The sequence below is a fragment of the Buteo buteo genome, chromosome 20 (genome assembly GCF_964188355.1).
Source record: "Buteo buteo chromosome 20, bButBut1.hap1.1, whole genome shotgun sequence".
Taxonomy (NCBI): domain Eukaryota; kingdom Metazoa; phylum Chordata; class Aves; order Accipitriformes; family Accipitridae; genus Buteo; species Buteo buteo.
Window position 1 is genome coordinate 16816143 of NC_134190.1, and position 144179 is coordinate 16960321.

The 144179-nt window shown below is 42.4% G+C and overlaps 1 protein-coding gene across 1 annotated transcript; it reads right to left on the reverse strand.

Moving 5' to 3' along the window:
* Positions 1 to 2121: 2121 nt before the first annotated feature.
* Positions 2122 to 120166, reverse strand: CDH20 (cadherin 20). Its single transcript, XM_075052241.1, has 12 exons — positions 119942 to 120166; positions 39563 to 39930; positions 32652 to 32946; positions 30846 to 30965; positions 27217 to 27384; positions 25161 to 25348; positions 20235 to 20488; positions 16576 to 16712; positions 13919 to 14040; positions 11908 to 12025; positions 5198 to 5449; positions 2122 to 3726 (listed from the first exon to the last, which is right to left on the reverse strand). The coding sequence occupies exons 2-12, from the start codon at positions 39803 to 39805 to the stop codon at positions 3227 to 3229; spliced, it is 2397 nt and encodes a 798-aa protein (XP_074908342.1). The 5' UTR covers positions 39806 to 39930; positions 119942 to 120166; the 3' UTR covers positions 2122 to 3226.
* Positions 120167 to 144179: the final 24013 nt, after the last annotated feature.

Consider the following 144179-nt stretch of genomic DNA (forward strand, 5'->3'; position numbering starts at 1 on the left):
TCTTCTCCCCTCTTCTACTTTGGGCCAGGCCTGCTGAGCCCTGATGTGTCCATAAATGGATCCTTTTTTATACCTCATCAGTAAAACCAGAGCATTCTTCAGTTTTGTTTGTGGGAGGGTGATAGATGCAAGTGTTGGTTGTTTGCTTAGAGATTTCACAGACTGCAAAAACACTGTCACCTCTTCCATAAAATGGAAAAAAAAAAGCTGGGCTGCCAAGTGCTTACTAAACACCAGCTGCTAAGCGTCACAGCGTCAAGCTGTCCAGCTATTGACTGTGCTCACAAGCCGAGGCAAACCTGAGGATAATCAAATAGCCTAATGGTGACACGCAGCTTGGGAAGGTGGGTTCGGAGCCTGCTCTCCCTGCAGGCTCCCCTGCGGTGGAAGTCCAAGCACCGAGCGAGAGTGCTGTTGGTCCTTCCCTACCCGGTGATACTCAACCCGGGGAGATGGTCTCAGCTGCTGCATAGCCCCTCTTGCAGAGGCCACTGCTGGGGGCTTCTGTAGAGGGAAACTGGACCTTGGAGCAGCAGAAAACCCTCCTTAAATGCAGTAGGTATCTTCAAGTTGAAGGCAATATGATGCTGGACTGCATTTCTGCTCCCCTTCCTCCCACTCTGCCTACAATGGGAGAAGTAAACCATTGCGGTATCAGGATGTGAAGAACTATCCAGAGGCTTTTTGTTACTGTAGGCTGTGACTAAAAGGAGAGACAGTAATGGTCTGAAAATATCAAACAGTAGCTCTGCAGAGGGACAAAGTAATCTATGGGCATTGCAGGCTTGTATGGCAGCAAGGGATACTTGCCTTATACTTGCCAGGGAAGGCTTTCAGCGCTGAATATATTGATGCAGTGGAAGTTTGCCTAGAAAGGTTACAGAGCCTTAACAGTCAAGGGTTTTAAGAGTAAACAGGCATCTGCTTAAAATATATAAAACTGAGGATTAAACCAGACAGGGAAGTAGTGGAATAGATGTCCTCTCTATCTTCTTTCCTGCCCTATGCTCCGTGATTCCTGTTGCGTCAGGAGATGAGGAAGCTCGCAGAAGTCTCTCAACAGCAGTTTTGCTTCCTGTACACCACTCCCTTATCATGGTGGTTGCAGTTCTTTTTCTAGTGTTATAAAATCAATATGATATGTGGCGGTAAGTGCTACAGGATGAGTAAAAGAATCATTATTACATAATTTTCAGTGCTCTGTCTGCAATGGTGTAAGGCAGGTTCAGGTAATAAGCAGAACCCATGGCATATTATGTTTGTGAAGGCACAGATTTTCATCACATCAGATGAACAAATGTTTGAGAAGTCACTAAAACTTTTTTTTCTTTGCTGGCTGCCTGGCTCTCCAGGGGTGCATGACTTTGTACGAGTCTGTGGAAGCAATGCTCCTGTCTTAAATTGGTACAGCCTAAGATTAGGCAAAGTAGGGACAGCAGTGTTTTGTGCAGACCTGCAAGAGAAACTGAGCACAGTGTGCACATGGTAAAAGTGTGGTAACTGGGTGGTTGTGTCTGCACATCTATTTTCTGGGCAATTTGAGATAGGGAGAGTCCGTAGCTAGAAAGAAACCTGCAAATGCCATTACAGACTGTTCTGCTTTCAGAAGCCTTTTGCCACCTTCCATGAAACTTGTGTTAGTGTAATTTCCCTGGCCCTTCCCATTTACACATGCAAACAAGATAAGATCCAGGCTCAAAACTTTGATTGCAGAGTAAGAATGACCATAAATGGATATTGCATGTTACAGTCTGTCACGTCTCTGAAGGCATGAGATTCTGTCAGGGCTGTGTAACTGGTTTCCAAGCTTCTCAATGCCCCAGCCATAATGTTTCAAAAAAATCAGCCAAGACTTTCTTGTGACTTCAGCATGGATGGAATAGAAAAGTAACTAGTCTGGTGGGCTGCACCTGGGCTGATTCATTGCTAAGGAAAATGTCCAAGTGAACAACGATAAAAGAAGCAGACAATCTGTTTGAACCTGCAAAGTGAAGGCTTGTCTCCCTGACACGATGCTCATGAACTGTTTTTTCTTGATGCTTAAGGCATGTAAAGCCACAGATAAGCACTAACTGCTGTGTGCAAAGCAGTCAATAAATTGCCATCAGACTTTCCCTTCTGTTTAACTTTTATTAAAAGAGGTGCTAAGGTACTGTACTGTATGCAGTACATCATATTTATTACCAAAATTAACAAATATACAAAACTTATACATGTAATTTTCTTACATCCATTTATTGGTCTATAATACTGCATTTGTTCAAGTAGGTTATCTACAGTATGTAAACATCCCTTGGATTGACCTCACACAGATTAGGAAAGCCCATCTAACCCATGTAGTTACCAAATATAGCTTTTTCTTTTTTTAAAATTTATTTGGCTTTCATTGGTAGAATCTAATCTTCACATTTGGCACATGGAAGAGACATCTACAGTGCAAAAGAGGCAGATTTTCTGGTTTTGTTCTGAGCAGTTTAGTGGAGTCATGGTTTTAAAGAGCCGAGAATAAATTTACACAAACTTGATAGGAGACAGATTAGTGTTAACGCCAATGACTCATAGATCAGCCATTAAACTAGAGCAGAAATTCAAAGCCTCTTCCCCAGCCCTCTCAGCCAGGTGGAAAAAAACCCCTCAACCTTGTTTCTAAAGGATTAAAAAAGGACTCTGTTAGCAACAGAGAGAGGAGGTTTAGTTTACAAAGAGCTCTCTGAGTTTCCAGTTTCAATTTTCTGCTTTGTGGGATTTTTTTTTCCTCTTGTTAGCAAGCAATTGGTTTTCCTTTTTAATGGGGAGAAAATAATCAGCAGGGGACAACTTTTCTGTGCTGACCATTTTTCAGTGAGTCAGAGATTACAGTTGGAGTTTACAGATCTTTGAACCCAGACGTATAGAGCTCAGTAAGCTGCCGTGTACAAGGGAGCGAGAAAGGGGGAGAGAGAAAGAGAGTAATGTCATTATATTCCAGGCGTGGAGCTTTCCAATTTTGCTGTAAAAACCAGGAAAAAACTTCCTTCTGCTTCTCACTGTTTCAAAAACGTGACTTAATGTAACTGAGTAAAGCTGATCCAGAGAGACCTTCATTCGCACCCTTCTTCCCATTCTCATCCAAGCACCGTATTGCTATTTTTTAGGAGGCCTCACCCATGTCCATGGAAGCATCTGATGAGAATGGACCTAACCGGACACTGTTTCACATGGAAAACCCTATGCCATTCCTTGTCCATTACCACAGAGCCCCGCTGCTGTCCGTGGCACCGTACATCTCGGCCAGCTTTTTGAAGCGCGGCCCCCAGTCCGTCAGGTAGTCGTAGCTCTGGTCTGAGTCTGTCGTCACCGACTGTAGGGAGCTGAGCGACTCCGCCACCGAGCCGTTCCCTTCAAACATGTACGTCTGGAGGGAGTCGAAGGGAGGTGCCCACAGGTCCATGTCAGCTTCATACAGCTTGGCGAGCACGTAGTTGTGGACGTTGTTGTCCATGACGCACGCCTGAGGCACGTATCGGGAGAGGCTCTCTATTTCAGGGAGCATGTCCTGCCGGTTTTTCACCACCAGCTGGGCCTCCCGTGGGTTCCACATGGCGGCGATATCGAAGGCCTCCGTGTCCTGCTCCCCGCCGCCCTCGTCGTCGTACCTGACGATGTTCTCGTGGATGTTCTCCTCCTCGTCGATGATGTAGGGCTGCTTCCGCTGGCGCCGCATGGAGAGGATGAGGAGGACCAGCACTGCAGGAGGCAACCGAGACACGAGGCCGTCAGCAAGGGGGCAGTTCTTGCAAGGGCTTCAGATTCTCTGCTGCCCTATTTTCTCCTTGGTGAGCCCAGCCAGCCCCTTGGATTTAAAGAGCTGTGGTGTTTGCAGGTAGAGGTGTGTAGAAATCCCCCACCCTCCAGTCAAAATTAGTAGCTTGAGGTCCTGCTAATCTGTCCCTTTTCTCACCTTAATTCTTAACTCTTGGTGACACTTAGGACATGTATATCCAACGGTGCTTGCAATGCACTATAGCGATACTTGAGCTACTTCTAGGCTAGCCAGATCAGTTATCAGTAACAGTTTATCTGCAGCGGCACCCAGCTCCATAGAGATATTTTTTTTCCTGCTGTGTAACTGGGTTTTGCAGCCTGCTTTGGGGATGCCTCTTGGGCTGGGTGCTGCATATGACATAGATGGATGGTGCCGAGACACCATGATGATATGTCTGCCTACACAGCAAAACGCAGAGCTAGCCCCTTAGTCTGCTCCAAACCATTTTTTTGTTTATCTGCAAGCCTCCTGCAGTGCTGCAGTGCTGGCGCTCCTCATCCTCTCCATGCTGCTTAGCATGGGGAGAAGTTGTCATACAGGCACCAGAGCCCTTTACTATTGGAAATGTGCCATCAGCTGGTGACTATATTTCCAGGGCTAGAACTCAGCATAGGTTTTGAATGCTGAAATTTTGAACTGAGGTGTCTAGGCTCCTTTGAAGAGCCAGAACTGAGGCACTTTTAAAGAATTTTTCCTGTATCTTACTCCACTGCTCCTCAAACTGGGTCCCCTGAAATTTCAGGGAATGTGTGTTTTGAACTAGTATCTCATGACTTGAGAGAGTAAATGAGGGAACTGAAGTTCTTTTGATACCAATAGCTAACAGGGGACATAGAAGGTCTGGGCAAGTAAAGGATGAAATTTATTTGTGGAGACAGAACACGTGCAAGATGCTCAGCTCCTTTACAGCAGCACAGGCACCATTTAAATGTAGTGTCTCAAGGACAAAGGAGGGAGGTGGGGATATCTCCTGCCAAAAAGACAAGAGGTGGAACTGGGCTTACCACTCCTGTTTCCTGTGGGAGCATAGGGTCAGAAACTGCTGAAGATGAGAAAGTAACCTCTCCCCAGCTGCAGCTCTCAGTACTTCCTCCTCGCATACCCCTTCCAGGAAAACAGGGCCATACCAGACACCCTGGCACTTTAGGCATCTGGAAGAAATATTTGCAGGCCATAGTTTTCCCTCATTCCTACACCGTGGAGTCTGAAGCCATATGCAGCTGACTACACCACCTAGTCTTTGATTTGGCCCCTTGAGTATGTGTGTGTCTACATATAATATATACATATACATAGATATGTGTGTGTGTGTCCTTCACCTTTCGTGGAGCAGCAGCCCCCTGGCCAGAACTGAAGAGTTTGTCCCCTCTCAAGAAGAAGCCAAGGGTTTACCTAGCAGGACAAAGATGCAGGCGAGGATCGCAATGAGTGCTCCTCTGCTCAGGCTGACAGGGAGGACGTAGGTCTCCGCGTTGCAGGACATCACCATGCCGTCATCATCGCAGCTGCACACGTGCACGGTCAGCGTGCCCGTGCTGCTCAGCACGGGGCGGCCATTGTCGCTGATCAGGATGGGGAGGTAAAAGGTGTTCTGCTCATGTTGTCTGAAGCCAGAGCGCCTTGTCAAAATCCATGCCGTATTGTCTAAGAGTAGAAAATAAATGGAGGGAAGAGCTTATATGCAGAGCAAATACATTCAGCAGAGAAGGAAGGTTAAAAGAATCAGCCCTACACCCACATCCATTTGTCATCTCTCTTTTTTTCTTTCGTTTTTATCAGTTTGTCACTAATCAGCATTTTGCCACTGCCTCCCCTATTCCAGTAGCTTCTCAGGCCATAGCTCCAAAGCTGCAAGGCATACACACCTTAGGAGCTGCCTTTACCCCTTCTGACATAAAGTGCCCAGAGCAAACTCACAGCCTTCAGATTTAGCTAAAAGAGCTTTCAGAAGGCAAGACAGAAATAAACAGTTGAAGGCAACTTATTGTCCCTGTTTGTTCATGCTCAGCAGCTTTTCTAGACCTCACTCTCAAGCACTGCCACCATTTTGAAGAAGCTGGTGAATAACCCCTGTGGACATGTTAAGGTATTCTTTATGTTTTTTGATACATGGCATGGTCATCTGCTTGAGGCAATGAGAAGACAAAGGAAAAAAACAGCTTGCTATCCTAAACCAGCAGCAAGTTGAAAATTTGCAACTAAACATTTCTCAGTGAAATACATGCAATTTCATTGGCACTTTTGCCATTGAAAAAAGTCAGAATGCTTCATGTCTTCATTGTCAGAATTATTCTGCTTTGATTTGGCCATTCTGCTTCATTTATTGTGACTGCCTGTTTTTTATAAGAATTTAAATTAAAAGGAATCAAAATGATGCTGCTGAAACCAAATAGTGAGTGACCTAACAGACAGTTGCTGTTGGTCATTTCAAGGGAAATTCCTACCTTTGGGGTCTTTTCCTTCCATATTCAACATGTTTTTTTAAAATGACAGAATTTACCAGTGGCATTTGAATTCCTGTCTACCCCCTCCCTCAAATTCCTCTGACTGTGCACCAAGTTTCCTAATCAGAAAGAAATTTGATTCAGGAATTTGTTCTTCTCTGTTCTCATCTCAGGAATGCCAAGGCAAAATCTTTGGACACCAGTGATGATTTTGTCAGTGCTGACTTCCAAGCTTTTTGGCCTCAGAAACTTCTGGAAAGAGCAAGACTGAGTATCTCCAATGTGTTCGCGGCCTCCAGGGAGTCTAAAGGAACCTGCAGTAAAATTGGCCCTTCTTACAAACATGTCTGCAAATCTTGGGCCGGCAAAGATAAATGGGGAACACAGGTACTTTTTCTCTTTGGCAGACCTACAAGCCCTGACCCGCTGCAGTGATGCTGTGTGATTCTTGGGAGCTGAGCTTCATGCAGTTTCTTTTATTACTTGGTTTTGTTTCCAGTTCCCTTGGTTCAAAGGAGGTCACAGTCTGGCCATCTGCATCTCCAGGTTGTTACTGGTGTGCATTTGCTATGCCTGGAAATATAGGATGCCAATCAGCTACTCCCAGGTGGATTGGCACAATGGGACTGCTACCTGGAAATGGCAAGAAACCTGCTGATCGTAAGTAGACTGTGAAAACCACAAAATATCAACAAGGGATTGTTCCATTTCATTATTATTTTCCTGTCAATTCACTGCTAAAATTTAAATCTTGGGTGATTTTCTTTAGTGCAGAGACTCAGGTTGCATGCAGATAAATCAGCTGTATCATCTGTTGTAGTCTGAACATCGGAAATGATTTGATGGCTTTTAGGAGTGAAATCAGAGTGTTATATACAGCCAGCTATGGAATATATGCAAACTCAAACTAGACTTGCTAGACTTGCATGCTAGACTAAAATTGTGCTCCAAGTTCCATGCTTTGTGCTGCAAATCTTATGGCATCAGACAGTACTGGCACACATAAGTATTGAGATGTTGGGCTCCACAGTTCATGACATTAGTTTGAATTTGTGACATGTTTTTAAAAGGAATCTCAGGGTCTTTTATTTCTTGCACGTCAATGACATTTCAAGCTTTTACTCTGAAAGTGTAAAATTCTGAAGTGTGCGTGCATGTCTGTATGTGAATATATAGTGAAATTGTAGTGTCTTGTTAAATGACATGATCCTAAGAGCTGGAGCTTTGAGGAAAAAACCACCAGGTGCAAGATGAAATCCCCAAAGTTGCTTAAAACTGATTATGTGTCAGTGTTAACTGATTTCACCAGCCTTTGGTATGCCCCGCAGCTCTGAGTATGTGCAGTGGGTCTGGACAGACATAGATAATTTTCAGGAACGTGTCCCAAAACCCAGCAGAGAGCAGCACCCTGCAGATCCCATGGCTCCTGGGCAAGGGGTGTGCTGCTGACAGGAGCCCTCGCCTCCTGCAAACCTCCCCCTCCTCTCTCCTGGGGCACACACAAGAGCTTTCTCTCCCTCGGACTGTTTATGTGCCCTCTGGTATGTGGTCCCCAGCTATTAATACCACATCTTTTCATCACTGGGCCTGGTTTAGCATGAGAAAAAGCAGCCCAAAGGGCAGAACATGGCAAAGTGCCTGCATTTATGCTGTGTCAATGGAAATGTCTGAGTCATCTTAACAGTGTAGTAATTTGGTTGCATTTCTCTTTCTTGGGTGAAAGACTCACTCTCTTGAAACTGACTTACAATAGAAGTCACAAATTCTATTCGGGTGATAACAAACCTTCATTTTATGTAAAATTGCTCTTTGTGAGGGAAAAAGACTTCATTATTCTGAGCTGGTCATACTTTGCTTGTAAAAGAAGTCACAAGCAGTGTACCTGACTGAAGCTGTGCAAAATCAGCTAGTGAGAGATCTCAAGTGTTTTTTTACCATAATTCTTTTTTTTCAGGCCAAACCCTCATTTCTATAATCAAGTATTGAAAGATATATATGTGTATATATATTTTTTTGCTGTGATGTGCTGACCATATCACCCAGGTCTTAAATGTTCTTGGTGATAAAATTCTCCTGGTGACTCTTGGCATTACATTTTGGCCCTTTTGTTTTGTTTTGCTTTGTACTAGGCAGGCATCCAAATCATCCCTAAAGAATCGCTCTACCTGTTAACTCTGCAACTGCAATACATTGGTGCCAAAGCTTGTGGTGTGACTCATCAAAAGCCAATGTGATTTGACGTGCTACTGCAGTGCGAAGGACATGCTGGAATGTGATGCAGCATGGCAGAAACCGGAATACACAACTTTCTTCCAAATTTGGTATCTGCTAAGCCCCAGCCATCAAGAGAAGAGGGCTTGTGAGGACATGAAAACCCCATTATATTAAAAAAAAAAAGCAAGCATGATAAATGCACAATATTTTTGCATCACAGCTTCCAACACAGTGTCTTTGGCTCACAGAGGGCTGGATGGTAGCACTTAGGTACAACGCTGGGCAGAGATACTGAAGAATGCAGGATGGTGGGTCCCACACCTGTGTGATCAGCAGGAGGTGAAAACTGTACTTCCCGCAGGCATGCAGGCTGGTGTCTTCATGTGGTTGTGAGAACAAGCCATGGAGCATCTCCTTCCTGCAGTTTTCTGCCCCACTGGAAGTGATGTACCTCCGTGGAGAGGTCAGGGGAATCAACCACTGTGTAGGTCCAAACCCTGAGATGAGAGCTATCCACGCTCTTCTCACAAGAAGGGCTTGGTGTCTTTCTGTATGCATCTGTACAAGAACTGGGGATGATTAGCCCAGAAATTCTTTTAGTTGTTAAAAACTAATTGTAATAATTATGAATAGTTAGGAATAATATAGAGAAATATTTCACCAGGCGTGGGAGAAAGAGCACAAGGAAGCAGGCATTACAGACACCACCAGCTTGAGGAAGGGGTCACATTTGTTCTTGGGGATTTTCAGCACACTGTTTTTGCATTCTGCCAAAGTGTGAGGTAGACCACAGTTTTAGGGAAGGAAGAAATAGCTAAAAATTTTCCTAGGACAAATTCAAATGCAATGGGGAGGACTGCCAGAAGTTTCCAATGATGGCCCTGGCAGTGGTATGACACTGATGCCTGCACCCATTAAAATGGCTGCTCTCTTCATCAGGTCCTGGTACCCAAAGACAGAGGGCAGCAGTTAAAGGTCAACAGAAGATCAGCTCAGAGTTTAATCTGGAAATGCATTAAACTTATTTCATTGTTCATCCCCTTCTTACAGCAAGCCTCTTCTGCCAACTTTTTCTCAGCATAATCTGACCTGGATTTAGAAGCTGGGGAAGATGGCTTGCCAATGCCCTACTTCAGTAACAGAAGAGATGGGAGAGCCCAGCTCAGTTCCCTGCTTTATCACATATATCCTCTACGGCCTTCGGAAGACATTTAGGACCAGATCTTTGCAGATACTTACATGTCTACCTGCCACTGATTTTCCTGAACTCAAAGGGAGCCAGGCGTGTAAGTAGCTTAATTTCTCCTTGTCCCGGATTCCCGTCTATAAAGTGGAGAACAATAGGATTTCTCTGTCTGCCAGAGATATGTGGAGAATGAATAGACTGAAGAAGTTCTCAGACACTAAAATGACAAGGGCCAAAGAAGTATGTAAAACAGCTCATCAGAATGCAAACTGTGATCTATCTGTTGCTCGGTTTAAATCAAGGTTTTAATTGTTGCCAGGAAGGCTGCACGTCTTGCACTTTCTCTTACTGCTATATTGGACAACCAAGTAATCAGCACAATTGCTAATCTTAATAGCACCTTCCCACAGCCTGGGAAGTGTTGCTGTCTCGTGTTTACGTGCACAGGCTGTCACTAGCAAAGTGGGTTCTATTTCTTGTCTTGCCACCCTGTGACACAGAGTATAGCTACCCCCTCTGTGACTAAGTCATATAATTTATATAGTCCTTAGTGGTCCCTAGATGAAAATATAAATTATTTTTAGTGAAATGATTACTACACTCTAAATTGCTGAGGCAGTAAATTAATCCTTAATGTGTATATTTCAAGTAGTCAGTGGTTTGATACTTAACATTTTTATTTCAAATTTGTAACCAATGCTACCCTAAGCTTCTTGTGATATATATCTCTGGAAAACTGGTATTTTACAGAGAGCGGGAGGCACAGCCATTCAGTCACTGCTGTCACTATAAATTTTCGCAAGTATGGCCTTAGACAGAAAAAGTGCATCTGATGCTGGAATTTTGTGAGTTTCTTTTTTTAGAACAATGCCTTGAGGATGAAATGAGCCTAGTTTGCCAAATGTTTTAGCAATAGTTGTGTTTTATTTGTTCACTTATTTTGGCAATATATATTCAAAAATAAAAAAGAGGGAGACAATGGGAGAGAGAAGGGGATAACAATGTAAGAAATTGTGTGGGGAGGCTTCAGGGACACTGAAGAGAAAAAACAATAGACACAATAGAAAAAAATTGCTTTCGGAATGAAAAAGCATTAGCATGCTGTGGAGGAGGGCTCCAGACTCTGCAAGTAGCATGTTTTAAGACATGTTTGGTTAGTGAAGGCAGGGTCTTCTTTATTAGCCTCTGTGTTGCTCTTTCATATGCCTCCAGAGGCACAGACAGGGGCTTATGGAAGTAAATGTGACAAGGAGGCGTGTATGGGAGCAGGGACAGGCACTCTGCTTGGGGACTGGCCACGGATGCTGCAGGTGGCCAGTCTTTCTCCCCATTTATTCTGGAATCGCATGCTGATTTGTGGTACTTTACAGACTAAACTCCTACTGAAATCCAGCCCCTTCATACTGACTTTCAAAGCTCTGCACTAGGTCGCTCAAGGTTGTCCCTCTTTCCTGATGAAGGCTGGTGTGGACCTGACCTCAGCACTGCTGTCTGCCTGTGGAGATCCTCTATCAGCAGCAGTCATGCAAAGGCCTGCCACAGCGGGGCTTTTCTGCAGGCTCCAGAAACACCAAAGCTTCTCCAAAAGAAGAAAATTCCACTGGTTAGGATACTCAAATGCCGGTGCTTTGCCATGAGTCTTCCCACTGGTGTTTCAGTTTCTACTTAGCGCATCTTACGCAGACTTTTAGCTGTACACCAAGTTACCCCCCTAAGGCTCTGCATCTCCTCCCTACCTCCCTCTCTTTCCTAGGGAAACAAGGATATACAAAGAGGAAGAAGAAAAGTGCTTGGGGGAAAAGACTGGAACAGTACAAGAACCTTCCCTTTCTGTGCCTGGGAGAAAACATGAAGAGTACAAAAAAAAGAGCAATGTAATTCCCTTCAGATTTGTCTCCTAGTTCCAGTTGCTATCCTACCTTTAAGCATCTCCTTTTGAACGAATGCAATTTCCACTCCGGTAATCCGAGATGCCTGCAGCCTGACCACAAGACCTGAATTTGCACAAAACACTGGCACATTTCCTCGAAGAAGAAAAAAGGGGCCTATTGCTAGAGAATATTTATAGAGAGGAAAATATCATATAACCTTCAAGTGTATTAAGTAATATGTCATTTTATCACTGCCTTTAAGGAGCAGGTGTCACTTGGTATTATTTGAAATGGCAGTCTTATCACACACTGTAAGACACAGCCTCTCAAGTCCAACTCAGGCATTGGAAATTAGAGTAGCTAACTGTCTGTGTCCACTCTGATTACCTTGATTGTCCCTTAGAGTAAAGTTGGGGTTGTTGGCTGCCTCCGGAGCCAAGCTGTAGTAGAAGTGCTGACCCTCCTGTGGGTCATCCTTGTCAATGGCGCTCACTGTCTGGATCAGCTACAGAATATGAGAACAAAGCAGAAACAGGTAAGAAGCAAAATATATATATAATGTAAATAAACAAACAGGTAACGTATTTATATATATATCCATATAAGCAACTGCAGCATTTGAATAAAACTGTCTTGCAGAGGTACAAGAGATAAATCACGAAGAGACTCAAGACCTTGCAGGCTTCATTTATTTTGCTATGATCATGCAAATCACTTTTATACAAAGGAGGACGTACTCATTTTGCTTCAAATAACAGACACTTTTCTCTCATACATCCCTATCTTCTGTTGCACGTTTCTTTTTTCTTCTGAGGGCCCAGGGTGTTCAGAAGATTCATTGTGCGTTAGAGAGCTTGTAAGAAAGCCCATACTTATTTTCAGCTTAATTTTTCAGGTGAAAAAGGACTTCAGGTGATTATTTTATCACTCTCTTAATTCTAAATCAATTAAATTCTTCCCAAGTTGTCAGCAGAAAAGAAAGAGAGAAAAGGCAACCATGCAGACACTCCGCATATGCAATAAATGACACCATGGAAAGAAACTAAGACAATGCTAAATCCAGAAAGAGATTTGTCACCTCACCTATAGAGGCTTAGTAAAGTAGGTCTATCAGCTTGAAGCACAGTGAGCTATAGCTCTGACTGAATAAATATTCTGACATCTTTTTTAGACGAGGAATAAATCTTCATCTGGATTTTTGCATTCAAAAGTTATTTTTGGATTCAAAGGGAAATGACAGACCCATAAAGTCTTATTCACCACCTTAAAACTGATTTCAGAACTTTTCAAATGTGGTAACAGAATTTGGCTTTCTCCATGGAAGGAAGTAGTCCAAATTAGCGTGCATTTCTCAGAAAGCTTATTATTTAGGACACTCACCCTTCAAAACCAGGAACAAGGCTAGGCAGTGATTTCTATTCCCTATATTATTAAGGACCTCTGTAAACTAGTGAGATGAAATTATCCTGTATATGACAGTTGTGAGGACAGTTGTCCCAGTGGTGAGTAGCTATTTCATTCTGCTTCACAGCAAGCTGGGAGAAGCTTCAGCGAACACCCAGTGATAGTACTAGCATAATTTTTCCTTCGCAAATCATGAGTGGTGCATCTATGTTTAAACTGTGCTAGTCAGCTTTTCATTAGGAGACACATGTCCCCACCGTGGACCATAGGTGGTGAAGCACCAGGTCGCCTCCCCATCAGCGATCAGCAGTAGGGCTTGCGCTACCTCCAGCGAGGGAGAACTCATGTCCATCTGTGACACAGGCAGACCTTGTTCAAGGGCTTTGATGGGGTTTGGAAGGGAGAGGAGCAAAGAGGCTTCACCACTTGCTTGGAGGTGCTGGTTTACAGTTTGCAGAGCGGTAAGCTCTGTGTTGTCTATGACTCTTTGTCATCTCCAGTTCATGGCAGAAGAGGTTCAGTTTGGCACCCCTTTGAAGCTGATGTAGTATGTTATGTCCAGCTCCCATAAGTCCGGAGGTGCTTAAGGCTCTTATAAATAGGGTCTTTTAACAGTAAGCCTTGTCTGTCGCATGTGGGCTGGGCTGACTCCGTGGCACTTCTCATAACACTTCTCCTCTCTGTTGCTGCTACAGGACACACTTGGTGTTTGCCTGCTGGCACCTGCCCAAAGGAAGGCTTTATTTCAGCCATGAAGTGTATTGCACAGTGAGCCTGGAAACTACTGCGGGAGAAAAAAGAGGTGCTTTATACGATGCTAATCCTGGTGAGATGTGCTTGCCTTTGGAAAGAAGCACAAGCAGCTGCTGACGAGAGTTCACATGAAACGTGTGGTTAGCTGAGCCCTTTTTCCAACGCTCACCCTTTCTGGCACGCTGTCTCTGTGTAGGACAGCATCCCCTCCCCAACACCTGGTGTTACTAACGTTTCTCACCTGCCCCGCTTTGGCGTTTTCACAAACAAAAGCTTCATAAAACCGTGCAAACTCTGGCGCGTTGTCGTTCACGTCCAGGACTTTCACCGTCACAGAGACGCTGCCCACCTGCGAGGGGTTGTCTGGAAGGAGGAGGCACAACATAAGGAAAGGCAATATACAGGAAGGGGAAAGGGCTGCTCCTCGCTCTGCTCAAGAGGTAAAGCAGCTTTTTTTGCTACTGACTCACATTACATGACATTTTCCCATCGGGAACTGCAGTCACTTGTGGGTTGTGTGACTCAGAATGAAGTTACAAATGCTGCTTTCTATCTATCCTGGCTTCCCATCTAATCACATCTTTTTCAAACAAATTCCGTTTAAGGCTTCAACCTGGTTCAGTCCAATGGGACTATTTCTATAACAAAAGTTTTAGACGATGCCCCATATTTTTTTTTATTGCCCTTTGACTGGGCAATACTGTTTGTTGAGCCTTGGTACTGGTGGCACAAATTAGGAAGGGAGTCTTTTAAGGATAGGCTTGTTGTTTAGAGCTTGTTGAAAGTGGTAATTCTGCAGGTCAGATACAGCTTTGTTCAGAATTTATGTTCCTTGAACTCAAAAATAGTGTCTTTGTATGGGGGGTGTGTGTGTGTTAAAATGTAATAACACATGAAATTGTACAGAAAAGCTTTCACTGAAGCTTAAAATTGCAATGAAAATTTTACATTCTGCATGACATCATTTGTGATATTTCTGTCCCACTGGTTCATTAGCTTTCTTTGCCAGTAAATCCATACATCATTTCACATATCTTCACAATTCCCAAACTAAGTGGCGACAGAATCTTTTTTTTTTTTTACTGTATTTTTTGGCCCCCAAACATCTTTTTTCCCCTTATTTAATGATAAACTCTAAGAAGAAAGAAAAAAAAAAAAGAAATAATTATTAAAAGGTCAGAAAAAGTGCAAAAATCCAGAAAATTCTTAAAAATTAGTGTTCTCATCTTCTTTTTAGCCATACCACTTTGTGGATTCATCTCCAAAAAGAGCTCTCTCTATAGTAAGAAATGATACATTCATATAAACAATAGAGCATTCCTTACACTCTGGAATTTTCTTAAATGTTCAAGGTACTGTATCCATAACGTGTCACATTATATCACTGAGATAATACTCTTAAACTGTATTGTTTCTCCCTGATTTATAATTTAATCCTTCAGCTTCCTACTTATCCATACATACCTTGCTAATGCACCTGTCATTATGGCAGATGAATGTCTGCATTTACACTCTTAGTAATATTGATCTAACTTTTAAAACTAGGAGCTTTATTCAGGAGTGCACAACTATGACATTTTTGAAACTATTCACTGAATTAAAATATTGTGCTGCACATGTTCAGAGCAAAACTGACAGAGGATTGACAAAGGTTGAGTCAAAGGAAGACATGCCTTCATATTGCTCTCACCCTCGAGTGCTGCTACAGGGGCAGCTTTTAAAGACTCATGTGTGTATGTGGATTTACATGGAGTTGCAATGGCCATTGGTGGCTGAAAATAAAACTACCTTCAAAAGAGATGGGCGTGAGTTCCTATTGTGTCACCAACACAGTCTCAGTACTAAAAAGGGGACAGAAAGGCATCGTGTGCTGGAACAGCCTGCAAATATGTGGCAGAGTCACCCTGGCTCTTGTGAAATATTCCCTCTACTAACTTCAAGTTGGCTGATTGCATTTTGGGCAAGCTTCTTGAAACTTTTTTCTCTCAAACTGCCCTGTATCTCTGGTACAGCCTGGATGTGCAGGGAGCTCTCTCAGACATGAGGAATGACTCAGCTATTGGCAGCAAGCTTCTGAAAAGCTGCTGCCCCTCAGCAGATGAACAGATCCTGAGCAAAAGCTATGTGGACCAAAGAGATTTCAGGTGAAGACTGGGTGACCCTTTTATTTTATTTGCTTATATATCCCAAGCTCCTTTATGAAGCTCACATCAAGTTAATATTTCAAACTTAGCTAAATTTTTCATGCTGACACTATGAAATGATCAGCATCTCCTTGTTCTCATAGTCTTCATAAATACCTGGCATGGATGAATCCTGAGATGTGTTTTAGCTCATTGTAAAACTCCAAAGCATAACAAGTTTAGCATACTAGAATATTCCAAAGCACTATGGCCCAAATTATTTATGCAGCAAGCAGATGGTGATGACATTTACTTGCTGCTGAACCAGAGCAGACTTCAACTAGTGACCTAGCAGTGTAGGATCATTGCTGCCTACCAGTCCCTGCACCACTCAATCCTCCCAGGTAGGACTGGCAGCTCTGGCAGCTGTACAGCCTTTACAACATCTGCTTTAGCTGCCTAGCCCTTCTGAAGAGATAGAGTTCTTGCAGAAACCCATCAGGAAGAGTTTTAAATAAATCCCTGGAATACTAACAAATTGAAAAAGCAGCACTCTGCATTTAATTGCCAGCCTCTACTCCTCCCACCACCCTGTGAAAAGGAGCATAAAAAGTAAATAAAATGCAGCATTTGCTTGTTGATATCAGAAGCATAATTCAGTTAATACGGCTTCCCACACAGTGCATAAGTACATGTGAATTGCTGAATTCAGATCTCTCAGCCTGCTTTGTCTATTCTATCTCTTTAATCTATGTACAGTCTGCATTCTCCTTACTCAGCTCCATGGCCAGCACAGTGATGTTGTGCCAAGAAATGTCCTCCCGGTCAAGAGGTCTTGCAGTCATCAGTGCTCCTGATGTAATGTCGACATAAAAGAACCGTCCCGGATCACTGCTCCTGTCAATTGAGTATCTGCAAGAGTACATATTAAAAATATTATGCAACCTTTGTCAAAACCGTGTGTCATAGCCAACGTAGTACCCCAGCAATGAGAATACTGTCATACACAGCAGATCCACATTCTTCCACAGCCTAGTTATGTACTCCATTGACTTGTATAGGTACAGAGTGAGATGCTCAAAAAACTAGGAGTTCATGGTGCTAACGGCTTTTAACGGTGAGTACTATTTGGATGGAGCTGGAAGACAGGAAGATTTAGAGGAAGAAGCCTCAAAACAAGGCACAGCTCAGCACAGGAACCTCTGCTTTACAGAGAAAATCTGTCAGTGAGGAGTGTGATTTCTTTTACTAAGCAAAATAATTACGCCCCTTCATTAGGAACAATTCAGACAGGATGAAAATGACTGTACATCAGCTCATTCTCTGGGCACCTAGGCTGATGAGGAGGAACTGTTCCCTTCCTCATGCTTTTGTATTCTGTCCTTCTTCAGGGGAATAAACTCCACCTGCACCCTGGGCCATCCTACTGATTGAGCCATGTCAGCGCAAGGGGGATGATGAGTGGCTTTCTCATATCATCCAGGCAGAAAAACAGCTCCCTCGGTGAGGTTGATTCATCATAATTACTGAACCTGCCTGGCCAATATCATGTCAGTTTAATGCTGGGAACAAGCTTCTTGCAACCGTGAGCAGGGGAGTGTGGTGGTACCTGCAGACCAGAAAACTCAGACAGGGAGGCAGCTGACTGACAGGTCTCACTGCTGTACTTGGGCAGAGGGACCGTTTCGCAGGGTGTGTAAAATACTCAATACCCTTCACATGCATCACCTTGCTCTTAACAGTAGATGTATGAGTTGCCTTCCTAGCTAACTATGTTAGCATGGTAAGAGATCCTTTGGCAAAAGCCGCACATGCGCCTATGTAAATGCCACAGCCCAGAACAGAGCCCAGGCATATTCTCATTTTTGTTGGTTCTTTCTTCAAAGTTGATGGGAATTGCAAGTATTAGTCATAATGAATGCTGAACAGGGCTCTTTCTTCTGAATTTTCTCCTTTCAGCACAAATGCATTCACCGGAACAAGCATGCCAGCCTGATCTTTATATAGGGACTTATTAAACTGGGATATAAATTACTATTGAGCTGTGTTGTTGGGAAATTCTTTTACACTTCTTTTCAGAAAAATCAAAGAGGGTAAGATGGCAGGTTTGCTTCCCTTTCCTTCCCAGTACTTCCCATCTCTTCTTAAATAAAGAGATTTCTGAGGTATTTGATTTATTTAGGAAATAAGTATGAGTGTTGCTATATTTTGCTATAATAATTATTCTTGTATGAGGGCTATAAAAAGAATTTCTCACTGACAGTTTAAGGCCAATGAGTATCTGAAATTGAATATGACCTTGTGATTAGTGGTGTGGTATTAATCACTAGTGTCAAGAGGCACAGGTGGAGTTTTGTCTGGATTCTCCATGTAAATTCTGTTAATAATACCTGCTCTTTCACACTCATTTCCACTGTACTCTTTAGGCAATCTTCCTGAATCACTTAACAACAATCATGGCATATTTCCAGTCATCAGAATTTCACAGTGTGGGAGTCCAGATACTGGATGCTGGGAAAATGAGGATTTGAGAGTTCCCCTGTGTTTAGTGAGCCCTTCCGAAATGTGTTCTGGCTTTTCCATACATGAAAAAATGGCAACAGAAGGGGTCAGGTTACAGTTTTAATTTCAGATGGTTTTCAGCTTGTATAACAAAATACGTGTCTGGGATTTTGTTTTTTTATCTTGCTTGCTCTGTGCAAAGTGAATGCAGAGCAAGCCTAAAACATTGCCAGACTGATACTGCATAGATTTGGCATGGATGGAGGAGACCACACGAGAGGCAAGGAGCACTAATTCTTAACATCTGCATTTTAGATAGCATTACAAATGGTATTTATTCTTTTTTTTCCCTGTTTTCTCTACCCCAATCATTTACATTTGTACATAATAGGTGTGGGGGAGGAAGGAGGGAAGGAGGGAGGAAAGAAAGGAAAGTGGGACGGGAGAAAGATGGGAAGAAAAAGAGGAAGAAATTTGGGAAGGAACGGAGTTACAAAGGAGTCTGCATATTTGCAACTTTTTTTTTTTTTTAAAAATATATTTGGTGATGCATTCTGTGCTTTACAGAGTGCTGTTTCATCAAGGGTAGTGACTGGAAAGCTCTGAAGAAAACTAAGAAAAACCTCATTAAAAATAACAATGAACACTTCTACCCTCTGATAGTCCGCAGAATTATTCTTACACTACTTTAAGCAGATTAGCACAAAGCTGTTTGCACTGCACTGTTTGGATAATGCTAGACAGTAATCAGCAAAATAGGATGCAAGTGGAAAAAGTTCAGGCTAATGAAATTGTGTTGCAGACAGTATAATACTTAGTTTTATTGAAGAATTTGAGACAGTGTCATGAGACGTATGATAACCTTATAATGTAGGTAGAAAAGATAGGTATATTAAGGTAGCAGAGATGAAAAAAATAATTAGAGCAGCAACACAGAAAGCAATATCATTAAGAAGAACAGGCTTTGTGTCTGCTCAGATCTCCTAACTGAAGCCCACAGAGTGGCTCATATAGATTTAACTTCCTTCAAAAACTCCAAATATTTGATGTTTTGACTCCCTCCTGTATTTCCCAGGACTGTTCCCGAACGTAGACAATTCAGAAGCTGGACTGACGCAAGGTTAGGCAAAGAGCGGCTCAACACCCAAAGTGTTTCTTGGATGACAGAAGCAGCCGACCTGCTGGGATTATTAACTTGCAGTCACTCCGACTTTCTGCAGATTGTGAAAATTAGTATGTGGGCTGGCCTTGGAGAAAAACAGTCTTCTCTGATAAACTGCGCTTGGCAGCCACTATGGAAAAGAGTGCTGTGATCACACAGATCTGCTCCTTCGGCTCCTTGCTGAGTTGCAGCTACAAAGATCCCATGGCTGTAAATACACCTTTACCTTTATTAACTCCTCATGGGAATATCTAGCTCTGCAGGTTTGACCAGACACTGTATAATTTAGTGGTTCATTAATACTTATTAGTATGCATTCATTCTACTCCAAAAGTAGCTGTGTATTTGCGCTGTTGACAAAGGCAGGCTTTGAAACAGAAGGGGAGAAAGGAGAAGTGAGTTGATTACTTTCCTCTTGGTATGGCAGCAGATTCTCAGTGATGCTGTCAGGTTTTATGCCAGTAAAGGCATGAGAGTCTGGGGTTTGTTTTTGATGCACGCTATCAGGACATGCCTGACCAGTTCATTGCAATGCTAGATGCAGATGTTCTCCATACCACAGAAAAGGCAAGGGTGAGCTCCTGCATTGCTTTGACAGTTGTAGGAGAGCCCCTCAGTGTGTGAGATCTAGTTTGACTAAACCCACTGATGACTACTACTGACTAAAAAGAGAGAGTCCCTCCCACCAGTGCTGTTTCAGTCCCATCACCGCCCCACCAACCGGACGTACCAGGAGCACTTCTGGGGGAACACACAAAGATGGGACAGACCTGATGGAGTTGTTGGTCACGTCGGGGTCCTTGGCAGAAATGATCTGTATGGTGGTTCCAATCTCCACGTCCTCGGGCACTTCCACAAAGTAGAAGCTGGGCTCGAATACAGGAGGTTCATCTACATCCTCCACACTGATGTGGACTGTGGTGGTGTCACGGAAGGGACCCAGGTTCAGGAACCGCATTTCCAGGTGGGGGTTGGCACCCTCTACTTTCAAGGTGTAGCTTTTCTTGCTCTCAAAACTTAAAGGCTGAAGAGAAAAAAAAAAAATCTGGCATTAGGCACACTGAGCCATATGATTTAGGCCATATAATTTTAATTTTCAGAAGTAAAGGATGCCCTCTAATATAAACTGATGCTTCTTTTTTAAAATAAATCTTTACTATGATTTTTAATCATAAGGGTAACAAAGGTAAATATTTGCAGATGGAGACAAAGCATTGAGTGACAGTAGTATTAGAAATGGCACTGTCTACACCTTTTTTTTTTTTTAATTTAACAGTTGAACTGAAAAAGCCAGGAAAAATATTTGCAGATCATTGCAGAATACATATTCTTTCATTCTTCTTGCTGAAATGAAAATTAAAGCAGCCACACCACCACTGCATTGTGATTCACCCAGTGTGTTTCATGCCACTCTGAGGAAAATACAGGCAGAAACAGACAGTATGGGAGCACCTGAAAATAAGGTAAAGATGCAAAGAGTGGGTTCCTCAAAATGGGTCCTGGTGGCAGGGACAAGGATGCTCACACATGAGGTGGAGGTCCTAGTTAGCATCCTCTTTTCTCCCTGAGCAGATCAGAGTCTTGTCTCCAGAGAGCCCTGTCTGCCAAGCTGCTAAAGGGCTCCGGTGGGAGCAGAGGACAGGGTCGGCCTCTCTTGCAGGACCTGTACCAGTTTTTATCAGTAATCCATCCTTCTAGAAGTGGGGTTTTTCTCCTCTCAGTAAGTGTCTTAAACACATGTTCACAATCCAGGTGTGCTGAGTGCTAGGATTTGAATCTCCTCCCTGCCTAGAGAATAGTTTAATTTCAAAGCATTATGAGGTAGTCTGACCTCTTCCTGTGGGAGCTCTTCCACTTTGTATGAAATACTCAAGTATTATTTGAAACAAGGAGTGGGAATGGCTTTTATTCTTTTCTTTCCTGAGATAATGGATAAAGAGGGGGTAGCTTCCTCTGTTAGTAGTTTCATGAATTTTATTTCCTATCTAGATAAAACTACTTACATGGTGAACATGGATATAGAAATAATTAATGCTGACACTGAACTTTTCAATAAATAAATTTTTCATTTCCCTTCCCTCTTCTTTTCACAGATCCCTGAAGAGAATAGGGCCTCTCCAAAACCCAATTAGAACTAAATGGAGAATTCCATATTTAATGTGCAATTTACCAGTCTCAATAAGAGATGACTAAAAGCATTTCACAAACCAGAATGACAGTATGGAAGGGCCAGTCCAACATATACAAAAAAATTTCACCAGATGACGTACACCTTACAGAGGACACAGTCATACTTCTCAAGCTGCAGTTAGAAGCTACAAGCAATCTCGCTATGGTTAAATGGTCACAACTCTTTACTTGTATAATCTGAGGAGTTTTAATGCTGAAAACCAACACAACTGGATCCCCTTAGCTGGCACAGATCCTGAGCAAGACAAACTTTGTACCAGAAAAGAAATGGCCCAATTCTTAGGGTCGGCCAGTGGGACATACTCCTTTTTGTTACATGAATGGCTTTCAAAACATGGCTTTATTCATACATAGGGATTTGAGCGTCACGTGTGGAACTACCATGCACAGCCTTGGTTCATTTAGACTACAATAAGATGACTGCTGTTCCCATCCAACAACTTCGCTTTTCCTATTCAGCTCTTTCTTTTTGAAGACCTACCACCAGACTGGGGCAAGGAGATGGGCAGGAAAATAGAGAAGAAGGAGGATGCCAAAGCAACTGGAAGCCAAAGGTGCGAAGATCATTACTGTAGCAGTGAAGTCCTCCTTGGCCAGTCATAACCCATCTCTTTTCCGCCCTGCATGATAGTGCAGCTGGCCAATTCTGCATCCATGAGATGTGTATTAGTTTAAGCAACATCAGCAGAAGTTTCACATGCTCAGGCATGGCAGGAGTATGTACTATGGGCCTCAAAACACCCCCTGAATTCGGTGGAGGCTTCAGTACTTGTCTACTGCCACAACAGCTTCTTTCTTCAGAAGCGGAAACATTGCAGTGACATAAAAAAGCTCACGCTTTCACAGTAAAATTACCAGTACTGATGTCCTGCATAGGAACGCCTGATGAAAGACCGGAGTTCTTGAAATTATAAAACTAAAACTCACTCAACATTTAGTACATGAGGGTGAGGAATGAAGACTGGAATGGGAACTGTTTTTCTTGTGTTGGGGAGATGATGCTCCAGTGTTACTGGAGATGCTCTGCAGTAATACAGTATGAACTGTGCAACCTGTGGCAGCAGGTACGAACAGATGATCTGAAACTTGCTTCTGCTGCCCTTAGTTCCACTTGGTAAATCAGTGACTACTGCAGGCATAGCACTTGTCAGCAAGGATTTAGCTAGATCTACAAACATATTACCCATTACTGCAGAGTCATTATGGTCTACCAGTTGCATAGTTATGCATTGTAAAAAATAGCAATAAAATATATTTACATGACTAAGTAACACTTATTGTCCATCTGGCAAGGAATGTGCAATGCAAAGCTGCCTAAACATATACTAAGAAAGAGGCCATTATATCTCATGGTTTCTCATGTGAAAAAAACTATGTGAGAAACATTGCACATACACTAAAAAGCTAAGTTATAAAAAGAGCAGTTAAATCACAGAAACACTTAATAACTATAAACCCCAACTGCATTAGGAAAAGACAATCACCTAGTTAGAAAAAGTGAGAAAATCAAACAAGCGTGCAAGGTCATCACATTTTTGATGCTCTTGAGTTCAGACACCCGCAGCTTGCTTTGGACTCCTTCATCAGCAACCATGGCTTTCCCTCCTGATCCTCTCATGTGCCAGTGCCTCAGCACCGCTGCCCCACCTCATCAGATTTGTCTTCCATGGGTGCGTTCAAACCTCTTTCCAACACCGGTCTCATGGGGAGGGCAAGCAGGTTGCCTTCTCCTACGAACTGAGCATGCTGCAGAACACAGCCGAGAGGAAAGGCAACCCGTGGAATCCTCTCCTCATCTTCGTCCGCCTTCCCCCAGTGCTGAGACAGGCACCAGGAGGTGTGCCATGCAGGTGGGATTTAGCAAGAGCTGCTGTGAGAAAGTGATTGAGGGGCCAGTGGCCGGGGAGGAGGGCAGCACGGGGCTCTCCTGGGTGCTGGGCTCCGTGCTGGCTACGTAATCCACCACTGTCTCACCCGGGCTGTCCTCCTCTGGGGTGAGTATCAGCCTCCCAGGCAGGGAGCTTTGAAGGAGCTGTAGCTCTTCAGGAGGTGCTCAACTTTTTGTGGGGTTAGTGGGCTGAGACAACCGGCCACAACACCACGAGCAGTGGTCTTATCTGTAACTGTAAATTCTGACTTTTTGATGTCCGTGATAGAAGTGTTAGTTATTTTGTTTGGGAAATCTGTCTAGAAAATGAAAGAGAAAGTTTTGCTTTCTTTCAAAGAAGATTTCATTCTGGGTTTAGAAATTCTCTCCCCCCCATTTTGATATCCTTTTACATCAACACCAGTTGAATCTTTTTTTCTTTTTTTGCTTAAGTGGATCCAAAGGACAACTTTCCCAATATTTGGCTACTGATAATCGTAACATTACTAAAAGCTACAGTCATATATAGAATTTTATAAACATTTATGTACAGCAGGTGGTTTGAGCAGTATGTACCTGATGCCAGTACATATCTGGTATGATTGATGCCATAAATTTTTCTAACTTCTCCTGACATACATGAACAACTAGTAAAATTGCATTCATAATAACAAAAGTCAAGCTTATTGACACATTTACTCCAAAGAAACTATTTTCTTTCATCAATAAAGAAGTGAAAAATTACGTTAGAGTTTGCATTCAACATCTATTTCATTCCAGCAAACATGCTTAACTTTAGGGACTAGTGTGCATAAACAAGAGTTGGAGAAAGGTGACCATAAATACATGCTTAAATGCTTTGCTGTAGGGCATAGAGGCTTGCAGGGTCAAATCTCTCCCATGTGTTGTTCCATTTTAGTGCACAATTTAGTCCCAGGCTATTTAAATGGAGACCATACTTCCTTATTAGTACACTAGATATGCTTAGGCAGAAATATGGTTACAATTTCATAACCTAGAAACAGAGTTGAACTTGTAGCATTTATGTAAGATTGTAGAATAAATATCCTATAGCAGGGAGTCTAAGCAAAATACTCGATGCCTTTCTGCATAGCCTGGGGTACAGAGTACAAGCAGTTTCACAGCTGCCATTTTAGAGACAGCTTCTTCTAGCCTAATTAGCATTTATGGATCTTCAAGCAGCAATTAAAAAAAAAACTGCCTAGGTTTTATTGGTTTATAAATAATTCTAAGGCATGCTTTATTATTGTTTGTGGGACACCGGAGTGAAAAATGTGTACAGTTCAAATGCAAATATTGATCTAATTTCTTGCATTGTAGGATAATTAAGCTACAGAGAATATTTAAATAGATAAATAGTGAATCAGAACATTCCTTCGGTGGGAAAAGACATGTTTATGCTAATGCTGTCCCCACTTTTTAAAGGTTGCTCCTAGGAACACAGTCTGCTTTCATATTTTAGCAATGAATGTTAAAGAAATTGTGTTTTATAGCAGGAAAGGGGCTACTGTCATGTAATGGGAACCAAGTTACTACAGGCATAAGGGAATATTGCACACATAAAATGTAACCAGGACTGTTAGCCATATAAATTACTATAAAAAGGAAACTTTACTACCTTTCTTACAGTTATGATGCCAACTTGGTAATTAGGATCAGTGTTAATATCAAAGACATCCAGTCCATCTCCATCCACAAGGCTGTATTTCATCTCCGCATTAATGCCTTCATCCAGGTCTTTAGCAACCACGCGGCCCACAGTGGAGCTGACGGGAGCGGACTCCAGCACACTCATCTGATAATGCTCTGGCACAAGCAGCAGAGAGGGAGAGGGGAGCAAAAAACAGGCTGTGAAAAGGAACTGAAAACTGCACAACAATGCAAAGAGTGGATCAGGGCACACCACAATACTGCACAGCCTGCAGGGAGTCTCTAGTGCCTTTCCCAAAGCTGCAACACCAGTGTGATTTCCCTTAAAAAGCCACAGCCCAACTGAATTGCCTGGGAAATTTTTATTTAGGTGTTTGTAGTATCAACAGGTTTGTTCAACAAGTTCTTTTGAAAACAGCAATATACCTGAAAACGGGAACTTCAACTAGAAAAATAGGGCAATTAACACCAGTGCTGTTGCAGCCATGATATAAAGCAAGATATGAAACAGATTTAATAGGACAAGGACCTTTTACTAGATTGGCTTGTACAGAGGGAATAAATACACAAGTTTTGAGGACCACAAATCTTTTCTCAAATCCGTTACAAACTTCTTTTCAGCCCTGAACAAGGGATTGAGAGCTCAGAAGCTTGCCAGTTTCTTCCAAATTTACCAGTTACTCTATTAAAATATACTACCTCTCCCTACAAACCCTGTCTTGAGCACATTTGGTGCATCACTAATTTGCTTAGCAGCAAGCCTGGGGAAAGAGAGCGCTGCTATTTTAAAAGTGTGTTTTAAAAATATAAATGTTGTATCTAAAATACTTCTCTGACATCATACTTTATGTTCAACCCTTCCTTGCTCCACTCTCACTGTTGACTACACCAATTATTGAGCTTTGTAAGGCAGAATAACACCAAGGATGGGGTTTGATCTATTGTCATATTTCTTAATCAAGGGTTTGATATCAAACAGATACAATTCATGCCACTTTCAAAACAGGATTGGTAATGGTATGTTCAACAAGTTGCTCTGACAGAAGAAGAAAAGTGGAAGTTGAGGCTTCTTGCTGATCTTAGTGGAGTGCTTTGATTTAGCAGTGCAACATGCAGAAACAGATGGAGAAGAAGAATAGGAACAAAAAGAACTGCAGGAGTTTTCATTTCTCAGCTAGATGAGAAAAATGGCAAAACCAAACTGGCTTGAGACTGATCTACACCACCAGAAGAATCAGCTTTCTTTTTTTTAAAAAAAGTATAACCTTTGAAAGATTTAGTTCAATCAAACCTGAAAAGTTTCTTTTGAATTTTTAACAGTAATATAGAATTATGTAGACAAATTTGATCTAAAAAATTTTAAAAAGAAAGAGCAAAATATTGCAAACCTTGCTTTGAGACTCACTTTTGTAAATACAAAGTAACTTTTCTGATAACAATGGAGTTGCCTATTTTTGCATTCCATTAACCGTGGCTGTCACATAGCTTAGGGTTTAACTATATATTGCCAAGGTTTAGGTGAACCTTTCCTGGAGAGCAGTCTGTATGACAACGCACTCCATACTGGCAGCACAGCTACCAGATGCTCCCCTGCAGTGGCCTGGCTGGAGTTCTGAATGAATTATCTTTCAACTTCCACCACCGCCACATGTGCCTGATTTGACAGACATCCGTTTGGAGATAGGATGAAAAGAGGATCAGGGCAGCAATTAACAGCCAAAGGCAATGGCCATGAGCAGTCTAGGAACACAAAAGATCTCCTCCTTTCCTTTTTCCGTAAATTTTCCACCTTTTAAAAAGTGTTGTTTTTGATGATTTTGGAGGTCAGACATCTTTTCTGAAAGACAAGGTGGTAAATGCTCCATTTGGACATTCTTCTGAAGGAAAGTTCCTTCATCAATCTGAAATTCTGCCCACCTCTAATTGTCACTATCCTGAGTTTGAAAACGGCTGTAATGAGAGCAAAGAGCAGCTGTACAACTCAGCCAACTCTTTCTGCCTGTCCTGGCGCAGCGGGTACTCACTCTGTGGAAATCTGGGTGGATTGTCATTGACATCAGAGAGGGTGATGTTGACTGTGGTTGTTCCAGCTAATCCTCCCAGCTGTCCACCCATATCCTTGGCCTGGATAATCACTTCGTAATATTCTTTTGCTTCTCGGTCCATGTTCATTAGAGCTGTTCTAATCAAGCCTAAAATTGAAGGGGAAAAAAGGGTTTGGGAACAAAAGAAATGACAGTTAAGGAGTACACAAAAAAGGTGGAGTGCTCTTGCTCCTGCATCGTATTCCCCATGTCAGGAATGAGACCAGACTCCACATTCAGTCTCACCTTTCCTGGCAGAGTAAAACTCACCCAAATTAAATGCAGCTTAACAGAAGGCGTGAATTTTAAAGCAGCCCAGTTAAAATGCATCAGCTCTGGGGCAGGCCGTCTGTTCAAAATTAAAATGTTGCCTTCCAACGGAGCTGGAGAGGCGTTTGGGGAACAGAGTGCTGCGTCCGCACGAAAGGTGGGAGTGATGCGATTAGCTAAAAAGAGGGAGCAAGACGAGTTTTCCAGAGCATCCCTACCCACGCGGCAACCCGGCATAAGCGCCCGGGCTTCGCTCGGGTCTTTCGGGACCCACGCCGGGGGCTACGAGAGCAGATTTTGGGGAGATAGAGATGGCTCGGGCAGGTTGCTCCCGCCCCGGGGGTGTCGGCGGGAGGTGGCCCCGCTCCCCCCGTCCCTTTCGTGGGGGTAACACTACTGCGAGAGGACGTGAGGTGGCAGCAACACTTCTCGTATGGAGCCTGCCAGGCGCCGGGCCGGGCAGCGCTGCCGGCGCCGCCGGGGAAGCGGGTCCCGCCGCTGTCCGCAGCCGCAGGCACCGGCCTCGCCTCGCCCGAGCTCCCCGGGTGTCTGCCCCGGGGTTGGGACCCTCCTCTCGCTTTTTCCTCGGCCGTCGGGGCCGGTAGCGAACGCCCTCCTTCCCTTTCCCCGCGTTGAATGCTGCCCTCCCCTGCGTCCGTCTGCCGGGACTGCGGAGCGTGGGTGTGGGTCTCAGAGCTGTCACCCCCCAGTACTCCCAGTACGAGCCGTTCCTCACGCCTCCAGCACCGCTTTGCCCGCAGCTTGCCCCTCTGCGGCAGGGCACGGCCGGTCAGCAGGCTGCTCCACAGCCCCAGGGTCCCCGAGCGGGAGAGCCGCAGTGCCTGGGGACGCAGCCCAGGGCATGTGCTGCCGGGGACAATTTTTAGACAATTTTTAGGGCGCTAAGGGCCCCGTGATGCGCTCGGGGCTGCCCTCCCGTGTGGGGGCAAATAAGTGTCAGCCCCGGGCACCGTGCCGGTCACACGGCTCAACGTGCAGTACTTGCACATCAGGACACTATTGAGTGATCTGCGTTTAGTCTTTATTTTTAGCAGAAAAACAATGTATGGGTTTAATAAAAAAGCAGTAAAAAGATATTGCGGTGGCAATTATCGCTGTATGTAGAAGGGAAGAAATAGTGACCAGTACCGAACAATTCGCAGTGCATTATTTTAATCTTGTTATGTGGAGTCCTTAAGAATCTCATCCTGCAAAGTTGAGTGACTCCCATGAAGTGCTGTAGCTCCTCAACTCCCATGGATATAAATAAGATATGAAAACGCTTAGCATTTTGGGAACTATTTTCTCCATATACAAATACTTTGTAAGGAATTGCCACTCTTGGCTTGGCCTTAATACAGAACAGTCTAGAGCTAAAAAAAGACATCAGTGCCTAAAAGCCAGGCTCTGCCATGCCTATGTTTGGGGCCTCTGGTCCCTAGAGGAGGTCCAGTCCAGGGCACCAGGACTCAGAGCCAGAGCAGGATTCATGCTGCTCCAAAAGGGACCCAGAGGAGCAGCCATGCTGAGCAGGGAGCCTCCGATGCTGCTGCACACAACTGGTCAGCAAAGAAATGCTGAGGATGGTGATGAACCTTAAAACCTTATGGGAAAGGCTCAGATCCCCAAATAAAGGTGCTGATACCATTTCTTTCACCAAACTGCATGAGGTTTGCTCTCTTAAAAAAAAGTATTAAAGAGCAGAGGTGATGTCCTTTCTTTTCTATAACAGCCAGATGGTTTCTTGGGAAGTGGGAGACTCAGGGGCCTTTGCCTACTCCACCTGAGGGGATTTAAATCCATGTTTTTTTACCTTCTAGGGTAATATGATCGTGGACAGGCTGTAAAAGTATTCTGAATAAAAGGAAAAGGAGGCTTCCAGCTTTCCTTTGAAGTTGTGCATTCACATATACATTCATTCAGCATCTGTGAGGCCAGGGACAGAACAGGAACAGGAGCACACTTCTGGAACCAAGAGCTTGTGTCGGTAGGTGAAGGATAAGAACCCCAAATGCTTCTAGCAGTGGAGTGTGTTGAAATGGGTTGCCCGCTATTGGTGCTTTAATCACTACCCATCAATATAAAGGAGCTGGTGATTGTTTATGCTCTAGCTCTGTTTTAGAAGAACGTGAGAGCTGCAGTTGCATTTTGTGGGTTACCAAATCCTGCAGGTGGATTTGCACTGGGGAAGCTGGTTAGAGTTCTGTGCCTGTGATGGGGAAACAGTTTCTGGCTCATAACTGCGCTTAGCCTAAACAGGTGCCCTGTTGCCCATTTGTAAAGGCTGAGGCAGCTCTGGACATGTCCAGAGATGCATGTCTAAGTTACTGGGAAATTAATAAATGGAGAGAAAGACCTTTTCTGGGTTAAATACCAATCAAGTACATGATTTTGGACTTAAGGTCCTATCTTCTGTCTAAGTTGTACTCTAGCAGTTAATCTGTGCTGGATCTGACACTGAATATTGCTGCTTTGCTTTCTTAGAAATCATTCAGTACTTAGCCAATCTGTGATTATGCCCTCATTTGTCTGTGGTTGATAAACTCATTACAAAATGAACATTACTGTTTTATTTATATTGTAAAGAACTGAGGAAATAACATGCCACGTACAAGTTTGTCTTTGGCTAGACCACCTACTCCATAAACTGCTAACTTTCAGAAGTATATTATGCAGTGTTTTTTCTATTTTGTCCCCCAGGGCTCAGCAGTGACTATCATCTCATGAGTTTCTGACCTTAGCACTGCAGATGCCCTTTAGAAACTGTCAAAACCTGTCAGATTCCTCTTTTGGATATAAACCTTGGATATACACAGAAAAAGAGAGAGAGAAAGCAAGCAAAACAGAGAGGATGTCCTATAGATAAGTTTAAGGTTATTAACAAGAACACCCTTAGGTAAAACTACTCCAGATAACTGTATCCTTTAGCTTGCACATTGCAGTCCTGGTTGGTTCATAGCTTGCTTTTTTCCACTAAGCCTTGTTACCAACTAGATGTGCTGAAGACATTGTTGCAATGATAAAAGCCAACAAGAGTATTTACAGCACCAAACCCACCCAGCTCCTGAGCTGCAGAATATGGTCATTCAGATGAATATATGACTGCAGAAAGCACGTGCTTCTTCTGGAGCTCATTACCACAGCCTTGCTTTAACCCTCTCACAGTGCTGCTCTATCTTGGCTCCAAGCCATAGAAATATGTTTCTCTTACCACAGAGAAACTGCTTGCCTTTTCTGTCTGCTTGAAACTTTTTTCTTTTGGTTTTAACACTGCCTCATTCCGTGACGAAATAACATACCTGTCCGAGAGTCCACAGAAAAATATGGTTGTCCTTGGAGAATACTGTACACTACTCTTGCGCTGTTCCCGTAGGTTGGGTCATCAGCATCTGTTGCTGTCACCTGGATAACAGAGGTGCCTGACAAAAAAACCCATCAGGTAAGACCTTGTGGGAAAAAATACTGGCCTGAAAAGTACACAGTTCAAAAATAAATTGAAATGCCCAACAGGAGCTTTCCCACACTGAACTTCTTCATTTGATGCTCATAGAGCTTGTACTTATTGCTCATACTCATATCTCATTAGCAGTAAAGGAATTAATAGGCAATTCATCAGGCATCTGTAAGAAGGGTATAAAAGAGCAAGTACACTATGGACCACAGTTACAGAGTTGCTGATCTAACAGTACTTCGTTCCAGTTTGCAGAGAGCTGGTAGTTATATACTGCTTGCTTCTCCTCCCCTTTTCTTGATTTTAAGTATTATTTAAAGGCAGCTCAAATAAGATCTAAAGCTATGCTGACATAAATCATGAACTGCTATAGCGGGCATATGGATGCTGTATGTTGACTAAGGGATGGAAATTGTACACAAATAGTGAGCGTGAAGGGATGTACCTCTGAAATAATCTCCCTGTGGGATTGCAGTTTACATTGAATGGCCTAGAGATTATACCCTGCTGGAGTGCCTTTTGGAACCTGCACAGATGCATATATATTTCTTTTCTTCAATTGGTTTTCAAGGTCTGCTTCCTCTGAAGCTAACAATGGCTTGCAGGTGATGTAATTTATCAAGAACAAGGAGAAGGTAAGGCATAACTGTTTGAAATATATGTGAGTTTTGACTCCTTAAAATGTCAGACAATGCCTTTATGAATGTATCTAGCCTTTTGTGTTAGAAACAAATCCAGTGTTATTAGATATGCACTGGAAAATAAAGCTGATTCAAGCTAGCCATTACCATTAAGAAACATTATTTCTGAATGGAACTTTTGTATTTGATGCCTGTCTCTAGCTTTATGTCAACATAATATCGAAGAATGAGAAGTTGAAGCATATCTGTAACTTCAGGACATGAGATTTATATGGTATTATTATCTCTCTAATGATGTCATAGAGCCAAAAAGCAATAAGCAACTCCAAAAGAAAGAAAAAAGTCCAGAAAAACAGTATTTTATGTGACTATTGGATTTGTTATATGGGAGTGGTTTCTCCTGACTAGTGTAGGTAGGAAGGCTGCTGTTTGTCTTCTGCACTGCAATAACAGGACTGTCTTTGACATGATCCCATTCTCTGAAAGTGGACAGCAAACAGTACCAGAATATTGGGATCCACTGAACTGTGTTTAGTGCAGGCTTACACAGATTAGAAGGAGCAAAGGTGCTAGTAATTGTTGTAATGTCTCCATGATTTCAAGGGCTCCTGGACATTACTTCAGCTCTCAGTATGAACTAGAATAGGTTCCTAAAATTATTTTCTGGATGGCAATGGTTGTCTAACGATCATTACTATGGCTACCATCTGATGGCAGGGGAGAAGGGGCACTACGTTACTGCAAGTTGTCTGAGGTTGGCATGTTCGAATGACATCTTTTTTCAGCTCTCCCACTTCCCTTGGCATGTTTTCTTTCAGAGGGGCCCAGCTGACAGTGATGTAAAGCCCGCTACCCCTCTTCTGTGGCAGTCAGGCACCCCGGGGGAAGCTCTCCTGTCCTGCAGCTCTTGCGCGAGGGGCAAAAGCTAGAGTCCAAGGAGTCAGGGAATTTGTTTTTGGTGACCATCTCCAATTTGCGTATAGGGGGAAGAGACTCCACAAAATCTGCCTTACCCACAGGTGACATTTCTGGAACAGAGGCTACATAAGGTCCATCCAGGAACTTGGGTTCATTGTCATTGATGTCTTGGATTTTGATGATGAACTCCGACTCTGGTTCCATCGGCCGGCCTGTTCGCCTGTCCAGAGCCTGCGCTCTGAGGGTGTACTGTGACCTTTCTTCCCGGTCCAGTCGCTGAATGGCATGAATGTCCCCTGTCGTATCATCAATTGTAAACACAATGCCAGCTCCCTCTCCTGAGAGGATGTATTTGATCGAACCGTCTCCCCTGTCCATGTCAGAGTGGAGCTGTGGAAAGGAACGGGATTCAATTAAACCATGAGCTGGACAAGCAGCTGCTGAGAAACTTGAAGCATGTGAGCATCCTGAGGATTTTGGTCTCACTGTTGGGACTCACAAGCTGGTTTTAATGAACTTGTTTTGCTGAAAGAGGCAAATACTCACTAAAGTCTGTATCACAGAGTTGCAATTAGAAACCTTCTCCTGTCTTCCCATTTCTGCACCCACAGCTGTGCCAGAAGAAAAGGCAGAGACTCCTGAACAGGAACAGGCTCTGTGCCTTTTTGAAATCTTACTCCACACAATAATTATCTCTTGCCTGCTTGCAATGGCCATTGAGAAGGACTCCCTGCTAGGCTTGGGATAAGATGAGGTCAGCAAAGCTGCAGGCTGTGCTTGCTCACATGGCTTAAGAGGAGTCAGATATTCCAGGGGTAGCATAATGTTGGGGCAGATAAAGCAAATCTGTTTGGGGTCAAGGGGAAAGCAGGATGGGAGAGCTACTGAGTATTGGTCATGATTCAGAAATATTTTAATTTTTTTTTTTTTCATGAAAGTTTTAACAATAAAAAGTAGGCTGGTTCCTTACATCTTCAGGAAAGAATTATAGTCGAAAAGTACGTAAGGTAAGCAGCAAGGAACATTTGATCATGTCCATGGCAGACTATAGAGATGAGAGGCATCCCAGATTTTCTAGGGAATTAGCAAATGGATTTATTGCATGACTGCTAATTAGTTCCGAGCCGCCACAGATAGCTGTGAATGCAACAGAACAGAAGAAAAGTAAATGCAGTGCTAATTATCATCTAAAACAGAGAAACAAATCATCCTGGGGACTACCATTCTGTTAAACACCTGGTTCCCATGAAATACTGGAATGACTATCAAAAGGCAAACAAATCACTTAATTTCACTCACACTATGAAGATGCTTAACAGTATGCTCAAACTTCCATGCTTTTGAGGAATAGAGCATAAAGACCAATGCCCAGAGATGGTATTGGTTCAGTCCCAAAAGACAGGAAGGCAATAGACTTAAGGTGCAATAATCAAAATGAGATTTTCAAGAATTGTTCAGATGTGAATACTGTTTTCCAGTGTGATTATAATTTTGAGAGACGAATGAAGAATAGATAAATAATTTAAAAAAAAAAAGTGGTCAAAGTGGGTTGGATTCAGTTAAGCACATCTTAAAATGCATATATGAGCTAATTATCTCAAGAAATATGGTCAGAATTAAGTGTGTGTTTAATGCTTTGGTGAGCTCAAAGGGCATATGGGAATAATTGTGGAAGATGGGGCCAAACAGAGGTAAATATTTGTACTGGAGAGAAAAATCTTGGAATAATAAACCAAATATATGAACACAGGATTGGTAGGATTTGAAGAAAGAATGCAAATAGAAATGGATAATCTGTGTGAAAAAGCAGAAGTCAAACCTGATGCATTTGATTACAGGCTATTGTCTCAAGAAAGAAAGAAGAAATCTCATCTCTGAGCTATTTAAAAACACACTGAAAACTATACAATAACTTATCACATTGGAAAAAGTTTTATAGGGATGTGGACAAATTGGCTTATCTGACCTAAGCATTTCTAATGCCAGTTGACCAGCTCTTCAGCTGTTTTAGGGCACATGTTCCCATTGACTTGGGAGCTGAAAGACCATTTCCCCAGTGAAGGGTCTGGTTGGAAGATGCTCATTCTCTGGAGCTTGTTTTCCTTACCAGCTTTTCAGCGTGCAGCACATGACCTATAGAAAACTTGGGCCTACTCCTGATTTTAGGGTAAGACTGATTTCAGCTGAGGTGGGATCTATATGTTTTTCTATGGCATGTCCCACCCTGCAGACAGGTCTGTATGTAGGTTGCTCATCGACTCTTGATGTCTGCTGGGACACCGAGTGTTAAGGGCAGCAGCACTGCAAAGTGGCTGCAAGAGCTGGAGGTGCAGATTTTGACAACTGCCTTGTCAGGTCACTGATATTTCCTTTCATCACTTTGCCACTGGTCTCTGCAGTGGCTACTGCATCTGAGAGACATCGGTCCTTTGGAGGAATGCTGGCAGCTCTCAGGTGATGTATCAGCTAAATGGAGGAAGAACAAGCCCAGAAATATTTGGCAGTGGCAAACAGTTAAATTTAGATGACTGCCATGTGTATTAATTCACATGCAGGCGCCAGGACTGCAAACTGGCATATCTTCAGGAAACACCATCTTGTGATTAATTTAAAAAAAGACAGTGGTTGTCGTTATTTACCCTAAACACCCATAACTCAGAGATTATCACTGTAGGAGCTAGTAAACAGGATGCTTCCAGAAGGAGGACACTATTATAGCTTTTCTAATTGATTCAGAACCACTAAGCTACATCTTGGGCATTTGTTTTAGTGCATCAGAGCGTCAGTGAGAGAATGCAGCTGCTGAGACAGATACAGATGTTAGACCTGATTGGGGAATTAGAGCTGGACTTGATGGAAGAAAATGTGTTTTGGAACATCAACAAGTCCTCGTTAAATAAGAAAAAGGAAAGAAAAAGAAAGAAGTCAAAGTCAAATTCAAGGTCAAAGCAAAGGCAAAGGCATAGAAAATGAAAAAGAAATAGAAACAGGAAAAGAAATAGAAAAAAGGAAAAAAGAAAAAGGGAAAGAAAAAGAAAAAGGAAAAAGAAAAAGAAAAAAGAAAAAGAGAAAGAAAGAAGAAAGCATCTTTTAAAATAGCAGAAGGTGTTCAGGAAATTCAAAAGACTTGGAAGAAGATACTGAATCCAAATCATGGGTTAAATTACACCTTCTGTCCCAAGCCCTATTTGGAAGGAATTGCAGTTGTGTAGGGAGCAAACAAGGCATGAACATGGCACGCTAATAAGAATTTGGGAGTACAAGAGGATCTCTGTCTAACTGTGATTTGTTAAAAACATTGGGTTTTTACCAAGGCTAGGCAGTAAGAAATGTTAGCAGCACTTTTGCAGCTTCTCGTATAACCTGCTTTTTCTAGACAAAGCAAAGAAGAGCATAAAAGACATAATACTACCAGACTGCAATAAATCTGAAAGACTTTGGTGTCTGAAGGGACTGAAGCCCACACCATTGTTCACACCAAACCCAATATGAGGATGCTGCAGTTTGGGGTGTATGTAGAAGTCACTGTATTGGAAAGGTGATCCAGTTTTAAATTGGCTCTGTTTTATGAGTGGTGCAATAAATTGTGCTGCCATGTGGCTGACACAGAAGTAGGAGGAATTAATTTGTACTTTCTCCTCCATATTAAGGAATGGACTACAGGAGGAACAAAGCCGGTAACTCCTGAGAAATTGTTAACAGTGTCAACCTGGGTTGCTTTTTCTGATGAGGAGAGTATAAAAGATTAAGGAGGCTACATCTGCATCTGAACGACACGTTTCCCGGCAAAGGGCACGTGGAAGAGAGCGGTGCTGCCAAGGGCAGCTCAGGGGAGGACTCATGCAGCTCCACTGACTGGGCTGTGAATCCATCCTTGACGTGCTCTCCCTTTACCTCCAGGGAGGTAGCACCTGCAGGGGATTTTTGTGAGGATGCATGAGTGAGTTTGGTTGATCTGCAGTGATAGTCTGTAGAAAGAATGCATTTTATTCACTCATTCAGCTGCTGTGGTTCAAATGCCTGTTTCCTTTGAAACAGGGTTAGGGAGTCTCCGGCACAGCAAAGTGGTGAAGTCTGTCCCCAGTTCAATTACTGATGCAGTTTAGGCTGCTGGATGAATGTGGAAAATACCTGCTGTAGCAAATGTGGGGTCTTTGGTTTCCTATTAGCCAATAATGGCTACCTCTAGGAAAGTTGAAGCCTCGTACTTATCTGTGACAGGACCAGGAACCCTCTGAAGCTAAAATACTTTAAATTAGGATCCTGAACACTGGAGAAAAGCAAAAATTGTACTGACTTCACCTCAGGAAGTTTCTTTTCATTTCCCTGTCCAGAAGATATTTTGCACCTTGCCTTACAGCTGCATAGGAAAGCACATTTTTCAAAGCAGCCTTGAAAAATCCTATTAGGCAAGCCTGGACCTATGGTTCAAGTCAAGGTGCTTTTGGGGTTGCTCCAGTCATACATAGCTAACCAGAAACCGCCGTACAAGAGCACCAGAAGAACCCCTCTCTTATGGGAAGCCTTTAGAGTACAAAGTAAATACAGCTGGACCTACGCTGTGCACTCTTTCTCCTGACACGGCCTTGGAGAGGGCAGAAGGACAAAAGCGAGGCCTGGCGAGCGGGCTGTTTCAGGGTGTTGAGGGTGGTATCGGTCAGAAGAGGCTCTGCCCGGCCAGGCTGGGACCCAGGGCTGCATGGAGGGCTGGCGCCAGCAGCCAGCCGTAGGCCGGGAGTCCTGCACCTCCACCCCGCTCCGCTGAAGCCCTGCCAGAGCTATTTCTGAGTCGGCCTGGGGTGACTCGGGCTGAAAAATTGCTGGCCTGCCAGCACAATTAATTCAGCCCCCAGCCTGTTCCCTGCTGACCCCCTGTACTAAGCATCCCTAAGACACAGGCAGCGTGTACGCAGGCGGGGCGGTGAATGGCGGTGGGCTGCGGCTTCTCCTGAGAGCCTGTGCCGTCGGCTGTAGGAGACAGGGGAAGCCTTTCCCCCCCCCCGGCAGCCCCCGCCGCGTTCATCCCACTGCACCCAGCTCAGGGACGGGAGAGGACGAAACGTTTGACCCCCGGGGGCCCATTTTGGCAGCCGCGTTCCCTGGTGTCGGGCCTACGCGCGGCGGTGCGGCGTGGAGAGGCCTTCAGAGAGATCCAGCCACGTCAGCTCAGCAGCGCGTAGGGCTAATTGGCCCTGTTAACCGTGGGAGCTAATTAGCCCTCGCGCACCCCTGTGCTAACAGAGCCGCAGCGTAGGCGGCCCTGGAGAGAGCTCACTTTCTGCAGCCTGGGCCTTTGTGTGGTGGACACAGACCATGAAGGGTCGCCTCTTCGTCCCCCCGTTCAGCAGAGCTGAGCGGCAGTGAGCTCGAGAGCAGCGCCAAGTTTTTGTGCTCCTAGTGACACTGTCAAGTCTGAAACAAAGAGGAGTCGGTTTCTTCCAGGACTTGTTTTAGCTAAAATTCAGCTCACAGTGCAAGTCCGGAGTCGTTTCAGATGAAACTGAGTATGTGAAATAATATGTCTGGCCCTTGTTCCAAAGCTGGGAATTGCATGAAAACAAATATTAATTTCTTTAATCAATAGAGATATCAAGAGCTGAAAAGCTAGGTGCAGAGATGAATGAAGACTAATGAGGTCTCATTTGGCAGCAATCACTAGTAATGCCATTGCTGTGGGAGGAAGGAGAGCACATCTTGCTGTCAGTCACACAGGGATAAATCAGGAGGAGGTCTTTTGAAGCCCATGGATTCATTTTCATTTATACTGGTGTGACTGAGGGCACAGTTTAGCTCTGTGGGGTTATAGAATGATAAATACAAGTCCAAAATGGGCCTCTGGATATATGATTCTTTTTCTTTTTTTTTTTTTTTTTTTCCCCTGCAGATGCATAGCTTGGAAGGAAAGAAGGAGCCTTGATCATATAAAAATAAGCAATGAAATCTGAAGGCATTGTTTACTGACATCCTTTCTTAGTTCTTAATTTTTCATATCTACCTATATCTACTCTGTACTCATCATAGTGGTATCTGATATTCTAGGCATGTAAAATCTTAACTGTATTTTTCAAACACTTAAGCACACTAACTCTCCCCCTCCCCACTTTTTCCAGATTTATCACCTTGGTGTAGAATAGAAGAAAACTTGGTGCTGACTATAATCCTTGGAACAACGGGATCAATACTTTAAATAATTCAGAGTCTTTAAAAACAGTCAGAAAACAAAAAAAGAAGGGTGCCTATAGTGAGGCAGATTGTGATGGCAGACATCACTGGTCTGATTTCCATTAGCTTGTTCCTAAAGGAGCTACAGAAAAGTGAATGCAAAATACTACCAAGTAGATGGAGTGAGCTTAGGGATATCTGTACTGATGTGAGGGTTCTTGGGGCATAAGGGATCAAAAAATAGGACCTTTCATGGTTGGATTTAATGAGCTGTCCCTCTACCCTTTTAGATCTGGAGCAACTTCTCTGTATTCCACCCAATTAATCTGAGGTCAGGCTGTGGTAAGCAAGAAGATACTCTGACCCTAGACATTTGCAGAAAACAAAAATTGAAATGTCAGTTTTCAAGAGAAACTGGCTATTTAATTTGATTGTGAATTTCAGCTTCCAGCTGACTTGATCACAGACAGAAACACGATCACAAACTCTTCCTTTCTTTCCTAATCCTCATATGTCAATATAACCTTACTTTGCCTTGACATTGTAGGAGTCCCTGGAAAGATCACTGCAGATTTTCTAACACTAACTCAATTACAGATGACGATTGAAGCAGCAGATCTCTTTGAAATAGGCAAATATATTGACAGCCCCTTGAAACAGAAATTCTTCCCAAATGAAGGTGACACTGGTCAAAACCATTGGGAGCAGAAGTGAAATTAGTGTGGATAAATTCACTGCCAGAAAGAAGGTGAAGGCACTTAGAGAAACTTCCCATGTTTCACCATGGTCTGCAGATACACAGATGTATATACCCTGCCAGATATCCTTCTGGTGGAAGTCTTACCTTCCCAACGTAGAGAGGGTCAGTTCCTGTGTACTCCTCCAGAACGAAGAACTGGTTCCACACCCAGCTCCGCTTCATACGCTGATGCAGCTTGTCTGACAGGTTGTCTTCTTGCCCTTCAGTGAGGGGCCTGGCACTTCCTGACAGCACAGTTGTGGTAAGGTCCATCAGTCCCCAAAAATACAAGGAGACACCAAGTCCAAGCAAGTTCTTTGCATTGCTCATTCTACCTGAAGTCCACATCCGTTTACTAGGGCTGACTTAAAAGTCAAAACACAGTATCTTAGGTCCTTTGAGAAGAAAGTAGGTCCCGTGTGTAGTCCTTTGAAATGTCCAAGAGAGATCCTGCTTCTGAGAATAGCAGTCTCCTGTAAAGTTAAATGAAATTCATAAGAGGATGGGTTTTTCCCCAAGGTGAAAGAGTTTCCTCAATAGGCAAATATGTTATAAAATATTTAATCTTTTATATAAAAATATAATATCAGGAGGCACACCTTCTGAAACTAGGAATACTATTACCATATAAGCTGCAGAACTGGAGCCTTAGATACAAGAATTATCAGGGGTTAGTCGATAAGTAACAGTCCTCTACTTTGCTAACTTAGCTGTGGTGTTGCTTTATGGTATTGACTGGCATGAGTTAAGTGCATACTCTTTAGAAATATTTATGACCAGAAGTCCTTAGAGAATATATAAAAACAGTTCACTCTGCAAAATTATAATAGCTGGTGAACACTTTGGCAACCATCCTTCTCTTTCTGTTTGGAAATTATGTCATTGTCGTTACGCACACGTGCACTCACACATCTACATAAATATAGATATTACTGCTATATTGCAAACCTTGAATATAACTTCTAGCAGCTCCAAGTTATTTCTAATTTTAATTACTCTTTAAACCTGCCTGTTCCTTGAATTCAGGTTTCACACCCTGCTGCCTCCTCTCTGAGGAGCTGATTGCTGCTAAAAATGCAACATTTCTAGAATTTGAATGGTCAGTTAATCATTTTATGACCCACAAAAGCTTTCACAGTGCTGATGGTCACATGCTATTGTGTGATATGTCCAAGCAAGTCAAGCTAACACATTTTTTCCTCCACCAGCCTCAAAGACCTGTTTAGGCAGAGGAATGCTGACCTCTATCAGAGGACACTTTCTCATCAGTCTGGGATCTTTTGTTATCATGAAGTCAGTTTAGTTGGTGACCTCACTCCAGGCTGTGGATTGTAGCAAACATTTCCTTCACCATTTTGCTGAGTTTAATGATGCAGTCCTGCACTCAGGTTACTCTGTCAAAACACTCCATACATCCTCTGTGGGCCTAGTATTTTTGCTGTCCTTTTTAAGAACTCTTCTTTCTTTTTTTTCAGGAGAAAACCAGACTCGTTAGGAAAGGGGTATGGGGCTCTGAGGCTTAAGCAAGTAGTTCACACTTCATTTTACTGCTGTTTTATACTTAAGTCTTTAGGCTTAATTAATTGTTTTATCCTGTGGAAATAAAATGTAGCAGGAGATATCTGTCAAATATTTCTAACTTCCTTGAAATCCTTGAAAGGTTTCAAAATCATAAAAAATATTTTAAAGTGTTGCATGATAATATTTTGAAGTGAAGACTGAGACAACGCAATGTTTTCAGCAGAGAAGAAGAGGGTGTTTGAAAATTCCCCAGCATCCAAGCTGGTAGAACTGGAGGACTGAGTACACTTAGAAATCTACTGAAACAGAAATTCAGAATTTAATCCAAAAGTTGGCGGAAATCTGAAAAAGGCAGCTTAAGCCTGGAACAGATGTCCACAGGGGAAGTAAAGACAAAATAACTATCTATCTTAGACTAATTACTACACAAAATAATGTTTCCAAGTATAAAGCCCAGAAGGAATATGACTACACAGTACTGCTAGTTCATACAGTTGTGAAGTGCAGCAGACAACTAACAGGTCCTTTACCTTGAAAAGTTTACAACCTAAGGCTCAACAGATACAACAAAGAAAGGACAAACTGTAAGCACAGAACACGGTAAATCTCTTCTAAGCAGAGCAATGTACAGAACTGCTGGTTGTTTAGACATTGGCTATGTAATGTGCTAGGGCTTATTGTCTGCAAAGCCAAAGAATGGGGATTTATCTAAGCAGTACAAGCCCAGAAGGACCACAGTAATCTCTGTGTGTCTGTCACTTCATGAAGAAGCTGGCAGCTGTTTGTGAGAGGCAGGGACAAGGCTCAGCTTGCTGGATACCCACAGTCAAAGGAGTCCAGGAGCTGTGTGTGCAGTGCTTGCCTCTCTCTGTCCTGTGAGTCCGTAGCTCCCAATAGCCAATATACGTTTAGACTGGCGAAAGGAGGCTGAAGTCCTCTTCACGTAATAGGTACATCCACCTTGCTCTTGGCATGTTGTCAACAGCAAGTTTTTCTTGGCAAAGTCACGGGGACATCACTGACAACCCATGTTTTGCTGGCAAGTAAATGTGGGGAAGGGCCTCCCACCATCCCCTCAACATGATTTGAGGGAACTCAGCACTGCCTCTGCTGTGCAACAGGAAGGGAAAGTGGAAGCAGTCTATGATCCAGTGGCTAAGGTCCTGCCTGGAGTTTTTACTTTAAGAAATTCCATCTACTGTACAAGTCATTTACATTTTTTGTTCATGTGGCAAAAGAGGTGATACAACATGATGGACCAATTCCTGTGGCAACAAGAATTGTGTTTGTAGGTGAACTCCCAAACCACAAATTCAAAACTAATGGTGCCAGATGTCTCCTGCAATTAAGTTCAGCCAACAGTGCTCAGGCAAGGTAGTATCAAGACATGGTTAAATAAACTTGCAGAGTTACCAGTATGCCTGTAATGAGGCAATAGCAAAAGAAATCTGATCATCAGGATGCTTTTTCTGCACATGTGCATTATATCATCAGAAAGCAAAGTAAGTAGAAGCAGTGAAATAAAGTTCAAGATCAGGGACATAAATGCTTCAGGCTCTCTGTGATAACAGCTTTTGTCATTTGAATGTCACTCGGCATCGCAGCGCAGTTCCATGAGGAACCTTTCTTGAAAAGAGTGTGCAACTCAGTGGCCCCCAGGAGCAACATCCCTAAGAGCATTTCCTATTCCCAATGCAATCTTATTCTGGGGTATGGAAACTATCAGGAAACTTGTCATTAAGTAATATAAAGTCTTGTAAAAGGGTGTCCCTTCCCTGAGTACTAGTAATTTCTCCATTTAATGCCAGCCCACAGTGACGTATTCATATATTTTTGTAGGAACAGAAGAAAGCGCTAGTGTTAGGGTGACACAGAATTTTTTTTTGTTAATACCAGAGTTTCTGGTATCTCATGCGTTTCCAAAACTGTGAGCAAGCAGGCTCAAACTCGTCACATTTTGCTTCTGGCCTAAAGGCAAATTAATACTATTAATAGCAGTATTTAATCAAGAATGGTTTCTCTATCTCTGAGGCTGAAGGAGAATGAGATTTTTTTTTTTTTCTGTCTCAGATCCTGAGCTGGTATTAAAAAAATGAAAAAGACCTTTGTTAACTTCTGGCTTGAGGTGCTGCTGATCTCTCTGGGGCTCCTTACCCACAGCTTCACCAGCCCCAGGCATGTACTATTGGCCTCTGGATCTGCAAGGCCTACTGGTCAAGCAAAGTATTTCCCAGCAGTGCAAAAGGCACTCACACACATTTAGGGTTTGAATTGTGTGGTAGCACAAGTGGCGGCTGAGCTACAGTTAAGGTCATGGATGACTGAGTCTTTCAGAGGACTCATGCAGATGGCTTCTTCACCAGCTGAGTGTGATGGATAAGTATGGGGTCACACAGACTGTAGACACGACAGTTGGTTAGGATGATAGCCATATGCTTTGAGTGTGCTAGCTTGGTGGGATCTCTAGCCTTAAATGGACCTTAGCGGTTTTTGATGCAGATGGATGACGCAGGCTTTGAGGCAGAGTCTGTTCTTCTGCCTCAGGCTGGGTAGTTCCTTGCAGGGAGATCAGGGGGACCAGTCATACAGGAAAGCACTTGTTGGCATGACTGAGTGAGGCAGAACTGAACCTTTAATATTCTCTAATGCAAGTTGTTTCTTGGAACCTCTCAAAACGGGTTCTTAAGGACATCTGCAAAGATGGAATTGATGAGCTTCTGCTTGTCATATGAAATACATTATAGAAACACATTTCATGGCTCAGCATGGGGATGTGCAAAGGATTTGAAGTCAGTAAAGGGAGGGAAATCTCGTTTTCCTTGCTCACACAAAAAAATTATCAAACCCAGGAAGACTGCATGACCAAAACCTGTGGGATTTTTGCAGAGGGTATTTTATATTTCAAGAAAAATTTAAATGTTTCAGAACCCCGTTCGTTACCCACATTGAGTACTCCATTGTAATAGGCTTAGCTGCATCTGTGCAGTTTAGATTCCTGACCCAAAGTGAATGCCTTTCTTGTCCCTGCTTTTGTGATGAATATTTGACTATCAGTTCAGTTGTTTAGGTTACTTTCTCTGTTCTTGCCTTGCAAACATTGCTGAAAATCCTTTTTACTGTCACTCAACAGTTACAAATATGGCTTTTGGCTTCATAAAGACCCGTGAAGATCTGATTGAACCCTGTGCAACTGGTGGTCTGTACACGGTACAAAGGAACTAACTAATTGTTCTAGACAAAAGAGTCACAATAATGCACTTTTCACCAATGCAAATACAATTTCTCTTTTAGCCCATATTATGAATTAAAGTAGGCATATTCCAAGTGTGATCTACTTTTCATGCTCCAATTTTAAAGACACCCCCCCCAACACATATTTGTACATTAAACTATTCTTAATTGAATATCTAATTCTGGGCAAAGATGAAAAGGAAAAAGAAAAATCTGCCAGCACCAACCTCTAGCTTTTCTTGCAAGTGACCCATTTATCTTCTAATTCTGACAAAAACAGCACTTCCAAAGAAAGGATAAAAATATTAATAGTTTGGATGACCATATGGGCATCCAGAGAGTTCCACTGGGATTGAAATATATTGTGCTCAATACATATTTGCATGAACGCCAAGGATTTTATAGTCCAAAAGCTCAGACTTGAAAATGTTTATACACATGCTTAGTGTATTCATCACACTGAGCAAGCTGTCTCCCAGAAAGTCAGTGGACTATCTGCATTCATAAAATTAATTACATGCTTATATCTTTTATGCCTGGTCCTTCCAATGGATTTTGCCATGTAGACCCAGCATTCATGTAGAATGCTACAGACCTTAGTGAATCCCATGCAGGCACATTGCCTGAGCAGGGACAATTCACTTGCAGGAGACATATTACACTGAGAAAGTGGGGAAGAAAGAGGCAATCACTTTTAAACTCCCTCCTCCAATTTCTTTGTACATAAATACACAAATATATGTGATATTTCTAGTATAGATATGTGAATGTTTCTTAGCAGCACGTACACTGCACTAGGAATATGTTAATGGAAAATTATTTCTGTGTTTAACGACACATTTAAAGAGTTTTCCCACATTATTTTGCCAAAAGAAACCAAACAATTCAGTAATGACCACAGTAGGAAGAAATTAAATTTGAGTGAAAAGAATTCTCCAAGTGAGCTATTTACTTTGTTCCTTGAATTTCTTGTGATATTTTAAATCCAAGGTAGGGGTGTAAGTATTGCGCAGTTTTTGACTTCCCATTAAATGGATTATTTTTTTATGTTTTCACAGATTACTTAGGTTTTCTGTACCCTCAGTTGCTCACGGCTTTGTCATAAAATGCCCTTGCAAGAACCCTGCAGGAGCGCCAGTCAGTGAGAAAGTGTAGGCTGTATTCCACACGAGGCAGACCACCCGCAACAGGTGCCTGACACCAGCCTCCAGGGATGGAGGCTCCACTGAGACAGGATCTAAAATCTCCTAAGCAATTTATGCAATACTTGTCTCATTTTAGAAATCCTAATGCTTGCAGTACCTAAGTTAGGTACCTCTAAACAGACTGTCTGATTATAGTCCTAAATGTTTTTGTACGGCTTCCAGAGCTTCACATGTTTTATCTCTGGCCCAGGCCAGTCCTACTGTCATTATTACCTACTGCTATACTTACTGGGCAAGTTTAAATTAAAAGGAAAAATCTAGAGGCATTTGTTACTTTTCTTGAAAATAGACTAGGCCTGAACATGTGTTTTTATTTTTACTTCATTTTATTGAAATCTTCATAAATACAATGAAACTTGACAACATACCATATGGCGCATAAACATTAACTCAGAATACAATCCATTGTCATAAAATTACATCTACAGACCACTCAACAATCTCTCCTGGGACACATCAGTGAACTCATTTTGCTCAAGATCTGAAGTCCTTCAAAGCTACAGAGTGCCTGCAGAGTGAAAAATCCCACAGAACAACAGAGGGAGTCCCATCATATAAATCCCAGCCTGTGGCTATAGACGCATAAAAAGATCAAAAAGAATGAAACGCAGACACACAATCACAAAGTAAACATTTCCAAATAAAATGATGCTGATAACTTGCATCAGGGGAGGATCTGATCCCCAGCTTTTACTCAGTGTGAGGTACTGTAAATAATACTGCAAAAGAGCAGGACAGAAGTACAAGAGGGTTTCAAAAGCTCCATGCTGGTCTAACTAACTCTGCTGAAGTCAGCCTCAATAGGAACTAAGTAAGGCATTGCAAATACATTGGAAAATCCAAATAAATGCCAGATAAAACAACCCCCCTTCAATCAAGGATGTGCAAAAATATATAATACATGAAAACAATCCCTCTTCAATCAAGGATGTGCAAAAATATAGAATACAAGTGAAAATCATACTAATTAAGCTTTCACTATTAAGGAAAAACTCCTTTTAGTTCTCACAGTCTTCTGACTACTTTTGCTATGCTGTCAAAAACCCTGTACAACTGACTCTAAATTGTGACTTGATGTTCGTGTAAATATGATGTTCATGTGATAACCCTCTCAAGCACATATCTTTTTTTTAAAAACATAAATTTCATCCTGTCCCCCAAAGTGTGACCTTTCTTGCTGGCTTTGCAGCTGTGCCAGGAGCCTTTGCTCAGACCTGTCTCAAGGCTCCTAAGTAGTATAGGCAAAATCTGCATTTTCCTGCCAAGAAAGAGAGGGCTGGGTGGGAAGTGTGGAATTTCCTGTGCTATAAAAAAGGAGGAAGGAGAAAGATGGGTCAGGTGTGGGGTGAAGATCTGGTGCGTGTCGGAAAGCCAGGGTTTCTGCAAAGGCAGTAAGAAGATAAGACCGTGAGTACTGCTGTGACAACTGAAGCTCTGCAGGCTGAGAGGCCAGCAGGAATAAAGCTCAGGAATGCAGCCTGCTGCCCTAGGCACTGGAGTACTTATGCCCTGAACAAGACCTACTCACAAATGTTACCATCCTCTTTGAGAAAAATGTACTTAGGCCTTCCCTCTATTTTTCATTTGTTTCCTTCTGCCCATGTCCCTCCCCTCTTCCAGATCCTGAGCAGGTGCCTTGCCTGATCTGCCATTCCTCTGCAATGGGATAACACCCATTCCTGTTGTACGCTGGGAATGCATTTTAAATCTGAGGTGTCCCTGTCTGTGCTGCGTAGTGGCTATGGTAGCAGATTATGTTCTCTAGCTACAAAACATTGCATTTTGGGTATGCTAGTCCCCAGAATATGACATATTTCCACATACCAGTGAAAACTGGACTCTTTCTTATCCCATAGCTGCTGGATAGACGATAGGGCTCTCTAAACCCCTTAAATGCCAGAGATGGAAAAAGTGTTATCTCCTATCTGGAGACAGATATGAGAAGCAGCTGTTTGCCTGGAGCAGATAGAGGTAATATTTCTTCCCATGCATGAAGATCAAAAATAATGATAGGTAAGGGCCTATGTCCTGTCACTGGGGAAGACAACCTCCTACTTTCATTATGATTATGTTCCTGGTTAACTTGGCATTTCATACAGCCATACATTTTGACATATTAGAAATGGACCCAAACCAACCCACTTCCAAAAGCAGCTGTTGAAGACAAAGGAGTGAATGGGTAATTTCTTTTTCCTACCAGAAAACAGTATTTGGCCATCTTTCATAATAATTGTATGCACCCACTGGCACATAGTGGTTTTTTTTTTTTTTTTTTTTTTTTTAAATTGTGGCTGTATTCATAGAGAAAAGATCATCTTTAACCTACAAAACAGCTGTAGGTGCTCTAAGAGGTGAAAAATCTTTCCTCTAATTCATATTTCTTGACTCTGACATTGCTTCAGCTGTACAACACTGGCATCTGTACCTTGTCTTGACCTCTCTGATTGTCTTGTCTGAGCCTGAAGACATACAGCTAACCAACAGAATGAACATTTTTAAGCCAACCTCAAGCTGCTGTCTATGTAAACAAACCAGCAAAAGAAACAGAAGTCTTACAGCCTCTTTCTCTATCTGAACTGTTAAGAGTCTACCTTGTTCTTACCACCCAGCTTCAGAGTGGTTCTAGAAATACAGAATATGAGTGCCTAGCCTTCACAGGACACTTTCAAGCTGAAAGAATAAAGTAAGAAGGAATAGAGATGTGCTGATCTCATTTGTCCCAGAACTGTTCTAATACAGCAAGAATAAGGTTCGTAAAGCCTGAAAAACAACCTCGGATGTTTGCATGCCAGCCTCCAGATTTTGGTCTTCAGACTCCATTGTTGCATTCTCCACAGGGAGTGTATGTATGTGAGGTATTATCTAATGGTCCTCTGTAAATGTGACATGCACTAACCACACCCCTCACGAAGAGGACTCTCATCTATTTTCCATCTTCTTCATAATCCACTGCTGGGACATGTTCCCAGCTTTGTCAGTCTCTCCCATTTCAGAAAGTGAGTAACCTAGATGAAGCGGTTCCTCTGACTGGATTTCTTAATGGCTAAGAAGAACTAGCATTTACTAGAATATAAAAGATTTCTTAGGCTTCGTCTTGCTGGCAAATTCTTGGCTTGGCAGTTTGTTACAGGTGAATCTTTCAGAGGAGACTCCAAAACCCTGCACTCCATCTGTCTTAGTATTCAATTTGTAATGTTCATGTAATAACAACTTTTGTAAGAGCTGAGGTATTCTTGGCCAAAATTCCCACCCTTCCATTATCTGCTGTGAGCCATCTGGTTGCTGTCCTTCTTCACAGGGAAGGATCTTCTGCAGCTGTTTTGAATCTGACTTCCCAAGGAAATGAGTTTATGCAGTGATATAATTGCATTGATATTCCACTAATATTGTGAAAGACAGGTAGAGATCCCAAGGATTACTGTATTTCTATCTGCTCCCTGGGAATTAGCAGGTACAGTAGGGAATGGATACCCAGATTAATGCTCCCAGTGAGGAAAGGATAGGCAGTTATACAATCTCTTTGACCAAGTGATCATCTTGCATGCAGTTCCAGAGTAGTAACTGAGGTGTTTTAGCTGGTATGGCAAGGGAGCTGGAAGGAGCTGGAATTATTGTGTGCATGAAGGAAGAGTTATGGGGAAAAGACATAACTATAACAAACCAGGCTTTGTAGTTCTGCTCCTCTTCGCTTGTTTGTTAATAGCCTTATAGGAAAATTTTATCCATATATAAATTCTAGGGACCAGCCCACTGCTGAAAGCCTTCTTTAGTGATCCAGTGGTGCACACCAGTGCAAATTCTGAGTATGGACCTGAGAGCAAGGTATGGCTTCCATTCACTGTTCTTCACTGGTAGTCACCAGCAGGTCATTTGGGGCTTCTTTAATATCTAAGCGTACCTTTTTTTTAGGTAGGGAGACATCAGCCAGTGTATGAAGAATTAATGACCCTGACCACAGCACATAAACACAGGAAGACCCTACAGACAGCATGGGACATCAAGGCCCATTTCTCCCACTGTCGGTAGTCACTTCATGTAATCCCTCAAATAGATTGAAGATCCTTTCTAAATTCTCAAGAATTCAGAAACAGATTGACAAATATGCAATCAAAAGAGAGCAAGGAAATGCAGAAAATGCAGGAGGGCTTGCTTAAAGGAAAGCAAATTAAAATACATTGTGGAAGACCTTCTCAAACAAGATTGCAGCTTTGCTGTTAGGTCACCTGGGTGTGCATTGCAGCAAAAAGATTTTCCTTATGTACCTGCTAAATCTATTCTTTCTTACTTGTGGATCTGCATTTTTATTAGCAAGTTCTGCACTGTACATGTTCAAGATATCAGGATTGCCCTGCCAAACCAGATCTCTACTCTAATGTTGAGATTTTTGCCTTTGGATATTGCCTATAACTGGTACTTCCAAATAGTTAAACTCCCTCTCATTATGCTTTGGAGGTGATAGTTCAGAAATGAAGGAAATTCTGACAAAAGAAACTTGACATCAGAATAGCTGTGATTAATAGCAAAGAGGATTATACCAAGAAGCTGGAAAGATAGTACTTCCCAAGTAGAAATGGAGTAGGCTTCCAGTCTGAGACAAGTGAAATCCTAACCAGAGAATGTGTAAGAAAAGGAGAAAAAGTGGTATTTTTCTGAGATGTTGAGCTATGGGTTGCCGGGAAAATGTATGAGACTTGAAAGACTTGTGCATGCAAACTTAAATAACTTGCCTGAAAGACGGTTTCTCAAGGAAACTTTGCTTCCAGGTTAAGCTGAAAAATCCAGCCTTGATGTAATTTTGTTTCTTTCTCTTTGTGGGAGAAATCTGAACAATTAAATATTTTTTTATTTGAAGTTTCAGAGAGGGGAAGGAGAAGTGGAAAATAAAGAACAATGGGAGTATGCACCAGTGCTCAGTGTTGAGGTCATTAATGTGATATTGCTTGATACATAATCTTTAGTTAATCATAAAAAATTAAGACTGTACTCTTGTGAGATGCCGAAAATGGTGAGAAGAATTCCTAGCTGACCCTTGTGATCAGTTTATGCACTGAAGCATGAGTTTTGATTTCTTCCTTTTGACTGAAGAATCATTTTGTCTCTTTAAAAAATGTGGCAGTATAAATATCACTTTCAATTTCTCCCAGATTTTCAGCCTTTTACTACATCTTCTCTTTTTAAATTTGGGGGAAGCATAAAGAAATCAGATGGATCCATTTTTACTTTACCAACTTAGCTTGATCTCAGCCAAAAGCCTGATCTAGTGTCCACTGAAAATTGATGGGATATTTAGATATTATGTTCTGTCTTCTCTCAAGCCATATAACCTACTTTTTTGAAATCTCTTGTTGAATTAATCAGTCCACACAGAATTTACCTTCAGGTACTTAGGAACCCAGCTAAAGCAATAGCCAAAACATTAGTGATTCTCTTCATGCAATTATAGAAGATGAATGAGTTCCTAGAGGACTGGGAGAGGAAACCCATGATACCTATATTTAAAGGGGGAGGGAGGAGCAGGGAAGAAGAACCAGTAAATTACAGAGCCTTCATTCCAACTTCAATATGTCAAAAGTTACTGGAACGAACAACCAATTCTTCAGCATCTAGGGGATAATGAGGTGCTAAGGAATAGCCAACATGGATTTGTGAAGAACAAGTTGACAACAAAACAGCCTAATTTTCCTTTCTTTGGTAAGATAACTGGCCTAGCAGGTGCGAGATGAGAAAAATGCAATACATCTTGACCTTCGTAAAATGTTTCACACAACTCCACAACTCATTGCCGAAGGCAACATAGGGCAATATGGCCCAGGTGAAATGAGACTAAGACAGACTGGAAAACAATTCAAAGAACCACTGTCAGTAGCTCAGTGTCAAACTGGGAGGCAACAGCAAGTGGTCCTGCAGGATTTTGCTTCATGACCAGTACTATTCAATGTTTATGCTAACAGTTTGGATGATGCAGTACGGTTACAAAATGTGAGGATGACATCAGGCTGGGAGATGCGGTAAACACTTGGGAAGATGGGGTTAGAATTCAAAATGATCTTGATAAATTGGAGAAATGGTAGGAAATCAATACCCGAAAATTCAGTAAGGACAAGTGGGAAGCACAAGCTTTGGAACGGCAAAATCAAATGCCTAGGCAGAGGGGGGTGAATAACGGCCTAGGAGTCAGCATTGTAGGAAAGGAGCTGACAACAAACTGAATAGGAGCCAACACTTTGAGGCATGGGTTGTTGCAAAGGAGGAAAATGCCACTCTGTGCTGTGTCAACAGGATGTTGGGCAAGTTGCTCAGGTCGCATATGTGAAGCACTTTTACTGGCACCTTCAGCACAGAAAGGCAGCACATCACAGCTTGAAGGAGATATGGACAGACTCCCACACTGCTGCCAGGAAGAGACCAAGAAATTTGAGCAGAGGTCTGGAAAAACAGGACTTGTGAAAAAGTTATAAAAATTCTATTTGCTGAGTCTGGAAAAAAGAAATTTGTGGGAGGGCATAAAAGCAGACTTTAGAAAAGTGTAAGACATACTAACAGGTATAACAGGAAGAGGCGTGATCTACATTTCTTCTTAGTTTCTAGGGACAGGAGAAGGTGCAATAAACCTAATTTGAAGCAAGATGAATTTAGGTTACAAGCAAATCAAACCTCTAAGTATAAGGTGGGTGAAATATTGAAACAGATGACTGATAGAAACTGTGAAATCTGAATTTTTTTTAGCTTTTAAGAAAAGGCTAGACAGTAGTCTATCGGAAGTTGTTTAGGTGACCTCTGATCTTATATCAGAAGCAAAAGACAGAATTTAGAAAAGTCCTACATTTCTATAACCCTGAAATGCATATAAAATCACGCCTTACAATGTAAAACAAAATGTATGAGTGCTCATTACGTCTAGTCTTCTATCATTTCTTTGGGTCTTTGCATCTCTTCCCCTCCTCCTCTGTTAGGCTGAATCCACACATGCTGTGAATTGCCTCTACTGTGTAAATACTCAAATCAACCAGTCAGTTTTACTAAGTGGTAGAGAGAAACCTTATCAGGCATGGATAATATTTTTAAGCTTATGTGAACATACCAAATGAACCCGAGAATGATCAGTGCTTCTCATGATAATTAGGAAAAAATGTGAAGAAAATACTTCGTGCTTTTCTTGATCATCATAAGAAATTGGTCTTTCCCAGAAAGAGATGATCAGAAGGTGCTTGACTGTGATTGCCATAGTGTGGGAATAAAGCATTCACTCCAGCTGCATTTTGATTGCCCTCGTGGGTCCCCACTTCTATAACAGCAATAATCTCACGACAGGTAAATCAGATCCAGAGCCTTGTATGCTTAAATGGCATTCTTTTAGACTACCCCTTCAAGCAGGGGGTTGTACCCTTGATCCCAGCATAAAAACTTTTGTGGTGCAAACTACTCTGAAATCTCCCTAGCCACATTGAACTGTCGCCTCACTTCATAAAATGACCATCAAACAATGTTCTAGTGATTTAGAAGGGGTTTCTGTTTCTGCATGTGCTAATTGATACTTTATTAAAGTCTAAGTTAGCATACAAAAGTGATAACTAGGCCAAACTCCCTGCAGCTTTGTAAAAGACCATTATTCCCCATTACCTTTCAAATCCCTATATGAGAAGGTAAGGACTGCCTACCCACTTTTCTCATTGATTCCTGCCTCAGAGTATAGGTTCACAGTCTATGTATCCAAGCAAAAATAATTAACTGACCCTTCCTATTAAGTAGAACATGTTTTCAATAAAACAAAGTTTGAACCCCAGTGACTCCATCATAGTGTGCTGTACAACATCATGGGGCACAGTAAGACACTCCTCTTTGCATTAGTCAGTTGAGATGATATAAAAGAGACCTTAGCTATTTCTGTCTTTTAAAAATTGATCGACACTTACTGTAAGAGTACAAGAGTTCTTTTTCATGTCCTACAAAGTCATTTTTCTGTTTATCTAAATCCACTTAAAGCTGGCATTGACTCTCACTTTTGGCCTATGCAGTCTCATGGCAATGCTCCACATTATTGCATTTGATCTTGGATTTGCCGTGTTTCAATGTGCATAAGACCAAATTTTCCCCAAAAAAGCTCCTGGCCAACTCTCTAGATTTATACAGATTTTGCACAGGTGCGCTGGTTCTGGCTGGGATATAGTTAATTTTCTTCGTAGTATGGGGCTATCTTTTGGATTTGTGCTGGAAACAGTGTTGATAACACAGGGAAGTTTTCCTTACTGCTGAGCAGTGCTTGCACGAAGTCAGTGCCTTTTCTGCTTCTCACCCACCCCACCAGCGAGGAGGCTGGGGGGCACAAGGAGTTGGGAGGGGACACAGCCGGGACAGCTGACCCCGACTGGCCAAAGGGGTATTCCAGACATATGATGTCACGCTCAGCATATAAAGCTGGGGGAAGAAGAAGGAAGAGGGGGGGACATTCGGAGTTACAGTGTTTTATCTTCCCAAGTACTTGTTATGCCTGATGGAGCCCTGCTTTCCTGGAGATGGCTGAACACCTGCCTGCCCATGGCAAGTGCTGAATGAATTCCCTGTTTTGCTTTGCTTGCGTGCACATCTTTTGCTTTACCTATTAAACTGTCTTTATCTCAACCCATGAGTTTTCTCACTTTTACCCTTCCTATTCTCTCCCTCATCCCACCAGTGGAGGAGTGAGCGAGCGGCTGTGTGGGGCTTAGCTGCTGGCTGGGATTAAACCATGACAACAGGGCAAATATTACTTGCTTTGCTCATTCACACCTTCCAGTTGATTTCAGTAGGAATATTCAGGTGAACAGAGCCATGAAGATATGACCTGCAGTTCTGCAGAGGTACGTAAAAGACATATAAAAGAATTACAACACCTAACTATATACTTTGTAGGTACAAATGTAGCTTTGGCATTCAGAAGGCAGAGTTAAATGCCTGTATTATATCATTTGTGCCCATTAGCCTATTAATTGTCTCATTAGCAACAATGAATAACTGCAGGCACAAAATATGTCTGAAGAAACTAAAATTTTATTCAGATACTATTTATATTACTGTGACATTCCTTGGGATGGAAGTGCAATATAAATTCATAGTATTGCCTGTCAAATATCTATCACCTCTTCTCCAGCCACTAGAATATCTTTCCTTCAAGAAATATTTTTCCTGCCAATCACATGATAATAAGCAAAATACAGCTTAAATGAAATTTTCTACTTTTTAATGTCAGAATGATCTCCACTTGCATAATATAAAGGGACTGGATTTCTTAATATTTCACTCATGTAAAATGAAATAGTATAATATAATGTAATATAATATACTATAAAGTGATATGATATAATGTAATGCGATATAATATGACACATATGGAAAGCACAGTGTCCATTTTCCCTAGAAGATATGACGTGCTCATGAATATGCATCATTTGATAATACCAGGAAGGGCAAACCCAACACGCGTGCAGCTCACATCGTTAAGTACATGGACAGCTCTAAGGCGGGGGGTATGAGCCACCTTTAAGTCCACAGTTTGAGTTGCACTGAAGAGATGATCAGATCTGATTAAAGTCGGTTGCTGCTAATTTCTAGTTAAATATCGAAGGCAGAGTAACAAGCCAGTGAATGGGACCGACTCAGGAAGCCCCAGAACACAATTGCATTTTCAGGAGGATTTAAATAGGGAAGTGGCATCTTGCAAAACCCATAAAGGGAGAGCATTGCAGGCTGCTGGAGGGACACGGAGATGCGGAGGGCTGGGCTGTCCCGGTTCCGCACAGAGGCAGCCTCAAGCACCGCCGGCCCAGGCTGGAACAAGGTCTCCCTCTCCTCCTGCGGTTTGGCCGCTCCACCCGCTCTGCCCGCCTGCATCTCCCACCTGCCCCGCCGGCAGAGACGGTACCTGGGATCCCGGCTTTGAGAAGCGCCTACAAATGGCCGTGGGCGATCACTGGGTGCCTGGGTGACACCCTTCTCCGGTCATTTTGAAATGGAGATGAAAGACCCTCTTGTGGCTGCCCTGGGCAGAAGCTGAGCACCCTGAGGAGTCTGCACACTTAAAATTTGGGCAGAGGAAAGCCTTCCTCTCCAGGAGCTGCCCCAAGGGCTGCGGGTCCCTACCTGCTCTGGCCCGTGGAGATCTCACAGACCCCCTCCGACAGTGGCACCTCACTACGTGGGGAACGTATCTGGCTGGGAAGCTGGAGGGATGGACCTGATGGAGCAGCAAAATAATCAGTGCTCCTCATGCTGTGTCAGAGGCAGGAGGAGGAAAGCAAGAATTTCCTCACACACAAGAGCCAGAGTGCTTTGCTTGCAGAGGGTTTTAACTGGCATTCACCTGTCTTTGCAGCTTTCATTAAAAAAATGCAGGAGTTTTTTCTTTAATGATAATCCTCCCCCCACCCCCATTAATTTCAGAGGGTGGACTTTGTAGCAGTATTCATTTTGCTATGAAGAAAAACTGAATAAACTAGAAAAATGTGAACAGTGAATTGGAAAAAAATATGTCAAGGACAATGAAACTTTTGATATCTGGTTTAACATTCATTCAGTATTTCAAGAAAAGCTATAGTGTCTGTCCAACGTTATTAATTAGCATGAGCTTCATTCACTGTAACTCTTCTTTCTCTTCAAAGAAACACATATATTGTTATATATCCCCCATTTTGTTTTCCCACAAGGCACATTTCAAAACATGTGCTGTTTCTGATGCAATACCATATCAATCTGATTATGTTGTACATAATAAGATATGCCCTAAGATAGAGCACTGCACAAATATTTATTTAGAAGGACACCTTTGATGTTGTGTGAACTAAAGAAATTTTTAAATTCTACTGAAATAAAAGTGAAATTCTGTGTCACTGTAATCAGTCTTGATTCATTGTAGAAGTCTGGGCTCTGCACAAGTGCCATTCTAATCTACTTCCAAATATAAGCTTCCAACTAGACAGTCAAGACACGCAGATTAGCTCTTTGAACAGGAATTTTCTGAAAGCACAAATAAAAATGTATGTGCCTAATGCCTGTTTTACAAATCAACTTTTCAATTAGAAGAGTTTTACAACTTGTTTAAGAATAACAAGTCCATGTCACTGTCACTCAAGTAATGCATGGGTTTAAACTTACAGCCTCCTTGAACAGATGTTGAGGAACAAATAATAGAATTATTCCTAAGCCTTTTATAGGATACAAATGACTGCAACAGACAGCTACCTAATATTTCTGAAGCACTGTTTCAGACAGCTTGTCCACATCTTAGAGAACACAGGGTGTTCATTTGCTCCTTATCAACACAAAAATACAACGCTTTCTAAATCTTCCCTGTTTTTGAGCAATCCACTGCATTCAGCAAGAAGTATTAGAGAAAATATACTTTATGCCACCGAGAGAAATAAATAGTAGTATTACAACATACCTTTCACTATGTTTGCACTTCTCTGTTCTCCTGTCCTTTGCTACAGCAGCTCAGTTTATATACTGCCTTTCTCTTGTGTGCTTATGGGCAGTATGTGCAACAGGCGCCTCAGCAGCTCTGTCCTCTTTTTAACACAACCCGCTCCTAAAGAACAAGTTGCGCTTGTATTATAGTACGCGGCAACTTCCAGGAAAAAGAAAAGACATCATCCCAAACCAATCAGAACACTCTTTCTCTGACAATCTAGCCTCTTTCTCAACTGATGCACCAGTATGTGAATGGGACCAGAAATCCGTGAGGTGAGGTATACAGACGCCATTCACTAGAAAGGATGCCAGGACAACATAAGCTACATGGGTGGACGGTGGGAACAATAGCAAACATTTCATGTTGAGGTGGCTGGGAATGAATAATGTATGTGTTGGGGAAGCGGTTGCCCCATTCTGGTGTGGAGGGGGTGGAAAGAGTGGGCGTGGGAGGTACTTTCCTGCTAAAGTTAGCATTTCTAATTAAAATCATCGTCTGCATAGATCTGGAAGACACCGTATGACGAGAAAACAATGTGCAAATATCCAAGGGGGAACAAGTTACCGTTATATGGACCCACAAAAAAAGCAGCTCAGATGCAAAACCAATATTTTATGCAGACAAGCAGGCAGGCAGACATTCACAAATGAAACCAAAGGACCAAGAGAAATTTTAGCAGGCTACGTGTTCTTTTGATATGGTATTGTTTAGATATGCCATATAAATGAATGCTTCATCTCAGCTCAACCACCCTTTCAAATTATTGTTAATTAAGTAATAATCCCTGAGAAATCTGTCATTACCAACAGTTAGGAACTGGTTTATTATGTTTGCTCCAGGCTATTAATGCTCAAACACAATGGCCACTAATTGCAATAAGAACTAATTTCCCTGGAATTACACACTCATTTTGTAACTATCTGGCTGCATAGTTTTTGTTTTTAAACTTCGTTTTTTAACTTATCTAACTAGAGCATTGGTCAGTCAAAAAAATATTCTCTAATCACCATTAACAAAAAGAAAGCTGATTTTTGTTAGCTTTGTACATTTTAAAATTTTTGTTGCAGACAACAGCAGCAGAGATTATAATCCCTATAAACAATGCATCAACTCCAAATTCAGCAAAGCTAGCAAAAGCATTTTCAGGCAATGCAGTGAGCTTTGGATCAGTCCTGACAGTTTCTTTAAAAACAAGGCAGAAGGGTATGTTGTTTTCTAAGTTACATTACAGCTCTTCTTCTGTAACATATTATTAACGTAATGAGAAATCATTTCTGGGATGTCAGTGACCAAACTTTCACATTTATTCCTGTCAGCTGTTTTCAGTGTAGACAAGTTAGGTGGCCATAAGAATTATTATTAAGTATTGTTAAAGGGATAAATTGAGAAAATTAATCCAGAGGCAGGGAAAAAAATCTACCTGGAATTTAAAGTGATTTGCTCCACAAACACTTTTTCCCTGAGCTCAGGAGCAGAGTATAAGGAAAAAGCCATAAAGAATAGCTGCCATTGTCATTGCATTTTAAAAGCATCCACATGACAATTTAAAAAGAACTGCCATTTCAGCTATTTCTTAAATAACCTCTTTCTTCCTCCATAATCATGTAATATATTTCTTTCACCTTTTGACTAACACTTTGGTTTTTTTAATAAACTTACACACTCATTTTGCAGGAAATTATATTTTAAAATGCTTCTCAGAGGTGTTTCATCCTAACAGTTTCATTTGGGTTGAATTAATGTTGAATCCTGATTCGCAGAAATAGAAGGAGAGGAAAAGAGGGAGAGAAAGAGGAAAAAAAAAAAGAAGCTTAGCTTGTACTCCAGGTCCAAACCACACTTATCTTCAATTCACATTTTCCAAATCTATCTTACAGTAACCTTTATCTGTAATAACAAAATTATTCTGATACTTCTAAAACACATACAGCAGCAGTGTCGTTATCTGCTGGACTAGATAGTCAAAAGAGTTTCCTCCCCTCTCTTCACCAGTGCACAGTTTGTTTTCAACCCTTCAATGCCAGTTCTCACTTGATAGTATTTATTCTTTTTTTTTTTTTTTTCCTAGGTCCTCGTCTCTCTTTTTTCCCCATTAAGATGCGAATGGGCTGCTACCTCAGCCAATATGTCTATACATGCCTGAATAGACTTGCAGAAAAGCGGGGTCTCCTTTTGTCTGGGCCCGTATGGCTGTATGTCATTCCGCACCGATAGGCAAGGGCTCCTCTCTCCGTGGGAGATTTCCAATAATTGCCAGAACAAATTAAACTGGGGCTTATCTGTTCCTCTCTCTTTTCAGCTTGAAAATGGAAGAACAAGACCAATTTTAACTGGTGACAATGCAGCGTAGAAATAGATTGGATACAGCTTGTGTGAAGTCATGTTGTAGACAGCAGCGGCAGGACACTGCTTTGAGGAGCGAGGTGATGTTGTGCTACATGGATTCGGTCAATCCTTCTGATCGGACAAAGAATAAGAAATGAGTTGGGAGGTTAAGAGCAGTCCATCTAGTCACCATTGTCACAGGCAGAGATGAACAAAGGAGTATTTCTGATCATACTGGAGTGGACTGGCCAGCGCATGGAAGTGGAGTGGGCTGCAGTGTGTAAAAACAACAGGCACAGCATATTTTGAAAAAGAGAAATGAAGCGTACAATGAATTTTGGATATTCCCCCCCCCCCCCAGCTCCTTCCCACTTCTCATTCCCCACCATGTACACCTTGTTCCTTAGTCTACGGGCAAGCATCACAAAGTACAGTCTTAATCCTTGACAGAGCAATGGGGAGAGTTCTGCCCTGTCTCTGCAGTGAGTATTTGGCAGTCTGGGGCTGAAAAGAGTGTATTAAGAGATAATATAGTTATCAGACACATATTTTCTATAGCAAAGAGCTGTAATCTTCCTTTGCAGATGAGATAAAGTGAGTTCAAAGTGCTTTCTCCAGGCAAAGACAGACTCGAAACCACGCAAAGGAAATGAATTCTTTGGCAGTGTCTGACAGACAGAAATGTGAACCATCAGATTTGAAAGGGACCCTTAATTCTTGGGGCTGCTGAATGCCAATGAGAAATGTTAGGATCTTCTCTTGGCCAACATGATTACTGCTATCAAATGAGAATATGACAAGCAACTTTCAACATCCTGTTGTCAGTCAAGTTCTAAAAAGCCATGATTCACTGTAAACTATCTTCTCAACAGCCACTCTGCCTCAGTCAGGCTCTTCCAGCCCCACAGTCAGTGAGAAACTAATAGTGAAAAAAAAAGTCCAGCAGTACTTAATGTTGTCAGCTTTCCTTCTCTTTTTCTGTCAAGCTCTCATGTTCCTGCTCCATGTCAGAAAACAAAGAAGGAAGTTGTGATACAGTCATTAATGAAGACCAGAGGATGTAACCTCAGGTTACTGGAACTGGATGCAACATCTATCAGTAAAGTCGCCCTTGTGTCCTATCATGGGACACCAGAGAGAAGACATCATCACCTCCCCCTCCGCTCCCCCTCATGAGGAAGTTGTAGACAGCAATGAGGTCACCCCCCGGTCTCCTCTAAGCTCAACAAACCTGGTATCCTCAGTCACTCCTCCTAAGTCATGCCCTCTAGACCTTTCACCATTTTTATTGCCCTCCTTTGGACACATTCTAATATTTTTATATCCTTATATTGTGGAGCCCAAACCTGCACACTGCACTGGAGGTGAGGCCATGTCAATGTTGAGGTGTAGAATATTTGGGACAGAACTTGGGACAAATGTTCGCCTGCCACAATAAAGTACTAGGATCTTGCTTTTGTCTTTTATGCAGGTGGGGTTCATTTTAACATTGCATACAAAAAGCAAGAACATAGTAAAAGAGGTGAAAACATCGGGGAAAAACAGATGGATTGAAAAAAACTAAAATGCAAAGTTACATTTTCAATTTGTAATGTCAATCCTGAGCGCAACCCTTTGACCTTAATAACTTCTGTAACTTGTGAATCTTAAATAAGCAATTGTGTTTCTTAAACAGCCTGTAACTAAACTAATTACCTAAAGAGATGGTATAATTTTAGATCATTTTTAAATGTCTCTGGAGGAAGCTATGCAAAATTCATAATACGTTCATTTTCCATTAGGTACTCAGGAAAAAAATTAGCAAAGTGCAAGTTTTACAGTGTGATCTTCAGTTCTAAAAATTGTGAACAGTCAGCAAAACTGGAATGGCAAATCCATTCTGAATTGACTTTTTTATAGTCATAAGCCTGTGAATTCAACTTTTTCAGAAGCATGCACTTCAGAGACTCTGCAGTATTTTAGTCCCATACATTCTTATTACTAGCTCTTCTTTTTGATGGGGGCAGATATGGGCTAGTCACCATCCAATGGACAAACGCTCACATTTGAAAGGGGTATTTTTAGAGCCCAGACAGAACTCAGCTTCTCTGTTTCTGACTTGAAAACACAGCAAAGTCAATAAAACCTACATTCCTGCAAAGAAAATACAATCAATTTTAGTCATTATTTATAGTCTAGAAACCTTTCTTATTTAGGAGGAGTCAGTGAAGGGGATTCCATGTCTATAAAATGGGCTAGATTGTCATTGGTCTTAATTAATGCCATGCTGGAGAAATCAGAATATGGAATAAAATTTGTCCTTTCTTTTTATAAATAGACTAATGCAAAACCAGAAAATAAACTTTTGCAGAAAGATAAAGAGTAATTGCACATCAGGATGGAGTGACGGGTGACCTCCGAAGTGATTGCCAACACAAAGGGAAGAAGAGGCGGCGCTCACAGGAGGAATTAGCACCCCTCTGCCTGCCCACTGGTGACCTCTCTTCAGAGCGTCGGGAAGACAGGACTGACTTGGCTGACTTGTGGCGCTGAATCTGCCTGGCCTGCTCCTTTAAACAGGAACAAAACCAACCGCTTCAAAAGGCACGGGGTGCCTTGCCAACCGTCCCCGTGGCCGGGCAGAGAAAGAAACTTTCCCAAACTAGTCACGGCAGAATTGACATCTGTTAGTCCTGTATTGTCTCGCTGTGGCTGTCGTTAAAGGCTCAGGAAGCCTCGCTGCATTCGTAGCGAGTGCAGCGGTAGCCAAACGCAGGTTTGTGCCGGTGGGGCTGTGGCTGCCCTGCTGCTCCCCATCCTTGGAGGAGGACGGTCCTAGCGAAGGGCTCCCTGGCCAGGGGCTTTCCTCCATCCTGGCCGCCCTGGGAGGAGGTGCTGGGTACCCCTGCAACGAGGCAGCTTTGCCAGCCGTGCCAGAGGAGACGAGGGGGAGAGGAGCTGGTGCCTGGCTCACCCCTTTCCCCCTTCCCCTCGGTACTGATGGCCCAGATCATTTCTTGCACAGTCTCTCCCTTCTAAAACTGGAGGCAACAGTGAATGTACAGGTAAAGGGGCCCCCGCTTGGACTGGAGCAGGGGGTCTTGACTGGATGGAGAGCCCTAAATTTCAGCCCAAGAGCAGGTGGTGCCTAAGGGTGGGAGCTCTCCTGCCCCTGTGACTGTGCCGCTTGTCTCAGCCAGCTGCTCCGTGCAACCACTTAATTTATCAGCACTTTGGGCTGGCCTCGGTTGCAAACAGATCCAAAATCTCCTTCCCCTCTGCAGCTCTAAATTAATTATTTTTGAACATCAGGCCAAAGAGGCTTGGCTTTCCCTTGATAGGAGAACCTAATCCCCTCTCCCGTCTGTTGAGGACCACCTGTTTTGCTGTTTGATGTACTGAGGCAGAAATGACACCCGGCTGATCTCGACAGCCTTTGTGGCTGCTAACCTTGTGCTCAAAGCACTGATCTCTCGGAAGGCCACTGCGGCTGCTCAGGTTTTCTCTTCATACGCTCTTAACAATTCTTTTCCTGATTCAGCAAACCTACAGTGCCCAAATAGAAATAGCCCCCTTCCTAGATGCATCCTGCAGTAGCTTTTAGGCATTCATGTCACTCTGCATTATGATTTCTGGGGCTTTTAAAAGCTAGGGAAGGGCTGGAAAATGTCGTGAGTGGGAAATCCCCAAGGAACGCCCACTTGCCACCGATACTTCTTGCTAATTCTGCAGATGGCATGTTCTTTCTTCTGAACAGGACATTAAAATAAGCACTTGCTTACGTGAGGCTATTAAAAGATGCAGCAGTCCTTTGAACAAGGGCTGTGGTGAAGTCTTCTGTGTCCTTTCCAAATTCCAATTCAGTTAATTACACGTGTAAGGCACTGTACAAAGTGCCACCACTAGATGCTTGATTCCTGCTAATACTTTCTGGCTAACTAAATCCCCTCTGTTGTTCATCTGTGTGTAGCAGTCATCTTCAGTTCCTACCATGGACTATTTGAGAGTGTACATCCTCCTTCACTGCTGCTCTGTTTTATTCCAGATGTGATCTGGGGAAAACTGAAATGATTCTTGCACATATAAAATCCATAAAGATGAAAGGTGTTATAACTGTATGTTAATTATTCATCACTAGTATTATTACACATACTAATGTTTTCCTCAAATTACAGTGTACCCCACTGAGCCATAAACATGTTAAAGAGCTGTAGTTTTTCACATAAATTTGGCACAAAACTCCGATGAATTTCACCAAAGAGGTAGGATCAAGATCAGATTTTGTGAATATAAAATCCCTTCCTCACCTAGGAATGAGTCCGGAGAAGGAAACAACAAAGAGTTCAGAAATATACATTGTTAATAGCTCATAGTGCGCCATGAAGTCTTTGCATCAGATAGAGCACAATTCAAAGCCAGCCACTAAAGCACATCACCATATACACAGCAAGGATACTGAGATCTCTACTGAGCACAAAACTGCTTAACACCGGCTTCACAATTACCCTGTAGGCTGTCCAGCCTGATTAACTACTGACGTCAACAAAAATAGTGACTGGAAATTCCTGCAGCTAAATATGTTTTTGCCCTATAAAGCTGTTCTGGGTCTAAATACAAAGATCTCTGCACAACTGTGTGAAACAATCAACTACCAGCAGTAACGCTTAATGGCTCTGTTCAATGTAAACTGTGCACTTAGGAGTGATCATGGTATAATTATAGAAAAATGCATTAACAAATAAAGCTCTGAAGAAAAAAACTACTCAAAATCAGATAGTAAGTTAGAAATGATGTTGTGAATCTCAGGTAAATTCAATACAAACTGCAGGCATTTAAAATAGGGATAGCAATAAAAAAGCACTGGTATTAGGTTGTTATGAATGTGTCGGTGAGTGTTCTGGTGTTGTGTTGCTTTTTCTAAATTCTACCAACAGATGCTATTAAAAGGAAATAAGATTAAGTTGTAAAAAGGAATCTTCTGCAGTGGTAATCACAACAGACTAAACAACTGCTTGTTCCCAGTTTCAAACAGGAGGCAGCTGGGAGCCTTCCACTCAGTACAGGGGTATTAATGCTGGAATTTTCTTCCCTTGCAAGCCTGAGCAACCCCAAGGCTGAAGTGAAACGATGGACTACAGGCTGTAAGCAGTGAGGTGGGAAAGGGTGTTGGATGCGGTCCTGTTGCTGGATGGAAATGTGTGTGTGTATATGCATGTGTATGCTTGTGTACCTACGTGTACATGGGTATATATTTTTAGCTACCCTAACATCTTTGGATCAAAGAGGAAATGGCAGTTTCCCAAACACGTGTGGCAGAATAGGCAGAGCAGGACGCTGCTGCTGGCCAGCGAGGAAGCCTTACCTATAGTACCCTGTGTAAATCCAACATTTACCTTGCTGGCCTTTTCATTAACGGTGACTGGAAAACACAATGATCACTGCAAGCAGGAGAGGAGTGTAGTAAGTTCAAAACCATTTTATGTTTTGGATGTGGCACTGCATTAACATGAAGAAAATCAGAGGAGTTCATGCTCAATTATTTAGATTTGTCTCATCTGTCCAGACTGAAGAACTATGCAGGGTCGCCGAGCTGTTATCTCATGTCTTTTATGTCAACAGATGACAGGATTTTTGTTACACAGGAAAATTGTAGATATGTACATCTTCTGGGGTTTGATGACTACACAGCCTGCCTGCATTCTCCAGTAGTTCATGAAATATGCAGCCCATGTCAGCTTTTCAAAAAGGCATGTCCCTGGCACTCCTTGTAAGCTCCAGTCTCATCAGGAGATAAGATGCTATACATCATAAAATCAGCACCAATCAGCCCCCTATTACTGGTGCAGGAGAAAGGCCCATTCAACAAGTGTTCCCAGTAAGAACTAATCACTAATAATGAACACTGGACTAATTTCTACATTATCTATTAAAACATAGGCTACCGTACCAAAAAAACCATCTCTAATGCTGCTGAAACTTGAGCACAAGCGCTAGAATGACACACCAAAAGCTGTTTGTAATTAGATATTTGGATTAACAATTGTGCACTTATTTAAGGGCCCTCAGCACTAGCAGCTCCCAAATGAAGCATCCAGAGACACATTCACTGACCATGTTTCAGGCTGTGACATGCTTAGGATGGTACACAAGCAGACAACTTTGTTGTGAAAAAGTTAGCATGCATCTTAGGGCATTGTAATCTCCAGCTAATGTGATTGGAAAACAGAATTTTCCCATAGTATAGCATGAATTTGAGGGAGTAATTTTCAGTTGAAACAAACACTTTCCTCCAGGCTTCCCATTATAAATTAAATTGTCACGCATTTTTCTTTTTTTTTTTTTGGTTTTTTTTTTTTCCCTTTACTTTTGGCTATTGGGGAGCTGGGCAGGATAAACAGAGGGCAAGACTAAGGAAAGGTTAAAGAATATCAGGTTTCTCGAGCTGTCTTGCAAACACTAGACACAGCCTACTCTTGACTGCGTAAGCACAAAATTGCTGTTCTGAAGAGCTAGCTATATGGAAAATTTCTCTCTTTCACCAAGGAAAGAAGGAAGCTCTGTGCTAATCTTCCACCCTCTGGGGCCACTTCTGCCCTGCCTACCATCTCACTAAGGTGGGCTCTTGCATCTCCCTGGAATTTTTCACTCCAGGCAAGACAAGGTTTTTTGCAGCTTTTTTTGCTCTGGACTCCCAAACCTTCAGCACCACTTCAGTGCAGACATAAACGTTCATTTCTTTTGCCTTTTGTGAATCTCAGGGTTCACTTGACTTACAGTGCAAGGGGAACACTGATGTCTGACTATAAGGATGGCATGCGATGTTTGCTGGCACCCATTGTGCCCAGCAGAACCTCCCTAGGATCTGCAGATGTTCAAAGGGCTCAGGGGTGCCCAGGACTTACCCAGGCAGCAGCAGAGCAGCCTCTGACAGACAGCGTCTGTGTAGCCTGCCATTTTTTGCAGCCCCAAAATACAGCTGCATATCACATTGCTGGGAGTAATACCACTTGTATTGTCAAGCTTGAGAATAAAGGATTTTTAGCTGGATTTCCCAAAGAAATGGGTGTACAGTAGTTTCTTTCTGCCTGTCAGTTCTCATCTAATAAAATTGGAATCCATTTAGCCAATTTCAACCCTATTTGACAGAGAAGATGTTATAGTGTATAAGGAAGAGGATTATGTGTGATATACCCAAAGGACTTATTTTTCACAGAAACTTTGTATATGCATGCATTTGGGTCGGGAGCAAGCTCTTCAAAAATATCTGCTTCTTTAATGTGCCACGTATATGCTGCTTGCATGGTTGTGTAATGGATGTCATCTTTTTAATGTGTATTTACAGACAGTTTAAAATATGCACTGGGATCTTAATTTGGAATGAGAATGATAGTATGCAATTAAAATCTGAAATGAAATATAGCAAGAACATTGTAGGTTGTAATTGCAATTATTACCAGTAAAAAGATGACGTGCCTGAGATATGGTCTGTCTATCATTCTGTGAGTGAAAGTTCTTCAGGGAAAGAACTGCTATTTGTTATGAGCTTGTACACTGCCAGTTGCAGCGGTCACCTTGATCCTCTCTACTAGCATAATAAAGATGAGTTGACTTGAGTTGGGTTGAGTTCAGTTGAGTTAAGTTAAGATAAAACCAGGCAGTATCACAGATGACAATGAGTGACATTAGAGTACTTCCCCTAGTTTTAGAAGATGGCATCAACACTGCATCTTCAGCAATCCCTGTGTGGTAAAAGTTAGTGACCTTTTAATGGTGACAGTTATATGAAGTGGTTTGAATAATTACCCATGAAAAGATCCTTTTATATATCTTTACAGACATCCTGCAATGAGATGCTCTTTTGTGGCATTTTCATTTCCATTCTAAACCATATTAATGATTCACTGAGTTGGAGAATCAGATGGGGGGAAAAAAACCCCAACGCAATTTGCTGCTTCCAGTGCTATTGCCTGGAGGCTCTGCCTCAGAAGCAGCCAAGCACCTTCTGCAGCCATGCTGGGTGAGGGCTTCTCCGATGGAGCAGGGAATTTGGGGTGCTCCACCTCTCACAGGACTGTCTCACTCCACTGCAGCCATTTCCAGGCAGATGATGGGAAAACAGCATCCGAAACAGCTGCAAACAGCAGTAAACAAGCTGCAAACAAACCTACTTAGGGAAATTCTCATATGATGTTGCTGGCTTTATCACTTGCATCTATAAGTTTGCAAATAATTGCTTTCATTTAATTCAGCCTATAGCATACTGCAGCAGAAAAAAAAAATGGGGGAGGAGCTGAAAATTGGAGAAAAGGAGACTGTGTAACAAGCAAAAGGAGAGACCTTAAAGCTATAAAGCAGTTTGGAGCATCGGGGGTTTTTTGTTGTTACAGCTGTTTTCTTTTTTTCTCACAGATGTTCAAGGAAATATCTATAGAGTAAGAAATATCCTGCCCATATAGGAGAGGAATATGAGCTTAATTATATCTGTGTGCTTTTGCAGGTAACCACCGGGGTGATGGAACCACTTGTATTAATTTCATCAAACTCTTCTGCATTATTATCATCCTGCAGTAAAGTCAAGCCTACATAGATCTAAATCTCCTTCATTCAAAAGACGGATCCCAAATCAGTATTTCTTTTCAGTTTTGCATTTTCAGCATGATAGACAGAATAAAAAATATGTTTAGAGAATGGAAGCAGGCTCCACAATGCCCACACAGACCTGTACAGGATATGAAATGGAATTTAGAAGCATTTTATGCCACATTCTTTTAGACTGTTGGTGAAGCTTAAAACAGCGGTGATGACAACTGATAAAAAATATCAGTATTCATCTTTTCAGGGAAAAGTAACCTCAGATCATTATGAACCTGAGGCTGAAACTTAGTTTTGTGAGATTCAGAGGTGGTGTCCTCAAAAGCCTGAAGGAGTCTCAACCAACCTTAATTTTTCTCTGCAGTTTGTTCATGGCTACATATCACCAGACAAGTCTCTGAGCTCTGTTGCAGGTGGAGACAGTTCCACTGCTCTGAGGATCCTTACATAAAGTGGTGTAGGGCACCAAAAAAAAAAACTTAAGTAGCAATCAGATGATCATAGCTTTCCTGAGAGTTGCAATACTCTGTTAAAAAACAACTGTACTTCAGCATCAACTTTCCTAATATTTCAATTGGCTCTTTCTTATGAGAAACAAAGTGGGGTAGAAGGAGAGAAGGCAGATTTTTTCCAAGGTCTAAGCAGCTGTTGCAGAGAACATGAGAAGCACATTGCCTAGGACCTCGCAAGGAAACTAACACTACAAGGTTCTTGCCTCATATTTTTTGCCCACAGTCAATATTTTCACAAATTCACTTGATCTGATACCTTCTGTCTTTAATCAAGATGTTGGTGGGTACGGTTTGCTTGAATTTATGCCAGAAGATTTATTCTAATCTCCTTCTTCTATGATATGCTCATCTGGAGAAGCAGAAAAAATGGTTCACCAGTTCTTATAAAGGGGATTCACACACTCCCATAACTGTGTTGGAAATCCCTGTGAATCTGGGCAGAAGAGAAACATCACTCAGTCATGTCACTATTTTAGACTAGTGTTCGCTGTCTGCTGCACGCTCTGACTCCTTGGCTTGCAATGAGTGGGACTGAAGTCAATGAGTGCTCCCTCCCTTGGAAGTCTCTGTTGCGATAGCTGGAGCTGAGGGACATCACTTTGGAAGGTCTGAGGCAAGAGAACAGTACCGGTCTAAAAGTCATGGGCCATATTCATCAGAAAGTCAGAAGTGGAAAAAAAGGCATCAGTCTAGACAGTTCCTAACACAGCTACTCAACCAGGACAAAATTTGCCATTGATGTATATTAAGAAAGTACTTATGAATAGCTCACAGAATAAGGTAGCCCTCAGCATGAATACATGTATTGCAAAACGGCCACAAGCAGGGAAAAGTGCTGCTTGAACAATATCCAGTGAATACGCTATTCAGCTGATCTGTATGGTCGTTGTTTAAAAAACATCAACAAAACCTCCCCCTCTCCTCTCAATATTCAGATTGCTCTGTTCACCAGAAATGGTACAACATGTCCCTGCCATTGTAAGCAACCTGCAGTCCAACCCACACCAACAGCACATCTAAGGCACAGCATGTTTTATAATGAAGGGCTCCCAGCATCCGTGTACTCCTTCCCAATGCTCTCTGTACCTGCAGTTGATACAAAGGACTCAGAGGAGATGCCCCTCTCCCTCACCCACCTCTCCATCCTTCATCCTTTGCTCCCCACTGCCCCTTTGACCAGATCACAAAGTCGTTCAGGACGTCTCTTTCCCATTTTGACTGCTGCAGCGTTTTTTCTGCCCTCCTCTCCTTTGCTCCAGCATTACAGGCCGTGTGTTAGCAGCCTGGTTTCTCTTTGCAAGCTAAACGGAAGGTGCTGTTAGTGCACTCAGCTGGGGATGGGCAGAAAGGGCCAGCCACAGCCTCACAGCACCCACATCGTGCACGAAGCCAGTCCATGGTCTCGCCACCCCCAAACAGTCTCAGGACTGAAATACCTGCCTTTATCAGAAGCTGTGAACGTTTGGCTTTAATGAAGTCCAACAAAGATACATTGGGGCTCAGCAGGCTCATGTTTTAGATACTAGGGTAAGAAGGTAAGGCATCGCTCCATTCTCTGCATTAAAATGAGGATTCAGCATGAACTGCATAATTAAGGACTGGAAGGAGAAAAAAATGCAATTGAACTAAACCTGACAGCATAATGCAAAGAATCAATAGCTTTATTTGCTGTTTAATGATGATGATACTGTTTTCATTTCATTATATGAGTCACAACCAGCTTTACGTTGGCTTAATTGTATTCCTTAGCAAGTAAACTGAGGCATGCAATTTACGACAGCAACACCTGTTAAAGAAAGCTTATTTAAGGCTATCATAAATTGGTCCTGCGCAATGAAATGAATTTGCTTCCAATCCAGCACACTAGATTATTAAGACATGACATCCTGTTGGTGGTTTTTGGTTTTTTTTTTTTAATTAACAATAACATAATAAAGATTTCTTTTGACTGACAGGACAGAAAACCCAAACAGCCTGTAGCAATGCATCTTGTGATCTGAGCTCCACAATGACCTGTTTCAGTTTTCACATGTTTGGGATTACACAGTAAACCCTACATCCCTCTGTCTCTGTGAAGTGTCTCCAGCTTTTGGCAATGGTTGAACACACTGTATTTATTGCCTTTCCTTTTCATGGCCTCTCTACCAAAAATATCACATAAAAGAAGCAGAAAGGGGAACAGAAGTGGGCGAGAAAAGAACTCAAAGGAGCCAGCTGAGGAAGGAATGACTGTCACAAGACTGAAGTCATTGTAGGTGTTTTTTTTTAAGCAAAGTAGCAATGGGGAACACTCTACTCATTCATTTTTTTCTGAAGCCTTACAGAGTGGTTCAACCTTAAAGAGGTTTAGCTGTGGTGTATCTGGGAAGGGACGGAGCCGCAAATGAGTTTCAGTAGACTGCGATGCAAGGAGGCACTGGTAAAATGAGAAACAGGTCTGGGGTAGCCAGTGACCAGTTCCTTTGCCTTCAGTTCCCCTCTCCTCCTGGTCTGTTTTGTCCACAATTCCTCTTTCTCCTCACTGTCTGCCTCCCTGTTGGTCTGGGTCTTTTTAGCAGCCTCCCTTTCCCCCCGCATCCTGGTGAGGTCCCGGGTGGCTGTGTTTGTCATGGCCCGGGTGTGCAAGTTCAGAGGTGCAGAACCCTCCAGGACCCAGCTGAACGCCCAGAGCGGGGTGAAGGTGAAGGTGCAGGCACAGCTACATCCATCCCAGGCTGAGCTGAGCCCTGAAGTGCAGGTACAACAAGCAGGTGCCAGGGACCATTCTGGCACGCATCCTGCCTCGAGGACAAGGGATGCCAAGTGCTATTTCTACTCCTCAGCTTTGCTTTTGCCCAAATGGTCTCTTTTCCCTCCCTCTTCTGCATCCGGCAGTGCCTGTGCCACCGCTAGATATTCCGTAGTTCATGTTTTGGGGGGACTCATAATTATTATTGCCATTCCCAAGTTGCCTGTGCTTTACAGGTCTGCCCTTAATTCTGGTCTCAGTTACCAAGGATTGCACATTTTAATATTACTCTGAATTGCTGAAGTGAGGAGCTTTAAACACCGGCCACATCACAGCTGAGGCCTAATACTGTTTCCCTCTAATCACAAGATGTTAGCTGTGGAGAGGTGTTGAGGTGGCCCTGACAATAGGGTGTCTGCATGGAAAAGGCAGATTTTCATGGCTTTGTGTAGAACCTTCAGATTTCCTTGGGGACCTAATGAATTAAACATGAAGCTTATGTATACCATGGTAGATATAATTCCATGATTAAATTCAGCAAAAAAAAGTAAAAAGGCATCTACATGTAAAGACCTCCAAGACCTCTATGTCCCACAGCGTAATCAGGAGTGTTAAAATGCAGCGTTACCCTAGGAAGTTCTGCTACAGCAAAAATCACATTGTGGGTGTCTATTATTTCATGTTGATTTTCTGCATAAAATACATTCAGGTTGAGAGTAAACTGCGTATTTGTTTCCTGACTGCAGACCTTGCAAACCATATGTAGATCCGGACTGGCAATGTCTTTTACACAGCTACCAAGCATGAATGGCTAATTGGCCAAACTGCTGCTGTTGAACCTCGTACAGTTCTATTGGCCTCACTGCAACTAGGCAGGTTGTGACTAATTAGCTCTCTGTTAAATACTTCTGAGGATGATGCATATGATGATAGAATAAAAACCTCAACTTCTGTCCACCTATTTGCGTCGATTCTGCAGGGCAAAACAAAGGCAAAAGCAGAAGAAACTCAGAGCTTTGTTAGACACCCTGAGCAAGAAGATGCTCTTTTAATGTGGTAATTTTTCAGAGTAAAGTTACATACGAATGGAAAAAAATCCCTTCTTCCCCTGCCTTTGGGCTACTGAATGCCTTATTAGATGCTTTTCTCCTGCTGTAAGAGGAATCCCTGACAGAGGACCATCAGCTTCTTGGAATGATAATTCAGGATCTTCACTCCAAGTGTTCACGAGCCCTTTTCTCATACACAAGGCCAGGAAGGATTTAAAGTGAACTGCAGATTAAAACGTGTTGCCTGGTTCTTCCCACGATAGCTTCTGAGAGTAACCAAGGAAAGTGCTTTGTGAGCAATTGGTGTCCATTCCCTTCCATCCCTGTGCATTCAGAGGATCACACGCAGCCTGAAGATAAGAACAAAGCATGGCCGTGGAGACCTTCGGAAAATAACACGCCTCCTCTTCAAGTTGCTTATGACTAACATTTGCTACTTTCCTTGTATGAAGGCAGAAAATGGGGCTAAGGGAATCATCCAGATTCCCAAGGAGGCTGTGAAGATAAATACACCCAAAGCTTGTCAACAGCTCTGTGCTATTTACCCAGAGTTGATATTTCAGTGCTGGCACATGACAATCTTCTTCCACCCAGAGGGGCATCTGACTCTTTAACAGCCAGGATGTATTACTTCTGAAAGCCTGTGTAGCCCAGAGAATCATAGGTATTTTCTTTAAATGCAGGCCTAATGTCTGACTAAGTAATATGTCAGGACTGGTTTTGTGGGGATTTCTGTTTTGCAAGTTGTATTGCTTTAAATGCAAAGGAAAGTAAAGGTTAGTTTTGTTTTGTTTTTCTCCTTTTGAACTTTAAATAAACAAAGAAGGAACTGCAGAATTAGAAAGAACCTTTATGTTCAAAGCAAGACTTGACTCACTTTGAATAAATAACAACACTTTCCTGTGCTTAAAGATCCATTAAATAAAATCAAGTTGCAAGGTCTTGATTGTGATCAGATAGCTGCTGTATGTTAATAGCCCTCATCTGTACGTGAGTACGGAGAGGGAAAACGCTTTCATAGAAAATAAAGCAAACAGCACTGTTTTGTTTGCAAGGGTATTAGGAGTCTGCAGATGAGTGAGATAAACAATTGCTTTTATTAATAGCAGCAGATCAATGCCACTAGATTAGCAGAAACTGAGAATAAAGCAGAAAAAGAGAAGAATCCCTCTGTCCAGTCACACCCTCTCTCCCTCACTGCTGAGCACAACCCCTAGCTATGAACGGCAGCAGCAACATACCCTGCCAAGTATGGGCTCAAATTTTGAGACCTGATAAAAAATTTCCCCAAATTTAAAACCTAAACAGAAACGTAGCCATCTGCCTATGCTGAGGATGGGCACGTTATCTGTGCTGATGTAAGAACAGATGAACGAGTGAATGACTCAGAAAGGGATATGGCTCCTCTTTGGCTCTCCACTTTTCTTCTGGGAAGAAGAAACTAATCCAGCCGAAGAAGGGTTGGCTTTCTGTCTTTTCTTGGCCAGGGAATAGCTGCCCGACTCCAGCTGCTTCACCCGTACCCATGGCGGGAGGCAGGAGGTGGGAGGCAGGAGCTCCTGCTCTTCCTCCCAGGCTCGAGCCAGAAAATGATCAGAGCCAACGGAGAAGCAAAGGCGCGGAGGCAAGATGTGCGGCTGGGAGTTTTGAAGGGGTCCTGGGAGCTAATTACCAGGCTGATTAGCACTGAAAGTCAGTGAGCGCTTGGTTATCTTTGGGCTTGTCTCTTCATTGGGGTTGGAAAGCTTTAACCCTCACAGGCCAGAAAAGGCTGTATGAACCCCAGTCCTTCTGCCAGCATGTTGCTATAAAAGCTTCCACAAAAAAAGGAAAATGAGCTATTTATGTAGGCAGTTGAATGTCAATACAGCAGTATTTATACCAGAACTTTTGCCAGCATATCTGCCTGAGAAAATCTCACACTCTTCATGGCTTGCACAATTGTGTCATTTGGAAAGAAAAGGTGCAATTTAGGTGCCTCTTCTCAATGGATATTTGAAAACTCTCTATAGAATTAGCAAAAAGAATCAAATTTGGAAATTATATTAAAAAAAAGTGTGACAACTTCTGAAAATTTTAGTTCAAGACATTAAATTAATAATTAACAAATTATTCTCTTGAAAGTCTCTTCATTACATTTTGAATGTTTGTTTTTTAGTCTCAGCATCTAACATGAGATTAACATATCTGAGAATTTACATTTATTATTCTATACATCACTCTAACATCAGTGACAAAAGCTTTGCTCATACTTGGGTCAAAACAGTCACTTAATGATTTGATACATTTCTGTAGTTTATCTTTCCTAGAAGATCAATAATCATCAACTTCTGAAGGAAGTTAACTAGTCAGATCACATATTTCCATGACACTATTGCTGACTTCTGTGAAAACTGCAAAAGGATTTTTGTTTTGCAAACCCCACACGACCAAATTCCTCAATGCTGCTAAATGTTGTCCTGAGATTCCCAGTCCTAGAGAATTCAGACTTTGGCATGGGATGTTGCAAGTAGATGATTTGCTATTGTAATAAATAATGGAAGCTAAATTACACTTAGCAAATGAAGGAACAAGAGCTCTTTAAGTGACCCATTATCCTGTTCACACGGTATATTACAAAATTTAGTCATTCAAAATGGGTACCCCATTTCCTATTTTACACTGGATGCAATTTGAGAGTGGAAAAGTGATGTATATACTTTCTTCGGGTTAATCAGCTGTATGTGTCCAGGGGGAAATAATTTGCAACTTGCAGTTCTAGGGAAAAAAAGCTCAGAGGTTGTCAGGGATCACACCCCCAACGAGACTCAAAAACTGCAGCTACAAGAAAAGGAAATGCTGTAGTGGGATGTATGAACAGGGAAAAAGCAACACACCTGAAACGGCCCTTCTCATTACACTCGGCACTGAGAAGGCTTCACGTGGGGTCGGGCACTACGCTTCAGCCAGCGTGTGGCTCAACCGGAGAGAGGGCAGAGGCAAGCACTGAGGCAGATTAGAGGTCTGGGAAAACGTGACTGCAGAGGAAAGCCTGCAGTTAATTAGCCGAAGAAGAAAGAACTAAGGAGGCGGCGTCATAACAGTCATCAAACACATAAAAGCATGTGGTGAAGAAGAAAGGCACAGCCCGCTCTCGGAGCCCAGGGTGGACAGCCGGCGCAGGAGGCCTTCCTCCGGCGAGGAAGAGTCGGGTCAGACGCGAGGGAGACCTTGCGAGGACAAGGCTCATCAAGCGCTGCGGCAGGCTGCAAGGGGAGGCTCTTGTACCTCTACTCCCAAACATCTTTAAAGCCAGGCTAAACTGGAGGTATAATTGATCCTGCGTTCAGGCAGGGGTGGCCTCCTGACCCCGAAGCCCTGCTTTATTTCCATTACAGAGAGGTACAAACGCTGCTAAGCCAGCGCAGAGCGCTGACACCCCTCTCCCAGGCTCCCACCGGTGCCGGTGGTGACCGAGGTTTCAGAGGACGTGCAAGAACTCTGTAACACGCAATAGCAGAACAAACTGGATGTCAAAGAACATGTTAGTGTTTGGCTTCCTCTTGGAAGAACAGGGCTTTATGATCCGCTATATTTTTAAGCTGACCCAGGGTAACAATAGAGTCTCGATGTACATATACATTTCTAACCTTTTAACATTTTTTTACTAGACTCTTGGCCTCAGTGATAGCTAGTGGAATGAATATCACATTTCACTGTGCTTTTGGGTAAAATAGATCTCATCTTAGCAGTTAGTTATATGTTATACAGAAAAGGTAATTAGGAGCTCCCAAGTTGCCTCCTCTATAGTATTCGTTACTTGGTATACCTCTACCATGCTTCGTGTTATTTGCTTAATCTCCAGACTAAACAGCTTCACGATTTTCACTATCTCTTCATATGGAAGTCTTTTTGTGCCTGTAGCAACTTTCATCACTGGTCCCTGAATCATCTCTGCTTTTTTCTGACTGAAGCAATGGAAGCAAATGCATGGGCGTTTTATTTTTTTTGGCGGGGGACAGTGGGGGGAAGGAGAATTTTATGTTCCTGTTTGTTTTTAAAGCATTTTTTGCATGGCTGATTTTCCACAGCTTTCAAAATATATGGCTACAGTTCTGAGAGTTTGTTCTGAACTTAGGAAACAGTGCATGCAAGGCATATTGATTTCTTTTGTCTATATTGATCCTTCTTCATTACTTAACTCTCAAGCCCATAAAATCTGATGGTTAGAAAGAAACCTGATAACTTATTATTAGCTTACTAGAATTTCTATTACAGGTGGTATGTGTTCTCTCATTTTAAAAGAAGAGCAAAAACTGAATTCAAGATTATTCTTTTCTCTCATAGAATTAAAGTTAATCTAAATAAACATAAAGAAATAAGGAACTGCATCCAAAGTACTGTATGCTGTGTTCCGCTTGCCCACTACATATGAATAGCACCCTTGTATTTCTTGTCCTTGCTCTGTCTTTTTTAGGAACTGTGTAGATTTTTCAACCAGTATGCAGTGCATGGTGATAATTTGCACGTTTGCTTCAATGCTGCACTGCTGCTCCAAAGCAAATTGCTAGCATAAATACAGTCTTGACTCCTAACACAGCCAGAGGCTGAGGAGACATGACTGTATCCCAAACTCAACGCCACCTCCATACCCTTGCTAGAGGAGCTGACTGGCAATGTAAGAAATACAAAATTGCCCCCGTGAGCAGAAGTAATAGTGGTAGGAGGGTTTAATAGCATCAAGGAGGTAAGGAAGGGTCCCACAGAGCAGAACATCCCAAGGCAGTCTTCAGGGGGAAAGCGAATCTCAAGCTTTCTTAGTGCATGGATGTGTCTCCAAGAGGTATCAAACCCTGCCTTATGAGGTAACAAATCATGGCATTTAAAAAATATTTCAATGACAATGTTACCGTTGTGAAAGTGATCAGCTGGGCATACTCACTTTGTCTGCCTTCAGGTCCTTTTGTCACAGTATTATAGCATAAAAGATGACATTTTGTTGGAACTTTTTACTGATTTGCATTATGGCTAGAGGTAGACACAGAATTCTAATATCATCTATGGGTTGCCTGGCATTTGAGGGCTTATGTCAGATCTTTTGGGTTATATGAATATTTCCTTTGATGTAATGATATTCTTTATTCTTACAAGAGCTATTTAAAAGACAGAAAAATCTCTTTTCAAAACATGTAGTTAATGAAATAGCAGCCCATATCACCTAATGCATTGTGCATTTCATAAATATATATTGCAAGTTAGGACAGACGGCTTTTAACATTTGCCATGCTCATCTCAGTCTAATTCTTTGATATCTTCTGGGTCACGGTAGCTTTCTTTGAGAAATATGGACGTAGTGTTGCAGCTGATCTGCCTTCTGGATCTTACATCAATGCAGATAAACCATAAAGAGAGTACATGGACTCAGAGCTCCCAACCTTTGAGTCCTGGAAGTATACAAGTATACATTTTATTTACTTGATAATTCATCTATCTAGCTACAGTTTAGAACAGATTCATGTATCACTGGCTGCTCCTGCTAAACCTCTATAGACCCATTATGACTGTGTGCATGTTGGATTGCAACTTGTGAATATTCAGATCTGGTAGGGCTGCTTTTCTTTACAGTCTTTTATATAGTAATTGGGCAGCTGTGAGTAAGAAACTACATTTTCTGAAGTAACAGGCATCCAATTCAGTCTGTTGCACAAAATTGACTATACGAGTCAGCAGAAGTCACAGAGAACAATTAGATGTCCAACGGATAAGACTGGGAACTCTGCTGAAGTCTGAGCAACAGGCATGAGAAAATAAGACCAGAAATCAATGGTATAAAAATGGTGTGCTGGGAAAGAAGCTTACCAAATAAAGAGCGGACGTGCTACTCCACCTACCATTTCCTTTGGGAGGGCTATATTTGGAAAGCTGATTGGAAGGAAATATAATTAGACACTAAGGCCAAGACTATAAGTAAGCAGATAGTAATGTGTGTGATGGGGACACCTCCTCTGATCACAGCATGCACTCTAACACTGCAGGACCTTACTTTCCCTGATCCTGGAAAACGATGGGATTGAACAAAGAAAGTGTCAGAGGGTTCTAAAGGAGACCAACACCTCTTTTGCCTCAGGACAACTTCTGGAGAAGATCCATTGTGTAATGAGTAAATTCCTAGTTCTCTCTTTTCCCTCTCCATCCCTATTTGGTCTTTTTCCATACTCTCTTTTTGCATGATTTGGATGTTCCTATACATACATTTGTGTGCTTTTTGATGTGCCTGTGTCTTTTTGTGTGCATTTGATGTACTTGGCTAAGATGGCAGCTTTTGCTGCTACACTGAGCATACCATCAAAAAGGGAGCTACCAGCAAATCAGCCCAATGCCAGTCCAAAGACACCAGCTCTTGAAAGGGCCAAGAAGAGCATGTGTGGTGCCTGTCATTCTTTAGAAGCACTGTTGCAAGTAAGAGCCAGTCTCAGAGGCCAAAGCCCATTTTTTCTGTCCTTGATGCTCTTTGCTCCTTCCTTGGTGCACATTTTGTGCTTTTTTTGTCTTCAGGGAACCAAGACATGGCAAAACAGTTCTAACCCAGCTCAGATGACATTTTGCCTTTTCTTTAACAAGAACAATTACTATCATCTCTAATATCAGCCAAATGGTTGCCAAATGTCTCTCTACAGCTAAAGTCTAAGGAAATGTGGTATATTGCTAAAAAGAAGTTACTTCACTGTTTGTCAGATGCATTAATCTTTTTCTTTTCTTATTCTGCATCTTTAATAAAGGATGATAGATTTTTAAGCTAGTTGTTTACCATGGTATTAAGCAGACTGAGATTTCTCTGTCAAAACCATGAATGTATTTAATTGTCTAATGTTCTGCAGTGACAAGGTCGTGTTAACACCATTAAGCCTCTAGACCCGTTAACCCATTGAAACCAACACAGAATTCAGCTGTTTTTCCCTTCACGCCAGGCTGTGTCCCAGGAGGCACAGAGGGTATTTTACGTAAAATCAGACAATGATTTGTTAGCAAATTTTCCATTTCCTAATTTCTCACAGTGCTCACACCCAGCTAACTTTTCCAGTCTCCCTTCAGATTGCATCTTAATTACATTTTCTCACCAGTGGACTGAGTATCACCATCCTTCTGTTCAGCAAAGCCGACTGTGGGCATGACACCAAGGCTGCTACTCCTCACCAGGTCCCAGGCAGAGTTTCCAATGGCTGCCTGTTCTGCCAGAGGGACAGAGCTCATGTCTTTAGAAGTCCAGCCCACCCACTCATTCCTGGACCATGCTCTGCTCCTCCTTTTCCTGGCTGCACCTGGGAGGCCTGCTTTTGATTCTGTAGAGCTGACTCCCCATCAGCCTCCAACGTGGGGAACTGAAACTCAAAAATAAGGCCATGCCTGCACCCTGGATGAGCTGAGCTGCTCCTGCACGTGATGCCCAGGAAAGCTGGGGCGCAGGATGGTGCAGTGCAGGGGCTCTGGGCAGACTCCAGCTGCAACCAGGGGCTGCACTGCTGCATCCACTGGGAAGGGAGCTGCAGGGGAAAGGCACCTACTAATCCAAGAGCCTTTATATTGCTTCTTGAAACAAGCAGTAAGTCTGCCTAGCACCACGTGCCACCGTTGGAGCTTTGGGTATGCCCTGAGAAAGTTAGCTCTGGATGCGAGCTGTTAGGCTATCTTTACCTTAGTAAATTAAATAATGATGCCTGGGCAGTGGACGGTGGTTGTCTGTCTTTCAAGATTGTCAGAACAGTCTCCAGTCTCATGGGCTGTTTCACGCATACTGGCCACAGTGCTGGAAAGCACTCCTAGACATGTTTAATTAACTAGGATAGATGTAGCCTCAGGTTGCTTTTATCATCTGCCCAGATCCTGACTGGCTGGGCTGCATTGCTCACTCTCCTCCCAGATTCTGCTACTGCTGAGCACCCAAATATTTTCATTGGCTTATTGCTGTTGTCCCTCACTGGAAAAAAAATGCTCAGCAGTACCTGAACTGACAATAAATTACAAACCAATAGAAAGACATATGCAAACATGACATAGTAACTTATTCATTCAGTAGGAGTGTGTGCATGCATGTCTGTCTGTGTGTAGTGTCTTCTGAAACCCACTAAGCTCTTGATAAACCCATGCAATCATCTTCTGCTACCTATGGTTTTGTTAAAGTATAACTTTAAATAAAATGTGTCTGATATTGTAAACCTGAGTTTATGCAAATCTAGAAAGGTATGCAAATGTGAAACTTACTTCTTATTTTTACAGGTGATGTTGGCAGGTATATATAGCCTATCAGTTCTTAACGCGAAGACATTGTGGTGATAATACTTCTGTGTGTATTAAATGGTTCTGAAATGAAAGCAGCTAATATGTGTGCTCTAGCTGACATTCAGATGTTCACAACTCAGAAACTTTAATTTGAAGAGAACAAAAAAAAAGCTCATCTACATCATTAACTGATGTTACACAACATATCATTTTGAAGAACAAAACTATTTTTAAATTATAAGAGTCTTGAAAAATAGCCAAAAATCTAACTAATTTCTACTTTTGCACATTATAACCAACCTGAGAAGTAATTTACCTGAGCTTTTTTTGATTTGGATTGCAATGTATTAACAGCATGTGCAAAATTAGCACTCTCTGAAGGACAGAAAATAACTGCTGCGAGGAGAGGTCTTATTAAAAAGCACCAACAATGTTGCAAGCAGTCATCTGAAAATAACCTAACCTTTTTTTCTTTTAATACTCATTAAAAATACCAGATCAATAACAACAGAAGCAGAGCACCTCTGGTCATTTATGCAAACCAGACAACAACAAAAAAAGTCTTTCCTCATCTACCATACAAACACATCACCTGTGCATCAAATCACAAAGATCTTTGCAACCATTCAGTACTTTTTCCTCTCTTATAAGATTACAAAGAAAGTCATGCCAGCTGAAAACCTGGAGATTTTGTTCTTCTACTATTATATAAAAAAAGCAGCTACAAAACATTAAGTCTTCCTGAGAGGGTTTTTCTCAACAGCCAAACCAAAACAAAAAGAGAACTACTTCAAGCCACATTTACTTCTTCCACTCCTCACCAGTGAAATAGACAAAAATCAATCAAAACATCCCATGTCACTCTTCCTCCTCCTGCTCTCTTCACTTTCACTGAAGAGAGAAGCTCTAATAATATGCTTTGGAGCATTCTACATGTACTTGAGGAATTAGGAAAACAGTCTTCAAATCTCTGCTTTGAAACAGGGAAAGAAGGGATTTCAGATTGGACTTCCAAAGTCAGAGGGTCGTAAAAAATTTGGTTATGCATCGCCTTTAATCTCTCATGTTTATTTTATGCCACTTTGCATAAATAATTAAGCATCCATCGGTACAAGAGAAATGAGAGGGACTTTATAGCTCTGTGGTTAGGGTACTCACCTGAGAGTCTGGAAACCTGCTTTCAATTTCCACTCCAAATAATATTTGTTTGTTTTACACAGTGGAACAACAGTGCTAGGACACAGAGCAAAGACGCTGCTTCCCGAAATAGCCAGTACCCTTTCTCAGGGTTCAGCATATGCAGGTTCTCATATGGAAGAGAGAATTGACTGAGATTGCCATGATGGACATCAGTGGACATCAATGGCAACTGCAAACCCCCTTCCCTTTTAGCTAACACACTGCCACATCCCATTTCTGTCTGTCCAAGCTGTTCCACAAATACAGCCTAGATTCACAGTTATGTTTGGAAATGGCATATTTTGGAAAGGCATTATTTTATATATTTAAATGTATAGAGAGGCAGAGAGATACATTTTCACTGTAATTTTCAAAGAACATTTTTGAAGACAGGCAAAAATATGTTTCTAAGGTTAGCTGGTCTATATGTCATATTTAGCACAGGGTATTTGCCATTTTCTAAGTTATATAGGAGACTTGCTTAAACTTTAGGCAAGTTACAAACAGCCGTATGTGCAGATACGTACTTTCAAACTGCTGACACACTATGAACCGCAAAAGCACCAGTAAAAAAAAAATTATTATTTCTCAATATAGGTCTCTAAAACACACACATAGTTTAAAATAAATTGACTGAACATTTAAACCTGCTTAATTTTGGAATCAATTCCATGTTTGAAATAATCTACAAGTTGAAGCAGCTGAAGCATAAAATTTGTTTGAAACTGAACAAGTTTAAATATTGAATCAATTTTGACATAAATGTGTTTGCATATTAAGGCATTAAAAATGAATCCAGTTTAAATATTAAGCTGATGAGAGGAAGAGCTGTGCTAGGGGAAAAAAAGATTAAGGATGACCACTAAAATTACAACACACTCAAATATTAGAAAATCCTGGAGTTTGTTATTTAATCTTAGTGGAAACAGCTATGGCTAAAGGAAGAAAAATCCTGTAAGCATTGGTACATAAAAGAGTTAGTAAAGCATCTGAGAGCACAGAATGGTGATGGGTGAAGAGTTTCTTATTCAGATTTTACTCAGTGTTTATCTGATTTCAAGAGCCATCCTTGGAAAAAACCTCTTCCACTCACAGCTCTAGTCTGTTTTTTCCCCTTTAGCTTTCCTTGGGAAGCAAAGGAAGGGCCCACAAATCTCACTCTTCCACCCTGCAATGCCACCGCACTCACAACCCATAATCTTTTGAAATGAGCTAGCTGTAATTGGTTGGGACTCAAAACAAGGTTTTCTTTGTATAATCAAACATGCCACGTAACCCTCTCCAGAGTCTGCTGCAGTCTGAGGGGGAATTGCCTGCCCTTTCCAAGTAGAGGATGAGCTGCAGGTCATAGCGCTGTCTTGGTCATCCCTTGCCTATAGCTGTGCATGCAGGATGCACACTGGGGTAGACAGGAGAGGAAGAAAAGGAAAACAACAGTGGGACACAAAGTTCTGCGTGTAAAAGGAAAATAAAGCTAAGGCAGTGGGGCCAATGTGCTCATGCAAAAAAAAAAAAAAAATCACATTCTGCCACAAACAGTTTCCTTAGGTTAAGAAGTCAGGCTAAATTAGGGCCCTCTGCCTTGGACCCGTCCAGCTGCAAGCGGCTGGTAAGCCTAGCATGAAGGAAAGTGTGTTACGGCTTCCCAGCTTAGCACTGCTGCCGGGAGCAGCAGCAGGTTCAGTAACTCAGCCTACATTTTTCACCTGAATTCAGATGACTGAGTATTGCCAGATTTCATGCTATTTAGTCAATTACTCACTTGGGTCACTCATCCTCTGTTGGGATAACTGCACCCACCTTGCTGTGCGTGTGTTGCTCTGAAAGCCCACATGGCTGGAGACAACCTTGCCCTCGCAGAGCATTCAGCTGCACATATCTGTGAGCCACCGATGTTTCCCAGCAGCAGCCTATATGCACCTGAAGCCTAAGTCTTCCTTCACAACGCTTCCAACAAACTGGCTCTACATCAAGGTTCACGGACCAGTTTACGTTCCGCCTCTGACGTTAATTCCACAGCCAGAGGGAGATGACTGTTGCTTAACCATTTTAACCATGAAATTGTCTCTTTCTCCACCCCACCGCCTAGCACTGGTCCTGCTACAGAGATGAGCAGAGCTTAAATAGCATGGGTGCTCCAGGTGAGGTGTATGCTAAACAGGCAGAGACACACCCTCTGGGGAAACACCCTCTAATCGTTAGCCAATAGCATTAAACTGCCAATTTGTTAATTTTGGTACTCAAACCCGAAATTAAAGAAGGATCACTCTCTTGAGACCTGGTTGTCATTTCTGCTAGACTTCACAGTGCTAACATTTACTAACCTTAGTAGCAAAGCCCATGCACCACCTCAACATCTCTTCCTGCCACTCCCAGTACAAGAAGGTGGTGTTTTAATAAGAATGAATGAAACCTGGGTCTGAAGCCTTGAATACCAGCAATGCTCAGGTCCATAATCACCAAAATAACCATTATTGCAAATGCTAACAGTCCATGGGCTAAATTCCTTTAGGAGAACATCAAACACTTAAACCTCTGGAATGGAGTCTGCTTGTTGTTGAAGTTTCAAGGACGATGGCAGTTTTAGCTCTTTGTACTCTTTGTGTGCAAATCTCAAAGTTATTTTTTTACTGGAATTTTATTTTAATAATAGAAAAGTTTATGCGTGACAAGAACTATTGTCTGACTATGTGAATTTGAAGACCATTAAGCTGTGGTTATCAAAAGATAATGTTAAAGAAGTGTTGCTTGTAGTTGTGTAATGCCCATTAAAAATGTAGTCTTCAGAGAAAAGCAAAGAGTGATGCTTGATGGTAGCAGGTACAGAATCAGCCTCCTGCCCCACAGCTGTGAAATTCCTCACCACTGTAAGAGCAAGGCACACTGATGCTATCACATCCATTTGTATTTTTTATATTTGCCTGCATCTTTTAAATAATAATGAAACCTGAATACACAGTGTCTCCCCCTCTTCTTTTTCTTTTCTTATATAGATTCTCCTTTTGCCCATGAGGATGGCAGACAGTTTTACTCTGTGACATGTTGCATGTCCCTTGAACACGCCGACTGGAATTTACTCACTCAGTTTTATTGGTTTCAGGGTAACAACTCAGAGAGATAAATATTAATGAGTGTGAATAGGAGCTCAATAATTTTATCAACTGCTTGTTGTCTTTTTCTTTTTAAATGACCTGTGATCCATGAAAATGGATGATCCATGAAGCTGTTCCAAAAGTCTTATGAATGCATTTGCATTGCCACCACTTGACACAACAGCAACTCGCTGAAGTGCTTCACAGCCCTGGGTGCACAGGGGTACAGGGAGTCTGGTGGGCAGCGAGGCTCTTACACCTGTTTTGCACAGCAGATAGCAGATGTGGATGTTTTGCACATGCTGAAGAAAACTCCTCTGGTCTACTCTATTGTTTTCCTCCGAGACGAAGGCCCTTCTGAACCACACGCAGGGGAGCTGCATCTCTCCATACGCTTCCGTGAGAGAAGTCCCTCACGGAGCTCATCGTGGTGATGTAAAGCGAAATCCTTTCTTCTTTCAAGTCAGGGGAGTTTATCATTAAATTTATTGGGTGTAAAATCTAACACAGCATTTTTGTCAGTCCTAGCTGTGAGGACTGGCTGAGTCGGACACCTCCCCAGCAGCTCTGGAGCACAGGACAGCCTCCCACTTCACGGACTTTATTTAATTTCCTTTATTCATTCGCTGACAACATTTCCTTCATCCTATATCATACCTGAAGCATTTTCTGTATAAAAGGACTGAAGGAACTTGATCCTGCTTCTTCCTATCTCAGCCTGAAGAGGTTAAATTGCCATGGTTACCTCTCCTGTGCTGCTAGACCTTGAAATACATCTCTATTTCACTCCAGCTTTCCAAGCTCAAAGCTGAGCTCTAGACAAATTTAGGAAGACTTTTCATCAGGATATTAGCTCCCCTCCCAGAAGTCCCCTTTTGGGTTTTGTTCATGCCTCCAGCTTCCTTCTGTGCCTGTTTAAACCAACAGTTGCAGCAAACCTCCAAATCAACAGCCTTGTCAGGATGAATAATCTAAAATTAATGTGCACTTGTCGACACGCATTACTGTTCCTGACGGAGACGCGTTGCCTGCGCTGGCTACAAACCGACAATCCTTCAGAAGAAGTTTGCTCACTGCAGTCCAAGGGCTGATAGAGAGCTGGGATAAGGCTGGGAGTCGGATTTCAGATGATAAGTACAATGGTTCCTGACACATAAGACTCAGAGTGAATTCACCAAAGACCAGGCTGCTTACTTTTTTTCCTGCTGTTTGCTTTATTCTCACTGGTGACGGTGATCGCATTTATACAACACCCCCTGAGAAATCATCTAGATCAGTTTTGAACATCTTGGTTTTACCACACTCAATTTCAAGTTGTGGAGCAGGAACGTGAATAATCCAGCACACCACTGATACATTACAAACACACGCTTTAACTATTAACTTTGTGCCTGCCACTCCCACTCCCACCTTTTTTTTCCCACCCTTCGCTCTTGCAAGCCTTTCTCGGCAACCAAGTGTGCTCTTTTGTGGTGTTGTGGGCAAACTGCAGAGAGAGATGGGGACTTTGGAGCCAGAGAAATGCAGTTCATGACAGCAGTATAGGGTTACAGCTGTTAGCACTGCACCCGCTGAAGTAATGAAATCAACTTAGAATGAAAATAACAGAATAAAATAACTGCTCTGATTTTTTTTTGCCCTTTTTTTTGCACAGCTCAGTAATCAGCATTCAGCATATTGCTGTGCTTTTAAAGTTAACTGTTACGGAATTCATGAATTCTTCTTCATGAATACCAAAGGACTTGGTCTTTTGCAATTTAATAGGTAACAGAGTCGCTTTAAATAAACCGTCGCTAAGCTTTCGTATGTCAACACAGCTATACGAAAATTGAGAGAGGCTTTTATTTTTGGTTTTGCTTAAACTTCGTCACTCCCTCACCCTCTCTGCTCAGCCACAGCTCGGGCCAGACTCTTCTGTCTCTGAATCTTTCCGTTCCGGATGACCTGGCCATAGCGGGGTGGCACCTTGCACAAGGATGCTCTCACGGGGCGACCCAGAGAGCTTCTGGAAACTCAGAGGCAAGCGGTGTCCCCCAGCACGGGGATGTATTCGGGGAGAGAACACACGCACTGCCTGTACCGAAGGCAGCTGCAGCCTGGCTGCTTCTCTCTCTTCGGTGCCCAGGCTCACCCTGCCTCACCCAAATCGGGGCTAACCCCACACCCTTTGAGACAGAGGTGACTCGTGGGGGCCCGAGCGCTGCAGCCCTCGTCTCCACACCTTACACCAGCTCCCACCCGTCTCTCATCCCCTGGCAAGGCCACCACGGGCAGGAAAATGGCATTTTTCTCCTCCCAGCCGGCGTGCACCAGGGAGGCGACACAGCTGCTGACATTTTAGCGTCTTACGTCCCGGCTGCTCAAGGCACCAAGGCTTTCGCCCTGGGAAATACCAGCCAGCTGCCCTGATCTGGCCGGATGACTCCTTGGCTGGGAAAAGCCTGTCCCCAGGAAAGGCTGCTCTCCTTCCCCGATGCCGGCCCTGAGATGCTGGGGCAGGCTGGAAGCGCATCTCTCCAGGCAGCTGATCTGGGGGTGGCAGCAGGGGCAAGACACAGGAGAGGCAGCTCCTGGCAGTCGGAGAGGAGCAGCCCGCTCCTTGGGAAAGCGTGCCGGGAGAGGGGTGACTGAAGGGCGAAGGGAAAGAGTGAGCAGAGAGGGAGGTGCAGAGGTTGGGGCAAGGGGTGAAAATGCCACGGGGCAGCGGCGGCGCGTGAACAGCTTTGCAGGCAGGAGAGGAAAGAGCATCCCCTGATGCATCCCCCGGTGCTCTTCCTGAGGGATGATTCTAGGTAATTTCTGGGGAATTGTAGATTATTTTTCTTTACTGTTTTCCCCTACTCTCTTTCCACTTTTCCAAGAAGAAAATTACCTAGAATTTACAAAGCTGCACAAATAGCTAGTTGGCAGCTTTCCGCATACATGGAAAAACATTTCCTTGGCAGAACAGCACACAGGTTTGTAACTCTGGGATGACAGTGTCATAATACATCATGGGGCTCACTCTAGCATCCCAGAAGATTAAACCTAAAAGAGTTAGCAGCAGTGTTTTCTCACAAGGGACTTATTGCCTTAGAAATACATGTCCCTGCCTAGTGCTGAAGAACAAACACCTCAGCAGCCCTTGGCTAATGCTGCGTGGCCCGTCTATTCATTCTTTGCTGACTGCAAACAAAACTGAGGTCTGGATGTGAGGCATGCCTTTATTTCTTGCTCTTGCTTTTGGACTCTTGTCTAGCCACGGAGGAGCATGCTAAAAGAGATGTGAATTTGAGCTAGGAGAGTTTTAGGAGCTGGAGGAAGGAGGGATCATGTGTGTGGGAAATGGGAGCAAGAAATTAAACTGCAGGAATTAGCTTCCAGTATAAAGTGGAGTTTCATGGCCAGGCACACTCATTTCTATTGTGAATGTTCCTACAAAAGTGCTGGGAAGTTGAAAGGTATCTGCATTTTAATAGTAAAAATGGCCAACTTGTACACTCAGCAGAACTTTCACCTTTAAGGTTTCAGCAGAGGAATGACACACAGGGAACAAGGTTCAGGGAACCTTGTTTATGTCAAAAGGGAAAAGAGTCAATTTAAACCCAGGTGGCGTTTGAGTGCTGGCTTTAGGGAGCTTCTGAGCCTCCAAATCATTTTCTCCAGCACCCAGTTAACACTCACTGCTCTGGAAACAGGCTCTGGGAAGCTGTAGGCTCAGATGTTGCCCTGTGCTCTTTACCTGTTCACTGCCCTGCGGGTCCTGGGGACACGCTAAAGGGGGTGAACAAACCAAAAGTGGTCCCTGACAGTTATTTTGCACAGAGAGCATCAGGCTTTTCATGACACATATCTCACCATGTAGTGTTGGTTTTGTGCACCTTTCCATAGGAGCTAGGTGAGCCAACCTGCCTTTTTTCTCTTCTTTTTCCCTTTTGAAAGGCTCTCTAAAGACAGGCTGCTGGGAGGCATCGTCAGCATACTGACTCCCTGCTGCCTATTAGAGTACAGGTTACATCTCATCAGGTTATGCTATGGCACGTGTCTATGAAGACAACATGAGGAGAGATCATGCCACAGAAATTAACAATGCAGAAAGACATTTTCTTGATTCACAGCAAGGCATCAACTTATACATCTGAGTAGTGGATTAAGGGCTTCCAGCAGTGAGGTGGGGAGGAAGTAAGAGAGCAAGCTGCCAACTGGTAAATATCCACACTAATTTTGCAAATGCAGGTATTTCATGTCTTTCCTAATCTAATCGTGAATGCAAACTGGATTACTGCATCTGACATGACAAGAACAAAACAGCACCAACAGACTCTTGAAATTAGCAGAGTGAGTTTGCTGGAGGAATTACATTGCTGATACAAGTCACTCTCATAATAAAGGACACTCCTAAAAGGGGGAAAAAAGAAAGTGGGAAAAATGGAAAAAAAGCAGAAGTAGGCAGCCTTTTCCCCTAAACGAGAGGCACAATTAAGAAGCTCTTTTTGCACAAAGAACAGAAGATTTTCCCTTCTGATGCTCACTGTACCATGGAAATTAGTGAGACCATCTATGATCACCTGACAGGAGAATGTAGGGAAGTATGTGGCACATACCAAGGGCAGTGGTAGCGCATTCACAGGGATTGGAAAAGATGGGCCAGTGGAGATGTCTGGAGGTTCAGGGGGGAAATATATGAAAGTGCAGAGGGTAAGGAGAAGAGCTGTAGCCAGGTGCTTCTCTTCGGAGAGATACTAAAAGGGGTCTCACCTGCCTTTCCAAGGTCCTCAGCTTTGGGCAGCCATTTAAAGTACTACAAAGTTACTGTGAAGAGAAAGCACTCAAACCTGGTTTTATTTCTGGTATCATGTACTATACAGAAGTGCGGAGCAGTAGAGAGTCATGCTCTGAAATCTGCTTCCAACTAGCAAAGCTGCACTGTTTCTCCAAGCTCCTATCTTCTGGATGTGGTTGAGGTGGTCTCCAAACTACCTAAATCTCATGTCTGGAAGAAGAGGAGTTGCACCTCACCCTAAGCTTCAGGCTGTTTCCTGGCTGCTGCAAGTGTAAAAGACGACAAAAGTGTGAAAACTTGCTAAGAGAATGGTTGCAAAAAGAAAGGCTCTAAATGAGAAAGGGAACAAGAAAAAACCCGACCAGGAGTTAATGGGTCTCATAGTCCCCTTCCCCCTGTCCTCTACCCCAGACAAGGAAGCTTTCCTTTGCTGATAAATGAGGACGGCTGGGATGGAGAGGCTGCTTTCAGTGAGCTTTGTGCAGTACCAAGACTTCCTAGAGAAAAGCCAGTCTCCTCCCCTGTGGCCGGTGGCAGGACTGCCTATGAGCCCTTCCACTGGGGAAGCTGGGACCAGCTGCTACAGGATGGCAGAAGAAAACAGTAGGATGCTGAGCACAGTCTGGGGAGGTGAGGAACGGGGAGCAGCAGTGATGGAGGACTTGGGGCTCGGAAGCAGACAATGGCAAACACTGTGAAATCACCACCCCAACCAGCACTGCACTCCGAGTGTGTGGAAAACCTGCCTTTGGGAATGAAGTGTTAAAGAAAACATTAAAAGAACAAACTAGTCAGGCCTGAAGCAAAGAGAAAAGAAAAAGCCAGAGTCAAAGAGAAGGAGATGGAAAAGATCAAGCCTCAAGCCAGAAATTAATAAGCTTAAAGCTACTGAAGAAAAAAATTAAGGCAGGAAACAGTAAAGCACAGAATATAATGGAAGAGAGCCAAGTGACTATAGAGGCAAACTAATCTCTGTTCAGCTTAGCTGGTCTTCTGCAATCAAGTTTACCATGAGGCCCAGCAGGACACTTCAGTGTTAAGAACTCTTTCTGGAATTAAAAAGCAAAGATGTTTTGAGAGGAAAGCCAAAGCATTAATGCTGGTTGTCTCACTACACCCAGAGGTTTTGGCCATCTCCTGTGTTATCCCTAATCAAGGATTTACCTCTATTGCGTCTGTCTCTGCCTCTCTGCACCAGACCACAATAGCACTGTGGTAGAGCAGGTATTCTCATGTTCAGGTACCACGAGGGCTAATTTGCCTTGGCTGAAAATATTACTGCTTACTTTGGGTAATGGCAATTGCTTAAATAACTACATTTTTTAGCTTGGCTGCAGCAAGCCTCCAGTTACAAACTTCTCATCCTGATATGTCATCGGCATAATAATGTCTCTGTCTACTCTGGTGATGGGGAAAGATTATACTTTTGGGCATTTTTTCTCAGAAATAAAGCCTTAACCCATTTCATTTCAGTCACACAATTGATTCTTAAATCTTCCTCCTCTGATGCCTTCTATCAAACTGATACATTGATTTGGGGAGATGGAAGCTTGGGCCGACCTTTTAGCCCCCCATTTTCCCAGCAAGAGAGGTCTGACTTAACTAACGAGAGGACTGAAGGAAACGAAGTACAAGGAATAAACCAGTAACAACCATGAATGTAAAGCAACCCGGCTTTAGCTCAGTTTAATGAGAACAAAACTTGCCCCCAAGCTTTCAAGGTATTGCATAGGCTCAAAACACAACTCTTCTCTAGGTTTTTCCAGACATTAACGGAGCTAGGATTTTGCCCTACTTAGAAATTGTAGCGGTAAGAGACAGGAGGCTGTTGAGCAGTAATAGAGCTTCAATTCCTGGAAATCAAATGGTGGTTTTGTTGGTATTCAAATAATACCCAAGGGCAACGTCTTATTTAAATCCTAGGAGCCCAGGAGAGCAACAGCAAAACAACTTTGCCTACATGTGGAGAAAATACTTCCCAGGCCATAGCCACTGCCCCAGAATTGCTCTGAAGAATTACTGAATGCTCTCCAGAGCAAATCTTCCCAAATGGTGGCATGAGGTGGCATCAAACAAATCCCATTCCTGCTTTTGTCCTCTTGTACATCACACTCCCAATCACAGAGAATGAGCCATATCTTCCCTTTTGACCTTTTCCTTCTGGACTGATGAGGAGCCAGACTCGGCCAGGATCACTGAGAAGCTGTCAAGGGGGTCTTGTGTTCTGTCCTAGAGACTGACGTTTTCCATGACTCTACAGAAGATGGTTGTGCTCACCTACGTGGTCTTGCCAGCACCCTTCACCTTCACAGTGACTGAGAAGGTAGTTTGGCCAGTAGATTTCACCAGTTAACTCTTCACTAATGAAAAAACTTATGACAAAACACATCACACAAAGGCTACCACAATTTTCTGACCTTTGTGTAGTTTGTGTTTGAACCCTTGGCCATTAGGTAAAAGGCTTTATGTTTTCTTGCAATCTCTAATAATTTAGTTACCCACATAGATGTACTGAACACTTGGTTTTGTCTTATAGGGGAAAAAAAGGAAAATACCAGAGAAGGGGAGGGGAAGCAAGGGGAAGGAGAAAAGGTAAAAGGAGAAGGGGAGAGGGAAGGGAAGCAATTCAATCACAGCTAACCAAGTGAAAGTTTGCTGGATGGAGTCTGCACTCTATGAATATAGATGCTGCAATTCCATGCCATCATCTTAGTGTAAATTTACAATACTGTTCTAGAAAAGCCCTAGCTCAGGGCTTGGTGCCCCTCCCGGTACCAGAACTGCACCCGTCTCCGGCGAAATCCATCTCTCTGCCCTGGCAGCCCATCCATAAGGACGGGGAAGGAGAAGGACAATCCTTTGTCTTTCCAGCTGGCTGCTCCTGCCCATCGCACGCTGGGTTTGTAACACCGTGACATTTTGCAAAGCGGTATTGCCTGATGATGCCAGATGGACGCATTACGAGGGGAGGATGTAGCTCAGGTTGGGGTTGCCTAATAGTGTTGGCTGCAATTCAAATGCAAGCACCGTCCAGCTAACTCACTCATCCCAATTAAAGGTCAAGGCCTTACATGGCACTGCCCCCACTGATACGTACGTCGCACCGTCACCGGGGGAGGACAGGCAGCTCACACAACAGTCCTTGAAGAAGCACTGGTGCAGAAGAAGCTCCTCTGATAAAACTTAAAGGAGACTGAGGAACATACGACTGATTAGACAAAGCAAGTTAATAGAACTGATTTAAAACATTCTTAATAGTATTATTCCTGGCTAATTATTTTTTCCAGTAGGAAAGAGAAAAGACAAAAAGTCGACCAGCCAGAACTAATGAAGAAATATTTTATGGTAACCGTTTGCATTAATAATAATATGGAGTGTTATGATTAATCAGAAGGGTAAAAACACAGTGAGTTAATTGCAGGTTGCTGATTACAGATTCTGAGACTCAGACTAATGTGCTAAGTGGACACAGAGCCAAATTTAAATATGAGCTAGCATTACTGATTACCCTGAAGTTTTCAGCAGTGTAACACAGATCCAAATCTGACCCATGGTCTTCATTTTCTACTTGGTTTGCCTTGTTTGGACAGGTAATTAGATCAGCTGAATACCCTATTCTTTGACTTTAGTACATAAATGGAAAAGCTTTGTTCACCAGCTCATAGTGAGCCTCGTCCCACTGAAGCAAGGGTGCGTTCAGTCATTGACTCCAAGAAGTTAATGACTCAGCCCTATGTTTTCTGGAGACAGAACTTGGCCGTTCAGTTGAGGGGTAAGGCAAGTTCCTAAAAAGAAGGAAAGCGATGGTCACTAAAAGGGACAGGCTAAGGTGAGAAGCCTGAAAAATTTTCTGTTGGTTTTGGATTATGGGCATTATGTGGGTCGCATTATTTCTAGGACACAAAAGCAATTGCTATTTAAACAAGCATTAAATCCAAGTCAGGGGCTTTGGGTTTCATCTCTGGGCCAAAAAACTAATTACTGCAAGGGTTAGAAAGAATTTTTTCTCCTCCTCCCGCACCTTCTCCACAGTATTTCATAATTGAATGAGCCCATTAGAGAGGTTTTGCTTTCCTGTTTACTATTTTGCCAGTTTTTGGAAGCGGGATAACAGCCTATAGGATTGTTCAAGTTTTGGCAACGCACACATTTCATTACAAAAGTTTTTCCAGCAGCACCAATGTATAGTGCAACCCTAATCAACACAGATTTTAACTGCAGGTAAGCATTAGTTATATTGTTATCCAATAGCTATTAATAAATTTTAAAAAAAATAGTGTATTACCCTGTTAACTGCATAACAATTAGACTCCTAAATACCTGTAATGAAATGAACAGTTCAACGCATGTTCATTTCTAAGCAGATGTCTTTGTACTTGAGATGGTCATCTGCTTCAGGAATGGATTACAGCAGGTACTTAGGGACTTTCAGAAAGTTAAGCAGGTACTTAACTGCTGTCCTGCAGTGGGATGGACTTCAGCACCATTAAATTTACCAAGGCAGAAACGTGCATCTTTTCTTAAGCATGTCCTTAACTGAATAGAGACAGTGCCAAAGGATGGGGTGCTAATGAAAAACAGGGTCAGGCTTACATCTCAGTTTTACTGCATACAGGAGAGTTGCATCATAGTCATTTTTAAACTGGCCAGTCCTGAATTCACTCCATTTTACAACAATAAACAGGAATATTCATCTGCAGTTTAGGCAGGGTTTTTCCTGCCTTGACGATGTCTCTCTGCTCTCTTGTCCTTCTGGGAATATAATTCCTTTCAGTGACTGCACCATTTCAAGCATGGTCTCATAAAGAAATGACACAATTTTGCCATCCCTCTGTCTGTGGCAGAGCCACCACACGAACGTTGAAGGACAGTGCGGACTGGGGACCTCGGTGATTCTGGATTGATTCTCCAGTGCCTGTGGAGCAGGGTCTGGGCAGGCATGCTGCCCGTGGGAGGTATAGCCTCCCTGCAGATGCAGTCCAGTACATCAGATTTACAGCCCACGTCTGACTTATCTGCAAGCAACCAGCAGTCAGTTTCTGGACGTGCAGCAGTCCGGGGTGCTGAGCTTCTTGTTGCCACAAAAATACAGAAAATACCTGTCCCCTCAAAAGGTTTTCCCATCTGAGATCTGGGATTGGATCGTCTATACAGGACTGCATAATACAGGATCATCTCTATTATCAAGCACAATCCCAGCCCTGACGGACGGGTCTCCAGGGCCTTTTCAAAGTTGGGGCCCTGGGAGCTCACGTACTCACAGCCCGCTCCTTAAGACAGAGCTCTTTATCTATGCCTGTCCATCCAGGATGCCCATAATTAGTTTGAAACCTGTTGGCTTATTTCAGTTTCAGTTATTTCAGCCAGTTTCAGCTGGCTTAATTCAGAGCCGACAGCACCAGAAATCATTAGGGCCCTACACTTACTATATAAAATTGCAACAAAGAGAAGAAAGACCCAAATGAATGTCCCACGGAGAGAAAACCTATAGCAAGTTCTACCCAGTTAATTGTGTTTTGGGGCTTGGCCCACGCTGGGCAGCCTGCAGATGTGGCTGGCCAGCTAGCACATGGGTGGCTTGGACCTTGTCATGGAGGAGATCCCTGGGGCCTTGAAAGAGTCTGGAGTTTTGTGGGGACACTTATGGGACACAGGGAGGCAAACTTGAGATGTTGTCAGAGGGGCACAGACTATAGAAGCCAGAACAGAGGCAATAAGGCTACTCCAGGGAGGGACAGGCATCTATGACTATAGAAAACAAATCTCTAGGACTCCAGGCTTTTTTAATTGCACTGTTTCTGGAGCAACTTGTTGAATTTCGTGATACCAACTGTTTCTCTGCTTACTTCTCACTTGGAAGTCATGTGAAACAAATCTCTGATGAGCTCTCGCATCTCACTATGGGATAGGCCTCAGCATCTAAGAGTCAGGAATTTACTTTACCTTTGTAGTCCCTAATGACTTCATTCAGTATTCTTGTAAGCCTGATCTCCACTGCCTAAAATACTCCATGGTAATTTGTCACCATTATCTATTGCTTTACTAATGTTACTTAGGTAAATTATTATAATCTCAGGAAAAATATTTTAGTATTTCCTTTACAACTTTGTTCAAAGTAGTCTAACCAGAATTCCATTAATAAAACATCTGTCTTTTAATATAGTTCAAAGTAGCCTATCAAGATATGTGCATGCCCATTAATTCTGCAGCAGCAAGCAGAGTGTATAAAGGCTGATTTTTAGCTACCAGGACAAGTAGCCACATCTTCTATTTTTCTTGAAAATCTGCCTGTAATGTAGGGGTTTTAGTTCAGCCCTCAAATCAAACATTTTGGTCTCAGTTAACAACATATTTCACTAGGCAAAAGTACCAACACTCAAGGTATGTTGCAATCAAGAGTCACCTTTTGCTTTAAAGATCCTAAAGTGTTCTGCTTTCCTATACGACTTCCCATTTTCTGCATCTGCACTGCTCCTATTTGTCTACTAGCCTGGGACTGCACATGCTCTGGTCCCCCAAAGCTGTCTCCATGGCCTGTACAAGAAATGCCTTCCTAAGACATCCTCTACAGTCAGATAACTCCTGAAGGCTCATTTCCAATTGCTCATTGGCGTCTAATAACACTGAGGTTAATGGGCAAATAACTGTAATCTATTTATTCTCAGGTGCCTACCTTCAAGAGAAAAGCCATTATGTTATCAAGAACTACCTTACCAATATTACAATACCATTACCATGACCTATTTCTGCCTTTACTCCTCTCTTTCCAGTATACGTTGTCTGAACATAGCATCGACTCAGGTTCTCAAGTCACAGGAACATCAACCTTGCTTTTTTCATTTGTTTCTCCAGCACCCACAACAGTCTGAATGCTATCTGAATTTAAACAACAGTAATACAGTACTGCAATGAAAACTAAGTGAAGATACAAGAACAAGATTGCGCCCTCTGCAGCAATTCAAAAGCAGTGTTATTTTAAATTGATCTACAGTACTTACTAAGAGCAGTTCCTATGTCTTCATTAAAACCAAAATAATATAAGGCACAATACTTTAATGACACTTTAAATAAAATTTAGTGTCAATAGTGTAACAAAATGTGGAGAAAAAAAATACTACGTTTGTCAACGCTATATGTGGGATACAGAGCTTTTGGGAAAAAGAATGCACCTCATCCACCCCGTGCCATACAGAACCTGACAAGAGGATCCGTGACTATTTGTTGGCCAGGTGAAATATAAGAAGGAAAAATAAAAAGCTCGTAATTCTTTGAAAAAGCTTTCTACGGGGACCTAGACCTGATGCTTAGAGGTCGAAGATCTCTGCTACACGTTTCTGTGGAGTGTGTCATCCCAGTACCCAGCACTCCTTGGGAAATGGTCCTTAATAATAAATACTAGTAGTGTAGGATGTAGAGTAGCTCTTTTTCCTCCAGGGTCTACTGATATTGTCTACCCTTTCCTATATGCATTAATGAGCCGAATATTTCAGTGGAATTCAGTGCTAAAATTCTCATTAAACTCAGTGGAGCTGGATTCAGACCTGATGCTTAAGATATGTTTGAAAATTTTCAATTCTACTTTTATAAGCAAATATTTCATGTTTGAAGACTAGCATCAGCAATGACTGAAGTCTGCCATCAGAAGAGACATCTCTGCACTTCCACTATCACAGTCTTTCCCCATAAGCTTTTCAAGGCATTCCCAGTCCAGAGCAGGGGAGAGGCAAAGGGCACTGAGAATAAGAAATGCAATTGCTCCAGGCTCCCATTGTTATCCTTCTGCAGCAAACATTGCCCATTGGTCTGGACTGCAATAGGTTACCTGTGCTGGTACGATGAACAAGTTAGGGTAACTAACTATCATCTCATTTAGCCAGATGAGAAAGGACTTTCTTTTCCTTGCAGCCTACCAGTCACTTTCATGAAATAATTGGTTTTTACTAGCATCCACTGCAACGCACTCCATAAATTGGGAAGAAATATTCCTGAAGGCTTGAAGCAAGACTGAACACAATTTTACAGACCTTTTTCATAAGTGAAATCAACAATCCATGCTAAGCTATTATTAGAAGTTCAAGGTGGAATTTCTATCCTGGAAAAAAATAATTTTGAACACCTTAGATTCAAAGTCTGCAATTGCTCTTGGAAGGGAAGAAGGATGACATAACTTAAAAAAGCCCCCTTTTTTTTTTTTTTTTTTTTTTGCTGCTCTGCCTTCCTAACCCTGCCATATCTGTACCAGCTCCTCAGAGAGGGATTTCAGTGTCGTTGCAGGAACTCGTCAGAAGAGTGCAGTGTATAGTAAGCGAGAGTAGTACTGGTGTCATGCAACGTCTTGTGAGCAGAATTAATATCCTTCATTAGTCAGGCTGATATAGCTGAATTGAAGTTATGGGTCCAAAAGCTTGCCCAACTTTATCACCTGGCTCAACAACGGCTGCTACCTCTTTTTACAAAGGTCCCTCCGGGAGTCCGAGGTGCGGCGAGCACCTTCCAGTAAGAGGCTGGAGTAGGTGTCCTCTGGAACGCACGCTGCGCAGACTGCCTACACTGCTTGGTGAGATGACACCACATAAAATTACCTCCATCTCAAGAACTCAGTGGAAGTTTTACAGCAGAGTACATCTAATGGATGCTAGTAAAAACAAACTCCACTTATTTTGTCACAAGAAGTAAATAGGGTGAGAACATCTACTACCATATTTAGGTACTTACATTCTGTTCTAATTCTAAACTAATGTACTTAGTATATAACTTTGCAACCAAGAAGCGTAATAGAATCTAATGTACTAATGCATAATACTTTTCATCCTCTATACTGTAGCCAGACAGCTTTTTACAATTAGTATTACTTTTTTTTTTTTTAAAGTAATACACGTATAGTCATTAAGAACTGCAAAGTAATACACAGGATGTCCACACTTTTCCTCCTCCTTTATCTTCTGCATGAAGAAAAAGGAAAGAAAAAAAGATCACCTAATGTGACTAGAAGATGCATGCATAGCTAAGAACGAATACTGACTGTGTGCTCAAAAAAAAAGCATTAAAGCATTAGGGCAGGCATTAGTAATCCCACACTATGTACTTCAGAACAACTCCCTGCCAGAAAGAAAGATAGTGAGGACAAAAATAAAATAAAACAAACAAGCAACCAAACAACAAAAAAAGGAATTTTATGATTTCTTCATACAAGCTAACTGAAATATTTGTAGCACAATATGGGGATGTTTCAGTCAGTCACAAAACAGCCTGATTGAATGATAATCAAATTAATTATCTACATTAACTGAACAGTTGAGAGCTCAGGTTGAAATTTAATAAACCACACTGCGTGAGGATGCTTAAAGATAAATCATAGCTTGTGACTCTGTGAGCATCATTTATTTTAAAACACTGCACTGTTTCTGCAAATTGCATTTATTAAAGCTATGCAAAAGCTTCAAGTCTTTTCAAAGGTGACTACGTTTTGATTGTGGTGGTTCTTGTTATTTAAGATGTACTTATCCAGTAACTCACGTTTCTGCACCCTCCCCAGTAATTCTTGGTCAAATGTGTTTGGCAGGGACATGCTGTGGGGAAAAGCATGCGTCCAGCTGTTTGCCCAAGCTTCATCCCGCCTTTCCCCATCCTCCCTCTTCAGCTTACGGCCCCAAACGCATTCGCACCATTTATTCCCCCAACAGATACGCCGATGTCCCAGACACGCGACCCTCTGTGTATATGGCTACTCCTCATTTTTACTTGCCTTCCCTATGCTAAGATGCCCAGGGCACAGCCAGCGCGCTTTCAGCTGCCCGTGGGGCTGCAGAAGAGGTGGCCACAGGGTTGTGTCTCACGCAGAGACACCCAGCTCCTGCCCCAGATATGGGACGGAGGGTCCCAAAACCCTGTAATAAGATGGGTCTTACCAGCCCTTTAATAATAGCCCAGGCAACAAGGAGAAGCGAGGCCGAGCAGACTGCGGCACAGCTTCCCCTCCTCTCCCAGCTGGCAAGACCCCGGGCACCGGGATGGTGCCAGGCTGAGGGGGAGCGAGAAGTCGTGGGGTGCGAGAAAGCAGCTTCCCCACCGCTATTTCAGCAGGGTTCGTGAGACAGCACAGCGCACGGTCTCAGCTTTGGGGGGTCCCGGACCCTTCCCCGAGCGGCCCCCACTCCACCTCAGCCCCTGGCTGCATGGGGGACATGGGGGATCGCTGCCGCCCGTGGCTCCCCAGCGGGGAAGGGGATCCTGGGGGCACCACGGCAGCCTCACCCCCCGCCTGGGACCAGCCCCCAGCCCCTGGGGTGGCCGGGTGGCTCCCGGCGGTCCTGGCATGGGAACCGTGCTCCTGTCCCACGCAGGGACGTGGCACGCGTGCGCGCTCGACTGACATGTGTGCGCTCAGGACCCGCAAGGTTAATTATAATGCCACCTGTAGGAGGTACTTTCCCGCAAATATTAACCTTCTGGTTTTTCCATATGCTCCCATATGGTCCAATTTTTCTTCATAAGCAGAGCTGTACTAGAGCTAAGAAACGACAGCTAAGCTTTACTTTTGTAATGTCAAAACCAGAAGTCACCTGACTTTGATAAATCCAGGTTTTTTTTAAAAAAAATTAATATTCATTTAAATAAATTTCACCTTTTCCTCCCATGCCGTAACTTCTTAGGAATAATTTGCATTCACAAGATAAATGCAATTTGATAGACTTTGCCACAAAACATTTTCATCTGTGCCTGGCAGGAATTCAGTGAGAACACTCAGATTGCCTTATCTCAGTGTCCTTTCTGCAGCCTTCTGACTTCGCAGCCTTTTTGGAGCCCAAATATGCCCAGTTCTACAAATGTAGAAAACATTACAGAAATCAGATACAATCTCTGTTAATCTTGGGAGGAGCAGAAGAACCAGCTGTATTGTGATATAATGCAAAACACAGTATTAATTGCCCCAATAATAGGTGAAATAAGCACACATGTTCTTAATCAATTGCTACTAATTCTTATCAAGAATAAAAAAGCCCCAGACACTAAAAACGCTTGAAGCTTCTCAGGTTTCTCCACACGGTGTCTGAAAACAGACTTTGCTAGCAGACGACTGAAATCTTGCTGGCCTTAGAGATGTACAAACGGTTTTGAGAGGAATGCCCGAAACAAATCACTTCTAGAGGAGCTTTGAACAATAAAGGGCCTCTGTTTTCCAGTGAATTGTGTGTATGCACACAAATGCTCATCCATAATGTGAATTTAAAATAATCCTGATGGGAGTGAGGGAAGGGGAGGGAAGGGACACATGGAAATAACTAGGCAGACTTTGACCCTTTGTGCCAGAAAACAAAGCCTTCTAGTTCGAATCTGAGATAGCAGTTCCCCTTTGACATGGTTTCAACAGACATACGGGCCTTCTGGCTTAAGCCTGTCCCTAAAGGATACTAAGACCAAGCAAAGCTTGCTTACAAGTCGCCCAAGCGCAACATGATGGTTTTAAGTGGAAACAAATGAATGGAATGGATGTAATTAAAAATCCAAACTGAATTAGGCAAAATTGCTACAGCTTCACTTTACAAAGTCAGTGAAGGGCAGGAATGGAGCATCTGAATTAGCTATTTGGCATAGGGTCACCATGATGATGAATTAGGGTTAATTTTCTACTGGATTGTAGGCCAGGCACTGTGCTGTGGCAGAATGCTCATTTTACTGGGTATGTTTTGGCCTACTTACAACTTTAGAAAATAAATATTACAATGTTAAATTAAATATGCTCTGTGACAAGGACTTGCAACATTGGGAGAATGTGATTTATATGCAATTGGCTCATATATACCATCTAATATGATATGCGCAGTGTAACGAAAGCTCAAGGGTCTGATCCGCAGTGCAGAAATGCTTTACAATCCTCTTTCAGGTTGCATGTTGTTTTTCCTTCCTCCTCTTCTTCTTTGGGTTTTTTTTTTTAATGACTACATGAGTTAATTAGTGGTTATGTACTCTGTCTCTTTGCCTGGCCTAGCTTATCCCTACTGCAATAAATCTCTTTTCTTTCCCTCTCCCAAGGATCATTACAACATTAGCCAGTACTGTCAACAAAACTAATTGAAAGCCACCTGCTTTTAGGATCACCCTAATGAAAAACAGAGAAGTTAAAAAACAAAATTCAATCAACTTTCTAATAGTCTGTAATTTCCTATTAATTCACACAAATGCAGAGGTAGAAAAAAACCATGCAAGACCCTTTCCCCCCCCCCCCCCCACTGCTGGCCTTATCGTCCACTCCTCCTTACGTCTGTATAATTAGAAATGATTATTTTTGTAACCTAAATCTCTCATCACTCCTTAAAGTGGAACTAATAGTATTACATTTTGTCTTTTCAACTGCAGCTGTACAAAAAAGGAAAGTACTTGCATATAGCCTTCCTATTATAAATCGATCTGTTCTTTTTGCTAAACGTTTGGGTTCTTTTAATGAGGTAGGCCCAGATTCAGCAGAACTTTTAAAGATGTCAAAGTCCACTTAAGTGCTTACACAAATGATCTAAATCTCATTGCTTCTGACGAAATTCAAGCACCTGCAGAAACCTGGGGAAAGGTTGAACATGCAGGACTGAATAGGTATGGATTTCCTAAGAGGGGCCTTGGTCCCCAAACGTGCAAAGCCCTTCAGCACATGCTGAACCTCAGGCAGGTGATTAAGTGTGATTGAAGTCGATAGGAAATAAGCAAAGTGCTTCAAGATAAGTATTTTGCTACCGTTGCGCAGGAGCACACAATTTAGTCAAGTGAGCATGAGTAAAGAAAATGTTCTTGAGATAGCTTAATGGCTAAACTGTCTCCCATAAGTAGTTTCCCAGCTTGTATTTAATTGTGGAGAAATAAGCCTGGAAAAGGATAAAAGTGGCTGATTTATTTCTGTTAGGCCAACTGATGTAAAATACTGAGAAAAGAAAGAAAAAGGAAAACACGAGACAGACGGTACTAATGACTATTTGTGTTACAGCAGGGCTTAGATGTCCCAGTAAAGCCTGAGATCCCACTGCGCTAGACGCTGTGCAAACATGTCAGTGAGGGTGTTCAGTAAAGGAGAGCTGCCTGTAAACACGACATGTGGAAGTCCCTTTGAAGTCAGCCAGAACCCAAGCATGCAAGCGGTTTGTACTGTCAGGTCATATGATTCAAGCTATATGATTAATTGCTATCAAGTGTGCTGAAGCAGAAGACAGGGTCTCTCATACTATGGCCACCAAAGATATAATGAGCTGAGGAAAAAAAATAAGGTCACAGATAATATATTGGTTGTATTTAATAGTCCACTGTTTACTTCCTGGGAGTGTAAACATATCATTATTTTTCCTATTTCAAAAGAATAAAAACTCTATTTAGATGAAATACATTTAAAACAATGCAGGTGACATGCAATATGGGATAAATGTTACCTTCATGCAAATGTATGCATCTCTCATCGATTATAGTAATGAGGTATGCAAAGAAAGATCAGAGGACTATAATTTGATCCCTTTCGGAAGCTACGCCGAAATTCATGCTGGATGCAGTGTGTGTGCGTGCACAGAAGAGGAAGAAGAGTAAGGAGTCACAGTATTGCGGAGCCATCCCAAAAAAGAGCAAATTCCTGCTGCTTCAGAAGCGGACTGATGCCTACAGAAGGTCAAGGGACCTAGAAACAAGGTGAGCTCCCCAGTTTGTGAACCCACAGTTTCAGTGATGCAAACATTGGTACAACACGTAGAAAAGGCTTGAAAATAAAGGCATACAGAAGAAAGAAAGGAAGGAAAAAATACCAGTCAGGAATAATTATCACAGTGTATAAAACTTTCCACTCCTTTATTATCATAAATTGCAAAGTTTTATTGATGCATATTTTATCACAGCACTCTTGCCATATGTGATCTGAAGATTCAGAGCCTGTCCCCGGGGACAACGGTACTGATATAGATAATCAAGAATTCCTTTTATGCTCCTCTCAACACAGCCACAGCTCAGATTGAAATTAACATCTTTTACAATGAAACACCAGTTTTCTGCCACAACTAGACATGACAGCTGGAGAGAAAGGCCTGCTTATCCAGTTATTCCTTCAAGTCTCGGTTTCATTACAACCTGTGAAGATGTAAACTATGTACAAAGCAACGCGGATGGTCACTGAATGCCAGAAAAACGAATCTGCATGCAACCTGCCACATGAAGAAACGGGGCAGAAATGCTTCCAAATAAATCCAGGGATGAAAAGCAAAGATCAGAGGCAGCCCCTAAAAAAAGCAATGAAGAGGAATCCAAAAGCTTTGAACTTTTGCAGCGTGCACTGCCTGGGTTAGACTGGCCGATGCTCGCACACACGCATGTGCACGCGGGAGCGGAACCCATGGCCAAAAAGAAACCCAGCGTGGGGCTCTGTCCTACTTAAATCCTCCCAAGCAAGGATTTTACCTAGTGGAAACACTAAGGCTGCTTAGTGTTGGCACTTGTTCCTGGTCATCTTTTTAGGTTGACTGCTTCTACCCATACAGCGGCCCCGTTTCTCACGCGGCTGCGGAGGGGGGCATGGAAGTTGTTTTGCTCTGCTCCCCATGGGGTCGTACGTCACTTCGGCATCCGAGTGCCTTCCTGTAGAGCAGCAAACGACCAACATCTGCCATGTGTAGTTCATTCTCCCTCTCATCCTACTCCCAAGGGAAAACTGGGTATGCAGTGTAGTGTTTTGTTTTGGCAGGACTTTGTTTTTGTTGTTTTAAATGTACATGCTGCCATATGTTAGGAAGGAAAAAAAAAAAGCAGCACCTTGCTTGTGAAGGAGAAGGTGGCGGGGTTTGCAATGGTCATTAGTTTCTGAGGGAGCGAGTGCCAAGGTCTCAGTCTGGCTTCCCAGAAAGTGCAGCTTCCCGCTGGCTGTTAGAAAGGTGCAAACTTCACAGGCTGTCACAGGGAGCTGTGGATGATAATGCCCTGGAATTGCATCTCTTTCATGCGTGAAAGTGGTTCAAGTCCAGCTTTGAGCACATGCCTACCTGCCACAACATTTCGAAAGAGCCTGTTGCTTTGGTATATTACATGCTGGGACAATACATAGTAAAACCTACTCTATCGATCACTGGCTTTTTTTCTCGTCTTTCCTGATTAATGTCATGTCATCTAGAGGTCATCTCCGAACAGTCACTAGAGCAGCAAAGAAAAGAGGATATCAATGTACATTTTGAAACATATAAGTGGACAAATGCACTATTAGAGGTGCAAGGATGTTCAGGAAACATTTAAAGCACATTGCATGCCTTCACTATAGATCAGGAAAGAAGTACACAAAGGAAGGTAGATGCCACTTTTCTAGCTTTGTGCCTTTGTCTTTCTACAGGTTGCAGAAAACAGCACTTCTACAGTTCAATACTATGGATGAGCTCAGGCTAAAAACACGCATAATAGCAAGGCCACTTTAGGGTCATTATCAAGTAAGAAAGGGAAACAGGCGGCTATGAAAAGAAGATGGGTATATGGCAGAACTGCAGCGTAAGGATCTAATTTATATTATCAGCAGAAAAAATAGCACTAACACATTAGTTGGATGATTCTTCAGTGGATAAAAAGGACAGGGCAGGACCTCTCACCCTGCATTAAGAGATCATCACTTTTATTTTTCTGAAGCCAAGGAATTTTTGGAATTTCATGCTCCTTATCCCACTGGAAGGACTCATCTCACTGGAAAGGGCTGATTCCCAAGCCCTCAAAACTTTTTGCATTCATGAAGATTCTCCTGGGGGTTACCCATTCTCTCTTCCATTATATTTTTAATTGACACATTTCCCAGAGTTCACTTTTACAGGATATTGGAGGGATTTAATATTGAAAATATTCTTCTGCATGAAGGAAACTTTGGAGTATAGGTTCAGATGACCAGGATTTCTCCAGTCATGTGCACACACACACACAGAGAATGATGGTTGCAACCTCACTCCAACTATAAAGTCTAGATTAGCTAAGGATCATTTGAAGAGAAATGTAGCAGTACCGATTATTTTTCCTTTTACAAGAGATTTAAGATAGAATATTTACTATGATCATACAATTTTTATATCAGATTAAACCCCAAATTTCCATCTTGCAAGAAGTTATAGTATTTGGCATTTCTCCCGAGTCAGGCTAAAAAAACAAAATAATGTAATTTATCTCTCCATAAATTTTTTAAAAATCACTTTAAAGAAGCAAAAATATTAACTTCTATGTTATGAAATGGGTCATCTTGAAGTTTTGGAAATAAAATGTTTAGTGTTGGGGGGCAGGAGGGATGTGGTGACATTGCTTCTTGACTCCACCTAAATGGCCACAACTGGGAGCTGATATTCTTGACCCACTTGTCTCTATCTACCCCACGGATCCTTCTCCCCAGTCAGGCTTACAGCCCCATGAGGCATGGCAGTCTCATGGTGCTGCTGTCCTCAAGATTCTTCACACCACTGCAAAATCTCATCCCAAATACAAAATATATATGTCAGCCAGATTTTCCTCTGCGGAGCATTTTGCCAAAAGGTCTATTTTCCCTATGAATATTTTCAAATTTAATGAACAACAGGAAAATACTTAATTTGACACTTTTGTGATCAAACCTGGTTGTTTTATTACAGCTTGCCTTTTGAATCCTTTGAGTGGGACTATCAAGGCAGAATACCAGGTAAGAACACTAGTATCAAGCTAGAGTCTCAGTGTGATGTGTAGATAAAGAAGGACTTTGAAAAGCATTTCAGATTAATCTTTCTCACAACTGCAAGTTTTAAAAGTACTATTTATAAGGAACCCTTTTCATCATTACTTTCATAGTAATGGTGGTTTTAAAAATTATTTTACACCTGGGAATCAAGAAGCATATTGGAAATAAACACTTTTCTATAAAACTCTTAATAAGGTAGAGATGTCATCAGGAGGTCTATCATGATGGATAGAATGACCAAGCCAAAGACGGGAGGGTCGTCACTGTTACACAACAATAACAATAAATTAATTAAAAAAAAATCAGAGACCATCAAGCAATCAAAAATCAATTGCTTACTATGAACAAAACTCAGACCTTCTTTGAGTGAAACCTCATACTAATTTCACCAGCATAATCCCATGGAAACCAGTGAGCTTGCATTAGTGTATTAAAGAGCAGAATAACATAGACACATGCCATGTTGTAAAGATATTTTACATCTTTCTTTGAAATACTGACATGGGTCATTTTCCCAGACACGAGTCTGTCCTGAGATAGTAAATCCTGGATCTTTAAGATAGATAGGGTGTAATTAAAACTAGAATATGGTCTATGGAGAAAGATCTCTCCCCACTTAAATCACACTGTGTTCATTGCTGTACTGGTGTAAATGGTATTTTTATGTATGTGTCCAGAAGAGAACTCAACTGCAATATTTCTTTTCTACTGCTGAAATATTAGCATTAAAAAAGCAGTATTTTACAAAAGTCATATAAACATAGTGCCTATAACACAATCAATTTTGTTGGAATTATTTTACACCAGCGTTCATCCTTGAAATGATATCTCTTCCTTTGTGGAATGTTTTAAAACTTAAAAATGTTATTTGAAGTAAGAATCACCAATACATTAACTGGTAAAAATCAAAGTACTCCTTTTTTTCCCCAAGCCCAGAAGAATTAATTTTGTTGCCACTGAAGAAGAACAGACACCCAACTTTTGAACAGGAACTGACCTAATATTTCTGAAAACCCTGCATGCAATTAGCTTCTTGTAAGAGACATCTTTCAAGCAGTCTTTTTCTGCCTCTGAACTCCAAAAGCTGCTCGTCAGATCCAGCAAAATTAGGATATTGATAGAGAACCATTTATCAAGCTCGATAGGTTTGTTAGAGGCACACTTGTCTAGTTAACCAACACTGTCAGAGCATCCTTTAAAGCAGAAAGATATTGTTAAGGCCCTCCTGAAGTGTTTATTTCTGCTCCAGGTTCTCCACACCAGTGTTTCTCCAGTGGCGGGCTGGAAGCAGTGCTGCCCTAGGAAGTGGTACTCAGTTTCCCCAAAAAGGGACCCCTCCTTGGCTATGGGGTGGTGTGATGGCCTTGTCCCAAGATGTCAAGATGTCAAAAGGGATATGTGTTACAGCAGGGCTTATGCTGGCACCCCTTAGTGCTTTGGCATTAATGGTGGGCATCAAAAGCAAAGAGCGCTGCTGTCTTCCTGACCCCAGGGCTTGCAACCCTCTGGCCTAGGTTGAAAAGAAGAAAATGTCTGGTGAATTGGGATGGCAAATTGGTGGTATGGGACTGGGAAGCGGGGGGCTGACTCCAGTGTTTGGCTTCTCCCCCACCTTGCTCCTTGATGGCCCATGTTGTTCTCTGGGCTTGTCCTACCATCATTCTGCCTTGGGCTTTTAGTCCACTGGTCAGAACTTGTTCAGCAACATTTTGATTTTCTAGATACATTCTCTTTCAAGTAAAAAAAGCACTTGTTTTTGTTTTTTTTTTAACCACAAACATACAAACTTCAACATTTTCCAGGGAAAGGTTTCTCAGATCAGGGCTCTATCTTGTGACTTTCTGAGACACAAATCAAAATCTTGACCTATTCATTCCTAAATGTGAATGCTCTGATAGCTCTTTTGAGCATTTTCTAAAAGCTTTGATTTCCTTCTAAAACACGATGATTTTGAAATCTAAGCTTTGGTAAAATAGAACTGTGATCTCCCAGCTCTGGTATTTGGATTGCAAGCACTTTGATGCAGCGCTATGTCCTATGTGTTTGTACAGCACAGGGGTCTGTATCATACCTAGCACCTGCAGGCACCTCTAAACCACAAATTATAACTACTAATAGAAGTTTTACCTTTGCCTGGTGCTTTGGTCTCAGAAGCCTAAACGTGTCAAGCACCCAGACCCACTGTGTGGACAAAAGCAACAAAATCCCTATAGTATTGGGAGATTCAGAGCCAAATTCAAACATTGCCTTCATCTAGACATATAATCCCATCAGATTGTGAACCTTTGGCTTTGCCAATAGGGTGCCTAACAGTGGCAGAACTTGTGCTAAGGCTGGATGCTTCTCCCACCCCATCCCTGCCTCCTTTTTCACCCAGCCTCACTTGGCTGTGCCTGCGGCTCTCATTTATTGGCACCAGTATTGTACAAGTTTCAGATAAAGCAGAACCATTCTTTCCTCTCCTTTTCCTTCAACATTTAACATGTCACATCTGTGATTTTTCTAGCTCCAGGGTTTTTTGAGATGGGAATATTGAGGTTATCTCACTGATGTTGAGAATACCCCACACATGGCAGAGGACAAGAGGATAAAACACTGGGAATGCTGCCTCTTCCCCCTTTCCCTCTTTTTTCACTTCCTGTAAACATACTGGAGAAGATTGTACTGCAAAGTCATAAATAAAGTATACTTGTCAGAAGCTACGGTCTTAAAATATTCTAACGGTTTGTTTGTGTTCTCTCCATAAATTGTTTATTGGTCAACATGGCCAGAACTTTCAAACATATCCTCCTTTGCAGTTTGCTGATATTATCTCCATTCTAAATATTTTCATCTAGTATTGAGCTCTCAAAAAAACTCTACCTTTTTTTCATTGATGAGAGATTTTTCTAATGCTGAACATTCAGATTATGCAGCATTACATTACCCTGTGTTTCTTATCCTTACGGAGATTGCTAGCATTAAAGGAGAACTGTATGATTGTTACTGAAGTTACTATCGGCAGTAGGGTTATGCAGCAGGGGGATGCTCTTTGAGTGGTCTCTATCTATGCAGTAAAACAAATCAGAAAAGAAAAATCTCTGTATAAAATATCGCTCAAATTTGTATTCTACTTCACTACATCATGTAAATGTTCTTCAAGTAACAGATTGACATTGTGAAATGGTACCCTGATGAGTAAATTATCATAGAAAGAAGTTCATCAAAGCAATGATTTCAGACATGTGTCTGAACAGCCCGTGAGCATACAGAACCAAAGATATCTCTTTAGCCAGCAATGACACCAATCATTAACATAGAAAACAGACTTTCTTCTAACTCTCCTGGAGCCCTGCAATGCAGGGTGTCTTCCAATAAAACAATTATCCTGCATAGGCTGATATTTTAAATCAGAAGTTAAGTGGTTCAGTCCCCTCTTGATAGTTCCTGAAGAGGTTAAAGAAAGACCAATGGACTTAAAAACACTTTTAAATGCATGTAATGGTTGATAGATTGGATATTTACAGCTAGTAAGTCAAATATGTTATGACATTTGGTAATTGCTTCTTCAATAAATAACTTGATAAGTTCCTGGAGAAAAGAAGTTAATTTATTTCAGAATAAAAACAGTTTTGGTCCACCAACTCTTTGAGGACAATTTGGTAGGTAACTGTAACTACATGGGAATTTTGATGCTCAGCAATCATTAAAAATAATGGGAACTTAAGTGTCCAAATCCTACAGTAGCTTCAAAAATCTTAGCCATGCACTGCTGGGACAATCACTTTTTGCCCACTGCAAAGGTATTAACACTGAAGCACTCGTATCTTAGAAAAGAAAGAGAACAAATCACATAAAAAACTATTTCAAATGGTTATCTATATGCATTTTACTGGTGTTTTACTAAATTGATACAAGAAGAAGAAAACAAGTAGAACACCCTATAAGTTATTTTTGATAGTACAATTATTGCTGTTTCAACAAAACAAGGACCTTGTAGTCAAAAGTTTGATTGGCAACAGGATTAAAACGGCAACAGATTTTAATCAAAATGCATTTTCGAGACTAGGAATTTATAGTAAAAAATAAACATGTATCTGCCACACATCATTATATATGTTTATTCTGCAAAAACACCTATACAACCCAGTAAGGGATTACAGAGATAATGCAATGGAGTGCCTTCTCCCAAAGGTGAGAAACGAATGGGACGGAGATAGCAAATAGTTAGTAAGGAACAGTTAATGGCTATACTGGGTATCACTACTGTTAGCCATGGTTCATTCATCGCCTCACTAATAGGCACATATTTAGCAGTCATCATAACACAGATGAGTCTTAATGGGAGCTCCTTCCACTGCCCCAGAGCAGAATGACAGCAAACAAGAGGGCACTTGAAGAGCTGGGTCAAACAGGCAAGGAGAACAGACAGGCAGACTGACAACTCAGTGTTGAGCTGCTCTTTTTTCTTTTTTCTTTTTTTTTTCTTCTTTTTTTGTCATTTCTCTTCTACACATTTGAATCTAACATCCAGTTCCTTAGTCCTTGACTTCATGTTGAGATGTACCATGCGCAAGAGTCAGCACAACTAGCCCACCTAAAAGAGTGGATCCTCAACCACAGTTTATTTAACACAGTGCCCTTAGCAATGCCCCTGAACTCACCCTAATGAGGATTAACCTTTCCAAAGTCTATACTACACAAGAAAGGTTTAGCCATGATTCAGTCCAGCATTTCTACATTATGGTTCCACTATGTATATAACCCTAATATCTATGACACATCGCTGACAGATGCCTTTCTCTTGGCATATTGATGAGATATAACCTGAAACTCCACATGCTAATCTAGGAGTCTGATTTTTTCACAAACCCCCTCCAATACCCTGTACTCACCCTGGAGATTTCTTGTGGGATCCAGCTGCTGTTATTCCAATCTCTATCTGTTACCACAAACTGCTCTGCTTTCTGCCACGCTCATTCACAAGCCTGTGAAACAGTTATTTGTCTTCTTTTTGTATTAGTCCCTCTCCAAGCCAGAGCCAAATTCTATACCTGCCACCGATCAGATCTGTCCTTTTTTGTCTCTGTTATTTTATGAAGACATTTGTCATTTCTTTCTCTCTGCCTCATTATACAAATCCTCTGTTTTCTTGCTCTCCTGCAGCTTCTTCCTCTGTTCAGTCTCCGCCAGGTTTTGTTGCTATTATCATTGTTTTCTCTCAACATGCTCTCTGTCCTCTTGAAGGCTGGTTTGACAGATCCTGTCTTGTCAACTGCTTGAAGGCTGATTTCAGCTCTTCCTTACAGCGCCGTGCCTATGTGCCTCCTCCGCTACAAGTGCTTAGTGTGGAGCCTGTTCTACCAGGACAATGTGTCTGCTCCTCGTGGCCCTTCCTCCCAAGGATGGTCTACAAGGACGTAAGGTGCGCAGGGCTGTGGGCTACAGGCGCTAGTCTGATAATCAATAGTTGACTGCTGCCTTTCCAATAGGTCTAGCAGCTCTTCCCCTTGTCATTATTAAGGACGTGCACTAGTTATTTGCCAGGATCTCCCCTGCGTGTCCATGGGATGCCCAGAAAAGAGGATGTTTAGGCTTGCTATCAGAATAAATTTACCAGCCTGTGCTCATTCCCCCTTGCCTTAGAGGCGTTCATGAGGAGCAGGCAGCCCTAATTGTTTGCATGGTGTCTGCCCATCTCCATATCGCTTTCTGAAGGAGACACAAGACTACAGCAAATCCATATGGGAAGCACGAACCAAACAGGCAAGTGCAGTGGTTCCCCTCAGGAGATACCGTAGTTGGTTGATACATGCAGCCCTCCTCTGACATTGAAAGAAACTGAGGGTCCAACTAAAACAGACATGCACCACTGATACACACTATTCCTAAACTTCCCTTTCTGGGGAGGCATTTGTCTGCCCCTCATAAGGCATGCTGATTTCCATCTTATTTCTTCAATCTGTTCCTTAAAACCATATATTTTTTGTGAAGCCTTAATATATTATACCTGCAGGTCAAGCAATATATAATATGTACCTGAATGGTTAATGCCCTCCAGATTATGCACGGATTGGAGGACGCTCAGGGCAAAACTTCAAATACTTTTTGCAGGGAAATGGTTCTTTTCATTTAGGAAGCTCCCCTTTCCAGAAGTCAGTCTCTTAATTCTCACTGAAAGTCAGCAGAACTTCACTTGTTAAAGCACTTCTGTTCTCTTCAAAAGTATCTTAAAATTAAAAAATAGACTAATTTCAGCAACGGACTAAGCACACAGAAGGCACTCCATATATAATAATCTAGTGAGGTACCTATATTATTCTTAAGGGTTTTGCCAACTAGTTATCTACTACTGCTATTTTGATTTATGTTACAGCATGATTGCAATTCTAAATTAAACTCATACAAGCAAAGAAATTCATAGTTAAGCCTTTCACTCAATCCTTAACCTGCTTTGCTGTAACTAAGTTATGTATTACAAGGGGTCTTAACTGTGTCTTGCAATACCTAGGCATGTAGAAAGGTTAATTACTGTACTGGGTTTGTGCGGCAAGGTTTTGGTAGTGGGGGTGCTACAGGGGTGGCCTCTGTGAGAAGCTGCTAGAAGTTTCCCCTATGTCCAACAGAGCCAATGCCAGCCGGTTCCAAGATGGACCCGCTGCTGGCCAAGGCCGAGCCCATCAGTGATGGTGGTAGTGGCTCTGGGATGATGTATTTAGGAAGGGGAAAAAAACCTGTGCAACTGCAGCCGGAGAGAGGAGTGAGCATACGTGAGAGCAACAACCCTGCAGACCCCCAGGTCAGTGCAGAAGGAGGGCAGGAGGTGCTCCAGGCGCCGGAGCAGAGATTCCCCTGCAGCCCGTGGGGAAGACCATGGTGAGGCAGGCTGTCTGCCTGCAGCCCAGGGAGGTCCACGGTGGAGCAGATCTCCACCTGCAGCCCGGGGAGGACCCCACGCCGGAGCACAGAGATGCCCGAAGGAGGCTGTGACCCCGTGGGAAGCCTGTACTGGAGCAGGCTCCTGGCAGGACCTGTGGATCTGTGGAGAGAGGAGCCCACGCTGGAGCAGTCTGTGCCTGAAGGACTGCAGCCCGTGGAAGGGACCCACGCTGGAGCAGTTTGTGAAGAACTGCAGCCTGTGGGAAGGACCCATGTTGGAGAAGTTCATGGAGAACTGTCTCCTGTGGGAGGGACCCCACGCTGGAGCAGGGGAAGAGTGTGAGGAGTGCTGCCCCGAGGAGGAAGGAGCGGCAGAGACAAGGTGTGATGAACTGACCCCAACCCACATTCCCCGTCCCCCTGTGCCGCTGGAGGGGAGGGAGGTAGAGAATTAAGGAGTGAAGTTAAGCCTGGGAAGAAGGGAGGAGAGGAGGGAAGGTATTTTAAGATTTAGTTTTTATTTTCTCATTATCCTACTCTGATTTGATTGGTAATAAATGAAACTAATTTCCCCAAGTCGAGTCTGTTTTGCCTGTGATGGTAATTGCTAAGTGATCACTCCCTGTCCTTGACCCACGAGCCTTTTGTTACATTTTCTCTCCCCTGTCCAGCTGAGGAGGGGAGTGATAGAGCAGCTTTGGTGGGCACCTGGTGTCCAGCCAGTGTCAACCCACCACAACTACATAGGCTCATTTTTTATCTTTGATTTGCTTCTGTAGGAGTCTAAAAGGAATCGTGTAGAAGAATTCAGCCCTCGTGTGCTCTCAACTTGAAAATGGTTAGCACCTCTTGGGCTACATTGTTGGGTGCTGCATAGGGCAGCAGGGCAAACCCTACACAGTTTGGTGAGTGCTTGCTCCACTGGGTATCTACATAGAAGCATGAAAGGCTTCAGTCCTTCCGAAAAAAGCAAAATAATTTACAGAAAGGCCCTACTGAGAAACAAATCCACATGTTCTCCCCAGAGGCCCCACGGCAGTCCTAACCAGCCCTGTTCCTTCCCTCTTTGGTGAAGACGTGGACGTGAACTAAGGGCATGGACCCACAAGAGTACCTCAATACTGTCACTGTCAGAAAAACCAGGAGACGACACAAATGGCAAAAAGGAGAAAATCAAGAGAGAAATTCAGAAGGCAGTACTGTAACCTGAACACCTCAGTGTTTCACTGACTCCGGCTTAAGCTTGGACTGGTTACCATTTGGGGTATCAACCCCTGCATGCTCAGGCTTTTGAAGAACTATTACAAAACCAACAGACACAAACATTTTAAACATACAGAATGCATTTGACAGCATACCTTCACCTTGAGCATCTGAAATCCCTTTAATTTATTTCTTAGCATATAAACTATACTTATGCTTTTCAAAGCAAAACAATTAGTTTAAAAATTGGAGCCTCCTGTGACTGCATGAAATGCTTCTTTCATCCATTCATTCTTTAAATGAGGACCCGAGTCAACTCCTTCACAACAGTTACCATTTCTCAAGTCTGCAAACTCTTTTCAAAGGTAGGCTCCATCTTTTGGAATACCATCATGACACACTTGGTAGCGTTGTAGCTGGTGAATTTTAAGTGTTTAACTTTCAGATGAAATGTATGTAACTATGTTAAAAATTCCTGTGAAAAAAGTAGGTCTTACACATGTGTTGCAGTCAGTTTTCACAGTTCTATCCTTTTTTTAATTACCCAAGGCATTCTGATTACAGAGCTACAAAGTAATCTATTTAAAACTGGGTTTTACAGTGATCCAATGGGCACAAAAAGCATAAGAAATTAAGAAGCATTTACTTCTCTTCCCCTTCTTCTTATATTGCCAAATATATTTAAATCAAACTTGTTTTAAAAACAAATATTCCCAGGGTAAGGACTTTCATATCAACTTCCAGTTAAGTTGTTTCTGCTGAATTAGAAACCTCTGGCAATTTTTTCCCAATGAAATGTAAATGATGACATATCGTTAACTAGCAGCATTACACCACTAAAATACTAAGACACGTCTTGCTTGCCTCAAACTTCCCTTTCCTGAAGTGTAATGCCTTAGAGGCAGCAGTGTTTAAATGGTACAAAGTACTCTACTACCACCAGCCTGAATCTTTATTTAGGAGAACAAGCTGCACATTCTTCCCTGCCAACGCAGTATATGGGCATGTTCGGCTCCTCCATAAAACACACTCATACACTATTACTGTCTAAAACAAGGTACAGTACTGACATGACAGATTCATGTTCCCAGCTGTGACATAAGGGCTCTTTGACAATACCACAGTGAAAGCCCTATTAAGAAAACATGTGCCGGACAGTGCATCTGATGCAGTTAAATGCTATAAAAGATTTTCCAGGTGTTAATGAGTTACATGAGCAGAATGAAAATGAGATGGATCCGTGCGCTTGGAAATTCTCAAGAAGCAGGACTCAGGCTCTCAGAGAGACAGACAAACAGCGCTTTATAACCATCCCTGGCCACGCTCTGCACCTGACCGCGCGAGGTGATGGGCGACCCTGACTATTCACTGGGGGAACTGTTCATTGAGGATCGTTTGCATGGGAAAAGACAGACTTTCATGTCTTCCTGCAGTTTACTGCATCCTTTTTACTTTGCTCTATTTGTGAAAAAGCACTAGCTATTTTCCCCTTTTTATGCTTTTCTTTTTTTTCCTAAAGAGAAGGAAAACATTATGCCTGTTACTTAATTTCTTGTTCTTAGTTTTATGAGGGATTCAGCTTGACCCAGTACAGATAAGAAACTGTCATTTAACCCATGCTGAAGTATCACTACTTACAGTCTATGCTTTTAAAGGACAGAAATACAGCCTTTTGCATACTTTGAAACAGCAGTGGTTGAAATTTTTCAAGGCAAGTCTGGGGCTTAAGATATATTCTCTTAAGCTATGTATAGACTCATATGTATGGGCTGCCCTGAAAATTTCAACCACTGATATTTCAGAGTATGTGCATACATTAGTTTGCTCATCAGGTATCTACAGTAGAATTGTTTATTCATTTCATCTGTTGACTTGATAAAAGATTGTTTCATTTCTTTAGCATGTGTGAATTTTATGGTTACTGTCCTTGAGGAGCTAAGTTTTGTTTTATCTACATATGACAGGTACAGTGTGGGAAGGCTGCAATGCAGATTTTTTCATGCTGTTGTGACCACAACCTCAGTCTTAATCCTGGCATACAATTGTATCTTGGAAAAAAAGATAATTTTGTCTCCATGCTAATTCCAGCCTGATTTTCCTTAAAGGGGAAGCTCCCAGTAATAGGAGAACCAATGGAGAGTCTCCTTTCAGAAATTAATTTAGACCCACCTATTTTATTTCCCACAAAGACAAGTAGTACTATTTTATCTTTCATTTCCAATCTAATATCCTGAGTCCTCTTCCCACTCTTCCCCCATCCCAAGAGAGTTACTTAAATTAACTTGGAGAACTAAATTTTCTTAAACGTGTAAGACCAGGTGGAGAGAACGAGCAAACCGGTCTAACAGCACATTGACACAGATTCTTGAAATTCAGGTCTTAAGGGTTAAAATTCCTCTAGCTTGCCAGGTGTTCTGTGCAAATGTTGCATTCATACAATGTAGTATCTGACCATTTAACCATATGTCAAACAATCTCTGCTATGACAACCAGATGTAGACATTGCCATGGAATGAAATTATCATTTTATTAATTACCCTTTAATTAGTTGATACAGCAGAGAACATGCAGTAATTTAGTCATAATTGGCCTGACTGAGACTCAATACTTACAGGGATGGAATCTGTTTGTGAGACTACTTGTTATGAATAACAATTATGTCTGTGACAATGCAATTTTATTACGAAGATGTACTGTGCATTTCAAACAACTTTTAGGTGTAAGATAGTATTCAAGGTTTAACTACAATTTGATGGCAAATGTTTTCCTTGAATAGAAGTGTATAATACTCTGCGTATTTTGCTAAACATGTTATAACAATGCAAGGAAGACCTCTTCCCAAACTTACTGTGGTGGCTAGAGCATGGTTTTGATGCATTTTATTACAGAAATGAGGAGCCGCTTGGTAAATTTTGTATTTGAAAATGGAGGGAAAAGCACTTCAGACTTCTCTCAAAATCTTGTTATTGGTCTTCAAATTATTCTAGAGTTTAACGTGGTATTTGTGTAAGGGGTACACTATGCAGATTTTTAGAAACATTCCCTCAGAACATCACAAGCAGAAACTTGAGCAGTGTCTCTTACGCGATCACTCGATCACTACACTTTTTGGATTTCTGTAAGAAGAGTAGAACATCCTTAGGTTTCTCAGACTAGATAGATGCAAATAAAGTTAGTAACATCCCCTCTAAACTGTACTAGTAAGTAAAATGCCTTGAAGAAGTCTTTTCAGTATAGCTTGGAATTAAATCAGGAATACTCTTCATAGACAGAATACTGCATATCACTGTGGTAGGACAGAGCACATTCAACAGCTTAATAAAGATGCTTGTAAAGTGGATCTTAACATTGGCCCTTACATACTCAATTGTTACAAGGTTTTTATACCATCATTTTGGACAAAAGTCTGGAGTCACCATTCTGTCCTTGCTCTTCTAAACTCTGTGACCTGAGCGAAGATTGCAGTGTTTTATGTTAGTTTTATACTGTTAGACAGACAACATGCCTCGTGTTTTCTCCACTTGTCTTTCCACAAAAATCTCACAAAGTGCAGGTCAAAACCTTCAAAAAAACTCAACTTCAACAAAATATAACAAATTGCTTCACTTTTCAGTGTTGAATGAAAGCTCTCTCTTTGTTTTTTTCGGTAATGGGTAGCTCCTAGCTTTCTGCATGTGCAGTGACAGAAAATTACACTTAACTGAACTTCATTTTAAACCTTGCCCAATTCCAGCACATTTATTTATTTATTTATGATGGATGGGCAGGCTACATGGATGTCTCTGAACCAAATTAATCTTTCATATAACTACTTGAAAGTCAAGGAAGTTATATGAAAGATGAGTCTGTTTCCTTTACAGTTAGACTTTGGGTAATCCGTTTACTTCGCTCAAATGACTATGGACTACTTTGTAAGTTTTCTTTGTTTTAAATAGAGCATCCTGCCATCCTTTCTGATAATTAATCCACCTATTATGCTTCTTTATCATGAATTTATATATACAGAAAAACATGCTATATAGGAAAGAAAAACATTTTTTGCCTATGGTGCCATCTTCCAGTTAACATCAGTAAGTCATATTCTATTCCTTGTACGCGCATCTTGCTCGACAACTTATAAGCATCTCCAGTACAAATACACACAGGTTGTATTTTCCTGCTGTGTCACAGGGAATAGCTAATACAGCGTAACAAGAGATCATTTCATTAGATTACCATGAAAGAGTCACCACTGCAAGGAACTCGAGTTGAACGGGGACACAGTCACAGTGTTAAAAACTCAAAACAGTTTACCATTAAAACCTTGTGTGCCTGCTTGAAAAATGTCTTAGAGCAGCACAAAAGCTGGCACCATTAGCTTTCATCCCTGCTGAGTTGGCAATAAAGTGCACACATAAGTAAAATGCATTAATTGGTATTAGTCAATCTAGTTAAGATGTTCATTCTCCAGGCATCTTCAGATTTCATTTCCATAAAATAGGATTTCTTTAAGTCTCATAATTTGATTTTGTCCAGACCGAAATGATGTTGACACAGTGGCAGCAAAAGCACAATTACACCCCAGCTTTACAAAGGTTCTCTATCTAAATAGACCGGGACCCACGTGCTCCCAGTCTCACCAAGGGAAAAAAAAAAAAAAAAGAAAACCTGCGGAAGAGGAAAAAGTGATACATTTTCCTATCATTTTCCTATCGCTATTTTTCCTCCCTTTCCCCCGTATTTTTCCAACTGTGCACTACTGATTACTGCACTTTAAGATCAGAATGAACAATTAACCGCCTAATTATTCCAGTCACACCAAGCCACAATGAAATCTTTATTCAGTGTTTACAGCAATCTTTGGCAGAGACTGTCTTGCTGTTTTTAAACCAAGAAGAACTGCTCCCTTTGGCTCCCCTCAGCATCAGCTGCCTGGGTTTCAGAGCTGGATGCCAATAATCAGCCTCCTTTTTCTCTTCCAAAGTGGCTATTTTTTTTTTTTAAGGGTGAAAAGACCTATTCTCATCAACTCCCCATATATTCTGCCTGATTTATGTCCCAGCCCCTGGGTCTTTTCCTTCCGTATCTTTTACCATTTGTGCCCCCCCCCCGCACCGCTCCCGCAGCGCCCGCCGAGTCCCGGAGCCCCCGGACCCCCCCGGGGAGGTGGGGGGGGGGAAGCGCTTCTTCCTCGGGAGCCCCGGCGAGGCGAGGGGGCTCCGGGGGGGGGGGGGGAGTTTCCAGCTCCTGCTGTGCAGCCCCCCCCCCTTTTTTTTTTTTCCCATAGGTTTTTCACTTTCTGCAGACACCCCCCCCACCGCGGCGGCTCCCCACCGCCTCCGCCCCGGGAAAGTTGGAGGGAGCCGCTCCGTGCCCCGGGTGGCTCCTTTTGTCCCCCCCCCGCTCCGTCTCTCCGACTTGCTCCCGGATCACGACAGCGAGCCGGGACACCGGGACAGCGGGACAGCGGGACGCCGGGACACCCCCCGGCCCGGCCCGGCCCGGCCGTGCCCGCCGCGGCAGTGCACCTGCGGGGTGGGGGGGGGAAAGCTTGTCCCAGGCAAACTCCAGAGCGACCCGGTGGGGGCTTGCTCCGTCCCTCACCGCCTCTTCCTCGCCCTCCGATTGCGGCTGGGCGGCGAGGGGGCCGGGGAAAGGAGGAGGAGGAAGGAAAAAAAAAAAAAAAAAGATAAATAAAAAAAAGAAAAGGAGAAGGAAAAAAAAATGAAGAAAAAAATGAAGAAGAAAGGAAAGGGGAAGAAAGAAGAAAGAAAGAAAAGCAACACAAATAAAGAAAAAGACGAGAGGGAAGCAAAGGGGGAATAAAAGAGAGGGGAAAAGGAAAAGAGCGGCGGAAAAAGTCCCCGAAGGATAGGACGGGTTTACCTTGCAGCGCGGAGGAGCTGCCGGCTGCCTTCCCGGCGATGGGACTTCCCTCCTGGCCGGGGGCGCCCCTCACATCGCCGCCCCCCCCCGCCGCTCCTTCCGCAGGGGCCGCGCCGGGCGCCTTCGCGCAGCGCTGCCGCTCGCTGCTGGCTCTGGCTGCGGAGGGAGGCTGGGGGGGGCGGAGGAGGAGGAGGAGGAGGAGGAGGAAGAGGAGGAGGAGGAGGAGGAGAGGGGAGCCCCGCGGCCGCCCCGCTCTCCGGAGCTGCCCCTGGCTCCGCTGCCCGTTAACACCGCGGCGGGTCTAACGCTACCGCGGGGACCTGCGGGAAGCGGTTGGTGCCGCCCCCGCTCCCCTTCCACGGGAACCCCCCCCACAGCTGCTGCCCCCGGGGCCCCGGGCAGCTCCCCGGCTGTGGGAAAAGCAGCCCCCGTGTGTCCCCGATCTGCAGGGCTTTCTACATCTCGGGGGGGGGGGGGGGTGGTTCCAAACGAGCCACGAGGGCTGGGAGAAAATGGGCTGCTGGGGTGGACCAAAAGTAACGCCGGAGAGACGAAGCGTTGCTTTATTTAACAGAAAGGGTACGGAGATGAAAGCTGAATTTCTTTAGAAGGCTGAATTTTAGTTAATAAACGTCCTGAGACTAATGTCGGAGCAACTTTTATGGGGGTAAACAGTACAGTTTCCTGGAGGGTTTGTGTAAGACTTTGGAAAAACAACCAAATAATAAAGGGGTTTTACATCCACTGTTAAAGATCATTTTAGTGTTCATAAAAGCTGCCAGACTTGCTGAAATACTCCCTACCCACAGAACAACAGCAGCAAAGGCAGCAGCAGGACAAGGCATCCTCTCTGCCTACCAATTCGCCTCAATCTCGACCCAAAGTAACTAGGAGGGCAGATATTTCTCGTACCGTCCCTGTGCTAGCCTTCATCTTTCTGCACAGTGTGGGAAGGTAGCAAACTTGTACCAACTTTGATGACACGTACATGTGAAAGAGATAAGGAAACTTGTCCGCTTGGGCACGAGAAGGTTATTACCTCTGTAATAGCTCCCTGTAGTGATAACTTCTTTTTGCTGCCAGCACAGAGCCCATTCCCAGTCTCAGCTAAATTGGTAAATCTCAAGCAACTCCACTAAACTCAGAGCAGAGCTGTGCCCCAGCAGTCTGTGGCCAAGCCAGTGACTGGCAGTAGGAGACTCTAAATCTCATTATCCATTCCTTGGGACGCTGCCAGTCCCTCAACAATTAGATCTTGAGATGAAGATTCAGATTATACAGTCAAGATTTGGTTGGTTTTTTTTTTTTCTCTCCAGATTTGCACTAATGATTATTTGCAGAACTAAGGTCATACTGGCTAGTTTTCTGGCCCCACATTTTTCGTATTAATGATAACATAGTGATTTCTGCATTACAAAAGAAAAAGGGCATTCAAATCTCTGGAGAGAAGTTGTTGGAAGTTTGCATGCTGGCAAAGTGCCCAATACAAATGATGAATTACAGCTATGATAAATGAATACTTTGATGTGTTGGGAAGCAATACGATGTTCTCCCAGTTTCCTCTATTGCATGTTCATCTTTGGGCTCCTCAGGCTGATTGAACATTTTTAGTGCAACATTCCAAGGAAGCAGAAATGGCTCTCGTCAGCATCGCTGGTCAGCATCAGAGATTCAGCACGCTTCTGATAATGATAAGGCAAAACATGCCCCTCAGTACCACTTTTCCCCGATATTAGGAGAGAATACTTGTAATAACATCCTGGAAAGTTATCAGTACACCATTACTGCTGGGAGTCTGATTACAAGAGCAACGACCTCTCCCTAGAATTGAGGTGGTTACTGAATCAGGGTGTAATTTTTTCTAACCTAGGATTTTATTCACAATACTTGCTTCTTGCAGTGTATGCACACATCTCTATTTCTCTGCTTCACTATATAGTATACTCAGAATATGTCTGATTATAATTTAAAAGGCTAAACAGATGCCACTTGAAAAGTTTGCATCTCAGGTTGAGTGTAGTCTGTGAGTTTGGTTTTTTTCCCCCAAGTTGGAGTGCAGTAAGGGAAAATAAATTAGAATGAAACACATATGACAGCTTTAATGGAATGGTGACTGCAGTGGATGCTCTTTGATTATTGCTTATACCACAGCACCATGAAGATAAAATGCAGATACTGTCTATTGTTTAGGGTTATAATTTAGGATTAATATATAGTACATAATGCAGTACTCATATATGACACAGAAAACCCCAAAGAATTCTATGATATACAGAGTGAGCACTGGAAAAAATCCACACATTTAATACATGAGCTCCTCAGTTTCACATATACAGCCAAACGGGTTATCCAAACATTGTGTTTACTAAAGCAGATGTGGCTGCATACTCTAATTTCTGCCTCATGTGTAGTCTTCCTTCACAGGGACACATTTCAGTAATGTGCCTGTGACTTATCTTTTCTAAGAGCTGTTGTGTGACATACAGTAAAATAGGAGGAACTTAATTTTCACTGAGTGTCTCGTGCTCCCCCCTAGTACAGGGCTGAATCACACAATCTGAACAGTGCTCTTCCATGCCTCTGAAATCAGAGTTGAGAGTACATTGCAAAGAATGTGTCCATCAACTCATGTGTCTCAACATTACATGGTTTCAACCACCAGGCTTTTTCAGGAAAAATGAGAGATGTTTTCAAACGTTCACATGCAGAATGCACATATTATGTACAGAAGAGGTGGGTGAAGATGTATCTTGCCTAATTCCTCAAAACCAAAATATAAAATTACAATTTTAAACTAAAGAAACTGACCTTAACTCTCATACCTTACATGAACCATAAAAATCAATTCTTGAATATAGAACATTTTATTAAGCACAGTTGTGATTAAATGTCCTTACATGAAAGGACTGAATCTTTTCTCTCCAATACTTGATGTTCTCCCTGCCACCATACTATACATAATGCTATAACCATACAAAATAGAGTAAAAAATACTAAAGAATGCAGCATGCTGAGTAGTTTTAAAATTTAGAGGCTTTCCAACAGATGAAAGAAACATTTTGCTATCACTGTTTGAACAAGAGAATATTGTATGCTGCAAGCTATTTACACTGTTCTCCTACAAGGAAAACTTGGAAGAAGCAGCATTATATATGGATATTGCTTATGTGTTCATACAGTTTTCTGTCTTGCAGGACTGAAATGAGGAATGAGTTACAAGTTACCTAAATGACAGAGGTGAAGGAACAAGAGAGGAGAAAGCTGAAAAACAACTATTTTCCACTTTTGTGTTGTCATTTCATGTCATACAGCAGCTTTTATGTTTCTGTCTTATACCTCTGCCTCACTTCATCCAGCTCTGTTCATGATTCTTCCAACAAAAAAAAAGTTTTTGGATTTTGCAGATGTGGGCTGTGTTGCGGTATCACTTTACAGATGGCTGACATGAAACACTCATTCTTTACAAATATTAGAACCAGATATTTGCACCAGGAAGCGTTGCATGAATCGATACGATGTAGATTTTGTAGCACCTCATGGCTTTTTCAAATACTGGGTGCTCATTTAACCATTGATTTGCTTTTGCAGTTAATCATGACCTAAACTGTATTGGTTTTTATTGTGCCATAAATCATGGCTTTTCAAAATACAACATTTTTTAAGGGCACTACAGAGTCTATTTGAGAAAGGGAAAAGGTGAATATTAACTAAAAAGAATTCCACATCCCAAATGATAAAATGAGGCCATCACCCAAAAGCAAGAAGTTTCCAAAGCAATAAAACAAAACTGCACATTGCTGAAGAAGTGACATATAAAGACAATGCTTATATAACAACAAGAATGGTGAAAGGACTACGTACGGTCATAAAATTCACATCCACCTTTGTAAAACGTTACTAAACCAGTAGTAAGAACAGCTTTCAAGTTGTCGTGTCTACAGGCAAGAATACCAGCTCTACTTCTATCCAAGAAAGCTCAGAATGTCACATGCTACAATGGTAAAACTCCTAAATGCTATACAGTCTGGTTAAAAAGTGTGCGTGCACATGAAATCCAGTGGAGAACTTAAAATGACAATAGCACAGCAGAAGCACAGACACCCATATATGCATGTACCTTGGAACGTGTCATTCAACAGGCTCCAAGACACTACCTTCTCAGTCACATGCCTTTCTTTTTGCCTCCACTCTCCTTTTCTTCCAAGTAACCTGTGATGAGTCCCCAGGCCTAGCTCAGGACAAGGGCCTGAGTTTTCATCCTTTTCAGGGGTTTACCTGAGCTTACCACTGTCAGGCAAACTTCGTACAGGTCTCCTCCCTCAGAACTATGTGTCTTTGCTTCTTTCCTTGTTTTGCCTTACTCAGTCACTTAACACAGTGACTTAGCTTCTATGTTGCTTATGTAGGGTAGGGGAAGGCCAATCCGACAATGCTTTCTTCTTAGTCACCTTTTCTTCTATCTTAGTTAAAGAAAACTGTATTCAAACATATATTCAAACTTACTGGCCATCTGGCAGCACAGCCTTGTTTTGGAGTATCTCCTGCTCTTTAAAATAAAACCTTTGTTTGTCTCTTCCACATCTTCTTAAACCTAATTCTCAGTTTATCATTTTAGTCTTGTTTTACTGTATTGTTTCTTTGAAGGGATGTAGGATTTGGCATCTTCTTTCTCAACGGCTGTCCTTAGGGAATACACTGAATTGAACATGGCCTGAATTGAACATGGACTATTTCTGCCAAAAAGACCATCACCATGGTCTACTCCATCAGTATCTTCAGGAGAGTAATTTGTGGTCTGGAGCCACTGAGGAAAACACTGCTTTTTCTCCTGCTGACAGATGCATTAGCTTTTTCTTCACACTGAGGCTTTAGAACTTCACAGCAGTGCCAGGGAATCCCAAGAGTAGTAGTAGTCAACTTTTAAAGCTCTGGACTTTATTAGTTAAGTTTGAAACCTTATTTGGTTTCAAGACAGCAGCAAAAAAGTTCACAGAGTCCTACCCACATCTGAAAATTTCACCCCAGACAGAGGGCACCATGAGGCATGCATGGCTGAAGGTCTCGGAGGGAGATGCCAAGGAATTGCTGTGGCACCTTGGCCTTGTCCTGGCCTCCGCACCATTTCAGTTTGCTTACTTTTATCATATGGTATATGGAATTTCCAAATGCAAGATACATGCAACTGTATTATGACAATTTTACTTACTTTTAACAATTTTTTCTCCAACAACGTTTCTTATGGAATGCTGACAAGCAGATTTGCTGCTCTTCCAGCCATTTAGTAAAACAATTCTGAATATCTCTAACTGCACCAGTTAGGCAAAAGGATTGAATTGTTTGCTGTGCTATCTCTACCGCAGGTTATGATGTGTGTGCTATGGACAAACCACAGGTAGTACGATGGCTGGTATACAAGCAATTGTCAAATTGCTAGCTACACCCTCGTGTGCAGTGAGAGAACTGTAAGCAATGAAGGATTGTCTTCTCCCCATGCATGATGACAGGGGCTAATGGGAAAGGAATAAGGTGAAGAAGGAAAAACACCTCAGATCTCTCTATATGAATATTAAAAGGAACAGACTTCTATTGTCAGAACTTAAGACAGTGACGTCTGTGCTTGGGCTGCTTTGCCTGATTGCACTGAATGTCACAATACAAAATGCAGCATAATTCTGATTGCCCAGCACTGTTCATGTTCTTTCTATGGGAACTGGGCAGTGATTTTTCTTTGAATACATCATTTACAGCTTGCTACAGTGATTCTGCAAAGTCAATACATATCCTTAGCACAAAGCAAAGAATGAAGGGCATTATGGAGAAAGAGAGAAAGATACTACAGTGACAGAGAAAGATGAATTCCATTGCACAAGCACATTACAGGTTCCATTCATAGGAATAAAATTACTTTTTTTTTCGAACTCAAAGTATTTTTCAAAATGCATGTAATATGGTTATATTTAAAAAGATCTTGTGTGCAGCTTACATGTCACTACTGACATAAACTCTCTGGCAGTGAATTACCATATGGTTATCTATTGTGCAAAGAAGATCTATTTATTGATTCAAGTCACATATATTTGCAAGGCAAGGTTTGTAGACACAGGTAATATTTTTTATTAGACCAACTGATTAGAATGGAAAGACAGATCAGGCACACAAGCCCTTCCCAGAGCAAAAAGTGGTCTGTTTTTTTCCCGAGGTACTCAAGCTGGCTTCATAAAAGATGTTATTTCTCCTCACAAACTTAGCTTCTGTTACAGTCTTAGATCACTGTGACTGTTACAATGCTGCTACTTATGTAATTATAAAATACCTATCTGGGAACCTGGTTACTCCTCTGCATTATTAATAGCGTCTGACATGTTTTCACTACTGCATTGGGAATACATTTAGTCAAAATCTTCTCCTGACCACCTGAAGTAATCAAATCACAGCCTACAAGTGTTGAGGAAGTTTACGGAAAGTAATTTTCAGCCACAGGGTTTAAGCTGTGCTAGAAGTAGTCTGCTAGAAAGCAGTTACATCCCTTGGACTTGCAGTAGGTATGTATACCCTGTCACTCCCGTGTCTTACTTCCACAGATAACAAAAAGAGTTAGCAGGTGACCTGCCAGCTTTATATTTGCCTCTTCCTTGTGATCACTGCTGTTGCAGGGAATGGCTTGGACTCAGTGTTTTCTGTGTGGACTTTAGGACTAAATAGGGAATAAATGAAAGATAAGCCAGACAGGGTCCTCAGTCTCTTGAACTGATTCAGGTAAGATTTAGGATTTTCAATGGGTGCTTGACTTGAGCTTCAGAAATCCACCTCATTTTTGGAGAAACATAGCATTTTTTTCCTCTTGAAATCTACATAATAACCTCTTAGTAATTTTGTTGCAGTTCAGAGGGATCTCATTAGCTGTGCTCCTTCACTGTTTTTCACATGTGTTGCTTCTGGACTTTGGTTGTGCTGAGGGCCAGAGGCAAAGAGCTCAGGGATCTCCTGAATCTCAACCTGCAAGTCCTGTCCAGCCAGGGGCAAATGGTGTCACAGTGTGTGGATACGCGTCGGTGAAGAGCGCAGACATCCCTCGGTGCCCCTGGAGCCTCAGTGGTGGCTATGAGGGCAAAGCTCTGCACCAGAGCTGGTCGGTTTTCTCTGAGTGGGGAACAGAGCACGGGAGATCGCTGGGGGACAAAAATGGGTGCGTTGGACTTCTCTGCAGAAATCCCCCTGCACGGTTTGAAGAACGCTCACTGACCTGCTGTAAGCAGTGTAGTGTGAACGATGCCAAACTGTCAACTACATCAATAAGGAGAAGTTTTAGTCTCACCTCACCCTTTCACAATCCCCACTGACAGGCAAAAATTGAACATGTCCTTAACACTAGAAGAGAGAAATCTATTTTGTAGTGTGCTACAGGCATGATCTAGACAAATTGCACCTATATTTTATTTGAACCCATCACAATACAACATAACAAGGCATTTCAATTACCTCAACAAGCTACCAATATAACTTTATCATTTCCATTTTTCATCCCTTTTCTCCAACTCGGCGTTTCTTCTATATATCACTGTAAATCTCATCAGTCCCAGCCCAGTTTAGGCTAATAAATTTCAGATACCATCTCAAGTCTAATGAAAAGGGGAAGCTTGCAGTGAAGAAAGCCAAAGGCCCCAGTTACTGCCTTGGGCCTCGAGCTCACCCGTGTGAATGGGGAAGTGGACGGGCTCATTCATCCCCGCGAGCTCAGAGGGCTACGGAGCAGAGAGAGGCACAGCCGTTGAGTCCCGTTGCAGCAAGCAGGGCTGCAGGGTCACGCCACCCCCAGGAACAGACCCATATGTCCCCCTAACACGAAATTTAGGCAATGGTTTCAAACACGCCATGCCAGAGCACAGTCTTAGTTGGCATACGTAGAGCCCAAAGACAGACCAGAGCTATGCATGCAGGTCTGGGGTGACGTATTTAACCACAGGAACTTTTGTGGTCTTCTGGCATGCTATTCCTGTCTTCAAGGAGGGGGACAAGTTTAGCAGGAAAACAGTTATTTGCATATTAACTGGAAATGCACTGAGATCCCAACAGACAGAGCGAGAGGAAACTAATTTTGTACCATAATTATGTTTTTTCTAAAAGACAGTGATAAAGCTTAAGGTTTTCAAAGATTTTATGGATACACAGAAGAGGCAAACAAGCTAAAATAATACTGCAAATCAACATACTTATATGTTTATTAATTCTGACTAAAATTTGCCATCTGTGACTGAGCGTTTTACTAAATAAACCCCACAAATTATAGATTATTGTAGCTAAGAATCTTCATGGCACTCTTTCTTAAGCTCTGCTACTGAAATAGCTCCACTGTAAATGAATATTTACAATAAAAGTATGCTCATAAAAGTTCCAAGGCATTTTCTAGTGACAGTCTGTTCAACTATTTAGTAATTCGAAAGAAAACTCTCCAAGAAAAGCTCCATATCAGTGCAGTACATAAAATACAGAAATGTACGAAAAATGACAAAGGCAGTATGTTACTGTTGAGGTGGCTCTAACTTGATTGCTAAGCTGGTTGAAGTAGCTTTTCATAAATGAAATATGTCCTCAGTTTTCCTAGAATAGATAGAATAACAGCAAAGTCAACAAAAAGTCTCTTCATTTTCCTTTGAAGACATTACTTTCTCTGGAATATAGTAAAAATCTGTGTTCAGGGCATGTTAGCTAATTCTGAGGCATGTGTTCACAAGCAGATGCATAAGATGCTAATTTACATGCTTAAAGGCAACCGAAACTTTGTTTTGCATAAATAAATGTACCTGCCCAGCGTAAGAAGTGGGCTTTCCAGAATGCCCACGTGTAACCTGGGTTTACAGGCTTAAAAAACAAAAGTCTGATCCACTACTACTGTCACTGTATGTGTCAGTATCTGTCATCACAGCACAATTGAGGCAGAAAACCTCATGACACCTATCAGACCAAATCCTGTGGACCTTACTCAAGCAAAAAATCTTGTTGATGTCAACAAACATTTTCCCCAAAGAATGTGTACCCAATTGAGCCTTTTTTACACATTCATATTTTAGTATCTTTGAATATCTGCAACCAAAACAAAATAGGTTTTCTTCTTTAACTCAGGGATCGAGGCATTGGGGAATGAAAAATAAAAAAATGCCCTCCTTTAAATCCAGGTAGGGACTACTTTTATAATTTTAGGATACATTGGAAGGGTCTGAGTTTTTTAGGTGAATATAGAGAACCGTTTGAAGAGCAAGTTCCTTTAAAGACAAGTCACAATGGACAGATACAGGAGTATTAACTACCCAGAATATGGGGTTTTTCCTATGAAACAATGATTTTAATATGAGAAGCATGCACTTAATATCCAAAGCCTTCAAAATAGTAACTGTTAGTCAGCGAACCTGCATCTTGAGTGCTTTTTTGAGGACCCTGCCTAGACCAGGGCCTGTTCTGTCAAAGACAGTATGTCCTTAGGCCATAATTCCAGCTGTGGTCTGTCTGCTGGAAATTACACACACTTTCAGTTTCCAGGTCTGGTAATCTCCCTACCAAAAAATCCAAGTTCAGAGTTTTAAGGTAAACAAACCACCATAAACTGTCAACAGCACAGAGGATTTTGCCCTCAATAGCACCTTTGGGTCCAAGAGCTGTAGAGAAGACCCCAGTCACCTTCTGCGGAGAAAGGGTACCTGCCAGAGATAAATCTAAGAGGAGCAAAGAGAACATTTTCAGGAAGCACCTTACTGGTTGTCATAGTCAGAGCTGAAAAATCATAAAAAAGAAAGTTACCAGAGAGCTCAACCTACTTTCAAATTCAGCAGACATTTTTAGCAACAATAAAGAGGAGTCAGGTCTGGACATTTTCAAATGGTTTCAGAAATACTGAAATAGTCCCAGTCCAAAACAGCACTGCACATTTGAAGGTAAGATTTGTGTTTGTTCAAAAATGAAAGACTATTGAGAAAGAAAATTAAAAGATAAAAGATTAAAAAATGCCCAACTACTTATAAATGAAATAAGACATTTATTTTTAAAATATCTGTAGAAGACATATCACTCTTTACTAAACTCTACCAGCTATTAATTTAGCATAATGTAAAAGGTTTAATTAATGTTTAATGATACAGCACTTTCCACAGGAACTGATCTCCAAATACACTGCTTTAGAAAAGGGATATGGTACCCTGAGAAATACATTTATGTGAGATGGGAGAAACGCATGGTTCATGTAAATCATTTTAGCTCCAACAAAGTCAGGAGAATGATGCTGATTTCCACAAGTTTACTATCTGCAAATGATATTACAAATCACGTACATTAACTTAGTGCTTATCTTGTACATCTGTGTGTGTATATGTCTTGGTAGCTCTTTTTGTTTTCTGATGACGCAAACCGACTTTGTGGAATCACTGAATTACATTGCTTGAGACAAGTACTTGTAAACTACAATTTTTGCAGTGCTAACCTCTAATGCTATGTATTCCGATGGCAAGTGTCACCAGTCTACTAGTTGCTAAGTTATGTAGCAACACTCACACAAGATACAATGAACAGACTGTAAGAAAAGTCAGAGTACTCAATAACATTATTTAATAAGGTAACTTATTAAAGTAACCCCAGAACTCCAGCTGCTAAACTGCCTGTAGACATAGTAAGAGCAAATTCAAAATTATGGAAAAGGTTCATATCGAGACAGGTCTCCTCCAACTGTACAGTATTGTAAACACAGAGCATATCACAGAAACTAAACAAAAGATTTGAGTAGCGTTTACAGCTTTTCTTCCCTGATTTAGTATTTTTCCTTCTCCCAGATGTTTTTTCAAGTTTCTTTCTTCCACACAATAAGGAAACAAAACAAAAGACATTTTCAGTTGTTCTGAAGTTCTCCAAAATGTGGAGTTTCAAACAGATGTAATTTTCCAAATGCTTTGGAGGCTGTGTCAGTCACAGGGCTATTCTTGGTATAGCCACTGGCAATCCAAGAGCAAAGCAGAATGAATTCTGGAGCAAGAGGAAGACCAAATACCTCTAAGTCAAATTCTAACTAGGTAGAATTATCTGTAGGAAAGAATTACTAGATTAAACTATCATAGTGTTTGGCACAGAACTGTCTGGCAGGTGGAGAGATACAAGTTAATGTAGGTGCTAGGATTTTATTTTCTTAAGATATACCTTTAAATATCAAGAGTTTCAGAATTTTTACATTGCTTTTTTTTGTTTGTTAGCTTTTGGAAATGGAGGGATGTTCTTTTCAGTGATAGTAAATTTGCTGCTCCTACAGCTTTAGCTCAACCCTATACCGGATCTATTGCAATTCAACAAAACACTGAAGTTCAACATCAGCCTAACTGTTTTCTAAATTAGTTACCTATATGCAAATTTATAATTTGCTTTCAGTTTCTTCACTGGTTCCATCACATGGTACATGTACTCCAGACAATTTAAGCTAACTCAGCCAGTTTGTCTCCTGCAATGAAGGGCCCATTTCCTTCAGTGACAATTTATGTTAATGATAATCAGATGCTTTTTTAATTAACAATGACCTACAAGCAGCCTAATATATTTCTCTTTCTCCCTGATGGTAGTTTTTTTACAAGACTGTGTCACTCCATTTCATTTGAAACTTGGGGGCTCTTATATTTGTTCAGACAGCACAGGTCCCACAGCCCCTTCATTTTTGCTTTTGCAGCATTTATGTTCATATTTCCCTGTCAGTGTGTGTAGCTCTGAAAACAGTAGCACAGTGGGGGGCTGCGGGGGAGCCGTGTTGCTCCAGCAGTGCAGAATTGATCTTCACATGTGCAACAGCTCTGCAATTGCCCAGGTTGGCTAGACTTCCTACACATGCCTAGAGTGGCTCCATATTACACATACAGAAGTAGGGTTGCCTTGGACACACTACCAAAATAGCAGGGTTATATGCTGTCAGTAATAGCTGTGGTGTAGAAGACAGCCAGTAAAATCAGGCAGTAGAGACAGTAGCATATACATACAAAAGACTGCAATGCAAAATGTAATTCCTTTTATTCTACATCATATGTATTTCTAAGAAATAATATTACGTATACATTTTCACTGCAGAAGGATATAGTCCCTAATCTTGCCTCTTTCACAGAAAAAAAAACAAACTACCAAACAACTAGGCTTATAGTTCAGAATTGTTATACTTTCTTTTCCAGAGACTTTTTTCTGCAGTTCTTGTCAGGGCTATTGCTACCCAAGAGAGAGTGCAGGCAGCTGCCTAGGACAGAAGACTGCAGAGGGCAGCAAAAATGTGCCCATGTCTCAGCTGTCCCATGTCACACTCTGGCATGTTAATACAAATCTGCTTGCCCCTTTGACTTCTGCTAATAATGTAGGAGTGTGACCTGTGATGGCTGAAGCACTGTGCATCTTGTGCTCCCTGCCTTCCCTGCTACGAGTGCAAAACCTCCTGCAGAGAGCAGGTCACACATCTGGCTAATGCAACTGGGGTTTGGATGTCTGCTGCAGGTCAGAAGTATCTAGCAGGGTGTCACCATCTTTTTATGCTATCTGATCGTAGCCCGATCACGTATCTGGAAGTCTTGTTCTGAAGTCTCTTGAAAACAGTTTTTCCAGTCGATGCTGTTTCCAACCCATGGCTATGTGGATGCAACAGTTTTCCTTCAGTAGCACGGAAAGGGATGTGAGCTCATTCATGTCCTAAGGCACTTCCTAACAAGAGAAAGGGAGACAGAACTGGATGCTATGGTGTGCTGAAAACTCCAAATTTGGGAGAGTCAAACCTCTTCTCAGATCCATGTATCCTTACTCTAGTCTGTAGATACTCACTATGGGTTTTAGGGTTTTGGACTGCTCTTTAGATAACTAGGGATCTAACCCTTACCATGTCACTATAATAGAAAAACTTCACTTAGAAAAGAGATTTTGGAATATTTCTAGACAGTGATCAGGCTCTGGAGGCAGCAGAAAGATGACTTCTGTGGCTGCTGGAGCTGATGCATTGTTTTAGGTACAGGGAACTTTGTTAACCCAGTCAGGAGCTGATAAATAACTGATCTGGATCACAGGAACCAGAGACACATTCGGGAGAAAGGATCAGCATTTCCTTGAAATCTGAAGCTGAAATACAGTGTGTGTGTGGTGGGGGGTGTTTTGTTTTGTAATTACTGGCACTAGCTGATCATCCAAGCTTCGTTGATGATTCAGATAACACCCCAAGGTTTTATCCCATTTTGGCAAATTCAGCATCATCCTCCACAGACTGGTGGTGTACATTATGATGTTTTTTCTTTTAATTTGCCTTGGCAATCATGGACAAACTTGCATAATTTGTCAGTTTGCAAATAAGAGTCTTCTTTCTGGTTTTTTTTTAAAGGAAAGGTATACAACCACAGACTTAATGTACCAGTCTGACAATAATTTTGTATGAAGCACATCAGAAACTCAGATTATAGACAATTGGCTGTAATTGAAGCAGAAATATTGCAGATAATTCCTGGTACTAGGACTCAGGAGGAGGTATTAAGAATCAGAGAAGGGGCAATCAGAGAAGCATAAGGTCTGAAGATTAAGGACTTCAGACTGTCAAATGGATGCACTAGCTGATATGTTATCATTTATTCTGAGTGTAGGGGCTGTTGTATGACATGAGTAGGCCACAGATTTTTATTTTATCTTAAATTCACCCAAGAAATACTTTGCATTTTGTCAAATCAGAATAAATTATTCAGTTTTCACTTGTTTTCTGCCAGATCAGTTACCTGAAACCTGTATAAAATAAAGCTACTCCTGAGAAGAGCTGGGTGCTAGACAGCTGCCAGGAATTTCAGTGTTTCTTTCCTCACACGACATTTGCCTGCCAGCCTGCAGGATAGGTGTTGCTGATGGGGATGGGGAAGGGAAAGGAAGGAGGTTATGGACAGGCAGTCCTCAGAAGCAAAAAAGAAAATTCAGCAAATTGCACTGGAGAATTTTGTCTGAGCTCCAACTGAGACATGACAGCACGCTGGCTAGTAATGAGTATGCCTACTCTCTTCAGTATATTGACCTCCTCTATATGCCTACATTTAGCCCTAGTGGAGGTTAGCAGAGAGGAAGACGTAGGGACTGAGACTGCCAGAGGCTTGGCTTTGTCTTTGTAATTTTCCTTGAATTGGACAACATCGAGAGGCTTACATGGGCCTGGAGTATTTATTCTCTTAAATTCATTCTCTAGACTTTCCTCAAGCTCATCTTTCATACTACACAGTGTTCAAACTTTCACTTCAGCTCCATTAACAGCCAAACACCTGTTTTGGCTGACACATGAGTGTTTGAGTTCTGTTTTGACAAAAGGTGCCAGACTGAATGCGCTAGATAAAAATGTCCTTCACGCATTTACACTCCTGCAGTTGCAAACAGATCTGGTACAGACATCAAAACCATGTTTCACTTCAAATGCATGAGAACCACTCTGTAGTAATACGGGTGCTTATTCACTCATATTCTTTCATGCCTCAAATTACTCAGGATTTAACAAAACTTCACTGAGCTGAGATATCAGTTCATGGCTGTCGGGAGTCTATGACATTGGCAGTTGTTGTTTTTGTTGCAATAATAAAGTTTATTAAGGATACTAAAACCTGTAAATGAAATCCAGCTAGACCAGTAAATATCACACATGAATGCGAAGGCATATGAATGTGAAGAAAATTTAAACAATTGACTTGATACAGCAAAGTGAATGTAAGATTTTGAGTTTCTGCCCTCCTTCCTTTCTTGCTTCCTCCCTTCCTTCCTTTAGAATAGACTATTTCAGTTGGAAGGGACATACCTCTAGTCCAACTGCCTGACCAATTCAGGACTGACCAAGTTAAAGCATGTTAAGGGCAGTGTCCAAATGTCTCTTCAACACTGACAGGCTTGGGGCATTGACCACCTCTCTAGGAAGCCTGTTCTGGTGTTTGACCACCCCCTCAGTAAAGAAACGCTTCCTAATGTCCAGTCTAAACCTCCCCTGGCGCAGCTCTGAACCATTCCCATGTACCCTAGCACTGGATACCAGGGAGAAGAGATCAGCACCTCCCTCTCCACTTCCCCTCCTTTCTGCCTATCTTCTGTCCTGCCTGCCTATCTTAATTCCTGCCTGACTGCCTTCCTTCTACCCTGCCTGGTATCCTACTTTCCTGCCTGCCTTCCTTCTGTCCTGCCTGCCTTCCTGCCTTACTAAGCAGCAAGCTAGGCCAAGTGGCTTCGACCATTTAAGATCTTGCCTTCCGTAAAAAATTAACTGAAACATCCAACTTTTTTCATACCTGCAACACGGAATTTCTTCTTCACCTCTGTGCTACACACAGACTCTAATGAGAAGCTGCTTTGACTTTGGAACTGGAAAAGTTTCTTTCCATTCCTCACGACAAACAAAAATAAATCACAACAGTATATACATCAGCCTTTTTCCTTCCACACTTGCAGAAATTTTTGCAAATTAGAGCTTCTAGGAAGTGTTATTGTCCCCTTCCTTTAAAAGAGTAAGCAGCATACTGTAGCATTCTTTTGTAGAAATCAGTTTGCAGGTAGATGCCAATTCGTAGGATCTGATCCTCAACAGGCATTGCAAAATATCCTTGTCCCTTTTGCACAGCTAAGAAAAACGTAGTTTTCAAAAGCTTATAAAAATAATTTTATTCGGTATCTTCCCCCCTCCCCCCCCGCCTTCTTAAATCTAACAGGCACCACTCAATGTTTCCCAAGCGCCCTTACCAGGGAATATTTCCCTATTCGCAAATAACAAAAGGGCTTACAAGACTGAGGAAACCGTAAGGAGAAGGCGACATGCAAGAGGCAGAAAAATTGGGTATTATTATTCCTTCCTTAATGACCAGAGAATCTCACTCCCAGAGTAACTTTACTTGTAGTCCATTGCCTTTTTTTCATGTGCTGGTATGAACATGCAAAAGGCATGGGTAATTTATTATATCCCAATTCCCATGCAGTAAACATTATTCATGGTTTGTTGGCACCCTCTTCCCTTAGGAAATATTATCTAGTTTTGCTTTGAGGGTCCTGCAATTAACACATCTCTGATGATTTCTGTTTTGTTGCAAGAATAGGCAGGAGAAGCATCATAAGAATTCACTACTGTCTGCTTTCATCCTCTGCAGTTTGCAAGGTGTCTCACTAGGAGGACAGTTTAAGTCATCCCTGACTGAGGAGTCGTCCTTGGTCATTTTACCCTGAACAGTGCTCCCAGCTGTTCAGTCTTTCTGTGGGAAGCAGCCACTCTGCCAGGAATATTGGAGAATAGAAGTCTTTCTCTTGCTCTCAGTTTAGCTCGATTCCCCAGCCAATTTTGCTTTTGTTTGTAGCTATGGTGGCTGCCACAATATTGTCAGTGGAAACTCAGAAGGAAGTTGATATAGAGGAGACACTTTCTCTACTGAGTTCTCTAATCTCTAAATAGGAATAAGCAAAGAATTTCTCCATTCCTGAATTTTCTGCTCATTTCAAGTTCTGGGTAAATAAGCTGAGGAACTGTCTCTCCACATGTTCTTTCACCTGTACAACAAGACATAGGAGCAGAGACATCATTATCCTCCACATCAGACTTATACCTGGCATCCTGAGGATCACAGGGCTAGGAGCAAGTGAGTCACACCTAAACATAGGTTCCAATTTTGAAGATCCTATGGGTCTTAACAGTTGCCCACAGATGAACATGTGTGACTTATGGTGCAGTGCCCATCTCCATGGTTTTATTGGGGGGTTTTTTCCTTCTCTTCTGGTTACCTTGTTATGAACTCTGCCACTTCCACAGTATGAGCCTTCTAGTGCCTATCCCCAGCTTTCCTGTCTATGATGGTTTTAATTTATTTCATGCCAAACATCACAGACTCAAAAGCCTACCAACTGAAAGGAAGGCTTCTCTATATTTTGACCAGTTACGCTTATCAGGCTAGTGCAAAATGAAGAACACAAGAACGTCCATTCTCAGCATAGAGTTTAGTGAACACCAAGGTCTGTGGGGGCTGAATGTGGTTTGGTAGATATTGCTTGTGTATGAAAGACTAAGCCACTTCACTGGTAGAGTGTTCCCAGAGACCTGTGGAATAACACTGTGTTTCTTCTCACGGAAACATCCCCATGAGTTTGGGTACTGAGAGGACTGAAAATGTGGGAGAACTTAGCTGAGGACACCAGCAGATGTTACAGGACATTGTCATCAAATTCACTGGGATTTAGCTGCCTGTTTCTGAGGAGTGAAGCCCCCGCCTACTCCTGCAGCAAGCAGTAGGTGGCGGGCACCTCTGCTCTCATGGAGGCCATGGGCTCACATCAGATGCCACAGAGGTGTCTCATCGCACTTTTTTGAGGGTAGGATAAAGTCCTCTGGAAAGTGCTTCATGTTAATATTTTTGGGGGGAACTCCTTTAAAGGTTATATGAAACAGGAGAATCTAAATCAGAGTGTTTATTGTGTTTCAATATACAAGGTTTTCCTATTATTATTATTAGTATTCACAAACATCACTACAACTATGTTGATACTGTCCACATCCAGATTGTTTTGAAATAAAGTACCAGAAAATCAAATGCCAGAATTTACATAACTCTGGAGCATTTATCCTAGTACATTATTACGCCCTTCAATTGCCAAATACATGCCACTTGTCTGAGACAGTTTAATGTGACCTGGAATAGCTTTGCATTAATATCCTCTTAGGCTAGGTCTACATTAGCAAATAGTGCTGCACTACAGGAGGGGATCTGTAGAGTGAAACAGCTGACACAGAGGATCCGGCATGAACAGTGTGCACATTTTGGAAGGGTTTACTTTGGACTAGGTCTAGTCTGATCCTGTGAACTGAATGACTGTTAGTGTTTGGAGCATATCGGTGTGCACCTAGAGTGTATCTTTTGGTTTATTTTCATCCAGAAGTTGTATGTTTTCAATAGAAATATGAAACAGAGCAGAGTAGGGGTGACAACTGAGAAATTTGCTTAAAAAACTCATTCCTCATCTGAACTAAAACCCTTACGTAGAAGCACCTTGGAGACCAATTGTTTTTGCATGTAAGGAATCAAAAGAAATCTTAAAGTCAGAGAATTCATACTATGAGGCCTTAGCTGATTGATTTTAATACTGAAACCAACTGACAGAGTCCCATGCGAATTTTGTCGCAGGTCTCAAGTGGCTGTGTCTACATTCAGCTCTGGCATCCAGCTGTGCACCTTCTGGAAGGAAAGGGGATGTGGTCAGATAGTGTGGATGGTGGAAAGGTGGGGTCCATGCGGTGCAAGGCAGAGCATACCTGCATCTCACAGCTTATCTCAGAGGGCAGATCTGGTCAAGGCCAAGGTGTTTCTTGAGGAAGAGAGAAATTGGGACTTAACACTGATCATGTCAGCTTCATAGGCTGTAAGTAAGGACAGGCTGTGACCCTCTGTCTAAATGAGATATACTAACATACACTTCTGAATAGGTGAGAGCTACCTGAAATATTCCAGCTTGTGAAACATTTTGGCTGATAAACTGCAGGAAATAAAACTTTTAAAAAATGTAGCACAAAAAGAGGAGAAAATAAAAAAGCTCTTAGTCATTCCCTGGAGCACAAACAGCCGTTCAAACAATATTCTGAGTAAAGATGAGATTTAAAGCTCAGTGCATAGGGCAGATGTTGTAAACATCAGGGAGAAATTCCCATTTCCATCTATTTCTGTTGCTAGAGCCTTGCTGTTGACTGGCATAAAACCTCATCAGCAGAGGATAACTGAGGCTTCTGGATTCTCTGACGTAAATAAACTTCAATAGGTGTAATAAAACATGTCACTATTATAGCAACATTGGAACTGACATACTTGGTCAGATCATTTCTGAGGTGGAGACCACCAGAACCAGAAATAATACTGAAGGTGAAGGCATGCTACCAATATCTACAACATCAGTAAAGTATTTTCAGGTTTATTCTCTTGACATTTCTTAATGCAGACAGTTTAGGTTTTATGCCTTTTTTTTTTTTTTAATTTCATGTGCTTACTTTTTGGCTAAGGTTTTTCACTCAGCAGATGTTTTCACTGAGCTGGCCACTATGACACATAGGTTTCCCAGGATTCATCTATCTAGGGTCCAGCAGAGGCTATGTGTTGTATGGATTACACCCTTTCCACCTGTTTTAATCAGACAACACATTATTACCCAAATGTTTACCTTTGGCTCGGATTAGTTTATTCAAATTTGTATTGAGATCTCTGCAAAGAGCCTTCCCTTCTAGATTCTCATGTCCAGGTACCCTGAAGGACTCTGTTGTTGCATGAGCATAAAGGGCAATATAAGGGCCTGATTCAGAGATAGTGGGGCTCTTTATATTGACTTCAACAGCCTTTGAATCATAAACCAAGCAATAAATTCCTGCAACGTCTAAACTGTGTCAAGGACATCACGTAAGCTTGATGTAAGCACACCAAGCCACACCTCAGGTCCTTTCTGGAGAGGCAGGCTTCTTTAAGCCATGTAATATAAAGACATAGCCAAATAGACACAAAATAAAGAAGCCAAGTACAGGTTTTCTCACTCTCCAATGATAGAAAGAGAGCTATAAAAAACCAGTTACTGGCTGCATCACATAAACCACTGCTGGACACTATCATATTCCAGTAGTGAGATATTGTGAGGCTGAATGTAGCCTTGACAAGGATAAGAGGAAGAGGAAACCTGCATAATAACTCCCACCACACCAGAATCAGAGCATTCTCCCCTCCAGCAGTGTTAATGACATTTGCACCTTATTCCTCTATCTAAAGCCACTGCTGAGCAGAAGGTAAACCAGAAATCTTTGTCTTAACATCCACATTTGGGACCTTGCACCACCAGAAAGCTACCCACTGCAGATGCTCCTGCCATTCCCACCAGCAGGTGAAAACACAACCAAAAGCAACATGCTGCTATCAGCTGTGCGGGAGCTAACCCTAGATTAGCTCTTGCGTGTCAGTATAGTTACTTCAGGTGTACATCCAACTTGGCTGAGAACAGTATCTGACCACTACTTCATGTTAAAAAGAATGGAGCTGTAGTAATTGTAGTTACCTAGATATACTGAAAAGGAGAGGTTTCTAACAGATCACCATGCTGCCAGTGTTGCTGGTGGCTCAAACCCTTACTTTTTAATCTAAATAGCAAAACTTTCAATTATTCCCTTCCTGTCTGAATCTCACAATGTTAAGCTGATTTTCTACTCACTGAAAATGTCATATTCACAATCTTTTGTTTCACTAAAATTGCACCTTTATTACATCTCTTACCCATTATTAACTCAATTCACAGACATGGTGGTCTTAATCTTGACCTTTTCATCACTGAACCTCAGGGTTGCTACCTTGTTTGTAAACTTCAGCTGGTGAGTTATGTCAAATAAAACAAAACGAAACAGAAACAAACAGGCAAAATTGCTGGTAGTTACCTCTGAGAACCCAGAACAGCTTTCTGAGCTTTTTCTGCACCATGCAATGACTTAAGGGCAAGTTTGAAGAAAACAGGTGAGAGACAGTGTCTAAAATGATATGCCTTGTTATATAGCACCTGCTTTACTGAAGTCCTGTTCCTTGGCCTTTGCCATTTGCAAATGCCCTTGTGTCTTCTCATTTGAAGTAACTTTTCTCCCTTTGGCTCCCGATTCATGTTCAGTATCTTTAAAATCTGATGGTCAGATATATTTGCACAATTTTTTCATTTCAGTCCCCAAACAGCAGTGTGGAATCTCCTTACGTATGTGTTTATATGCTACTCTTCCTTTCTCCTCTCCATCCCTGCGCTCGTCTGGGCCCCCAACATCTAAATGCTGCCTAGCAGCTCGCTTCCTGCTCTGCAGAGATGGAGGGAGCACTCTGGACCACCATCTGCTAGCAGGGTGAGATGTTCATTAGACATTCAGGGTTTAAGACTCCTGAGAGAGCTAACTCCTAGGTCTGTAGCCAGAATCAAACACCTCTGCATAACTTCATCAGATCCTCAGTACTCTGCACAAGCTCTGTCTTGGGAGCTGAGCACAATCCCCAGCTTTTCTTCTCTTATAACAAAAGCGTTTACCATTATAATGCCCAGCTACAATACTTTTAACACACAGCTCTACACAATTGCAGCCAGACTAACACCTACACCAGGGGCTCAGACAGCATGCTGCACTGTTGCTCAAGCTCACAGACTTCCCCTCCAACTTCAATGTCACTTGCCTAGGGAGGCAGTAAACCTTATGATAGGACTCTGACATCTGTGTCCTGGAAGTCCCCTCTGTCTCAGCCTGCCGGGCTCATTGCCTGGCTGAGGACCCCTCAGAGGGTTCTGGCTGACCTCAGGCAGCCCCAGCCTCTCTCCTCTCTGTGACTCTGAGAAGGTGACACTGCTGTCTGGGTTGACAATTTCAGGCAACTGCGGATAACCACTACCTCTGGTGATACCATGGCAATTCACAGCCAGCATTTACTGGCATGGGTAGGTACAGTTTCTTTTTACAAAGTAGCGGTGGCCCTAGGGCCCCCAACTCACATCAGTCAGGGGGGTTGTTTTGCCTTAACTGTCACTTTGCATATATGTAATTCCCCAGAGACTCTGGCATCTGTTCCTAACAGCCCAGGCATTCTTGTTTTCAGCAGAACAAAATGTTATGCCTGTGGACTAGCCACTGTCAAAACCAGTTACCTTCTGATTGTCTCTCTTCTTAATGCACCTGTGGATGCTGTTTGCAGATAGACTGAAATGCCATCTCACTTTCTTCTTGTTTTTCACAATTCCAGGCAATCTCAGGACTCTCATTTTTACTTTTTCCTCTTCCTCCACTCAGCACAATGTATATTTTGATTACCTTTTACTTCTGGAACCATAGGGCTTTCAGAGCTCGCTCAGTACTCAAACTGCTTCAGGATGATTGGCTCCAGCCTTTGCTATTCATGTTGTTCATTATATCAGCAAGAGTTTATGAGTTCCTGACTCAGGCTTACTGGATTCATCCTGCTTAGCTGAAACACCTTCAAAAGGAACTTCGTGTCTTCACGCTTCTTCTTATAGTTAATGGGGAAGGAGAGGAGGATGGGAGCTGTTCTCTGGAATTGCCTCTCCCTCATTCTGCCCCCTTCATTACCTGCAGGAGGAGATAATAAATGTAATGAGATAGGGTTCCTTCTGGAGGTGTCTCAGAGAACCAAGATGGAGTTGGGCCTGTGAGCAATCCAGATTTTGGAGTAGGTTTTTTTTGTAGAACTCCTCTTCAATTGAGCAAATATAACTGGAAACAAGTTAACCCTGACTGACACAGTTAAACACCTTGCTATACCAACCCTTTATAAAAAAAACTTCATTAGGCAGTTGAATTACTTAGGGTTGGGGAGTAAGAGGTGTTTTTTCAGTTTCTCTGGAGCAGTCAGATCTTTCCAAATGAAAAAGTTATAAATCACAGTGAACAGAAGGTACACAGGGTCTGTTATCTTAGCAAGCATATTGTTGCTTTCAGTTAGACTGGGCAACATATCAGACCTAGCTTTTTTGACATTAAAAAAAAAAGAAAAAAAGAAGTTTTCCTCGGGTGGAGATAAATTCAAAGAGCTATGCACTCCCTGTAACAGAGAGGACTAAGACTCAATTATCAATTACATTGCAATTCTGCTTTTATCCCTGATGTCTTAAGAGAGCAGGAATCTGGCATATGGAACCTCCTCGTGCCTTCACAATATAGAAGAACAATTGGAGAGGAGAGAGATATATCCCACTAGCTGTGTGCACATCAGGACACTACAAAAACAGAACACTGAATGCTGGTAAATCCTTGCATTTTCTAAAAATAAAATAACAAACCTAAGAAGTACTTCCTGCTAGAGTTCCCACCTTGTCAGAGGAGCATATTCTTCTTGCCCAATCGATGTACACTAGACTCCACAGCCTGCCAGGCAAGAAGCACTGCTTTTTTATAGCTGTCTTCTCGTGGACACTCACAGAGGGACAAGAGCAAGTCTTCACCTGATACCTCTCACTCTGGGTTGAAAAAACTGCCTCCTCAGAGCAGTGCCTCTGTGACAGTGTCAGGCAAGAACCTTCCTGTTTTCTCCCATGTTATTCAGCAGGTTTCAGAAGAGCTCCCTTTTCAGGGAGCTGTTGATGTTCTGCAACTGATGCCTCTCTGGCTCATAAATGCTGAATGTTGTACCGTAATCAAATTCTCATAGGTAATTTGAGAAAATAAGCAGCTTTTTCTTCTGTGGTTAAATACTACAGTCAACAAGGTACACACTGATGCCCTGGCAATTCATTTTCTGCTGTGAGATCGTGATGGGTTGACCTTGCCTGGCTGCCAGACACCCACCCAGCTGCTCCCTCACTCCCCTTCCCCAGCAGGACAGGAGGAGAAAATAAGATGGAAAAGCTCGTGGGTCAAGATAAAGACAGGGACATCACTTATAAATCACCATCACAGGCAAAACAGACCTGACTTGGGGACAATTTATTTAATTTATTGCCAAATATATAAAAAAAACGTAATATGTTCACAAAAAAAGACAAAAACTAAACCACCTTCCCCTCACCCCTTTTCCTGGGTTCCCCTTCACTCCTCCACTCCTGACTCCTCTCCCCCGCGGGGCGCAGGGGGACGGGGCAGGGTTCCCTGTGCCCAGCCCGTGGGGGCTCCCCGCTGCCGCTCCTGCCTCCTCAGGCTGTTCCCTGCTCCAGCCTGGGGCCTTCCTTCCCCGGGGCTGCAGGGAAACCCCTGCCCCACCGGGGGTCTCTCTCTGCCGGGGAGGGGGGCCTGGAGCACCTCCTGCCCTCCTCCCGCTCTCCCCTCGGGGCTGGCAGGGCTGTTTCTCACCCCGTTTCCCTCAGCCCTTTTGCCCTTTCTTCCCCAGGCTTTCCCCGAGGCTGAGGGGCTCAGCTGTGCCCGGCGGTGGGGCCGCTGGAGCCGGCGGGAACCGGCGGGAACCGGCTGGGGCCGCTCTGGCCCGGGGCAGCCCCCAGTCTCTCCTCACAGAGGCGGCCGCTGCCCCCGCAGAGCCTCCCGCCGCCGCCGCTGCTGCTGCCAGCACATACATGTAAAATACATGTATGCGGTGTAGACGTATATTATACATATGCGTAATTCAAATACACATGTCAATACATACACGTGGCTTAATTACGTGATACAAAAAAGCTGTTCATCTCTGTAACCCCTTTGTTCGCTGAGGGAGCTAAGAGACACCATTTCTCTCTTCCACACCAGCCCTTCTTTAAGCGATCGGCCAGACCCCCAGCTCTC

What these genes read in the sequence shown, in the direction of transcription:
- CDH20 (XM_075052241.1), bottom strand. Translation starts at nt 39,805, where the DNA reads ATGTGGACTTCAGGTAGAATGAGCAATGCAAAGAACTTGCTTGGACTT. An exon ending in ACCCTCTCTACGTTGGGAAG is followed by an intron (nt 32,947 to 39,562) that starts GTAAGACTTCCA and finishes TCCTTTCCACAG; the next exon opens with CTCCACTCTGACATGGACAG. An exon ending in AAAACGCCAAAGCGGGGCAG is followed by an intron (nt 12,026 to 13,918) that starts GTGAGAAACGTT and finishes CATATTCTGTAG; the next exon opens with CTGATCCAGACAGTGAGCGC.